Source organism: Chelonia mydas, chromosome 10 (assembly GCF_015237465.2).
Source record: "Chelonia mydas isolate rCheMyd1 chromosome 10, rCheMyd1.pri.v2, whole genome shotgun sequence".
NCBI lineage: Eukaryota > Metazoa > Chordata > Testudines > Cheloniidae > Chelonia > Chelonia mydas.
This window is the reverse complement of record NC_051250.2, coordinates 68,542,029-68,682,751: the sequence shown is the minus strand read 5'-3', so window position 1 is coordinate 68,682,751 and position 140,723 is coordinate 68,542,029. Positions and strand designations below refer to the sequence as shown.

The following is a 140,723-nucleotide window of genomic DNA, read 5'->3' as shown; positions in this document are numbered from 1 at the left end:
CTAAGCATATAACTCACAACCAATTTGGGGTTTGTGCCCTGCTTCTGAACAGTCTGCTCTGAGGTTGGTACTCACACTCTTGAGTCACCTGAGACAGCTTGACAGACATATCTGGTTTACTGTCGCCCAGGTGCTAGGGTTGAAGACAACAGAAGTCAGTAATCTGGGGGCAGGTCTACACTACGGGGCTAAATTGACCGAAGTTACTCAACTCCAGCTACATGCATAACGTAGTTGGAGTTGACGTAGCTTAAGTTGACTTATTGCGGTGTCTACACTGTGCTGGGTTGACGGGAGACACTCCCCCATCAACTTACCTTATGCTTCTCGTTCCGGTGGAGTACCGGAGTCAACGTGAGAGTGATCGGCAGTCGATTTAGCGGGTCTTCACTAGACCCGCTAAATCGACCCCTGGTGGATCAATCGCCGCACATCGATCCCCTGGTAAGTGGAGATAAGCCCTGAGTCCACATTGGAAGCACAGACATAAGCAGACGTAAGCCTGGCCTGCAGCTGAATCTGAGAAATTCAGAAGAAACCTGGAGCCCAGAGCCTGAAGAGAAGCCATTTCAGCAACCCTAACAATGCCAGGGAGAAAGCAGCTCATGGCGGGAGAAGAGTCTAAAGATCGTATGGCGGAAGGGAGTTAGAACGAGAACAATATAGGACTGAGCTAGAGAACTGCAGATGGCACAGAAACTGGGGAGACAGAACTGGGGAGCTGCTAGTACAGTAACGATGACCATGAGAGACTAATATTTGTAAATGGAACCTCTGTAAACCCAAGTGGGGCAAATCTGGATTTCAGTTGACGGGAGGGGAGACTTTTGGAAGGGGACACAAAAAGCTGGGTGAAAATGGAGTTGATTAAAACAATGGATGGGAAAAGAATTGAAAGGAAAAATGGACAGGGTCCAAGAATAAAATGAATGTCTCGTCAGTGAGAGTTGTACTATGAGTAACACCACAAGCTAGCAAGAGGCCAACATCCAGAAAGTAACTGCAGAGAAGAAAGCAGCTTCTGAGAGGTGAAAAATTTCAGGTGCAGGAGAGAAGTAGGAAAGGGAATGATAAAAGAGAGAGAAGAGACGAGAATGAAAGGAAAACTGTATAACAATAAATAAGGAACAGGAGATCAGCAAAGCAGATAGCGGTGCTGCCTTTGAGAAGGCAAGAGGGGGAATTATTGACACAAGGAGCACGCTGCTAAAAATTCAATACATTCCTTCCTCAGTTAGTATTTGCAAAGGAGGGCAGGGAAGAGATATCAAACCCAAGCACACATTTCCCCGGAGAGGACAAAGGAAATTGGGATTGCCCTGGACCAGGAAATCAGAGCTGCTGCAGGCCCAGGCGGGATCTGCCCTAGAATTCTGACAGATGAGACAGGAAAACAAAGAGCCATCAGTACATCGAGTGAAAGGGAGGCACCGATGGGCTGAGAGCACTTAATGACACAACCAGACTTATGGGCCGTAGAGGAGATTTAGGAGCCCTCCAGACCTGTAAGCATGACATCAGCAGAGGGGAAGGTACAGGAAGTACTAGTCAGAACAGAGGAGGCCCTCTCCCCGCCCCCAAGAGTTATATAAGGGTGTCAAGGACGTGCTGCTGGAGAAAACTTCTACCTTAAGTTTAGTTGAAGTTTTTGATATAAACACCAGGCAAGGAACAGGACCCACAACTAGGGGACAGGGGAAGAACTATTGTACCTGAAGTGATAGAGACTGGTGATTGTAGGCTTTGGATTGTAATTCGCCCTGGGCAGGAACTGTCCCTGTTTACAGTATTTTGCATCCAGTACAATGGGGCACCAATCCCATTTGGGGTTTTTGGGTGCCACCATAATATAAATATTTACTGCTGCTATTAGCACCAAGGCAGAGGTAACTGGAGAATGAAAGCTGGGGGGATGGAGGGAGGGAGCTGGGACACTGCCACAGAGATCAGAGCTAGGACAAATGTTGTCCACTTTCTATACCAGTGACCCAGAAAAAGCAGAAATTCATTGGCTCCATCATGAAGTTTACTTATGACACAGAAATGGAATAGGAGATGCAATTCTGTATTATACGGACAGAGGCAGAGCACGGGACAGACAGATGAACTACACGAGTCAGTGAGGAGAGAGAGAAAGAAATAAGACTCAGAACCAAAGAGAGTGGGAAATATCTTCAGTGTTTTGTGGCGTATGGCCCCTGAGCAGGAGAAGAAGAATTTGGGCTCCGCTGGGGAGAGAACACCGAGTACAGTTAGAGAGGACTGAACCCCAGAACACACAGAGACAACCGAACAAACACTTTCAGGCAAGTTGGGCAGAGCGAGGGCAGTCTGATCAGCACAGCCCGGGAGCCAGTTCAGAGGAAATGGCCCTGGGCCACACCTAGAATTGTGTGCACAGAGCGGGTCACCTCCTCGTAACAGGGATATTATCGGAAAGGAGAAGCAGAAGTAGCCAGAACAATAGCGAGAGGAGGATCTCAACGACTCAATGTCAGAGAAAATCTGTATATATCCAGGAGTAGCTTTCTGAAGACAAACACATTGAAAAGGGAGAGGAGCGCTCAGAGGAGAATTCACAGACTATTCTGAAGGGGCCAGAGACACCTATGTAAGCTGGCCAGATAATAAGGACGTAGCAGAGCTGGCACTGAAGAAATTACACAGGTTTCTCTCTCTAAGAATTTAGCAAGATTCAAAGAGGGACTGGATATTTAACACAGGTTACAAGAATACCCAGAGTTAGAATAGGTTTCAGAGTAGCAGCTGTGTTCGTCTGTATCCGCAAAAAGAAAAGGAGTACTTGTGGCACCTTAGAGACTAACAAATTTATTTGAGCATAAGCTTTCGTGAGCTACAGCTCACTTCATCGGATGCATTCAGTGGAAAATACAGTGGGGAGTTTTATATACATAGAGAACATGAAACAATGGGTGTTACCATAAACACTGTAACGAGAGTGATCAGGTAAGGTGAGCTATTACCAGCAGGAGAGAAAAAAAACCTTTTGTAGTGATAATCAAGGTGGGCCATTTCCAGCAGTTGACAAGAATGTGTGAGGAACAGTGGGGGTGGGGGGGAATAAACATGGGGAAATAGTTTTACTTTGTGTAATGACACATCCATCGCAGTCTTTATTCAAGCCTAATTTAATGGTGTCCAGTTTGCAAATTAATTCCAATTCAGCAGTCTCTTGTTGGAGTCTGTTTTTGAAGTTTTTTTGTTGAAGGATTGCGACTTTTAGGTCTGTAATCCAGTGACCAGAGAGACTGAAGTGTTCTCCGACTGGTTTTTGAATGTTATAATTCTTGACATCTGATTTGTGTCCATTTATTCTTTTGCGTAGAGACTGTTTGGTTTGGCCAACGTACATGGCAGAGGGGCATTGCTGGCACATGATGGCATATATCACAATGGTAGATGTGCAGGTGAACAAGTCTCTGATAGTGTGGCTGATGTGATTAGGCCCTATGATGGTGTCCCCTAAGGTGACACAAGTACTCCTTTTCTTTTTTAGAGTTAGATTAGTAGATGCTAAATAAGTTTTGTAAGGGAGATAAAAAGCCTCCTGCTTTCATGGCTTAAGCCAGTCTCTAACTATTAGGGGTTTGGGGGACACTTTCTCAGGACCAGATTATTCCCACATCTGACTACTGTGGGGTTTCCTGCTGTCTCCTCTGAGCGCCTGGTGTTGCCCACTCTCCTAGACAGGATACTGGACCAGCACACCAGGAGTCTGATCCACTACAGCAATTGCTATGTGTTTGCCAAGTCTTTCCTGCAGGAGTGTTTCATTGACACAGGGGGACCTTCCTTTAGGGAACTGACAACAACAAACATAAACAGTCAAATTTGCAGCAGCGACTCTACCAGGGATCCGTGAGTGCATGCAGAGCCGCATATTTGCATACATGCCGCCATGCTTTGCAGACACAAACACCTGCAGAGTTCAAATAGTGCACACAGATGTTAGAATGTCTGGGCAGAAATTCTAGCTCTTGTGTACATACACACACATACACACACACACACGAATAGTTTCAGTGCACAGAGGTGTTGGCACCAGTCAAGGACAGGCACAAGTATTTGCTTGGGACTGGAAAATTAATGCCGAAACATTCGTCATCTTCATAAAGCACCTGAAAGCAGAACAGCTGTGTGGCCTAAGGGCGAAGGTGTTTGATGGCAGCTCAGAAGATTGCAGGTTTGAGTCCTGCCACAGCTGGTTTGGTTTCCATATGTTACAAGGGCAAATGTTATAGACTGGTGTAATGGTTGCCTATTGGCTTTTAACTTCTGAGTGCTGAAAAGTCCCAGCTACTGCGGCACTTCAGCAGAGCACTGCTCAGTGGAATTCAAGGGCATCCAAAAGAGCATCCATAAGGCCATACAAATACCAGTTTGCAAAGGACACATGGTACAGTTTTATAGGGCTCTGAAGGCAAAAGGAAATTTGGTACAACGTAGGTTTGAGTTTCTGGTTAGCACCTCTTGGGGGCTGCGCTGTGACTGAATCCAAGAGAGTTTTGCTAAGCAGGCTGCATGGCGTTACACAGAGCCTGGGCATAAGTGGGAGGTGTAATGGCTTGGAACAAGCATGAAGACTCAGGGTGACCAGGCCATGTGGAGAAGAAGTGGACTGAGGACCAGACCCTCTGCTGGTTTGAGTAGATCTAGCACTATTAACTTCAGTGAAGTTATGCTGACTCAAATCAGCCAAGGATTTGGCCACGAGAACTGACTTAAAGCTAAAATCTCAGCACTTGAATAAAGCTAATCTGACTGGGTCAATCCAACACAGATCCTGTAAAGGAAAAAATTGTCTCTTTCTAACTTTGTAGGGCTCCCTGGTTAAGTTAATCAAACAGTAGAGAAAGGTGATCCAGAAAACATCATTTACTGGGTTTTTATAAAGCTTTCAGTGAGTCTCTTATGAGAGAGCTATTAAGGAGACTAAATAACTCTGCGATAAGGGGCAAAGTCTTGTTATAGATTTAAATCCGGTTAAGTAACGGGAAACAATGAACAGTGGAGAAATGGCCACTCCTCAGAGTGGAGGGAGGTTAATACTGGACCAGCCTAGGGGATCTATATCGGGCCCATTGCTATATAATACATTTACTAATTGTTTGGTGGAGGAAATGGATAGCAAGTTGGTGCTGTTTGCCAAGAACATCAAGTTCTCTTTGTTCATAAAAATCACAGGGTATTGGGAGGCATTCCAGATGGACTTTAAAGCCTTGAGGGAGGAGAGAATCAGCAACAGATGGAATTCAGGTTGGATAAAAAAAAACCCTTTAACAAATCAAGCAAATAAATTAAACATGCCCCAAGCAGTGTTTTTAACCACCATGGAGGGCTGGGGGGAGGGAGTTATTCTCCCCAGGCATTAAAAGTCATGGGAGCTAGGTGGGATTCTGGAGAAGAGCATAGACTCTCCAGCAGTGCGAATACACTGCTATGATGCAGCCATACCTATCTTTAGACAGTAGTGTTATGGACCAGGGCTGTAAATATCCCAATTATACTGCAGGTAAAGCTCGGGTTCCAGAGCCCCAGGAATTTTCCATAGAAACATCCTAGCTTCAGGGTCCTAGAAAACTATGGAATTTTCCATAGAAACATCCTAGCTTCAGGGTCTTCTTTGGCTGATGCTATTGCCCCAACAGGAAGGGGAAGGGAAGAGAAAAACGCTGCGGCCAGAGAACTAAATGGCCAATAGTCTTGTTGCTAGGAGAGACTCAGGTTTCGGCTAATAAAGAGACAGTTTTTATAAACACACACAGCATCCCTCACCCCTTCCCATCAAGCAGCCAGGACCCACATGCAAGCAGGCAGTGGGAGTGAATCTTTCTGCTTCCCGCTCAGTGGTTGTCGCCAAGAGATAGCCATGGTCTTTCTAGACTTTCATTTGCGGCAAGAAGGGAATGCAAGTCTCCCCCCACATGAGTGAGACCATGGGCACATGGTCAGCTCTGGAAGAGGGAACTCAGTGTCCCTGCTGTAGCCGTGAGCAGGGAGGGTACGGAGGGGAAGGCTGCAGCCTGAGAAAGAGGCACTGTCCTGCTCAGCTTCAAGCCACCACAGATCCCCTGGCTAAAAGAAGAAACTCCCTCCCCATCACTGAGCAACGGTCCCTTCCCTCCGCACTACCAGTTCACTGATTCTCGACAGGATGAAAGCAGAAGGGCATTTTTAAAGCTCTTGCCGGCGGCTGTCTGAAATTGAAGCAGAGATGACAGGTTTCAGACTAGCAGCTGTGTTGGTCTGTATCCGCCAAAAGAAAAGGAGTACTTGTGGCACCTTAGAGACTAACAAATTTATTAGAGCATAAGCTTTCGTGGGCTACAGCTCACTTCATCAGATGCACAGCAGAGATGTGCATAGCATCGAAGCAGAGATGTGAATTGCCAGAAAGCAAGTTAACTCTACCAACCCAGAAAGACTGTTAAATATCAACATTCAGAAGAAGGAATCTGAACAGGGATCAGGAAAGATGAGGCCTTTGTATGGGGACTCCCTAGAACATTTCACTGGAAAAAAATCCCCCTGGGGGCAACGATGGACATAGGCCATATGTTTGTATAGCATCTAGCATGATGGGGGCCTAACCTGCTTGAGGTCTCTAGGCATTATTGCAATATAAACACTAATTTGGCAGAGTCTGGTGTGTTCTAAAGATCTATAAACAAATGAGCATCCAGAAATATCTTTGAGATGGAGATAGGAGTCGCCCCGGCAGGGCTGATTGATCAGGATCCAAGCAGAAGGATTAAAACTCAGGTGTTGGGAAACCCTTCCCAGGCCCGGCCCAGGCAGGGGAATCCTCCATTCCCCCTGCAGCTCACGCCATTCGGGGTTGATTACTGTACAATGTTCTCAGTGTAATGGAGTCTGAATCACATTGTACCCATCTGTATTTACGCAAGAGGATTAGTTTTATTTTGGGAGATTATTCATATTTTGAAAGTGAAGTCTGGTCCCAAGGTACATTATCGACTAGCCCCTGGGATCCTTCCCTCTGACAAACAGCGCGTGTTTAGCCATTTCTGTTTTCCTAGAGGTTGACAGTGCAGATCCAGCCGAGCTTGGCTTCTCCAGGCTGGAAAGAGGGACTGACCATAGGGGAATGCGATTTGGAAAGGGGAAAAGAGAGAGAGTGAGCAATGCATACAGGGGTCCAAGCTTCTCCAGCATTTTCCCTTAAGCTATCTCAAATCATCCTGTCCCACTCATTAATGCCTCCATACCAAGTAATGCAAACCAATGCCAATAACACAAGTGGGGCTGCTAGCCAGAAGTGCAACATTGTCACTGAGCAGGAGAAAACCAAACAGCCAAACTTGCTGTGACAAAATCTGCTTTTACTACTCAGGGCCACGGAAACGGGTAGTGATCAATGGCTCCATGTCTAGTTGGCAGCCGGTATCTAGCGGAGTGCCCCAAGGGTCAGTCCTGGGGCCGGTTTTGTTCAATATCTTCATTAATGATCTGGAGGATGGTGTGGATTGCACCCTCACCAAGTTTGCAGATGACACTAAACTGGGAGGAGAGGTAGATACGCTGGAGGGTAGGGATAGGATACAGAGGGACCTAGACAAATTGGAGGATTGGGCCAAAAGAAATCTGATGAGGTTCAACAAGGACAAGTGCAGAGTCCTGCACTTAGGACGGAAGAATCCAATGCACTGCTACAGACTAGGGACCGAGTAGCTAGGCAGCAGTTCTGCAGAGAAGGACCTAGGGGTGACAGTGGACGAGAAGCTGGATATGAGTCAACAGTGTGCCCTTGTTGCCAAGAAGGCCAATGGCATTTTGGGGTGTATAAGTAGGGACATTGCCAGCAGATCGAGGGACGTGATCGTTCCCCTCTATTCGACATTGGTGAGGCCTCATCTGGAGTACTGTGTCCAGTTTTGGGCCCCACACTACAAGAAGGATGTGCAGAAATTGGAAAGAATCCAGCGAAGGGCAACAAAAATGATTAGGGGACTGGAACACATGAGTTATGAGGAGAGGCTGAGGGAAATAGGATTGTTTAGTCTGCGGAAGAGAAGAATGAGGGGGGATTTGATAGCTGCTTTCAACTACCTGAAAGGTGGATCCAAAGAGGATGGATCTAGACTATTCTCAGTGATAGCAGATGACAGAACAAGGAGTAATGGTCTCAAGTTGCAGTGGGGGAGGTTTAGGTTGGATATTAGGAAAAACTTTTTCACTAGGAGGGTGGTGAAACACTAGAATGCGTTACCTAGGGAGGTGGTGGAATCCCCTTGCTTAGAAGTTTTTAAGGTCAGGCTTGACAAAGCCCTGGCTGGGATGACATAGTTGGGATTGGTCCTGCTCTGGGTAGGGGGTTGGACTAGATGGCCTCCAGAGGTCCCTTCCGATTCTGTTATTCTATGATTCTATGAAACACACCCCCACCCCAACTACTCAGAATAGTCTGTACCCTCCCAGTGTAAGCTCAGGAGAAGTTTTGCTCTCAGAGACGCCAGTGTAAATCCAGAGCAAAGCCACTGACCGCACGGCAATTACTGCAGATTTACACCAATGTAACACAGAAGAATCGGGCCCTTCAATTATTATTAACAGTAATACAATACATAACCCAGTGCAGCATTTGCCTCAATGACTTGGCAGGCCAGGGGAAGAAATTCAGCAAATCTTCCCCTTCCCAGCAGGAGAGCGTCTGGTTAGCGTCACGGTGTGCAGAACAGCTTCTTAGTTGAAATTCTCTTGCTCTGATTCAGGCAGGAACTATAGAACAATCTCTGATCTTACAGAAACCAACCATGAGGGAATGACGCTAAAGCCACGTTTTGGCAAAGCCACCAGAGAAGAAGGGGAAACGAAGCCATGTTCAGACAGCTTTTTGAGAGAACAGAATTTGTCCTATTTTCTTGATGCGATAGTCATCCCCATTTCAGTGGGCCACCATGCAGCCCCTGAGCCCACCAGAAGTTTCATTTCATCCAACTCTCTCATTTCTCCCGAGAAAGAGGGTAGCTATCCCCCCCCTAAATTTTCCCTTTGTTCATTTCATCCCTAGTTTTACGCGTCCTTGTGACATCCGCTGTGCTGTTAACACTCTTTGGATACCTGTAGACTGCTTCCATGCCCCCCTACCCTCCATTAGCTGTCTCTAAGCCATAGTTGAAATAGACTGTATGTGGGAGGAGAAATTCAGTCTGACAGCCGTTTAACGCTGCACCATTTGGCAGATTTAAATGCTATTTTAAATATAGGCTATGACACAACGTACAGAAATAGCACTGAAAATCCCCTGTCATGTTCCATATTGCGAGGAGCAGAGAAACAAGCCAGGCTGGGAAGCTGGGTTATTTTTATTTATTTCTTTTTAATGTGTCTGTGGAAATGTGTTTTAAGGAGCACAGAGCCAAACAACCCTCATAGAAATCTATATATTCGTTTCAGCATGGCGTCTGTCCTTGTCACCACGCCACCAAAGCAGCTTTGCTGGTCAGTGGCTGGTACGACGATATATTTATTACCAAATAGTCCCTGACCTAGATGAATAGACCTCAACCTTGAACTTATCCAGCTTTGCCACCCCCAGGCCCTGCCTACCTTTTATTTATTTACACTTTTTTAATAATAGGATTTTTCTCTTTCCCCCTAAAATAGCTAGAGGTAATTATTAACTTAAGGCTTCTGGTTCACTGACCCCTCTCACCAGGCTAGAACCTCGGAGCAGGACCTTGTGGATAGAAATGGTGCAAGAACAGCAGCCCAGAATTAAAAGGGAATGATGTCTGCAACGACTAATTTATGCAGCTAAGTGTAAAACACACAATGAATCCCCCTCAGATCAGCTCTAACACCCCTGCAGCCAGAGCATTTCTGCTCATTTGCTGATTAACGGCTGCGGAGCAGATGCAGGCTGCATCCTGATTGGCTGGCATGGGGCAATCGTTTAGAAAAGGACCCATAGCTGTCTGCTTGGTTTAGGAGAAACCTGCTTATACAAGTTTAAAAACAGAGCCAATGAGCAGGCTGTCTTAAAAAGAGCGTCCAGATTTGAATGCGCTAATTTATCACAGTAATCAGCTATGGATTTTGCTCAGAAGCCAGGCCAAGATGACAGCAGAGCGAGATGACAGCCTCACACAACTGAGCAGAAACATAGCAGAATCACAGGCCAAGCCAACACTGTCAGTCACCAGCCTTGATTTCTCGAGGGGCTGGGAGTGGGGGGAGGGGGTTTGATGAGCTTGTGATCTGGTAACAGCTGCAAAGCAGTCACCAGATTTGGATTCTCAGGGCTGGTAGCAAGATGAGGCTGCACCCTTGACATTGAACTTGGGGTGCTAGCAGGAGGGCAGACAGGAAATCCCTCCTCAGATGCTTCCTCAAAACATGGGCTTTGCAAGCTGCTATTTTATCTGTTTTTCCTCTCATAAGCTCCTGTCCTGTACACACCCCCAAGGCAGGGCATGCAATAGGAATCATCACCATTCTGTGCTCTTATATAGCACCTTCTGTCTGTACAGTAACAGAGGGAGGATCATGATGGCTTTAGAGCCAGAGGGTTGAGAGCCAGATCACTTGGCTCCATCACTGACTTACTACGTGGCCTTGGGCAAGTCACTTAGGACTAAATTCTCCCTTGTTACGAGGGTGTAGGTCTTGAATAGCTACATTGGCTTCATTGGAGTGACTCTGGATTTGTACTAGTGTAACTGGCTGCAGTATTTGGCCCTCCCCCTCAATACTCAGATTACCCATCAATATACTGTGGCTAACAACATGGACCACTCTCATAGGAGGAGTGAGAGGGTTAGTTGATTCCTGTACAGCACTTTTAACACCTGGGCTTGGCACAGCGGAGGAGAGGGAAGGAGGGAAAGGTAACTCCAAGTTAAAACCACCATTGGGCTGCTCTAAACTACACTTCCTGCAAGGGTCCCATAATCAGTGGTCAATAGAAGTCTATAAAGAGAAGATCTACTTGCCTCTACTCTGTTCGATACCCACGAAAAGTTGTGGAACATGAAATTGACATGTGGGGGGTTTTTTCTAAGTGCTCCTCAATCCCTGTGCCCTTTCACCAGACTACAACCAGTTTGTAAGCTCTTAGGCTTTCCCACATGACCATAATACTGACTGAACAAGTGCAAGACTGAAGTCCCTGCTGAAGTTTCTATGGAAGGCCACTGGACTTCCTCTAGGTGCTAACTGATGTTGACCTTCCGTGTGCCTTCTGGGTCTATTGTACTTGTCATGGAGTAACTTACCCATGTGAAACGCACACTTAAGGATTGGTCAGCCTGTGAGCGTGGAAAACAAAACAGACCCAAAGAGCCAAACTCTGCCTAGCGTGAGCAGGTGAAACTCCCAATGGGCCCAATCCTGCTCTCACTCACCCCAGGAAGAATCTGGAGTAAATGAATAGAGTCCAGTCTCCAGATTTATACTGGTGTAACTGAAAACAGAATTTGGCCCATTGACCCTCTATCCTCAGACATACACCAGTGTGGAAGGAATGTAATGCTGTTGACTTCAATAGAGTTACTCTTGATTTACAGCAGTATAAGTTCAGGCCCACTGACTTCAATAGGAGTTATACCTGCTACACTAGGAGATGAATTTGGTCCCTACGGAACACCAAATGGTGTAAGTTCCTCATTTTACACATTCACAAAATGCCAAAGTGATGCAAGTTTCACAGCTTTATTGCTTACAACACAATTTACCTCACTGTTCAATTTGGCCCAGGGATGTCAGCCATAGCAATATTTCCTGAAACAAATAGGTCGCTTCCACAGCCATTTCACAGCCAGTCGCAGGCACCAGGCCCACAGCTTGTTTGCTTGGAAGCCAAGAAAGGAAGAACACACGTTTCTTCCCTCTTTGAACAGCTTGGGCCAGGATCTGATCTCAGCTAAAGCAGTGAAGACCCCAAGTAACTCTGTGTCTCCTTCCCCTTGACTATGCAGGTTAGCAGGAGGCAGGAACCTCCCAGAAATTAGAATCCTTCATCCCTTCTGGACCCCCAATCCCAGTGAAGCAGGAACATGTGTTCCCATGAAAGAAGTGCACCAACCCACCGCTAATACACAGAGTGGTGCAAAATGCCTGCAGCATCTTAACTCCTCCTTGAAGGCCTACTTCTGCCATGATGCCCGCTATATCTTCTACTTACTCCTCTCCATTTATCTCAAATTGGGGTTTTTGTCCATCATGCAATGCACCAGCCTGTATCATGTTATTGCATCATCTTGCAAGCTGTTTGGGACAGGGATCTTGGGTTCTTATCTGTACTGAAAGCACCTATTACAATTGAGGAGGGGGGGCACTAAAAACAATAGACAAAACCCTCAGCCTCTTGACACACCTGGATTTGGGTCAGACTCAGCCCAGTCTGTCAAAAGATTCAAGCTCCTTTACAGTGAGCCAGTGGTTGATTTCTCCCACCCTCTAAAACCTTGCAAAACTCATCATTCCCCATCATTTCCATGCAAAATTCCAGGGAGGCTCTGCAGAGAGATCTCAGTTTTGCCTTGCATTTTGGGTTCACTTGCACCTGGAACTCAGGCAAATTGATATCAGACTGTGTTGCACTGTCTCCCTGCCAGCCACAACCTGTGTGTTTCCCAGGGCTCTTCTGATTAGTGCAGATTTCGAGTAACCAAGTTTTTTGTATTTACAACAGCCTTTGTCCATCCAAAAAGAATAAACTCAGCTTGTGACTTTCGGAAATAGAAGTGCTATGTGTACTTCAGTGGCAGGTACCACAAACAGAGAAGCTCTGAGATGGCATCATTCTCCCTGTCTGTGCATTGAGCTGGCATCACTGGTCCTCTATGCTGGATTTGGTCCTCCCCAGTCAAATCTGATACTGCACCTCGCTGCCCTTGTTTGTTCCATCACTGGCTTTCCCAGTGCAGCTGGTAGGTGCACATCTTCCCAGACCAATGTAATATGCAATAGCCATTCAAACTGACAGACGTGATGAGCCAGTTCTATCCACTTGCATGAAAGAGCAGAGAAACGGAGTCTTTTGTCCTCTTTAATATTCCACAATAGTCTGTCTGGTCAATGGACCTTCCTTGTTGGCCAGAACATTCTGTGGGAGATCAGCACTTTACACTAGCTAATGTTTCTCTCCTGTCTTATGATTTTCAATGTCACAGAGGCTTACTATACAAATGCTTAAATATTACCTTACAATATGAGATACAGATGCTATAAGTGAGATTAAATGCAGGCAGCAACTCACAAGCATTCAAAAAAGTTTAAACACTAAACACCCTCTTATAACTGCAATACCTATTTTAACAATACTAGCTCACAGCTGAACCAGCCTGATTCCAGCCATGTGTTTGTCAGTGTTCAGTTGAGAAATGGGGACTGTGGCATGAACTGGTACCAGGTCTGCCAGCGTCACAAAAGCAAAGACCCCAAGACTTACTGTTCCTCACAAACCTTAGTTCGTTGCTTGTTTTCCATCTCCTCTTCAGTCCGAATAGTATTTTCCCCCTCAGATGTTTGGCACCAAGATAACTTCCTCCTGAAGACACCACAGCTCAGAACAGGCCTGGAGCCTGAGGGTAACATCTAGTTTGTACAAAATGGGGCACATTGTTGCCCCCTGCATGTGGTACTGCAGGCCATGGCTACTACAGAACCCAACATACAGAACTCTGCCTTGATCCAAGCACAGGACGCTTAGATCAGAAGATCTGCAGTGCCCAGCATTCTGCGTAGGCAGCATTGGAGAGCTGAGTGGGGCCCATATCACTCTCAGACCATAGTTTGCACTCATGCTGGTCAGAAAAACTTCAACAGAACTCTAGTCCATCAGAAAATGCGGTTCCGTCAAAATGCTTCATGATATAAGATCAATTTCACCAGAATTGTGTTTTGGAAGAAAACCGGGGCTGGGTGCAGAAGAGTTCTGACAGGATGTTTTGACGTTTTTGCAACAAAATATTTTGATTTTTCCTTTTGAAGTGACTTTTCACTTCAAGTTTTTACAAATTTTGCATTCTAATGTACTGTTGTAATATAATACAAAATAAAAGTCACAACAAAAACAAACCTTGTAGATCAAATCCAAATGATTTCTTTCCCCAGAGTTTTTCCTTTTGCAGAGAATTTTGAAATTTGGGGGGAGGGGGGGTGTTTTGATTAGGAATAAAGCCAAACTTGAAAAATCTCAAACTCCATTGCAAAATAAAACTTTCATTCTCCACAGAGGTCTGCTTTGGACACCTCTGATATAGGTAACCCTTATAGAAATGCAGGTCTGCAAAGAACCTCAAGAAGTCATTGAGTCTAGCCCCCGGCGCTGAGGCAGGACCAAGTAAACCTGGACCATCCCTGACAGGTGTTTGACAAACCTCCAGTGATGGGGATTCCACAACCTTCCTTGGAAGCCTATTCTAGTGCATAACTATCCTTACAGATGAAAAGTTTTCCCTAATATCTAATCGAAATCTCCCTTGCTGCAGATTAAGCCCATTATGTCGTGTCTTATTTCCAGCTGACATGGAAAACAATTGATCACCGTACTCTTTATAACAGCCCTTAACATACCTGAAGACTTATCAGGTTTCTCCCCACCCGCCAGGCTTCTTTTCTCAAGACTAAACATGCCAAGTTTGTTTAACCTTTCGTCACAGGTCAGGTTTTCTAAACCTGTTATCATTTTTGTTGCCATTCTCTGGACTCTCTTCAATTTGTCCACATCTTTCCTAAAATATGGCACCCAGACTTGGACAGCTTGAGTGGGACAGTGCTGAGTAGAGTGGGACAATTCCCTCCTGTGTCTTACATACAACACTCCTGTTAATACACCCCAGAATGATATTAGCGGGAGGAAGGAACTGTTTATTTATGACTTATACAGGATACAGACACATGCAAAGGCAGATGCCAGGACTCTTTTAAAGAGACAGACAATTAAATAACCTTTTCTGCTGTCTGACAGCTAATGTGTCTCCATCCCAGGAGGGAGTTAGCCCCGTAGATTCCTCCTCTCTAGATCCTCCGTCAAAGAGTCTGTGAAACAGAAAAAAAGATCTACGCTTTCCTTGCCTGCTTCTATTTATTAAGATTTCTCCTTGTTCTTCAAACAGATTGGCAAAAGGAAATTGCAGCCACTACTTTTCCTTTTCCAACTCCCCTCCTTGTGCACGGACATAAACAGACAAACCACAAGCCACAGTGTTCTCCTCTCCCACCAGTAGACTGCAGATTTGCTGTCACATCCCTTTCATCCCATGAAGCAGAAGGGCAGTTCATGTTTCTGAACTACAGCCCTTGCTGAGTAATAGAGCAACAGCATAGGTACCCACAATGCACTGGATTGAGAAAATGCAGAGGAAGGAAAGTTCACCAGGCCTAAACTTCAGGACATCTTAAGACACCATGGTCTTCTCAGGATTCCAGGCTACTGTGTCTGGAGTCAGTCGTAGAAGCTACAACATACAGATTTTGAACACCCTCAAGTTTGAGAATGTTTGGAGCCAGGATTTTGGCTCTAGCTGCTGCAAAGATAGATTTTCAAAATTCAGGCCCAGGTTCAGACTGAGTGGAGAATATGGGGGAGGTCTGAGCTGGAGATCCTTGCCCAGGCAAAACCTTCTGCTAAAGCAAATAGGAACTTTGCTATATCAGGCCCTTCTGCATCCCAGTCCTTTCCTCTTTCCTTGAAGCTTATGTTTTCCATAGTACCAGCCTAACCCACATGCATAATCAGAGACTTCTCACAGAACATAATACCTTGTCCTTGTCCAGTTACTTAACTGTGGGCTCTCCCCAAATACAGATTGCTCAGCCAGGGTCCCATGCAGCCTTATCTCTGTACCATTCAGATAAATCAAAGAACACCATCACCATTTTCCTGTGACCATCTGTATCTTATCTCAGGGAGGAAATACCTTTTGGGTCCATGTTGGCTGCGGGATGGACTTTGTTTGGGATCTGCTTCCTGGCTTGTCCTTCCTTCCTTGTTTCTCTCTCCCACTCCTAAACTGCTTCACTGCACTCTAAAAAGAGTTTCCATTGAGAGCATTAAAGTCACTACAGTGGGAATCTAGCTGCTCCCTGGACCTCAGAAGAGGGCAGAACACAGGGAAGCTGAGCATGCCCAGAAGCTGCTAAATGGAGTTCAGTGGGAATGCTGGGAGGAGCAGGGTCTAGAAGGAGGAAGAAATGGGGTTCTATGAATACAACTGCTCCCTAGCAAGCAAAGGCATTTTTCTGCTTGTTGACCTGCTTGGCAACTGGGCAGGGATTGTATATTTGTTCTGCTCCCTTAGCTTCACTTTCCAGGTCTCTGCTCTCAAATTTGTCTTTCCACTGACTCCATTATAAATGGAGCCGCCCCCTTTTGCATCTGCCCCATTATATCAGGGCTCCCTTTCTTTGTTGAACAAGTCTCCAGACACATCCTGGGACACAGGCACATCCTGGGACAGGTTCAATTCCTCCCCAGGGCTCTACTGGGGACGTGAAGAACCCTTTCCCGAGGTGGAGATGCTGAAGGCAGGCTCCACAAAGGGCTTTTGGTGTCCCAACAAAGTTTTAAATCACAGCAACACTGAGATCTACAAAGCCTCAGTTAAGTGCTAAGGCTCCCTATACAACAAATGGGAGACATGGGCACCTTAGACTGTGATCCACAAAGCCATCCCACTAGGCAGGGAGTGGCCTAAACTAGCCAATGGGAGACGCTGGAGAGAGGGGTGTGTGCTAAGCCCCCTCCCTCCCTCAGAGATAGGCACCTAAGTCCCTGCAGCAGGGCTGCTCCTTGTTCTGCCAGTGATCAACGAGCTGGGTAAGATCGATGCTCAGCCACTCAAGTGCCCTGCAGGACTTGAAACTAAACAGCTGCAGGGGAGAGCTCGCTAGTGGATAGTGTTCTCACCAAGTATGTGGGTGACTCCCAGGTCATGTCCCTCTGTCTCCTGAGGGGCAAGAAGGGATTTGAACGGGGATCTGGCACCACTTAAGGGAGTGCCCGAACCACTGGGCTATAAAGTCATTCTAACAGTGTCGCTGGTCCAATTAATATTTAAGTATTTAATTGTTTAATTAAAGTGGAACAGCTTCAACAGGAAAGATTGTGGGACCCCCAAATCAGAATATTCCATAGCACAGTGGCGTGGGCTGAGATGCTGCTGATCCTTGTACACATCCCTTTGCCAGCTACAGAGAAAATTGACCAGAAGCTAAGGGAACTCCTTCCCTGTTTCACCTGAGGGGTCAGATCCAGGACGCATGCTCAGAGGCTATTCACCAGATTGGGCCCCTGCACATGACTTGGGCAGCTGAATACCTAGCTTTCCCCTTCTGTGAATCACGCTGGGGCAGGGGTGGTCAACCTGTGGCTCTTCAGAAGTTAATATGGGGCTCCTTGTATCGGCACTGAGTCCGGGGCTGGAGCTACAGCCACCAGCTTTCCAGTGTGCCGGGGGTGCTCACTGCTCAACCCCTGGCTCTGCCACAGGCCCTGCCCCCACTCCACCCCTTCCTGCCCCCTCCCCTGAGCCCGCTGTGCCCTTGTTCCTCCCCCCAGAGCCTCCTGCACACCACAAAACAGCTGATCGGGAGGTGCGGGGGAGGCGCTGATTGGCGGGGCTGCTGGTGGGCAGGAGGCGCTGGGAGTGGGGGATGGAGTGGATGGGGGGGCTGCTGACCTATTACTGTGGCTCTCTGGCAATGTACACTGGTAAATTCTGGTGCCTTCTCAGGCTCAGGTTGGCCACGCCTGCTCTGGGGCTTAGGCAGGAAATAGCAGCCTGAGGCCTAGAGTGAGGCTGCAGCGCACGTGCCCAGAGGAAAAAATGTAGATGCCAAGTGAGTTTAGGTGCCAGCCAAGCAGTTTTGTGGACCACCGTAGTGCCTAAGAACAGGACTAAGGAGTCCAAGTACCTTCGTGGATCCCACCCAAAGTGTCTCTGCCCCACTTGCTGATACTATTTTAATGAGCACTGAGATTTCTCCTTTTCATAGGAGAATGTCCCAGTGCGTTATGAGGGTGACTCACATATAGCACGTATACAGCGCTTTACAACCTCAGAGCACTCTACAAACATTAAGAAAATAATGGAGAACATGAGTAAGACATGCCTCACAACCCCGTTTGAGACAGAGAGGTTCTAGATGGTACGGGAGGTGCAGAGAGGTTAAGTGACATGCTCAAGGTCACATAGAAAGCCAGTGGCAGAGCCAGGAATAGAACCCACAAGTCCTGGTTCCCAGTCTCCTGCTCTAACCAGCGGACAATGCTCCTCTCCAAGAGCTGGCAATACAACTCAATGGTCCTGGCTCCCAGTCCCACCTTTCTCCTCATCCCCTGCCAGAGCCACAACTTCCCACCGTGCCACCAAAGGCGGGAGCCACACCGCAACCCACCTGCCTGCCTGTGGGGAGCATCGCCACCACCTTGCTGTGCACATTCCCTCCTGGAGGGGGCAGCCCAGCAGCAGCTCATGCTGGTGCTTCCAGGAGTGGCACAGGGGGATAGAACAGGGACATGGTTTCCCTTGTCCTCCTTCCCATCATGCATGATATGCAACTGTTTTGTCTCATCTTCCACTGGGCGAGGTCTTGTCTTCCTATGTTTGTGCTGCACCAGCACAAGCCCCCCCCCCCCCCCATCCTGATCAGGACCTCCAGGCTCTATGATAATGCAACTATAATAAATAACAATGCTCAGTGGGAAGGGGAAGGCCCCTCTCAGAAGCACGGCCTCTCAGAGGGCGCAATGGCATCACAGCGTGGTGTCGCCATTGTCACCAGACCTTGCCACGGTAGAACAAGCTGGCTGCTGGGTACAGAGTGAGCTCTGGGCATCGCCAACCCAGAGGGCATTGTGAGCTTCCCACTCATGTGTTGCTTTTCACATTGGGGACGGGGAGTTGCACATTATATTGGTGCCACTCAGAGGGGTGGGAGGGGCAGCTGCCAGCCACACTCTGGCCCTCCCCCCTCTCACCCTCACCAGCTGCGCTAGCAGCTCGGGTCTCTTTCTTTGTTAACCGCTGAATTCATCTGACAACTCAAAGAGAGCCAGGGAGAGGAGAGAGACCTCGCAGCCCTCAGCAGCCTGTGCCTTCCCCAGCTCCCCCTCTGCCCTCATTTGCAATGCTTGAGTGGGGATTTCTCTATTTGCTAAGCTAACAATGCAAGTTCCCAGGGCCTGGGATGATGATGACATCACTGCAATGCTGCAGGGCGGGAAGGGGGATTGCACAAGACAGAGGCAGGCGTGGGAAACCGAAGCATCTGCTGTACAAGTCTCTGCCAACTGCTTTCAGCCTCACTCAAAGGAATCCCAGGGAATCAAATGGGGGCAGAGAGCGCAGGGAGGGTCATGTGACCAGAGGAGACTCATAGTTAGCCTCAGGTCCTCTCCCACCAGCCTAGTAGGGAGGGGGATGGTGGGTGGGGGGCATGGAGAAATCCAGGCCTTCCTCAGCTTTCCTTCTCTTTGGTCTCCTGTACTGTGTCTCGAGCTCTCTTCCACCCCATCCCTTGCTGTCATTCTACTCACTGTGGGAAAATCATCCCCTCTCTAGCAAAAGAGCACCATGAGCCTGCTGCGCTGGGGGAGTACCCAATGACCCCCAGCACCCTCTAACCATGCTCAGGCCCTCGTGTGTGTCAAGAGCAGAGTGTCCTGTGAGTAGTGTGCACCAGGCCCATAAAGTGACAGAAGCACAGGACCAGATATGGCAGAATGAGCCCCCCACACACACACTCCCAAGGGCCAGCAGGGATGGAGTGATTAGGTAGCAGAGGGGGAAGGAAGGGGAGGAACTAGGCCAAGACTGGGTGGGTATAATAGCAGTACAAGGATGGGGGGAGTTGGATGTGTAGCAATGATCTCCCACAGCACTAGAAACGGCAGAGGTGTAAGCTCAGAACAACGAAAGCAGCTAGAAGAGTTTATTTGACAAGAACCGTTTTGGCCATAAAAGTACCATGGCAATGGTATCATTGCAGGCAGAAATGCCAGAAAGGTGGTGCAGCCCGGACAGACTCATCCCAACTGAGAGTACAAGCAAACCAGGTGCGAGGAGGGCACAGGAAGGGCAAACAACAGGGTGTGAGGGTACAATTAGTGCCAGATAGCAGACTAACTTTTATGATGTGGACCTGGCCCCTGAGACCCTCCCACCAATTTATTTCAGCCATCAGACAATAACAACTGCCTTGGCTGAAGGGAAACGGAGACATGGGAATAAAAGACTTATCCCATCCCTGACCCTCCAGGCCAACCACATGACCCAGTCCGGTATCCCTAATCGCTCACCTTTACCCCTCCCAGCATACAAGGAGGGGCGGGCCTGTCTCCTCTGACCAGATGTCATGTGGAGGCCCCCTAGCTGCTGCTTGTAGATACAGCAGATTCTTGCCCCTCATGTGCAGCTCTATCAAAGAGTTGATGGGGGTTGAACACTGACTCTGACCTGCTCCCACTCTGAGGCCTGTTCATTACAGAGTAAATGTGGAGGTGGCATTTGCAAATCCCTCAATTACACAGGCCAGAAGGCTGCTCACGAAGAGGCTTTATTAGCAGTTGCCTTGTTCATTAGCTGCTTCTCCTCCACAGCTGTCTAATTATGGCCACCATTAGACTCTCACTGTCTCCCCCACCACTGCCCTGACCCATAACCCCCTTATTGACCTTAATTACACTTTCTTCCTGGGGTGAGCTGTACTCACCTGAGCTGGGTAAGCCTGCCCACCTTCCTGGGACTCAATAGGTGAGCTGGGTAAGACCCTGTGGGGAGGTTCACTAATTGTTAGCTTCCCCTGAGCAGAGTAGAGTGCAGGGGGTGGAGAAAGGCAAGCCCCAGCTCTGTGTCTTTCAGCCAGCCACATGCTGTACACCAGATGTTTGCTGCTGAAAGGCTGAGGGCTGCCCTCTCACTGAGCTAAGAGATGGTAATTAGATCACTAGCAGAGCATTGAGGAATGCAGTGAAAGAGGCTCCCACCTGAGCTGATGGGCTGGGCCAGGCCTGCAGCTGAGCTTGCCAATTTATTAGAAAAAGGAAGGGAGAACAAGGCCTCCGACCCAGGGAACCCATAGTGCCCACTAGACAGATTAGTACAGCAAGTGTAAGAGGGGCAATGGGGCTAGTCTGTAAAGCACTAGACTGGGACTCAGCCGCTTTGGGTTCTATGCCCAGCTGCGACCTTGAGCAGGTCACTTCACTCTTCTGTTTCCTCTCTCTTGTCCCTTTAGGCTGCAAGCTCTTCAGGGTAGGCATTGTCTCTTCTAATACACATACAGTGCCCAGCACAATGGAGACCTGCCCTTGATTAGGGCCTCAAGGCTCTCCTGGAATAGAAATAATAAATATACTCAATGCAGTCACATATTCCCTGTCATGTGCATCGTGGGGAGGCACAATGAGGGGGGGAAGCGTCATTTGCTGCTGGGACTGGCTTGGAGACCGTTTTCCCTGTCAGTTTTCCCTTCCTACCTTCAGCCATCCCCATCATGAATACAAAGAAATACAGGGGACATGCAGACATGTCCAGAGACCGCATCTATATGTAACAAACCCAAATAGCCCCTTCTCACTCCACGCCTGGGCTGGCTATTGCTTATCTCTTCCTCTCCTCCGTCTCCTCAAAGGCGCCAGCACTCCAGCCCCACAATGACGCAATTTGCGTATTCATTATTAGTTTTATCACACTTGCCCTCTATCCTTTCTTTGTCTCTTTACTTCATGTGTTTGCTGGACATGCTGTGTAAGCCCTTCAGGGCAGGGACCCTGTCCTCACGTCCCCAGTAAAGCATCAGGCAGAGCTATGACGCTGTCTGAACATTTAATAACAATAACAATGTATACAGAGGGAAACCCTGTCCTGCCTCTGAGGAGCCATGCTGAGGACTGAGTTAGTCCCTACGCCATCCTGCTGCTACAAACCAGCATGGCTCAAGGCAGGCTTCTAGGCACAGAGCCCTACAAATATTTAGGCACCTAACTCCCATTTATTTCAGCAGAAGTTAGGAGCCTAAATACCTTTCAGGATTGGGGCCCTGGCACTTTACAGCTGCTAGGCAAAGGAGCAGCATGCACCCCCATTATTCTTAGCATGTGTTAGCGGCTGCAGCTTTCCTACAGGGGTCACACCCTATGGCAGTGGTTCTCAACCAGGGGTATGTGTTCCAGGGGGTACATTTGCTCATCTAAATATTTGTCTAGTTTTACAACAGGCTACAAAATAGCAAAAGAGCACCATGAGCTGTCACCAGGGAAACTAAAATTTCATGCAATGACGTGTTTTATACTGCTGTCATATATGCTATATGCTGAAGTGTAAAGTACAATATTTATATTCCAATCATTTTATTTTACAATTAGATAGCAAAAATGAGAAAGTCAGCAATTTTTCAGTAACAGTGAGCTGGGACACTTTTGTATTTTTATGCCTGATTTTGTAAGCAAGTAGTTTTTAAGTGAGGTGAAACTTGTGGGTACACAAGACAAATCAGCCTCCTGAAAGGGGTACGGTAGTTTGGAAAGGTTGAGAATCACTGCCCGATTGGCTTGTGAACGACTGAGGTGCAAATTAGCAGTATAACACGGTGGCCTTAAAGTTCCTTTCAAGGTGGTTTCTTTTAAATATCAAACATGGGCATTGTTCCTTCATATTTTCTATGACCATCCCTGTTCCTAAGTAAGGAATAGAGCCCTTCATTTCTTCTCCTCTCTTTCGATGAATGTGGCCAAGCAAGGGTCCTCAGATTAAAGGGAGGAGATTGAAATACACAGCCCTAGCTTCCCACACAGCCCCTCTCTGCCTTGCATTTGAAAGATACCAACTCTTCTCCCCACCTCCCGCTTTGGGAAGAGATTAAAAAAACAAAAACAAAGGGGAATAAAGTTCTTATTTCCACCACATTTGCCATTTCCTGGTCTAAGTAAAGAGTGTCATAAGAGTGACAAGCTAAAAGCTGCTGATTACTGTGGATTCATGGCATTTATTCTCCCACTGAAAAGAGCAAACATCAGAAATAATGTGGTCCAGCCTGCCTCAGAGCCTAACCCTGCAATTAATCAGCATTCATGTGAAGAAGGTGCAAGAGCATCAGGGAGAGAGTAATTAAAGTCAGATGCATTCGTTGCTTCTCAGAGGCATGGGAAGAGCCACCACAATCCTGACCAAGGATATAGCTCTCAAAACTCAGCTGGAGCTATGCTTCCCATACATATCAAGCCTCTCTCAGCTTGGCAAAGGCCTCTCCATTGCTGCTCCTTTCTGTTTACCCATCTGAACTGCTCTTAACAGCTCTACAGGGGAACAGTTCTCCAGCTCTTCCCTTTTGCCCATCCTTCCGCCTCCTGATAAGCCTCATTAGCTTGTTTCTGTATACCCAGCCCCATGCACTGTGAAGGGCTGTTCCAAATTATTCTAGTCTGGATCCTTCATCCATCCCAGCCATCCTCAGCCCATCTCAGGATGAAGACTTAGTTAGCACAGCTCCTATCCATCTTGTCTTTGGGATGAGATATACAATAGGTAAGATTACGATTTAGTCATGGAGGTCACGGCAGTCACAGATTCTGTGACTTTACCTGACCTCTGTGACTCCGAGGGCTTCAGGAGGAGGAGGTGGGACTGTGCGCCCCTGCTCTGCAACTGGGGCTGGCTGGAACAAGGACTCTGCAGCCCCAGCCCCGCAGCTTCTGCCGGGGGCTGCAGCTGGGGCCACATGCCCCAGCCCCGCATATTTCTCCGGGGGCTGCAGCTGGGGCCGTGTGCTGCAGATGGTGCCATGTACTCCAGCCCCATGGCATCCCAGACTTGGCGGGGGCTACAGCCAGGGCCATGTGCCCAAACCCTACAGCTTTTGCAAGGGGCTGCCCCTGGGGCTGTGCGACCCTGCCAGGTGGCTGCACCTGGGGCCATGCACCTCCCTTGTGGCTTCCCAGGGCCATGTGCCCACCCACCCAGCCCTGCTGTGGCCAGGGCTTGGCAGGGTCTGCAGTCGGGTCCATGCACCCATCTCTGGAGCGGGGGCTGCGTGCCCCCCGTGGCTGCGTCCCCACGGGCCTGTCAGTCCCCCCTCTTCCATGGGACTCTATTTCTCCCCCCTATCTAGCCCCACTCCCGGTTATTTTTAGTAAAGTAATGGACAGGTCACAGGCTCCGTGAATTTTTGTTTATTGCCTGTAACCTGTTCGTGGCTCTTACTAAAAATAATCATGATATAATCTTAGCCTTAACAATAGGGACTAACTGTGACACTGGCAGATGCCAGCTCATGCCAAGGGCCCCGTGTCTGAGTTGAACAGTGACAAACACAGAGCTGGAACAAGTCTGGCTCACCTGTGTGTTAATATTGTTAAAATAAAGAGTAGAGTTATAAGAATGTGTTTAGTATTTGGACTTTCTGAAATGCTTGTAAATTGCTGCCTGCATTAATCTCACTGATGGCATCTGTCTCCCATATTGTAAGGTAATATTTGAGTGGTTGTATTGTGAACCCCTGTGACTATGTAAATCACCAGTCAGGAGAGAGAGATTAGTTAGTGTGAAGGGCTTTTCTTAAACAGAAGATATTATGCCCTTCCCAAAAGGAAAGGTCCATCAGTACCAGATGGACAATTGTAGGACTTTGCAACTGGAATTTCCCTATGTGATATCAACAAATGGACAAAGGACTTATGTTGTCCTGCTCTCCTTTCCTCTGAAGATGAGTCATGCAAGTGGACTCCTCCCATCAGCTGAGTTTGCAGCTCAGAGCACATGGTAGCAGGGGGATAAAAACCCCAAACCAAAAGAACTTGGTATCTCTGTGCTGCTTGGACTCCAGGATGCAAGGTCCTCTAGGCATAAGGAAGAGATCCCCAGCTGATTAGTCCTAAAGACTATATAGGTCTTATGGATTATAGAAGCTTCTATTACCTTTTGAAATTTGAGATTGTAACTCGTTTGTGTACTTATGTTTACTTGCTTTAACAGTGCAAATAACTGTCATTTCCTTTTCCTACTTAATAAATCTTTATATAGTTTACGATAGGACTGGCTACAAGCGTTGTCTTTGGTGTGAGATCTAAGTTGCAATTGACCTATAAGTGACTTGTCTTTTGGGACTGGAAGTAAACTGAATACTGCTGTGAGTCTTGGTGTAAGGGACCATCAATCACAAAGTTAGGGTCACCTGGGTGGCAAAACAGACTGGAGTACCCAAAGGAACTGTAACTCCATGTTAAGGTTGTTATAGCGCATGAAGGTTTACACTTGTTAATCAGTTGGTGAAATCAAAGTATAGAACTCACAGCCAATGTGGGGTTTGTGCCTGGTTCCTAACAGTCTGCCCTGAGTTTAGTACTCACGCTCTCAAGTCACTTCAGGCAGCATTATACTTACCATTTGTGCTCCATAAGATCTCAAAGCGCTTTTCTCAGGAATGGGGCTGTTAACGTTAGTTTCTGACCACATTCCAGTTTGGGTCATTACACTTCTGCTCACCTATCTTGGAATTTCAGCTGGAGAGAGGATTCTTCTTCACTCCCTATGCTGTTCTTAATCTTACTGTGCATTGTGAAACAGCTTGCAATGTTCTACCGCGGAGGTAGCTGCATTCCAGCAGCGGGGGAAGTGATTCCTGTGTACGTATTGTTCACGAAGAGCGTTGGGCTCCTTTGAAAATGAAAGGCATTACAGGAATGCAAAACACTATCTTCAGCAGCTGCAAAGGCATTCGTTGTCACACCACTGGAGCAGCAAGACTTCTCCAGCGCTGCTTCTGTCCCTCCATCCTCAGCAGTTTTAGCCCACGGCAGGTCAGACTACCTACACGTCCTCCTTCCTCAAACATGCCCAAAAGAACACCCCCCGCACACAGCCATGCACCCTGACACATGCAAAGAAGCACTCTCACACATGCACACACAGACCCGTGCTGACACACAGATCACCCCTTTTAATTGTGCACCCTGTAATTCCCAAACCAGCACTAGCACATGCCCTCACTGCATTTCAGCAGCCTTGAGGCTGCACAGCCTGACTTTGGGCAGGGGGAGGGGAGAGCCACTCTCTTTTCCCCTGGCTCCAGTCCTATTCCCCACAGGGGAATGAGCCATTTGTTTAGTGAAGTGAACGAGAGGCTTTGGGGAAACGCTATTTAGTTTAGCTTCCGCTTATTTGAACCTTGACATGTCTCAGTGATGCAGAAAGGGGAGGAGGGCCAGGGTTCCTGCAGGAGAAGAAATCCTTCTTGTCTTCAGGTTGCCTTGGACTAGCGCTGGCTCACCCTCTCTTGGGGTTGGGATGGCTGATCTCGTAGAGACCTTTAATCCACAGGGGATCAGTACATTAATCCACTAGAGCATGAAGGGCCTGAGCTGTGTTTAATGGCTCCCTTTTGTGCGGGGGAATGGCTAAATGATCATACAAGAGAAAAACCCACACAGGGGTCAGAGGGAATGCAATAGGAGATTAACCCTCCTAACCCCTCTTCAGTCAACAGGGAAGGGTCAGACAAAGGGGCCTGACCAGCCGCCATGAAACGCTCAGAAATAAGAGCTCTGGAGACCAAGATCAGGTGAGATACAAAAATATACCAATTGGTCCAGCCCAGCAGAGAAGAAAACCTACTGACTTGAGGTTGGGCTGTGGGAGCTCAATGCCTGGCTCTGCTTTGGGAAGCAAAGCCACTAGCTCCCATACTGTCTATGCAAAGATGAGCTCTGTCCCAGTTTTTTCATCCACCAAGGCAGGCGCTGTTGTGGACCTTTCTGGCGGCAGTTGTTCTCGGCGTAGCACTGCTCAGTCCGAGGTTGCTTCCCTGCCTCGCCGTTTAGCAGGATGTGAGCTAGTCACGGGTGCGATAGTTTTGCTTCTACACGGAAAGTGAAGGCAATTTTAAACCCAGGAGACAGGCAATGGGTTAAAAAGCCTCTCACCTCTGGGCTGCCATCTCCAATCCAGCCTTTGATCAATAAAGAGAAAAAGTTGTTACTTGTTTCCTGGTCTATGTGATATGAGTCCTGGGAGAGTCTCACACCAGCTCCTAGTGGACTATCACTATTATTAGCACCAATTAACCTTCTCATTGGCAGCCTTAGCAGAGAGGCCGAGGCCTGAATGGGTCACTTGGACGCTAACCTCCCATTTCACCCCTAGAGGGGGGTCCCTTCAGGACAGGGGTTGAGGTAGTGAAAGGGAAGCGTACGCTGTCCCTGCCCAGGCTGTTCCAGGTGTGTGGTGAAGCAGAGGGCTCACTATTCATGAGCAGATAATTCACAAGCACCCTAAAAAAATAAAACCTTTTAAAACAAATGACTCTGCCTCCCCTTCCCCAAATCCTCCTGCTCCCAGCCCCCCACCCCCACCCCAGCAGGAGCTGTAGCACCAGCCCGCGCTCTGAGATTTCCTGCTCCCCTCCCCCTCCAATTTTCTTTAAAAGGAGAATAACCTGCGATCATTTTTTTTTTCCCCTTTCTGGAAACTAATGGACTCCTTAAATAGCAAAAATTGCACCCTGTAATTAAGATCTTGCTTTTTAAATGATTAATCATTCTAACCCCTTCGAGCAGCATCCCACTTACTGTTCCTCTCACATTGAAATGCAGATCTGAGAGGGAGGGAGTGGAGCAGATCTGCCACAGACTAGAGCAGCAATTAAACCTTCCCAGCTGTCGCCTGGCCACTGTCTCCTTCTGGGAGCAGTGGGTGTTTTCCAGGGTTCTCTGCTTAGTGTCCCCCTCTGGATCCTGCTTTTGACCCAGGACCTGCACCCCAATCCCTGTTTTGTTTTGGGGTTTTTCATGTTTTTGTCCCTGTACTTTGTTGATGTCTGGATTCTGTGGCCCCTCCCTTACCTGAGGGGGGTGGGTCTTCCATTGCTTTGGTGGGCTCCAGCCACCAATCTGTTGTCTGATAGGCTGCATCTCCATCTCTCCCAATGACCAGTTGTCACAGAGACAGGGCCACAGAAATGTCAGCTTAGCCTCAGTTAAGGTGTGTATGTATTTCCACTCAGGTCTCCATTGCCATCTCATGATGACGTGTGGAAATTCAAACACAAAACTACTCCTAGCCTTAGGGGAAGCCAGCTGCACATCCATGCTCCCAGGCATGAGGTATGAAGAACATACGCCTTAGGTAACACACAACCCCACAATAAAGACAGCTCAGCAAGGATATGCAGCATGCAGACACTCACAGCAAATGTAGAATCAGCAATTGCTCCCCATCCTTTCCACACCACAGAGTGTTTATCCCCACCCTCTCTAACGCACACATAGAATGAGGGTTAGAAATAAAATCATTTGGCTTTTGAGGTATTAAAAAACATACCGAGGGACCTGGCCTCATCAATGATCTGTGGCTCCTAAGTTATTAAAATCAAACATGTATGTTACCCCAGGAACAAATATGCAGTATTCTATATAAGCTTGTACACAGCGACATTGGGATATACACAGGCACACACACCTGTTTCCTCTTTCTCCCCCCCCCGACCCCCTCCCCCGCTCTCCTGCTGGTAATAGCACACCTTACCTGATCACTCTCCTTACAGTGTGTATGGTAACACCCATTGTTTCATGTTCTCTGTGTATATAAATCTCCCCACTGTATTTTCCACTGCATGCATCCAATGAAGTGAGCTGTAGCTCACGAAAGCTTATGCTCAAATAAATTTGTTAGTCTCTAAGGTGCCACAAGTCCTCCTTTTCTTTTTACCACCCATCAAGTGACTCACCAGAGCCCTGGGACATGTCTCCCACCGCGTTCACACGTTCCTGGGACGTGCCATATGTATCTGAAGGATACTGGAATATTTCATCAAGCAAAACATATTATTTAAACCCCATCCAAAGAAGTGTCCCTCTGGCACAAAGCCCCTCTCACCCTCTTCGAGCCTAAGACATGCTGGAGGAAATACCTTGAATGTTTTCTCTGAACATGCAGGTTAGGTTCCAGCTCATTGCTGGATTGTAGAACTGCAACATGATGCAACCCAGCCAAGCAAAATGCAGTCACTTTTCATTAATCAGCGTAGTGTAATCCCGCTGGTTTACGAGGTTAGGATGTCAGAACCTGACATATAGCCCAAAGTCACCAGATTTCACTCTTTTCACTAGAGTAAATGAGATGAGACTTTATTCCCTGTATAAATCCCATTAAACGGGCTTCTCTTCCCCCACACTTTGCTCCAGGGCCACCTCACCATTTTTGTCCTCTTTCTACTGAGCCTTATTCTGAAACTCCATCAGTGCATGAAATTCTCTTTCTGGCCAGCAGAGGAAGCAAATGGCTTCAAAGGAATTTGGAATTCTAGGGATAAAATTCTGCCCCCAGAGGGCAGCCCAATTACTTTTACCTTTAATATGGTTCTGGACTGCATCATTTTTTCCAGACATCTTTGGGGGCGGATGATTCGTGGGACCCTGTTGAGATTTTGGGGTCAAAGCCTCCATTAAATCTAGTTGTTCCCTTTACCTCTGTCTCCCCTGGCCACTGTCATTCTGCATGAGCTGCGATGTATGCTTCCTATCCTAGAGGCCACTAGGGAGTAAGCAGTCTCCTCCCCAACACCACAGGAGTCCACATTTCCAAATTTCCCACTGCAACACTGCCCCTCTATCTCCAACTCTGAGCCCCAGATCAGCGATAGCCTTAGTAGGTACAGAGAGGACTCCAGACAATCCAGGGGTGAGAATGCCAAACTCCAGAGCCCACAGAACTAATCAGAATTCTGGGCCCACAGCCAACTCAAAGCTGAGGCCTGGTTCAACAAGGAGAGTCCATGTTACCACGTAGACTCCCCTCGTGAACAGCCAGATGGTAAACCCCAGCCACCCTGTGACAAAAACTGTGTTATCACCAGAGTTAAACATGGCTGTGGTGGCTACTATCAGTCCTGGATTTGGGGCTTGTTTACACTACGACTTCAGCTGAGTTGAGGGGAACCTGATTTCCACATGGCTGTTCCCCGCCCTGCTTACAACCCAAGGCTATTGACTGGGGTCAGGGACACAGTTGGACGCCATCTGCACTGCCAAGTGGTGCTATATGGCACCCCGGCCTCCTGACATGGCTGGGAACTGTAACAAGGATGGGCCCTTTGTCTGACAATCACGGCATCCCAACCTTGCTTATTGTGTCCCCACCTGTGCCCTTCTCCTCCACCAAAGCCATTCTTGATGTCCACTGGTCTTCTTCTCCCACTGCCTTGGGCATGCTTTTTACCAGGCTGGACCCAAGTCCAGAGATGCTCTCCCCATTCCAGTTCACCAAACCACAACCCTTGCTTCATTCAAGACCTTATCATACTCCACTCCTTCTGAGAGGCCCACAAGATGTGAGACTTTTGATTAAAACAAGCAAACAAAAGACCACTAAGTCCTCCCCCCACCTGGGATTCTCCAGACCAGCTAGGTGGGTGTCTTTTAGGTTGCGAGCATGTTGGGCCAGGGACTGTCCTTTTTTCTGTGCTAAGGCACTTTTCAGCCCAAGCAAGGGTGGTACAATGTGGCCCATAATAAGAAACAATGATAATGATGCTAAGGGTATAGAAGCAGGATAGTTTTCTGCATGGTCCCAACTGCAGAGCGGACAGGACCTTTGTAAATGTATTGCGCAAGGAGGAGATCACAGGGCACAAGACAGACCAACTCCTGAATTCATACAGTAAGGGCAGAGCAGAGCTATAGCCAAGGGCAAAAGTTCACCAAGGGAAAGTGGTGGATGGTGCAAATGGTTCCTAATGAAACCACATTCCCAAGACAGCAAGATGAGACTAAGAAAAAGTACATTATGCTCTGTATGCATGAGCCCCATCCCAACTCCCTGTTCATTTGAGTGGCCCCTTTTCTCTTTTCCACTCTCTGCCCTCAAAGTTCCAAGACACAAGACGCCAGCCTCTCCCAGAGCTCCCTGCACACACTCATTTGCATTTTCACCAGCCTTGATTAATGCAAGTGCCTGTTTATAGAGTTACAAGCTCCAAATTAGGTTGCCGAAGGCATCCCAGGCCAGCCCTGGAAAAATCTCCCTGGCTGAAAGGAGCCATAACTAAGCCTTAAGCAGACGTCTTTATTCAGCTGTAATTGACGTTTAACAGACATCTGTAACTTCGTCTGGACTTAAAAAAAAAACAGTTCTCCCCCTTTCTTTATGTTCCCCCCTTTTATCCAGCAGTCAAAAGTGTAAGAAACCAACACAGAGGCCCCACTCCGTCACTGTTCAGTCGGGGCCGTGACAATAGTGGGCCTGAAAGAAAGGCATCCCTACGCTGCACACAGTGGCTGCTTGTATGTCTATTTACCTCCTAGAGTGTTTTATGCTAATCCATTGGCAAGTGGCTACCACTTCTGCATACTGATTTGACTCAACTTCAGACTGAGCTGGGGCCTGTTGTCTGAAGCAAGGACCATGAAGTGCCCCCCTCCTTGGCTCACTAGAAAAGGACATCTATGTTGTTTGCAGCATCGTCATGAAAGGCAAAGTTCCCCATCCAGCCCCCGTAGAACCACCATTCTGGCTGCATTAAGTCTTTTTCTTTCAGTCACCTTTGGTCAAGTAATGATGGGGTGAAGTGAACTGACTGGCCAGACAAAACAAGGGCTCCCAGTCTGAGATTCCTCCACTGGGAGGGACTCCCACTGGGGAGCAGACAGCTTCCAATGCAAGGAGAAGTGAAAGGAAATCATTACGCACCATTTGGTCCCAGAACTCAGTATAGTCATTCATTGAGTTTTGCATGGAGTTCATCCCCGCATGCAAAGGGCTAGCTATAGTCCCCTGAGGAAAGATATTCCAGATACCAAACTCATACCATGCTGGATCTTAGCCTATAGGGTACAGAAGTAGATAGATACAGCTGGTGTAGCTATAGACATAGGTCATATATATATATATTGAGAGTATTGATAGTTACATAGAGAGAGTGGCGTATGTAATGATTCTGTTTCTGATGACATTTGCATCTATGGGAGGATAGTTATGATTTGGGGAAGTGTTATTAAAAATCAGGATGAAATAATTTCCTTGTTTCTTGCTTGCTCATGTTGTATTCTCTCTTCCCTCGCACACAATATTTTATTCCAATATCTGATGAAAGAATTTCCAATTCAGGTTTCATTGAAGGAAAGTTTCTCTCCTCTCTTGTAGTGACACAGTACCCCTCCCCTCCTTCAGCCTTGTAAATATGCACCTTTTCTACCCTGTAGGTGGTCCTGTTCCCAGGAGGATGTTCCAAATTTCAAGACACAAGACACCAGCCTCTCCCAGAGCCCCCTGCACACACTCATTTGCATTTTCTGTAGGTCATGTTTTCTATAGTACCTACCTATCTAATACAACCTAGCTAAGGATTATATATAGCACAGTAGCATCTAAGCACTAGAACAGTGTTTCCCAAACTTGGGACGCTGCTTGTTCAGGGAAAGCCCCTGGCGGGCCGGGCTGGTTTGTTTACCTGCCGCGTCCGCAGGTTCGGCCGATAGCAGCTCCCACTGGCTGCGGTTCGCCGTTCCAGGCCAATGGGGGCTGTGGGAAGTGGCGGCCGGTACATCCCTCGGCCCGCGCCACTTCCCGCAGCCCCCATTGGCTTGCAGCGGCAAACCGCGGCCAGTGGGAGCCGCAATCGGCCGAACCGGCGGACACAGCAGGTAAACAAACAGGCCCGGCCTGCCAGGGGCTTTCCCTGAACAAACAGCATCTCAAGTTTGGGAAATACTGGACTAGAACACAAAAGCCCAGAACCAAAAAGTGTTTTTCTTTCTCTATGCTGTAAGAGGCGTTGCCCCGCATGTCTGACATGAGTCTCACACCAGTTCTGGTGGTCAGGACTCCTTAAAGAAGAATGAAGCAAAAACCATAGCTCCTTGTATTCCACACACAAACATAAAGCCTCCTCCTCATGTCTATCTATGTCAAGTGTGACTAGCTGTTCTAAACCATGAAGGTGAAGCCAAGCGAAGCAGCTGTGGGATGAGGAATAGAGTCAGGAGGTGCCATTTTTGATGCCTGTCTTGCCAGATGTCACACATGGTGCTTCTAGAAACACGGTCACCACTGCGAGCTATTGGGCCAGTTGCTTCACAAGAAGGCAGGCTGGGAGCTGGAGAAAGTGGGTGGGAGGTAGACTGAGATATCTCTAGGGAAGAAGAGAGAGAGAGAAGATACACTAAGGTTCTTTGTGGGCCTGACAAACCCATGAGGGCACTAGGATGGGAAGGTTAGAAAACACCTCAGAGATGCTGTCATCCTCCAGAGCAGGGGCTACAAAGAGGTTTCCAGTCACCTGCCCCACAGCTTTGCCGGCTGCTGGCACCTCAGGCCTTCGTGCCTACTCCTCCACACCTTGAGGGGCCTCCAGGCTGGGCCACGGCATGCTGCAACTGCCGCCCATCTCCGATACTAACCAACCAGCCGTGCAGCTTGAGCGGATGTTGTAATTACAGTGACAGATGCCTTGTGAGCCAGAGCACTCGCATTGCAGTGGGGAAGCACTGGTTGTTACAGCTGAGGTTTTAGTCTGGTAACTGGTACACTTGCCCACCTGAAGTAACCAAGGAGGATGCAGTCTGTCATGTGGGAGTTTGGCCCTGCAGAGCCTGCCAGAAGCCCATGCCACTGAGCATGATAGTGACTCAGCATGTGGGAAGCTAGCCCCTTCAATGTTGTCATTCCTGTGCACTGATGAGTCTAATTTCCAATTACCCCTGCTCCTTCCCTCTTATGTTCACTGTTGTGTACCCAGCTAGAAGCAGGGTAGTGTCCTTCTCTAGTGAGCCAAGGACGGGGGCACTTCATGGTCCTTGCTTCAGACAACAGGCCCCAGATCAGTCTGAAGTTGAGTCAAATCAGTATGCTGGCCCCACGCAAGATCCGTACAGGTAGCTGTGACCTACTCTCATGGAGCTGTTATGATCTCCTGGAGACTTGACCAAATTCCTAAAAGGAGAAGATCAAAAAGAGACAAAAATTAGCAATTGAGACAGAGAGCGAGCACACAGGATGCTGTAGGGTTATAAGAGAACTATAGCAAAGAGGGCAGTAAATCTAGGACCTGGTCATTGATGGCTTGAAAGTCAGGCACAAGCAGTGGCTGGAATGTCTCAGCCCTGGAGAAACTGCAGACCGTGAAAGATCCATTCTACTGGGAGTGGCTGGGGGACCCAGGGAAGAGCAAAGGGAGCTCAGGCCTTGCCTACATGGGAAGGTTTTTTTGGTATAAGTTAAGGTGTGAATTTAAACTGCTGTAGTTATACTGGTATAAGCCCCAGGGGGACCCTCTTATTCCAGTAGAAGAGTGACTTTTTTCAGCTTAGCTTATAATATTTGGAAGGGGGTTAGACTAAACCAAAAAAACCACTCTTATACTGGAATAAGAATTTCCTTGCAGGGGAGGAGTTATACTGGCATAATTTATCTATATAACTGTACTGGTATAACTAGTAAAACTTTCCCATGTAGACAAGACCTCAGTGTACAATGGGCCCAATTCTCTGGTTCCGCTGAGCTCTGCTCAGTACAGGCCCCAAGTGGAAGTAAAAAGAGACTTTATTCCCCCCACACACCCCACCCCAGTCCTGGGGTTGCCCAGAGGCCAGTTTGGTGCCTGGTCCAATTTAGGGCAGCCTCAGGGTTGCTCTAAGTTGTACCCTGCTGCCTATGTCTTAAAGGTTGTTCTGGCACCAGCTCTCTGGCCGTACTCCCTTTGCCACAGCTATGCTAAGTGCTTTGAGTGGGATGGCATAGGGCCAGTATGCTGGCTCTGTTCCACCTGGGGAATCCTCCAGGCCAAAGGAATGCTCAATTTATGAGCTAAGCTGACTTTTCAGCCCCTTTGTGCAACTGGAGCATCACAACAGGGCACTACCATGGCCAGTGATCTGGCCCTTTGTATTTCAAAGCCAAGGCCAGTTTCTTCCCATTTGCACATAAAAGGGAGATTCCACTGCTCAGAGTGGCAGCAGCTTATACTGCATTGTGTACCATTGGGTGTAACTGTTCTGGCAGGGAACACAGATTTCTCCCTGATGCTTTTCCCTCCAGTCCATATGACATCACTGCTGCTCTTCCGTGCTGGAGAGAAGCTCCTAATGGCTACACAAGGAGGGAGAAATACAGTTCCTGTGTGGGCCCCTTCAAGCACATTACCTACAATTCTGTTTCCCTCTGCGCCTTGCAATGCAGAGTAGCACTATCTAAAAGGTCATGTGCCAGGAGCTGGCCATCTTCATGTCAGCGAAGAATCTTTAGTTCAAGTGCTCTCACAAGATTAATACCCTGAAATTCTCCAGCGGCTGAGGGAGGGCAGGAAAGGAGGGTCTTTCCATGGGTGACCATTCACAGTGTCCATAAAAACAGACAAGAGGGAGGAATTCCTGACCCCCGAGCCAATAAGGATGGGCTCAGGATGCCAAACAGGGGACTTTGGCTCAGCATAAAGAATGGGGAGGTCAGGACTGGGTGGTATGATGAGGTGCACTGGCAGAGCTGTCTGTGAGGGACGTGTCCATAGCTCACCACTTGATCTAGCAGTCATTGAATTCCCCCAAAGTCTGTTTTAATCTAAGAGCCTGGCCCTACAGCACTGGGTGGAATCTGCAGCAGGCTGTGCTTTGTTGTTGGGAGCGTGGAGGAGGCTCAAAGGCTGTTCTAACACCTGAAACAATATATGGCTTCCTCTGGTTTGGGTTCTCGCCCTCTTTGTGGGGTGCCAGGCAATTCCCTAAAACCCTGCCCTGAGCATCGGCACTTGCAGAAAAGTGTCTCCCTTGCCAGGCCCGGAGTGGAAGCCAAACCACTCAGTTGTTGTTTCATACCTTTTGTCCCCAGCTGGGCACAATGGAGCCTGGGATCACGGACTTAGAAAACTAGGGACATAGGGGGACTTTAGCCCTCCCGAAAATTTTGGGCTTACACTAAGGACGCCCTGAATTTGGAGCAGACACGCGTTTCTCTCACTTTATGAAACATGCACAAATGTAGTCATGGGGTACAATTACTTACAAAAATGATACCCAGGAGCTATGACATTATTTTTAACTCTAGCCCCCACCAAATAACAAAGCTGTCTATGCCCCTGGAAACGGAGCAGTGTCAAGCACCTGAGACTGCCAAATCTGTGCCATGAAACCAAGCACAAATTGGTCCTGGGAGCAGGAGACAAAGCAGTTCCTGCCTTGGGTTTAGTCTGAGCTCAGCGCTTCTCGGAGCCTCGGGAAAAGAAACTCACCCAGAGCCCAGTGGCGAAACTCTCATTAGCTCTATGGGATGAAGGATCAGCCCACTACTGAACAATGACCTCTGACCTCTAGAACAAGTGCAACAAATGCAGTGGTTCCAGCTTTAGGGTAGGGAATGGGCGAGACCTTGAGGCAGGGAGCCTGGGCATTAGGTGATGACTAGAGAAACCCTAACATGAGCCAAAGAGACTCAGGCTCAAGATCCCCCCCCTTCCTCCCACCCACATCCCCCAGCTCTGTCTCCTCCCTAGAGGTAAGAGGTGGGTAAGTAGCACCATGTCTCAGCGCGTGATATGCACAGTGGGGGTTACATTTATGAGGGCAATAACCCCCTCCCTTTCCACCCCTCCACAGCCTGCCTGCTGCAGAGCGAGCACTTTGGGAAAGTGACAGCCCTCTGCTGCGCTGGGAACTTGACAGCTTCCACACTGCTCTGTGCTCTGGCCCTGACACAAAGCCCAGCCAGCCCCCCATACACCTGTCTGTCTGGTGGAAAAGGAGGGAGCTAAGAGTGCTGTGCCTTAGCCTAGGGCGCCTCAAGCTGGCAGCTCCAGAAATAGCCTGGAAACCCTTGGTTTTAATTATTTGCCTTTCTTCTCTTAGGTCAGCCTGTTCTGGGTCATGCAGGGACCTGTAGCTTCTTCCCTGCTGGGAATGGGCTACAGCAGCCCAGAGGAATACTTCATAGCACCACTGGGGTGCATGGGGCTTTATAGGACCCTGCACCTGCTTACACCAGGCTTGAGTTTGGCCCAGCCTGCCTTAGACAGTGACTATGTTACTGTCCCATATTTCACATATCAGGGTTTGATGGGAAGCTGCATCATGTGGATCCTCATGAGACCTCCAGTAAAGCTCACTGTGATACCAATTCCACCCAGCTCACCACTGGGAGGGGTCCCAAGCCTGCAGCTGAGCGCAAGGTACCCCCTGAACTTGATACTTGGGTAAGAGGGCAGAGCAGCACCAGTCCCCTGGAGCCACTGCCGAGAATAGCGGAGAGAGAACAGTTCACACAGGGGAAGGCTGGGCGCCCGGCTAGGACAGGGATGGCAGGGAGCTTTCCCGGGCCCCCTCTAGGGGTTTTGGTCTCTGGGCCAGTAGCCACCTCTGTCCTTGTTATCAATGCCACTGAGCACCAAAGGGCATGTTCAGGGTAATATCCCACCTGATGACCAGCAAGTAGGGAACATCCCTCCCTCTCTCCCTCCTGGTTAACGCTCCAGTTGGCTACTCCTGACACCAGTGCTAAGCCCACTGCAGCGCAACAGTCTCTCCCATACTGCCCCTGCCCATCCATGCCAGCCACTTTCAGCCCCCACTTTGGGGCAGAGGCTCCTCCAGCGCTCTGGAATCTCACTGTATTGTGGCTGGGGCAGAGATGGGGGATGGGTGCAGACTGTGTTTTATTTAGATTGAATGGGTGAGCGGGTGGTGGCCCAGGTGCCCTAATGGCAGAACTCCCACTGCAAACTCTCGTGAGGTCAGCCGAGTCCCAGAGTACCCAGAGACTGTGGATGCACAGTGCAGTCTGAGATTTCATTATACAGCCAAGCAGAGGAAGTGCAAGAGCAATAGAGCTGGCAGGCCATCCCAGCTGGGGCATCACTGGGTGACAACGGGATGTCCTGGACGGTAACGAGACATCACAACATGACAGGAGGTGGTTTCAGACAATGAATTCACACTGCCAAATGTGGATGATGGTGATTGCAGCAGAACCTTCTCTGAGCTGCTAGAACACCTGATGGACAGGAAAGAAATTGGGGAGAGCCAATGCCCAGAGCTGCGGAGGCGGGAAAATGAAGATAGCACTGGTGTCTGAGTCTGGTGTCTGATAGATTTGGTGTCTGAGTGGCTTGGTGCCCAAGGAGTGTCAGCAAAATGAAAATCTCTCTGAAAGGGAAGGGTTGAGGTTTGTCTCCAGAGGTCTTGGGGACTCGAGTTTCATTCTTGCAATCTCTCAATAATAGCACCTGGGACACTCAGTTCTCTTTGTGGTTAAAAGGGGTCTCACTGGTCATGAAAACCATACCATTTCAAAACCCACTGTACACAGGCTGGGCCAGGCATTTCAGTATGGGACAGGGATTTCTCAATGCGGGAGCAGAGAGAGACAGGGCCCTCCAGTTAGATCCTGTTCCCCATCAGAGAGGCTGGGAATAAATGAATCTTCAGGGGAGACATTTTTTAAACACCCCATTGAAAGGGCTTCCCCAGAGAAGCTGGGAGCCATTGGCTGCTGCGTGTCTCAAGTGGCAAAGGGAATGTGTGTGGGAATGGAGTACAGCGGCCATTCCTGGGGGACAAGCTTTATAAATCAAAGCCAAGCTGCTGAGGCCCAAACTCCACACATCCTGATTCATGGACCGCTCTGGAAAGGCCTCTGCGGCTGTCTTTTCATGGCCACAGAGAAAGTGTCCCACCCTTCCCCCCGCCGAGGCATCTCCCACAAGTCCCCACATTCCCTTTCGTAGCCCATAACTCACCAGAGCCCGCGAAGCAACAGGAAACTGCTGGGACTATCCAGACTGGAATCGGGGGTGAGCTGTTATCTGTCAATCAAATGCCTATGCAAAAAGAAACCCCACAAAACAAGATGTCTGGTGTGAATCTCCTGATCCCGTTAACCCGAGGGCTCTGCCAGACTAGGCCCGGCATGCAATCACGGGCTCCATGCCTTGCCTAGCAACAGGGCACCGAACAGCCTGAGGCCTCACTGGAGAAAAAAGGCCCATTCTTGTCTGTGAAAGATTCATCGTTTGGGCTGAAAGTGGCCCCTCCCCTCTTTCAAATACTTGTCAGCAGGGAGAATAAAGCTTAGATACTGGGCTGATCAGATCATGGCTAATCTGTTATTCGTTGCCACTAAAACTGCCAGAGGACTTTCAAACAACTCTACTGTGTGTGTGTGTCTGGAAGGAAGCAGGCGGGAGGCAGAGGGACGCTCAGGCCATGGTGCATATCAATGAAGGCTGCTGAAGGCACAGCCAGACGTGCATTTTCCTCTGTGTCTGTCATGGGCTGCAGGAGGGCACTTCCAGGTTGCAGCGCTCTGTAGGGACATACCAAGCAGCTAAATCCATAATGCTGTCTCTGCCCCATCCCAGAAACCCCGGAGGATTAACTGCAATCCCCAGCACTAACTAAAGAGTCAAGGGGGGAAGAGGACACAGGCCAGTTTCCAGCCACGTGGGAGAAGGTTGCAGCAGGATATTAATCTGACATCACCCAGGTGAATGAGCCACAATGTAAATGCCACAGGAAGCTTGGCCAAATGCAGGGGCCCACTGGTATAAGAACTTGGCTGCTTCCAGATCTTGCAGGACTGGTGGTGCTTTCATGGTCGCTTCCCTGCAGTTTTGTGAAGTTTCCCGCTTTGAAAGCACTGGCACCTGTAGTCAAAGCTCACAAAGCAGCGCCAGCCAAAGTGTGCACATCTCAGAAAAACACCTTTCAGGCTGATCGCAAAGGAATAAGAGGAGAGATTGACAGATACCAGCAAATTCTCGCAGGTGTGCAGAAATTTTACTGATTGGCCCAGCTCTGCTCTTATTCACACCAATATAAATCAGTTGGGACTTCACTGACATCAGCAGAACTGCACTGTTGTAAAACTGGTGTGAGATCGGACTGGGACATGGAGTTCAGAGGATGGCACAGAAGAAGCAGCTCACATGTTAACCAACCTCATATGAAGAATGTTAGTGCTAGAGACAGAAAGCCTTGGCTGGAATTAAGCAGTGCAGCTGGCTGGAAAATGTGGCTTTTTTCTATATCAGAGGGGTAGCCGTGTTAGTCTATAGCCACAAAAACAACAAGGAGTCTGGTGGCACCTTAAAGACTAACACATTTATTTGGGCATAAGCTTTCGTGGGTATAAGAAGTGGGGTTTTTTTACCCACGAAAGCTTATGCCCAAATAAATGTGTTAGTCTTTAAGGTGCCACCGGACTCCTCGTTCTTTTTTCTATAGAAAATTTTGCATTTAAAAAAAAAAAAAAATTCAAACCACCCGCCTGAAACAAAAAAACCCCAGAAGTGTTCAGTATTTGGCTGAAAAATTTTGGTTTCTAGCCAAAAAGTTTTTGACTCAAATTCAAATTTTTCTGCAGAAAGCAGATATTTATTGCAGGAAAATTCTTCGTCAAAAACCCAAATTTTCCATCAAAAAATAGTTTTTGACGAGCCCTATTAAGCAGAGAGCAGAAGTCCTGGATAATCTTTGCTCAAAAAGCTCAGTGTCTGAACCTTAGTCTTCATCCAGAGCACCCCTTGGTAGGCCTGTTTTGGGCTCTTTACAGCCAACTTTGCTAATGCACCTCCATTTTGTCCCATAACACCCCCTGCTGGGCCTGTCTTGTGCTCCTTACACACAGTTTTATTGACAGGTTTCAGAGTAACAGCCGTGTTAGTCTGTATTCGCAAAAAGAAAAGGAGGACTTGTGGCACCTTAGAGACTAACCAATTTATTTGAGCATGAGCTTTCGTGAGCTACAGCTCACTTCATCGGATGCATACTGTGGAAATTGCAGAAGACATTATATACACAGACACCATGAAACAATACCTCAAGCCCAGCCTGCAGCACTGATAAACCCTCAATCTTACAGTTCTTCCGTGCTTGAGATTTGGGGAGGTGGATTATTGGGGCGGGCCAAATTGATGAGAGTCTGGTGAGGATGGGACAAGGGGTGCCCACTTAGACTGGTGCCTGGATTGAATCCTTCCAGGCTCAACAATCTCCTCTTAATCAAGAGTAATTAATGACCTTGTGGAGGATCTCAGCCTCAGCCCTTCCCTGCTCATGTACCAGCCCAAGGGGGGAGGAGACAGTGTAGAAGAGGGTAGAGAATTAATTGGATATTGTGCTGGGAATCGCCTCCTGGTTGCTGTCAATCTTTGAGTGAACAGCCTCTTGTCTCACTCAATGGGAACGTTATATGCTCCTTTAATCCTCCAGTCTGTATTGTCAGAGCTTCTCCCTCCTCCTGTCTCTTCTCCCCACCCAGGACTTCTGATGACCCCAGCTGGCAATCTTCTGTCTGATGCAATACAAAGAAGCCCTTAACTAACACACTGTGATCTATACAGGCAATAAAGGCTCCCCTTTACAAGGGCTTGCAGGCAAAATATATGCAAATGCTCATCCCAGTGTGGGTGGTTAGGTGTGTCACAAAAGCAATGACACAGTTTGGCATGATTCACACTCTCTTTGCAGCAGAGGGCCAGGACTAGAGTAGTGGGAAGTGCTGCAAGTCAGAGTGGAAGTGCTTGGGCCGAGCTGTGTACGTGGCCTAAATTAGGGACAGCAGGAGACTGCTTCACGTAGGGACTGAGGTGCAGCAGCAGAATGGTGCATGGGAGACCAGGATGGGAATAGCAGGGAGTTTAGCCAGTCATTGGCAGAGCTGCCGGAGGGTGGAGCACAAGCAGACAGCAGAAGATGTTCCCAGTCAGAGGGCTTGTCTACACTGGCACTTTACAGTGCTGCCCAGAATGCCAGAGCTATTGGGGGACCCAACATGGGGTTGCTACAGGTCAGGACTGAGCTGCGTTGCCTCCCAGGCATGTGACTAAAACAAACAGGATAATGTCCCCTAGATTCAGTTTGGCTGTGGAGGCGTCGGCGACGGATACAATCAAGTGTGTACAGTTTGGACAGACACGTGTACATTTGCAAACCAAATTTCCTTTGTTCTTCTAAACAGGTGAAGTGCCAGCTCTCCCCAGCAGTGCTCACAGGCTGATTCCTCATAGGTGCCATAGCAGAGTGGGACTCCCGAGGAGAGCTGAACAAGCAGGGGCAATGGCCTTGAGGGCCAGTTCAGGGAGGGCATTTGGAACATAGAGGAAGGTGCAAACATACTTGTGTGAGGAGCTGACAAATGGGAGACAAAGCTGGTGTCGCAGGTGGAGCAGGGGGCAATGTACGGCAACCCCCATTCATGTCCATCCCATAGATGGTGTCCAGATGCCCTGGGCACATCTGTCGCAGAGATGTCCTGTGGGCACCCCCGGTAGCCTACATCCCAGAGAAAGTGCATGGATGGCAATCAAAGACTGCATGAATTCTCCACAATGTCCCCTTCACAATAGCTAGCTCCGATTTCGCACATTGGCATTTCTTCCTTCATCTCCTCCCCCAGACCATCCAGCCTCCAGCTGTGGTCCTCTTCCCTGTTGTTTCATCCTGCCTTCCCACTCTTTCACCCTGTATTACCAATGTTCTCAGGAATTGCATCCATCTCTGGGGATGCCTCCTTCTCTGCAGAATCCCCCTGACCTTCCTCTCTGCTTGTCTCGACCTTAGAAAATGCTTCATCGCAACTTCCTTTAGCCAAATGTCACTAAGCCACAAGACGGGCAAGAGGAGCCTCCTCCAATGAAACTCCATTTCCTCCCTCTCCCTCCTCAACCCAGAGCTTCCATTTGACTGCATAGTCTGCAATCCTTGACACTGAATTCTCCTTCTCTTTTGAGGTCTGAGACCTGCCTTTGGCTGTCTCTGCAACCTTGACCAAGAGTAGCATGGCCTCCCTGCAGGAGTCTTCATGCAGGTCAACATCTCCTCCTGCGTAGACTATTGCAACTCCCTTCTCCCCCTCACACACACCCCGGTCCCACCTTTCCAGATTCCAGCACACCCAGAATACTGCTGTTCCCTTCTCACCCATACAAAGCAGGTTGGCCAGCCCATCTAGCTCAGCATTGCCCTCCTTGTGTTTGCCACCGTTCGGCCATCCTTATAGACCTTCTCTTTCAACCTCTCTTCAGTTGTCTAGCACCGGCCTCTTGTCTTTCCCTTTCCACTGTCTTACTGCTACTGGTGCAAGTTCTTGCTCCTTTGCAGCACCCTGTCTTTGCCTTGCCTCGCTCCCTCTGGTAAATAAGTGCAGAATTTCACTCGTTAAAGCACCATATGAAAGATGCCGTACATAACATGGCGGCATCCTATTGCAGCTGAATTCCCCAGTGTCTGCGGTGTCCCCTCCAGTGACTGTGCAGCCCTGGGACAGGGAAAGGAACCTCAAGACTCAACCACATGGAAGAAGAATGAAAGTTAAAGCAAACGCTGTGTGGAAGCCAAGCACCCCTTCAGTGATCTGCTCCTGTCCTGTGAGCTGGGCGTTGGAAGGGCACTAGCAGCCAGCAGCCTGCCTAAGTTTCTCCCCTGAGGGTTTGGGTCCCTGTTCTGGGAGTGTGTGCTGTTCCTCAGGAGGCCGGCAGCATCTCCTGAAGCCAGGACGCCATGTTCCTTCCCACATTACCACATGAATAGGGCCGGGGAGGCAAGCCCCCACTGTCCACTCAAGCAAACAATTTGGCTAGCAAATTGACATAATTACAAGGGACAGAGAGAAAAGAAAGGAGTGCCCCCTCCCCTGTGCTCCAGAGGGCCCGACCCCTGCCAAGTTACTTAGACCCTTTGTGAGACTCAAAGCTAGGTACTGATTAGAAAACGTATGCCCTTTTCAAGGGCTCTAAGTGATTGGCTGCCTTAATCTGATTACAATTTACAGAGCTCCTTCAGAAGGGTCTGAAGAGCCATTCACACACACAGGGACACAGGGTCCAACACACACACACATGCATGGACACACTGAGACCAACCCACACATATATGAATAGAGACACCGTGACTGACACACATACAGGTGACACAGAGACTAATGCACAGCTCCACTGTGGCTGACATACGTGCATACAGACACACCGTGACACTCTCTCTCACACACACACACACATATGCAGGGACACACAGACCGACCCAGGCACACTACAACTGACACACAACCTGACACACACGCACGTGTGCACAGACACATTGAGACAAACACACGTGCACACCCTGACAGACGCCCCCCCTACAGCTGCACAGTGGAGTTCCTATTCCGGGGGAGCTAGTGAGCTGAGTACAGGCCTTGCTCTTGTAAGTAGCTCTGTGGCAGCCCTTTCAGCAGCTGGCACATGATCTAAACCCACCTGCCTGCCTAGTCACCACAGGATTAAGTGCTGCTGTTCCCCACCTTGCCCCTTGCCCCGTTCCAGCGCCATTTAATGGCCTCCCCTGAGGAATCCACCATCTTTACATGAGAAGTTGTTTTTATCTTTTCTGCTTCTCGGCCCATAGATCCCAGGGGATTAACTGCCAGGCTGGGCCTTAGAGCCTATGTGAACGTGGGTTTGTCCATCCAGCCCACGCTCCTATGGGAACCTGTCTGGATAGCTTTGGCCAGTGGCCTCATCCTTCCCATCCAACTGGTACCTCCTAATCCCCAAGAGCCTGGGCCTGAAGCCTTCCATGACTTCTTTTCCCATACATCCTCCTGCCCTCCAGAAGAGGCCAATCCTATGTTCTCACCAGCCCCTCAATGGGAAGCTCCCAGCCGGCTGTCACTGAACTTCACACACGCCATCTTGAGACTGACATTCTTTACCAAGGCTCTGTTGGGGGTAGTGGGAAGCAAAAGGGGGAAAATCTACAGAGCCTAGTCCACCATCTCCCAGGGACAGGCATGGGAACGTACTACCAGGGAGGAAAACAGTCCATTGAAAGTGAGTGGACAGAGCAAATGTATTTGGAGGGACGGAGGGGCTGAGATGTGCAAGGCTCTGCCTGCCTGTCAGACGCAGGCACAGAGAGCAGGACAGACTCATAAAGTTCAGCAAAGGGCCCTCACACAGTGTTCTCCCCCCCCGGGAGACACGAGGTAGTGGCCTTGTTAAGCCAATGAGGGCTGTTTGACCTTTTGGGCGCTGACCTCCTCTGCCGCGGGGAGCAGTGAGAGGGCTGCCAGGAAGGACATGTCTGCACTGCATTGGGAGTGAGCCTCCCAGCCCGGGGCCACAGACTCATTTTGAAAACAGCTTCATAGCCAGTGCGGCTCAGGCTGGCCAAAGCTGGGGGGTGAACGGTGGGCTTGAGAGACCAAGCTCCAACCTGGGCTGCACCATCTACAAAGCTCTTTTTTAGAGCACCAGCGTGAGCCCTGCTAGCCTGAGTCTGGAGCAGGGCATGGGGCAGGGAACACACAATCCTAGCATAACGCAAGGCAACACTTCTGGGAGCAGCCTATGGTGCAGACCTGGGGGACTGTGCAAGGCAGGGCACAGGAAGACACTAGCACTAGTTCCATTGCATGGTGATAAGCTGATGGAGATGAGATAAATAGACAGGGTAAGGATAGGGCCAGAATAACCTGAGAACCACGACACCTGGCTCCACCTGGCTCCTTGGGAGCTCCCTCTTTGGTGTGGCAACCAACATGCCCATTAAAAAGACTCACTCCCATATTTTGGGTTGAATATTTTAGGATTCACTTTTTAAAAGGGGGCACTTTACGACACCTAAGAGGTTTCCGAATTCTAGCTGGGCAGATTTCCCCCAGATGAAGGTATGTGCACAGAAAGGCCTGCTGTTTCCTTCCCCAGTGAAAACAGGTTCCGGGGTGAGCAGTGGCGGATTTAGAGTTGGTGGGGCCCTGTGCACAGCTTCATTTTCGGGTTCCCCGCCTTGGGACCCAGCAAAGAAAAAGAACATTCTTTTTTTCTTCATCCTCCTCCTATATTATAAGTAACAGGAAGTAAATGAAAATAAAGTGAGGTATTTTGATTGGGGAAGGGGATTGGGGTGCAGGAGCTGCTGAGGGGTGCAGGCTCTGGGCTGGGACAAGGGGTTGGGGGGGAGGGGTGCAGGCTCTGGGAGGAAGTTTGGGTGTGGGGTGTGAGGTCTGGGCTGGGACAGGGGATTGGGGTATGGGAGGGGGTGAGGGGTGCTGGCTCTGGGCTGGGGCAAAGGGTTGGGGGAGGGGTGCAGGCTCTGGGAGGAAGTTTGGGTGTGGGATGTGGGGTCTGGGCTGGGGCAAGGGGTTGGGAGGGGTGCAGGCTCTGGGAGGAAGTTTGTGTGCAGGCTCTGGGCTGGGGCAGGGGGTTGGGGTGTGAGAGGGAGTCAGGGGGGCAGCGCTTACCTCTGGTGGCGCGGCTCCCAAAGCGACCGGCACACCCTTCTGGCAGTGGCTCCTAGGCGGGGGCAGTTCTCAGCCAATGGGAGCTGCGGAGTCGGTGCTCGGTGCAGGGGCAACGCGCGGAGACACCCCCCTACCAGGGGCCGCAGGGACATGCCGGCCGCTTCCGGGAGCGGCGCGGCACAGAGGGACGGAGGCAGAGTAGGCAGGGAGCCGCCTTAGCCCTGCTCTGCTGCTGCTGGTGTGTCTCTGCGTGCCCCTTAGGGGAGGGGGGCAGTGGGTCTCCGTGCGCTGCTCGGGGTGGGGGCAGCGTGCAGAGCCACCTCCCCCCAGCCAGGGGCGCGTAGAGATGTGCCAGCAGCCAACCACTTCTGGGAGTAGCGCGGTGCCACTGGCCATGGCATGCAGGCAGCCTGCCTGCCTGTGCCCTGCTGCGCTGCTGCATTTTGGGGGCCCCCCTGTTGCTGGAGGCCCTGTGCCACCGCACAGTGTGTTTAATGGTTAATCCATTCCTGGGAGTGAGGGAGGTGAGATTAAATCTTTCCCCTGCAGCACTAGGAACCCAAACACCACAGCACCAAATTAGAGCATGGGAGCCTTGATGTGCCCCAGGCCTAGTCCTCAGTCACGCCCTTCCTGCCCTTGGGGCAGGGGTCGGAGAGTGACTTTAAGCACCTCACCCTGCCCCTTACATACTCCGACCTAATCCCCGACTGGGAGTGCTTACGTCTGCTCTACACCAGCCAGCAAGGCCCTCGGTGGGCGGAGGTATTCCTAATGGGGCCATTTCCACCACCCTGAAGGCTCCATTATGGTGCCAAAGCTGCATAAAAAGGAGGTGAGCAAAACTGAGACTCAAGCCCCATGAGTCAAAATAGAAAGTGAAACTCATCAGGCTTGAGTAGGGTTACCCGATAGCAACTGTGAAAAAAACAGGACACGGGTTGGGGAGTAATAGGCACCTATTTAAGAAAAAGTCCCAAAAAACAGGACTGTCCCTTTACAAACGGGATGGATGGTCACTCTAGACTTGAGTGAAATGCTCTGTAAACAAAGAGCATCGCAGGGAAATCTTGAATACCGTGTGCAGATGTGGTTGCCCCATCTCAAAAAAGATATATTGGAATTGGGAAAGGTACAGAAAAGAACAACAAAAATAATTTGGGGTGTGGAACAACTTCCATATGAGGAGAGATTAATAAAACTGGGACTTTTCAGCTCGGAAAAGAGACAACTAAGGGGGGATTAAGGGGAGGGATAGCTCAGGGGTTTGAGCATTGGCCTGCTAAACCCAGGGTTGTGAGTTCAATCCTTGAGGGGGCCATTTAGGGATTTGAGCAGGGGGTTGGACTAGATGACCTCCTGAGGTCCCTTCCAACCCTGATATTCTATGATTCTATATGGTAGAGGTCTATAAAATCACAACTGGTATGGAGAAAGTAAATAAGGACGTTTTATTTACTCCTTCTCATAACACAAGAACTAGGGGTCACCAAATGAAATTAATAGACAGCAGGTTTAAAACAAAGGAAATATTTCTTCACACAGCACACAGTCAACCTGTGGAATTATTTGCCAGGGGATGTTGTGAAGGCCAAAACTATAACAGGGTTCAAAAAAGAACTAGATAAATGTATGGAGGATAGGTCCATCAGTGGCTATTAGTATGGTATCCCTAGCCTCTGTGTGCCAGGGATGGATCACTCAATGATTACCTGTTCTGTTCATTCCCTCTGAAGCACCTGGCATTGGCCACTGTAGGAAGACAGGACACTGGGCTAGATGGACTTTTGGTCTGACCCAGTATGGCTGTTCTTATGGAAAATGCAGTAAGGTCCCCAAGCCACCAGATCAGTTAGTTAAGCAGGGAAGGAACTACTTCACAATACTGGAATGGCTTTTTATCACATTAATAGAATTATTAGCACAAAAGACTGAAGCTCCCAAGGTCTGTCCCTGGCTCCCTACAGGCATGGGGGTGAAGGGGGCTAGGATCCCTGCCAATTCAGCCAGCTGGACCCCTGAGGCAGGGGCACCTCATCTCCCTCTCTCCAGTTGACCCAGGAGTGGCGCTGATTGCTACCAGCCTCGTCACAAGGGTTTGAGTCTTTACTGCCCTGCACATTGTGCAATCATGTCCACCAGGGCAAAACCCTGCCACCTGGATCTGATCATGTTTCACACTCCCTTTGCACTGCTCTAAGGTGCATGCAGTGGAGACTCTGACTCAGGGCCTTTGGACGGGGGAGAGTGTCAGGAAGAGCTCCCCTTTTAAAGATCCAAACTGCCCCACAGCAGCCCACCCCTTAATTTTTGCCACCCTGTCCAAGTAGAGGTGGATTAAGACTTATTGGGGCCCTGGACACAAAGAACATTTGGGCTCCCCACACCCTCTTCACCAGGAGGCCCTGTCCCTTGCTCCTCCTCTTCCTCCCACAAGGCCCTGCCCCCTGGCCAGGCCAGAACCCGGAGCCAGACCATGGTAAGACACGGTAAGAGCTGCCCAGGGAGCCTGGGCTGCTGTGGGGAGCCCCAGGCCCACCACCTGTCCTGAGCAGTGTGAGGACATGGGCTGGGGGCTGCTTTCGAGTACCCCAGCCCACCGTGCAGGGGTCCCCCCAGCAGTCTGTTAATCCACCACTGTGCCCAAGCATGTCCAGTACTGGCCCATACTGCCACAGTGCTCCAAGCTGCAAACTTTGCGCCATTACTGCAGAGGATGGCAGTCCTTTTTTTTTTTTTTTTTTTTTTAAATAGCAGGGTCATCTCAGGTCAAACCAAGACAAACCCTGATTTCTACCAGAGCCTCTCCTGGCGCTGGGTTTCCTCGACCCGGGAACACAGCATTTCAGAGCCTCCTCCTTTGTCACAATGTTTTTCAGTTCCACCAAGCAAACTGTCCAATTAGAGCAGGGCCTCTTGCTTCCATCTTTGCCGACATTTAATTAACATGCTGCCGCTGGCAGCTGCTGACAAATTCCAGAAACATGTTGTAAAGGGTTTTTGTCTTTACCCAGCATGGAAAATGAGGGTGTCACATCCCAAGGGGGCGTGAATAGCTACTTTCACCTCCCCCTCTCAGGTGTGAGAATTACAGAGAGACATAGAGAAGAGACCCCATCACCCCTCCCACCGCCTTTCTTTCCTTTTCGCTCTCTGTTCCTCAGATATTACCCTGAGAAATACACTGGCTCCAGAACGGGTTTTCTCCCCTGCCCCCAAATTCCTCTCTTATTGCCAGTTTTTCACTTATGTGCTTGATGGATGGGAGAAGGTTGAGTGACTTGAGCACTGGACTGAAACTCAGGAGACTTGGGGTCTATTCTTGGCTCTGCTGAGTGACCTGGGGCAAACCACTTCCCCCCTCTGTGCCTGGTTTCCCCGTCTGTAAAATGGGGATAATGATATTGCCCTCCTTTGTAAAGCACTTTCAGCTCTACCAATGAAAAGCAATGTACAAGAGCTAGGTATTATTAATATGGGAAAGGGATCCACATTCTGTATCTTGGACTCTGACGGATCAGGACCCTCCAGCATAACCATCTAGACAGAAGGGAATGATCTGTCCCAAGAGAGGGGTAGGCACGGAGGAATGGCCTGAAACCAACAAAGAGGGAAAAGTTCCGAATAGTCAGTGACTGGGCAGTGAAACAGCTTCCCCAGGAGAGCGATAGAGGCCCGGTCACTGCAGCCTGGAGAATATGGGAGTGGGGACAACAGAGGCAGCAGTTCTGCTCAGACTGGAAGAGCAAAGTGACCCATTTTCGCAAGGGATCAACGTGCAGCAAAAATATTTCCACCAAGCAGCCAGCACAACACCATTTGGACCCGAACACCAGCAGTTTGGAGAAGCAGATGATCCGCAAGGCAGTCCTAGGCCCAGATCATCGGAACCATGTAGGTGTGATATCTGTGTGCATGGTTATTGTGATTTCACATGCAGCGAGTACAGCTGTGCACCCAAAGGCCCAGCCAGACCTCAAACCAGTCACTGATACGGGCACTGGCTTGGAATGTGAGCACAGATGGGCCTGATTTTCAAGTGCTCAGCATTTGCCATGAGGGCCAGATTTCCAAAAGGGCCCAGCACCCCACCTGCTGAGCAATTTGGAAAATCTGGCCCTTTATTTTGGTGCCTAAAATGGGACCTGAGCTCTCTGGGAAATCTGAGCCCATGTAAGTGCTCAGCTCTAAGCAGCTGGGCCCTGATATGTCCCAGGCACAACAGCATTGTCAGCCCATGGTGTTCAAAACACACAATGTGTCTGAAGTCAGTCTGAAACCAGACCATGTGGGCCGGAGTCCCCGAGGTGTGGAGCTTCCCAGCTCCCCTGACTTCACGGGGCATTGAGGAGAGGGGGGTTCAGCATCTGGGAAAAGATGGATTGAAATGTATTTCAGGAACATGGTGCTGGGCCCATAGGCCAACTGGCTCCCCTCACCCCATGTCCTTGGATTTTAGATGCTCTCTCCTTTGTTTTCACCAGCAGCATTCCCGTTCCCTGCCCCAGTGTAGTAGCAGGAGGGGGCTGTTGGCCTGATCAGCCCCTTGATTGCGCTGGCTCAGAGAGGAGGCTGGTAGCATGGGGCTCTGTGCAACAAAAACAGGGATCAACCCTCCCTCCTCCCCCACACCAAACCTTCCATTGAAGGCTGAAAAATTCCCATGAACCAATCATGTTGCAAGTGAATCTGTCTCTATCCCAGCATCCTCCCACCATGGCTCCCTTTGTATTGCTACTGGGGGAAATGGGGCAATGGCCAGAGTCCCACCTGACTGTCACTGCTCATTAAAAATGGGACATCTCGTCACCCTAGTAAAGGGACAGTCCTGTTTTTTGGACTTTTTCTTATATAGGGGCCTATTACCCCCTCACCCCGTCCTGTTTTTTCACAGTTGCTATCTGGTAACCCTACTCATTACCCAACGGAGCACACCGCTGGAAAGAATAACACAGTGCTTTTTATTCACACGTCCAGGAGCAAGAGCTAATGACAAAGAGGAAGGTGAGAGAAGGGCAACCGAGCTCCAGGAGTCGGGGAGCTCCAGGAGTCAGGGACCCGGTGGTCAGGCCAAGAAAGCAAACATTTGTTTTGAGTCAGCATCGCAAAGGAACTGAGAAAGGGGGTAGGCACGCAGACTCTAATCCCTTGAGCAAGTCACTTTCTTTCCTTGTGCCCCTTGTTCCCCATCTGCCAAATAGGAGTAATGATGCTTACCCACTTCACAGGGGTGTTGGGAGGGTTAATTATTAACGATTGCAAAGCACTGGATATGTGCCAAGTATGATTATCTCCTCTAAGTGTAACAGTGCCCCCCAGCTGCAAGGACAGGCTTCTCTTACCCCCGAACTGGATCCATTATTATTGGCCCTTCACCCTCCACAATCCCCAGCATCCAAGGTGTCGTGGGGTCCAGTTAACTCTGGGCCCAGACACAGCGCCAGCTGAATTGTTCCCGTGTGAAATCTGGGAACTTGAAACCTGAGAGATCCCACCCAACAAGCACCTAGTAAAACAACTCCCCCCATAGGTGCTAAGCCCCCTCCCACTGCCGCTGCCCTGTGGCAGTGCTAAGGGAGATGCCGCAGTGTCTGTTTCAAACCTCTGGCCCCGTGCTCTCAGGTAAGCAAAGACATATGGCTTCACTGGCTGTTCTCCAGTGTGTTGCTTAGTGTAAACAGGGCCTCTTCCAAGCTATCCCACCACAGAGGGGAATGTGGGAAAGGAAATGGGGCCTTCGGAAGCACTCAAAGAGTCTGTGTCCAGTTGGGGATTGTCGCAGGGCACCTCCTTTTCTCAAAATACACCAGTAGTGTCTCTGGAGAGCTAGAGACGGAGGAGGAGTCCAAATGCCACCTAAAGGAAACCCAGAGGAAGAGGCAGGTCAGGGGTCTGTCTGTGACCTCTTAACAGCAGGATGATGGAGAGTATCCCTCCCGCCCCCCGGCTACCTGGCACATTCCCCTGGCAGCTGCCCGGCACCCGCACCCCTCCCCCGCCCCCAACTGGGCTAGTGACTGAGCAGTCGCCTTTGGGGTAAGGTTTCACTAGGCTGGCCATGGCCTGAGAGACATGTGCTGGGCCATTTAGCACCTCTCCTTACCCTTCTCCTGGTGAAATCTTGCCCTTTACTGTGACACCAATAACAGGCAGTTAGTACAGTCACACCACACACCCATATACACCCACTCCCCAGCCCCCTTCCTGCCATACCCACATGAGAAAGGTCTCGGTGCCCAGCATTTCTGCCACGAGACAAGCATGCTGTCATGGATCCCTGATGGATGAGCCCATGTGTGCATGGCACTGGCCAGTGCCCTGTGCCTGTGTGCTGCCACGAGGGCAACCAGGATCCACTAGTCCCTATCCATGCAGACTTCCAAGTGCTGGGTGCTAGTGCTCTAGGGGCACCCTCTGCCCGACCAGCTCTTGGGCTCTTGAAGGCCTGCCCTCCCTATGCATCTCAGCCCTGCCTACCCAGGTGGGTTAGGAAGTCACAGGTTTGAGGGTGGGGTCATGCATGTGGTACAGGCCGCTCTCCTCATCCTCAGGCACCTGCAAAGACAACGAAACTTCCATCAGGTTCCCATGCCCTGTCATGAAGGTATCGACAGAGCCTGCTTTCCTGCCAGTGGGGGGTGCCATAGCCACACAGCTGGGGAGGGAAACGATAAACAATGGTGCGGCCATGTCATGGACAATAGCGCCACCTTGTGGCACACCACAACTCCCAAACAGTCCACAGAGCTCAGGCCTAAAGCCACAAACAGGATCCCAACACCTCCTTCTGCCACGCACCAGCCCCCATCACCAAACCCCATTACCCCAGCCATATGGACACTGAGCCCCAAATCCCCATCAGCCGAAGGGCACCTGACTGCGACACCCTCCCCTGCACTTCCTGCAAACAGGCCACCAGGCCCCAAAGCTCCCCTGCCCTGGCCACAGTGACAAGGACCAGCCCCCATAGCTCACCTCCCAATAGACATCATCCTCAAAGCAGTTCTCATCAGCAGGGTCCCCCAAGAACGGCAATTTCAAAATAGCACCTTAAAGCCACAAAACAGAGAGTGAGATGGGAAATGCCTCAATCAATGAGAAACAAGCAGGCCAGGGCCAGGGGAAAGCGGCCAGGGACGAGCCCCACTGGGGTGAGCGGCTGGGGGAGAGAGGGATCAGGGAAACTATTCCCTTCCTGTGTTGTAGGTGAAGTGAGGTTGGGTCAGTTTTGAGCATGTCTAGCCCTGGCCCTTCATATTCTCCCTGCCCCGCAGGCCTAGGGGGGTCTTGTTTCAGGGAAGTCAGTGAAGTGGAGTTCACAGGCTGGGGGTAATTTTAAAGCGTGAATCATGTGGTGCATTATAGCAATGGGGGCAACCCTATGGGAAACATCTGGGGAAGGGGCCATCTCCTCTCCTACTATCTGTTAGATGCTGAAAGCAGAAAAGTGCTTCCTAAAATGGAGACCTGCTCCTGAGAGAGCAACATCCCTGGGAGGCAGCAGGCGAGGCGTGGGCTAGAATTCCGCCGTACCCCAACCACCCACAGGATGGTAGCAGCAAAACGTCAAATGGGGAAATGCAGAGCATCTGACCGCAAGTGTAACACCCGGGGCAGCCAATCAGAGACAGAAAAAATTAGAACTAGAGCTCACCCTTAGCTCAGCACTGAATCAAACCAGACTCACATCTAACCCAACCCAGCCACAAACAGAACCAGACAGCAACTTCCAAACTAACCCAAGGACTCAGGCTGAATCTGCTGAGATTCAGGGTTCTACATTCGCTGATCTATTTCCTCTCCCCTTCTGGACTTGGGGGAGTTCAGCTGGAAGCAGAAGCCTTTGGGACCTCACAAGCCCTGGCCTGTTTTCCATGGAAACGCTCAGCTCTGTTTGGGATACAGAACTGATCCTCTAAAATTGTTATGTTCCCCATTCATTGCAGCCTTCCTGGTTCCTGCTGCTATTTTCCAGCCCCCCTTTTGGTTCAGAACATGCCCCAAAGTCTCATCCTGCCTGCTAAAAGGGGATGGAGCAGCAGATGGGGCTGCAGAACATCTGGGCAATTCCCCGCTCCAGGCTGTCAAAGATGTGCCTTATCCCAGTGTGTCTCGTGGTGGACAATGTGCCAGAGCCAGGATCTGCCCATTCTGCTGGGGACCTGCAGGGCACAGCGCTGCGCTGCCACACGAGGAAGGCCTACGTCCAGAGGGCAGTAGTTTTGGAAATGACATCATAGTTTCAACCAATCAACATTTCCCACATGACATCGGGAAGTTCCACTTTTGGAGGTAGGACTTCCTGCGATGCTGGGGTGGGAGAGGTATTAAGGGGTTGTTGTGATAGGGCCAGTGGGGAACAAAATAGTCCTTGGAATGCCACATGTTTGCAAGCCTTAGGGCTCATCTCAATTTCAGGGGCTGCATGTGGGAGCAGAAGGGTCTTCTAGCCCAGGAGATGGACCCTTCCTGTAAGCCAGGGTGTGAGCAATTCGAGTGGCTGAGCCGGCCACTCTACAACCACAGCCTGGACCCGGGCCTTCTCCTCCATTCCCTGCACCCCGCGCACTCACCCACAATGGCCCCCCCAGCCAAGGCCATGGCCAGGGACACGAAAATGCCAGCTGCCTGGAACCCCCCTTGGACAGTGGGCGTCCAATCCTTGTAGTCACCCGTGAAATCAAAGGCACTGATGAGCCTGCGAGGAAGGGAAATGATGAGACCAGCTGTCAGAGAGACACTCCTCTGAGTCAGGGAGTCCGTGCTGTGGAGGACGGGGGAGCTGCATTCACAGCCCCTTCAAACCATCTCCCTGGCACTGAGAGGACACATTCCCATCGGAGAGTGGGGAGATTGTAGCAACATAGCCCAGCCTCTTTGCTTTTATTCCTTCTTTTCCAGTCCGTTCCCACCCCCAGAGGCCTCAGCCTGGACCAACAGGCTGCAAACTAGAGGGCTCCAAAAACAACGAGACCCGGGGTGACTGAGACCTTCACGGTTTATCCCGGAGTTTGACCCAGAAAAGGAAGCAACAGAGATAAAGAGATGCCCCTTCATGAACCCAACTGCCCCTGCTCAGAGTCCTCCGGAATGAAGGTGGGCCTTGGAGTTATAGGGTCTCCCAAAAGGGGGCAGCTGGAAGAGGCTGCAATCCTCCAAGCCTGACTCAGCCCTACAGGCCCAGCACCACTCAGGATGCATATCTGTAAGGGGCAATTCAGCTGCTGCCACTGACTCATCTCATCTCCTTCCCCCCCAACACACACGCTGACCCATAACCCACCCCATCGCCATGGGAGAGATTTAAGCCATTTTACCCTTCCTTTCCATACACCTCTTCAGTGGCTGCGGCTGCGGTGACAGCCCCCACGATCCCCCCAATAAGCCCCGGCATGGCATGTAGGTTGTGGATGCCGCAGGTGTCCTGGATGTTCAGCTTGGACTCCAGGAATGGCTGGAGGGAATGGAGGGGAGAGAGAGAGAGAGAGAGAGAGAGAGAGAGAGAGATTATTTCCTCTCCCTAACTAAGAGGCAAGAGCCTGGAATTCCTCTGAGCAGCACTTACCATGAGGTAGACGAATCCAACGGTGGACACGATGCCACAGAGGAATCCAACGATGAGGGATCCGTATGGAGTCAGCATCATCTCCGCGCTGGTCCCCACAGCCACACCACCAGCCAGCGTTGCATTCTGGATATGAACCTGTGCAAATAACGCTCACGTCTTACCACTTCGGCTTTGGGACAAGAGAGTTTTAAGCCCATTAGTGGCAACATTTCAAGGCAACCAAGGAGAAAAGCAGGGGAGAAAATGTTCACAGAGAAAATGAAGATCTGGGCCCATTTTCCTTTGCATTGGGATTGGCTCCCTGCCCATCGCAAATTCCAAATTACTGGATTTGCCTGAAGCCAGAGATTTTTGACCACCAAAAGTTACATGAATGGGAGGAGACTGAAGATGAAATGTCAACAGCTGATGGGCTGGGGCATCATTTTCATGTTGTAGAAACAAAAAACTGCATACACACATGTGCACTGCTGCACAGATATTCCCAAAGCTTGGTGCTGGCACAAGCACAGCACTGTATGGGGCCTGCTGTCTCTCCCATACACGAGCACACACCCAGAAAACACCCTGCTCTGACACACACGTCACTGTATGGGCCCCACTCCCTCACAAGCACACACACCTAACACCATATGCTTTCATGACACCGTACAGTTCAACCCTGGAACATGCCCACCACCATGGGACCATTCCCACCGGCTCTGCAGCACAGGTGCCTGCATGGCTCTGCCGTCCTATGGATCCATCGGCACACAGGTGATCACACATATCTGCTCCTCCATTTGCCCAAGCATGCTCACATACCTGCTGCTGCATGGAAACCGCACATGGTTTTCATGACAGAGCTTTGCAAAACAATTCATTCCCTTAACATGTCTCAAGCTGCTGTGAGGAGGCTAGGAGCCCTGGATGCAATCCCATGAAATCCGGTGCACGCTCACCAAAGGAAGCAGCCCCAATCAGACTGCCTGGCCCTTCAGACATCCATGAGCCAAGAGAGGGCACAGCAGGCATCTCCAGTCCGTGCTTACCATGTCGAGCTTGCCTTTCTTCTGCAGCAGGCTGGAGAAGGCCACGCTGGTGAGGACACAGGAGGCCAGTGAGCAGTAGGTGTTAATGGCGGCTCGGTGCTGCGCATCCCCATGGTTTGAAACAGCTGAGTTAAAGCTGGGCCAGTACATCCACAGGTACAGGGTACCTGGGAGAGGAGGGGCAGGAGTGGGACAGTGAGGGGGAGGAGTAGGAGGGAGGGGAAGGAAAACAGGGAGCAGCAAGGGGAAGGGGGGTTAAAAAGAAACCACAAGAGATGATAGTTATATGGCGAGGAGGCTAAAGCCGGCCGTGCCCCAAACCCCCAGCTCCGCCTCCACGGCCAACTCTTCCCTCTTCCCGAAACACTCCAACCAGGAACTCAAAGCTGCAATAGCACATGGAGCCTTTCACTTCTAGGGCACCAATTGTGGTTGGACCCCAGGCTGGGGGGACTGGCGGGCTCTGGGGTGTCTCGGAATGGGACATGGAGCCTCTCACTTCATAGCACCAGTTCCAGTCAGCCCCCAGGTTGGAAGTACAGGGCTGTGGGGTGTCTGGGAATGGCACATGGAGCCTTACAATTCTAGGGCACTAATTCTAATTTTATCCAGCCCTGGGGCAGGGGGTTGGGGGCGGGGGACTGGCCAGCTCTGAGGTGTCAGGATTAGGAAATGGGATACACAGGTTTTCATCACTAGGGCACTGGCTCCAGTCTGGTTTCACACAGCCTGTGGGATGTAGGAGGGACCCAGCACAGCTTTCATGAAGTCTCCAAGTCCACAGTTAACTCACCGATCATAGCAAAGAGGTCGGAGTGGTACACAGAGCCTTGCTTGTCTTTACTCTGTTCCAGGTTGGGCCGGTACAGAATTCTGGTCACTGTCAGGCCAAAATAGGCTCCAAAGGTATGAATGGTCATGGATCCACCAGCATCTTTAACCTGTGGACACAGAGCAGAGGAAAATTCACATGTTGGGAGTATTCTGGCCAATCGACTGTCCGTCCATCCAGCCAGTGCTGGGTCACTACAGGAGGGGAACAGAAATGCTCCTGGTCCCTCCGACTGGCAGGCAGAACATCTCAGCCACATCCTTCCAATTAGCCTCCTCTGTGGAAGGCATCATGGCAAAGGGGCATTTCTGGCCCCTCCATCATGTGACTCCATGGCGCATGGGTTCCAACAGCATCCCAGAGTAGAACTACCCCAAGGTGGCAGTCCCAGCGTGGGCAGGTAAAGGGCAGACAAAGAACAGGTTTTTAAATAGAGTTTATTGCCCCTTGAAACCTGGGGCTTTTAGAACAAATATTAAAAAGCCACAAAACTCCCAGTAAAGCCCATGAGCAGAGATGGGCAGAACCAGAACTGCAGACCCATTGGCAATGCTCAGATCTGGATCCAAACTTCCCAGCTAGCCCTTATCTCTCTAAGGGGCTGACTCAGAACTCGAGGTGCAAACACCCCAGAACTTTGAGGGAGGGGAGTAATCAGGATCTGGCCACCATGAGGAATGAACCCCAGTCATCTCTCCCCTCAGCTCTTACTTTCCTCCTCTTCTCCCCCTCTTCCCTTCACTGCTGCTGCCTCCCACACTTGTGCTTGTTGTTTTCCATCCTTTTCTTCTGCCTCAAGACACACATGCAGCTGCCGAGATGAACTCTCCTGGAAGGGAGCTTTCCAAAGGCATTCTCCCTAGCTAAGTTCACCCAGAGCATTGGTGTCGGGAGGAACAACTATGCAGATGGAAATAATGGGCAGTCCCCCAAAACGAAAAGGGTTGAACTTCCACCCCCACACACAAGCTCCGGTCTGGACACTTAAATTATTCGCTAATGAGACAGGAGGGAGTTCCAGAGATGAGAGTTTAAAGGGATACAGTAAAGATAATCATCACATATTCAAACAAGAATACCCTTCCTAGCTTATGCGCATCTACTAACCACCCCTGCCCCCCCTGCATTCCCTCTGCTGGGTTACTAAGGCCACCTACGTAAGCGAGACAAGGTGGGTGAGGTCATATCTTTTGTTGGGCCAACTTCTGTTGGTGAGAGAGACAAGCCTTTGAGCTTACCCAGAGCTCTTCTTCAGGTCTGAAGAAGTTGACCTGAAGCAGAGCTCAGTGTAGCTCGAACACTTGTCTCTCTCTCCAACAGAAGTTGGTCCAATAAAAGATATGACCTCACCCACCTTGTGTCTCTAATAGCCTGGGACCGACACGGCTACAACAACACTGCATACCTAGGTTAGTGACATTTGGCACCTCAAAGAACCCAGTTTCCCTGTGCTGGCTGATGTTCTGTGTTTCATTCAGCTGGGCGGATCAGTTTCACTTGTTCCCTTTCAGATGCCCCTGTGCATTTGGGCTCCCAACAGCGGAGGATTTATCTGTACTATAATTTTATTTTAAACCATGAAATTGTTGCCCTGGTACCTAGAGCACTGGACTGGGACTCTGGAGACCAGCAGTCCTGGGTTCTAGTCCTGACTCTGTCACTGGCCTGCTGTGTGCCCTTGGGCCAGTCATGTCACATCTCTGTGCCTCACTTTCCCCATTTGTAAAATTGGAATAGTGTTGCTCACCTCCTTTGTAAAGTGCTTTGAGATCTATAGATGAAAAGTAATATATAAAACCTAGGGATTATTATTTCTCTGCATTTGAGGTATCCTTCCTCCACCTCCACCCCAGTTTTGACCCCATCTGCACTTAGGATTGAGGTGAATGGGTTCCCCTTTCAGAACAAATCTCTTTTCCTCCACCAGAACAAAAATCTCTCATATGCTGCCAGAGGCCCTGTGGCTCCTTTACAGACAGGTTTTCACTTTATGGTGTGCTCTGATTTTCTTCAGGTAAAGAAATATTACAGCAAGGGAAGGAGCCAAGAGGGAAATACTGTACAGCCATAAAGGGTCTGGCTACACCGCAAGAAAAAACCCTGCAGTGGCGAGTCTCAGAGCGCAGGTCAACTGACTCGGGCTTGCACTACAGGGCTAAAAATAACAGTGTAGATGTTCCCGATGTGGCTGGAGCCCAGGCTCTGAGACTTGCTGCTGCTAGGGTTTTCTGCAGTGTAGACATACCCAAAGAGAGCATCAGGCCCTCTGTGTGGAAACTCCCTGGCTGTCTTAGGAAAACCCCACCAGAGGGGATCCCTTGCTCTCAAGTCACTGCCGCTGCTTGCAGAACCCTGGGAGATTTCCCATTCCCTGACTAAGGTAGGAGAGAAGCTAAAGGGTGGGAGAAGTAGCCCCGGCTGTTTGCTCATTGATGTGTTTGGAATCCTTTTACATTTCTGCTTGAATTGTTGTGGCTGGAATTAACCCTGTGTGTTTAGCCAAACAAGGAGCTGATGGACCTGACTGGAGCCAGGCACTGTACAATAGCCTACAGACAACTCTGCTGCTGCACCTCACTCCGGACCTGCATCCCCTCTACCTGGCTCGGACACCCTGTTTGCACTGCCAGAGAGGAAGGGCAGGAGACAGCCGATTTTTCTGACTCGAGGGGAGCCTTACGTGGAGCAGGCTGATGAGGATGTACTCATTCACAGCAAAGAGCGTGACTTGAAACAACGTCAGGGTGAGCAGCTGCACAGGGCTGGTTTTGCCCAGGATGGCCCCAAAGGCGATGCAGACAGAACCAACGCAGAAATCTGCATTGATCAGGCTGGGGAGCAGGGGATGGGAGAGAAAACAGGTTAGTAATGGAGGTTAGTAATGCAGGTTAGTAATGGAGATCCTCCCCCCCTCCACCACTCCCAGAGAGTCTCAACCTTGCCAGGACATGAACCTCATCCTGGCTTCCCCACCAACACCCCCCTTGCTGGGTGTGACTAGAACACGGTCCCTTTAAGGGACAGTACCACTTTTGCATCCCCCTCCCGCTGGGCGGTGGCAGCATAGATTCATAGATGGAGGCCAGAAGCGACCATTGTGATCATCTGGTCTGACCTCCTTTCTAACACAGGCCACAGAACTTCCCCCACAATAACTCCTAGAGCAGATCTATTAGAAAAACATCCAGTCTTGATTTAAAAATGGCCAGTGATGGAGAATCCCCCACGACCCTGGGTAAACTGTTCCAGTGGTTAATTGCTGTCACTGTACTCGGTATATGCATGGCTAAGGGTGAGATGAGTTATGGGTCTCTCTTCACTGGGGTCCCCAGAGGAGCTCCCAGTGGGAAGTTAGGAGACCTCTTGTAAGGATAAAGCCTTTTCCTATAGCCATATTGTAAGGTCTGAGGCCTTTGTCTGCAGCCATATTAGGAGAGCAGCAGCCAGGAGCAGAAGCAGAAAGTCACATCTTCACATTCTATCTAAATTACATTAAAACAATGTACTATCAGGCTGTTAAGAAAGCGATCCTGTCCTAATAGTACCCATCATCACCAGATAAAGAAACAAATCTTAAGATGGTTAAAGAAAACTTTGTGTGATGGCATCCTGTCTGGCAACTTATCAACAAGTTCTCTATTGTTTATCTGTATGGTCTCTGTCTGGTTCTTTGATTGTTTGTCTGTTGCATAACAAATTTTGCTGGGTGTAAATCAATTGAGGTGGTGGGGTATGATTGCTTAAAGGGATTGTTTTACAATATGTTAGGATTGGTTAGAAAATTGTTTAATCATATTTTAGTTAAATGATTAAGGTACAGCTAAGCAGGACTCAAGTTTCACTATTTAAACTGGATCCAAAAGGAAGTTCTTGAGAACCATCTCCAGGACACAGCCCCAAGATCAGAGCTGCCAGACCACAACACCCTGCTATTACACCATGTAAAAACTGGAGTCCCGCAGATTTCCTGCTGGCCAGTCAGGATCAGGTTAAGTTTGTCTGCCTTATTGGGAGTGGTGAACATTATATGCTTAGCATGGGCATTCTGTTTTGGTGATTGTTAATAAATAGAGGTTAAGTAGGATATTACTGTGTAAGACTCTTTCACTGGTGGAAGACCCTGTAAACCCGCAAAAGATTAAGCCCTGAGTCCACAGGGAATGGGTGTTTGCTCTCAGTCCACAGGGAATGGGTGTTTACCCAGAGCCCATGGAGGAGTAGAGCCCGGAGCCCACGGAGGGGTAAAGTTAGGTGCCTTTTGTCTGGAGCCCTAGGAACTGGGAAAGGGTGGAGGTGCCTAAATCAACTGGGTTATATGCCTTGAGCCCTAGGAACTAGGTAGAGGTGGAAGCCTTGAGTCCTAGGAACTAAGTAGAGGTGGCATGTCCTAGAATGTGCAAGCAACAAATTTAGGGTAAAGTTGGGTGCCTTATATCCGGAGCCCTAAGAACTGGGAAAGGGTGGAGTGCCTAAATTAACAGGGTTATGCCTTGAGCCCATGGAAGGGTAAAGGTGGGTGTCCTAGAGTGTGTGTAACAGAGAATTTTGTGCAGGTAACACCCTAGTCCTTAGCATGTGGAGAATGGCATAATGATCTGAGGCTGTTTGTCCAAAAGGACCTGAGCAATGAAAGTCCCAAGACCGAGGACAAACAATGGCCCTGACACTTGGGGCTTGGCCTGGGGCCTGTGAGATTTGGTCTCACGTGGCTGGTCTTACCTGGCTCCTTCCTCACCATCCACCAGAGCCAGTCACCCCTGGAGTGGAGGGTGGAACCCAGTCACAGGTACACAGCGCCCTCACAGCTGAGGAGGGGAGGGGGAATTGGGACCAAAGACCTTTTCTTATGAAACAGGCTCCATGGGGTCTTTAACAGCAGGCAGGGCAGAAGATGTAATATGATCTGGAGCACCCTTTCTCCACAAAGAGCAGGGGCAGAACCTCCAGGCTGCTTGGTCCCCTCCCTCCCTGCATCTCCACTGTCCAGCAGGAGATGGGTTCCATCAGTCCCAAACCCTCTTACTTTTCCACTCCAATGAGTATCTTTCCATTCTCGAAAGAATGGAACCAGCCCTGCATCAGGAGAGCCCACTGGATCCCGAAGGCGGCAAGGAGGAAGTTGAAGCCAACAGCTCCAAAGCCATAGCGCTGGAGAAATGTCATCAGGAAGCCAAAACCCACGAAGATCATGACGTGGACATCCTGGAAAGCTGTGTCAGGGAGGAGAATTCATCATTATCATGGGGGGAGGGGAGGCGGGGACTCCTGCAGTTTAGGAACTTGGCAATACCCCTAGGTCAGAAATACCAATGATTTTTCAGGAGAAATTTTGAAAGAAAAAATCATTTTAAATTGTACACAAACATTTTTAAAACAAGCTGAAAAATGAAAAACCTTCAGTTTTTGGAAATGCTTTTTGGTAAAATAGTTTGGCTTTGAGGAAAAACCATCAGTGTTTGGAAAGCCCTTTCAGTAAACATCATTGATTTTCATTTCAGTGAAAATATTCAGTTTTGAAAACAAAACACTTGTATAAAAATAACCTGAGCTGTAAAGCACAAACATCTACCAACACATTTCTTTGTTTTCAATCTCCATTTTTTAACAAAAAAACCCCAGAGACTTTGAATCAGAATTAACATTTTCCATGCACACTTTTGCTCTACTAACAAACCCCTTTTCATTTAAAAAAAAACAAAAGTTTTGATAATTTTTTGCCCAACAACCTGTCTGTGCTGGGTCAGAACCCAGTGTCACTGACTGCTCTGGTCCTTCCTGCTCTGGGAACTATTATTGTTAGCAGCCATTATTTGTACTATCATAGCACATACAAATGAATCCCAGTCATGGACCAGGACCCCATTGTGCTAGGCGCTGTACAAACAGCAAACAAAAGGACAGTCCCTGCCCCTAGGGGCTTACAATCTAAGTACAGGACAAGAGAGAACTGATGGACAGAGAGGAGGCACACACTCTGCTCACTTCAATGGAGGGTGAAATCCTGGCTGCAGTGAAGTCAATGGCAAAACTCCCATTGACTTCAATGGAGTCAGGATTTCACCCAGAGATTTTCATTCTCTGTTTCATTGTTTTCTTAATCGAAAGTGAACCTTCATCTGACTGGAGGTGCACAGCCGCTTTACCGGACACTTGTACTAAATAAGCCTGGTACTCAGGGCATGACAGCTCAGACACCGCTCCATACGTTCTGGTAGGAAAATGAGCCTCTAGAGAGGAATCCTTGATGTGATAAACCTGGAGTGGACGTCAGCACTGCTGGTTTCTTTCCGATAACGATCAGCCACAGCAATGTAAAGTGAAACTTGGGCACAGTTATAAATTAAACCATAAAAACCACATGTGCAAAAGCCTCCTGAGCAAGAGGAGGACGACGAGGACCGGTTCCCTCCACCAGTTCCCAGGGGGATCCCACGAGCAAACCAGCATGTGCTGCACTCTGCCACTGTGGAATGGAATGGGTAAACATTCCATATTGCTCAGATACGTCAATGTCCGTACTACACAGTGTGCAGAATATTGCACAACAGCATAGCATATTTGTTGTTTAAATGCTTGGGCACTGTCAGCTTGGCTTAGAGAGTGGGCTAGCTCAGAGAAAGGAAAACACTGTGCAGCTAAATCATGTGGAGTCCGGTCTAGGCGCTGACACTTACAATGGATTTTCCAGCCCTTTTCCCAGTGTTCAGAGGGAAGGCCGGCTGCGTTTTTGTGGCTAGTTTGCCATCTAGTGACAGCGCACGTCTTGAGTGGAACGAGAGTCTGATCCAGCTCCCACTGAGGCCAATGGGATTCTTTCCATTGACTTCAATGGGAGTCAGATCAGGCCTTGAATGAAGCAAGGCTCTGCAGGAGTCCTGGTTTCAGTTACTGTGCACTTCACAAGCTCTACCAAGGTGTCGGGGGACGCGGGTGTGGATGGGATCCAGTCACGCTGTGCCAGACTCTGGCTTTTTTTTGTTCTTTCGGAAAAACCTAGGAAAATCCATACAGACGAGCTACAGGGCCAGATCCGCAGCTGGTGTAAGTCAGCATAGTTCCACTTGCTCCAACAAAGCTCTGCTGATTGACACCAGTCGAGGATCCAGACCATATAGATCTCAAAGGCCAATCTGCATACACACAAATTTTACCATAAATACACTGATACACACTTTCCCCTATTAGGCTACATATCCAACACCATTCTAAAAAGAAAAGAAAGAAGCAATAAATATGTGTCTATTGCCAATTAAATAATATTAACTGACATTTCCCACTTTAACAAAAATATTTAGACAAAAATCAAGATCATGAGAAATAATACATAAAATAAGGCCCAAAAGTCATAGTTCAGGTGGTGGGGTTGAGATATTAATTATATTATTTTATTATTATTTATCTGTATTGTGGTAGCATGAAGGAGCCCTACTCATGGGCCAGGACCCTATTGTGCTAGGAGCTGTACAAACTCAGAACAAAAAGACCACCCCCCGTCCCAAAGAGTTTACAGTCTAAGGAAAGTTTTGTACTTTGTTTGCCCTTGAGAAGAGTAACGTGTTTGTGTCTCACATGGGCAGAGTAGGAGTCATGATGCCCTTAACTTTTTATTACATTACAATTAAGTACTTGGGTTTTAGTTTGTTGTCATTTAGCAACCTTCACTGTTTACTGCAGGAAGAGTATGGCCCCTGGAATACTGTCTACACTGAAGAATCTTTCATCCCTTCTCCCCGCACTCAGAACAGATGATTCATCCTCCAGGGAATTTCACCAGCTGATGTTAAATTCAAGTGAATTTTAGTGCTGTTGCTGAACATGGTTGAATTGACGGCCCTGGAAATGGGCACCCCTAGATCAGTTATACACACCTTCCTCCCTGCCCACATTTTTTAACCCTACCCAGGAGGAACCATCTCTAGGGCCAGAAGAGAGAGTTTCCCACTGTCCACTCTTTGTCTGCTGCTATTTTGTGAGCACCTTCCACCACTGCACAAACCAGGTCAGTTCCACTGATGGATGGAAACGCTAATGAAAACCATTTCAACCACCTAGACCTGCTCTAAGCAGAGGTGACACAGAAAAAATGCCACTGCCCTATCTACACTAGTGTGGCCCTCATTGCCACTACCCACAGAGCCACACTGGGGCTAATGCCACCATGGGAGATTTTAACAAATAGGCACAGTGGCTACCCCTACACTATGAGCTAGGGGTGTAATTCCCAGCTCAGGTACATATACTTGCACTAGCACGACGAGAGTTAGTGAGCACGGCTTGTAGTGTAGACATGGCCAACTTTGGACGAACACGGGTTGGACACATGGCTTTCATAAGTAAACCCTGTTCTGAAAGACAATCCTTAGAGGCAACTGGGCTAGTCTCTAGGCTTCTTTGTTTTAGCTATAACACACTGTATTTGTAATGGAAGTGTTCTAAACTGGGGGTTCTCAACCTTTTTATTTCTGAGGCCCCCCCAACATGCTATAAAACATCCACAGCCCAACTGTCACAATAATGGGTTTTCTGCATATAAAAGGCCAGGGCTGGTGTTAGTGGGTAGCAACCAGGGCAATTGCCTGGGGCCTCATGCCACAGGAGCCCCCGCAAAGCTACATTGCTCAGGCTTCGGCTTCAGCCTCGGGTGGCGGGGCTCAGGGCCCCGAGCTTCAACCCCATGCAGCAGAGCTTTGGCTTTCTGCCCTGAGCCCCAGTGAGTCTGATGCTGGCCCTGCGTGGCGGCCCCCCTGAAACCTGCTCGCTGCCCCCCAGGGGGCCCTGGACCCCTGGTTGAGAACCACTGTTCAAAACAGATCCGTGGCTCAGTCCCTCATGCAGCCTTGGAAACGGTCGTCTATCTTTGCAGACTTTTCTGAGCTGCCACTCACCAGGTGACTCCCACCGGATGGCTTGCACAGGGGCTCAGGCCCTTTGTAAAGGGGTCAGCCAGCTGAATGATCCCTGTTTGCACATGAGACAATGGCCCGAGTGCACAGGGAAGCTGCTGTGAGCCAGGGAGGACTCAGACACCAGGATGGGATCAGCAATCCAGGTGAGTTTCCCTAGGAAGCTAGACCTCCCCATCTGAGAATGGCAGGTATTTTGCGTCCCCTTTGCCCTAGCTTGGGACAAGACAAACCTAGAAGGGGTTAATCAGTGGCATAGCCTTTGGCCTCCAGGGTACATCCAGTTTATTAAACAAGGTGACACTAGTTTGGAGTCTCAGCCTCATCGTCACTCCCGCCCTGGCAGACACCTGCACGCCTCCCAGCTTGGTCTGGCATGGGCGTTGGGTCGGTGGCACTCAACATGAATCTTGCATGCACTTGTTGATAAGGACACAACCTAACGAGGAAGCTGCCAGCTTGAGATACTTGCTTGGGTTGGGACCTGCAAGCCTCTTTGAGGGATTTGTATCTGAAATCCTCAAGGTCAGCTGCAGTTTGTCACACTTACGGCAACTGTAACGACTATATTGCACACTCCCACCAAGGGGTCCTTTTCCCTTTGTTTCACTGAAATACCCGGAGTTGCCTGCAGGCCTTGGAAGATCTTGTCCTCTCCCCTGTGACTTGCTCAAACACCAAAGTAATTTTCATTTGCCTTTGACGTCTCGCTGATCTTGTGCCAAACAGGGATGGGTGACCTGGAGTCCTGGCCCTGTATTGTACCGTGTCCTCTCAGCTGGAATTTCCTATCAACAGAGCTTGCAGGAGTCGGCTTTTTCTGGTTGCAAATGCTACTGCCTCCCCCTGTCCTCATGCACCCAGTTCACCCTCCACATACCTGCCTCCTTCCCTTCCCCCACTATACACCACAGCTGGTTTGTTCCAGAGAAATGGCTCATCCCCCAGCTGCCTTGCCTATGGGAGGTGTGTGCTCTCCCCTCCTCAAGTGACCCAAAGGCTGGTGTCTGTCACACTCTGTGTTCAGGAGCACAGTCCCTCCCCCTATCCCTGAAAGAACTGCATGTCCCACTCCTGGGAGTGCTGCCCCCAGAAGCACTGCTGGCTGGCTGGTGGCATTTGGCACTGCTCCCGGTGCTATACTCAGGTGGGACGGCACAGGAAACTGGCTTTGGTTACCTGTTGCTGGGGAGAGAGGGCATCTCACCTGCCCCCACTAATCTTCTGATGCCAGCTAAACCCAGAACAATTGAAACCTTCTCATCTAAGGAAAGGAGGCCCCTATGACACCACTTGTATCACCATGTCCACCCCCTACAGGAGTTCAAAATAATACTAACGCCTGAATCTGCTCAAAGGTTTCCACAGAGATCCATTTGCACCAGGCACCACCCTAAACATGCCTTGAGGTACTGGGGCTCCTTAGGGGACACAGCGGCAGAGTCCTCACCTGGTGCTGGCATATCAGCTTAGAGTTTGCTGAAAGCTCTCGGGGCTGGATGTGAACGTGACACTGATAAATGCTCCTTGACTAGGGAAGACCTCACCACCTGCCTACTCTGCACCTTTTCCATTCCATTCCTAACGCAGCTGTGTCTATCCCAGCTGACAGCCCCCGCTGCAAGTGCCAGGGCATCTCCGCCAAGCCGTGAGGTTCTGTGCACACAGCACCCACCATCTGGCCATTTTACACAATGTTTTAGATCCTCCCTGTGTCAGCTCCTATTTCCACCCCCATCAGCTCCTGCCACCCTCCCTGCTGCCCACCTCACTCTTTGGCTTTCCATCCCCCACAGCTGGTCAGCCTCCCACCCACAACCACCCTGCCCATCGGTGCTACCACGCCGTATTTTAAACTGGCTAGTCAGGGGCTAAGGAGTCCCACCCTAGGTGTGCATGAGTGAAATCGAGCTTGTTCCTATTGGCTAGCTGTAAAAGAGGATACACTGTTGCAGCATATGCTAGGTTGCAGCCATTTAAGTAGCGGGAGCGAGGCTTTGTCAGAGAGCAAAGCACTGCTGCTTCGGAGCACGACGAGCTGTCGGGACTGGGCCACTCTCACTGTTAGCTCCTGGTTTAGCAAAGTGAAGCATTTTGCTCAGGAAACCCAAGCAAGGGTGTTAACGGCAAAGTCCTGAGTCCCTCAGATGTTGTCTCTGCCTGCCCTGAGCGACTGGGAAGGGCCCCTGTGCAAGGCAAGGGAATGCCTCGAAGACACTGCAGGCAGATCAAACTTCTATGTTACACCCATGAGTCATTATTGTGGCCCTGTCAGTCATCTCCCAGAACATGTCCCCCTGCCCTCAGCTGAGCCCAGGGCGAAGCAGCCAGCATTAAGTACATCAGCCCTTCATTCAGCACCTGTTTATTCCCTCTGGGTGGCACAGCACTTCCTCATGCTACCCAGCTTGGTGAGCACTGAGCCACACAGGTGTTTGCTGCTGCTTGCCCAGGATGCCAGCCTCTCCCTTGAGCCAGCTTTCCACGGCACTGAGCTCTGGGAAAAACAGCCTTCCTCTCTCCACCGCAAATGAGGAGGTCAGGGCTACTCCTGGGCGAGGGGCTTTCATGGCAGCTAGAGGTCAGTGACAGCTAGAGGAAAATGGAGTCAGGGATGGGGAGGGGAGACCAGGTGTTGTATCTTTGCACCCACATCTCCTCCAGGGAGGATGCTCTGGATCTGGCCTGCTGGTCAGCGAGGTGCTGTCACACCCATCCCCACTCAGCTCCGTGGGGCAGGGTCATGTCCTGGGCTGAGGAAAGGGCTGGAGAATTGAGGGATTTGTTCCTCCATACAGGAAGAAATGCTTTATCCAGCACAGCCCATGGGAGGCAGCAGCACACAGAAGCCTGCAGGATGGAGGAAAGTTTATCCCCTGGTCCTGCAGAGCATAGGAAACATGGCACTGGCATGGCAAAGTGCTCCAGTCACAGGGCCGGAAGAGTTTGTGGGAGGCTACGCACCTTTGGTGTAACCAGCCCAGTTTCTGGGCAAAAGGGCTGCCCCTTAGGAAGATGTGATAAGTCCTCTCTGGCAGGAATGATGGGGCTGAGGCCAGAAGGGGTGACTCACCGGAGGCAGGGAATCACCACAGCCATCCTTTCAATCTGGTGGCAGGACTGTATGAAGCAAGGACTGACGGGCAGCCATGTGCTTTCTCCCAGGCTAGATGTGCTGGGGGGAGGGGAGAAGCCACAAGCATGTGTGCTGCTTGGCAAGGTAACAGCCACCAGCACCTTTCCTCCCAAAGGACCCCAGGTACTTCTCAAACTATATACATAAAGCAGCAGGTGAATGCAGACACCTCTAGGGGTGTGCATCTCAGCCTATACGCGTCCACACAGAGCTGGAACCCAGCAGGGACGGGCTAGAGAATATTAACCCTGCGTCCCACATACCACATCCCAACTGCTATGGACTCATACACAGTTTCCTCCTCTTCTCCTTAGTGTGTTTCACTGGACAAGCAGAGAGCATTCTGATGTCCTACAGCAGGGATCGGCAACCTTTGGCACGCGGCCCGCCGGTTTGTTCACCTGCTGTGTCCACACGTTCGGCCAATCACGGCTCCCACTGGCCGTGGTTTGCCACTCCAGGCCAATGGGGGCTGCTGGAAGCGGCGCAGGCCAAGGGATGTGCTGGCCGCTGCTTCCTGCAGCCCCCATTGGCCTGGGACGGCAAATTGCGGCCAGTGGGAGCCGCGATCGGCCGAACCTGTGGATGGGGCAGGTAAACAACTAGGGGGCTTACCCTGGCGGGCCGTGGGCCAAAGGTTGCCGATCCCTGTCCTACAGCCTGTTAAGCAGGGGGGCCCTAGGCTTAGACTCAAGGATCCCAGCAATAGATACAACATTCCCACATTCCTTTAGCCCTTCAGATGCTTTCCCCCCATCCACCCCCCATGTCTGCAGGTAGTGCAGACTAATGTGACTGTGAAATGAGCTCAGTCCCACCTGGTCTCTAGCAGGCAAGTATCTAAATCCCTAAACCAGCCAGTCTGACATAGTTTCTCCCCACAAGAAGTTCAGTCTTTGCTGCAGGAGAGGGATGAAATACATCTGCACAGCTGGAAGAAGGAGATAGGGCTGGGGCAGCTGCAAGTCAGGACTGAGGTGCACTGGTAGAGCTGGGTGGGCAACCCAGGACTGGGATGAGGGTGGGGGGAGCTGCAGGTCAGGAGTGAGGTGCTCTGGGTGGGCTGTTCTGGGGAACCTAATACTGGGATAGAACAGGGGGATGTGGAGCAAGATTGGGCAGAGCTGGGGGGGCAGGGGCAATGGGAGGGCTCAGGGCAGCAATAGCCAGGGGTACTGCAGGCTGGGATGGAGGTGCATGAGCAGAGCTTCCGGGGGAAGTTCCCGCAGCACCTGCCTTCACAATCCTGGGGCTGCTTGTCTCGGACTTTCACGAGCCCCAGAACTTCAGTGACATTTGTCTCATTCACCTTCCTCCTGGCTGGCCTGTGGGGGGGTCTGGCATTTACCAGTGCAGGGGCTGGTGTTTGCCAGCTGTACTCACATGGATACCTGAAGTAGAAATCGTTCTCTATGTCACTGGTGAGGTTCTTCTGGCGCCGCTCCTCCTTCCAGTGTGCATCGGCTTCGGGGTCAAAACGCACAAAGACCCCAAAGAGGACGATCATAGCGATCTCCCAGAGGAGGCAGACGAGCGGCAGCCGCCAGCGCATATATGTGTTCTTCACCATCCCAGACCAGCTCACCCGCTCAGATCCCAGAGAACCCGCTGGGGTGGAGGGGGTCCAGGCACCTAGACAGCACGAGCCCCAGTCCTGATGCCTGGGGAGACTCAGTCCATTTATATAGGTCTGGCGATGTGGGGCATGGTGCTGGGAGCTGTCAGTCCTCACAGCTGCCTGGGGCAGGCTCATATTTCAGTTCATGGCAAGTTTAATAGATTTGAACTCTCTCTGCTTCCAGCCACAAGAAGGGGGGTTGGGAGCATGGAGGCACATCTCCAGCACCTTCTCTGAGGAGCTCAAACCTACCTAGGAGGATTATACTTATCCCGGCTTTACAGATGGGGAAACCAAGGCACAAAAAGGGGCAACCATCACATAGTGAATTGGCTGCAGAGCAGGGAACAGAACCCAGGACTCTTGATCCCCCCCACTCCCTTACTCTAGCCACTAGACCCCAGTGTCCTTCAACAGGCAGGAATAGAACCAAGGAGTCCCAAACCCCAGCTCCCCACAGTAGCCACTAGATATGCTCCCCTCCAAGGGTCAGGAATACAGCCAGGGAGTCCTGAGCCTCATATCCCTTGCTCTAACCACTCGATCACTCTTCCCTCCTGGAATCTGAAATAGAACCCAGGAGGCCTGAATCCCTCCCTACTGTAACCACTAGGCCAGGGGTTCTCAACAAATTTTTTGCTGGCCTCAGAGTGCAGCCACCAACTCTTGCTCGTGGCTGCACTGACGCTTTTTCCTAAAAGTATTTATTTTTCGTAAATTAACAAAGTAATATGCACATATATACATCCAAATCATTGTAATTGATTTATGTAAGGTTTTGGGGTTTTTTTTTTCCAGACTCAATAATAAAAATAATGCACAGTTATCCCTATTCTTTACTGGACCTAACAGATTAGAAACACAAATAAGGTGCTTTGCATGTTCTTGTCTTTTTTTATTATTGTTTCTTTTGCTTTTTTGGTAAAAGTGGTTGTACAACAATTCTGAAGTAAATTTTAAAAAGCTTTGACATAATAGAAGTCCAAATAGTAATGAAAAACATATCTGGGTGGCTTGGGTCTGGGAGAGGAGGGGAGGCATGGCTGTGGCTGCAGCTGGCCCTGGGGCTCCTCCAGGTAGGTGGCGGGGCTCAGGCTGGCCCTGAGCTCCTCTGGCTGGGGGTGGGTGGTGGGGTGGGTGTGCTCCGGGCTTCAGCCAGTCCGGGGCTCCTCTGGTCAGGGGTGTGTGTGGGTGTGTGTCACTTGGGGCTTCAGCCAACCAGGGGCTCCTCCAGCCAGGCTGGGGGCGTGGTACTCAGGGTTTCTCCCGACGGGGGGCTTGTGGCTCCAACCGCAGGGGGGCCAGAGCTCTAGCTGCCGGGGGGGAGTCAGTGGCTAGCCTTCCCAAAGGGGTCTCCACCCGCTGTCCATGTGACTGCTGCTCACCTCCTCACCCCCCACCCACCTCTTGTGTCCCTCCTCAGTCTCCCACCTGCTGCTTGCTTCCTCTCACCCACCGCTTGCCTCCTCACTCCCCTGCCACAGACACCCCCCTGCCGCCACGGGAACTCCTGCTCACTGGTGGCTCACTGCTCACCTCCTCACTCCCCCACTTGCAGCCAGACCCCCACACCTGCCTCCTTACCCTGCTGCTGGCTTGCCACATGCCTCCTTACTCCGTGGCCAGGCCGCGTCCCTCCTCAGTCCCCCACCTGCCACTTCCCCCCCCCCCACCGCTCGCCTCCTCACTCCCCTGCCACAGACACCCCCATGAGAACCCCTGTGTTAGGATATAGATATTCAGACCTGTCTGTAAAGGCCTATACTCTAAGAATTTAGGTGTATTCTTATCACTTAGCTAGTTATAGAGGTATAAAAGAAAGAATCAAAATCACTGTCTGCTGGTGTAAGGGCCTTTTCTTACTGTGACAGTCTGAGGCCTTGTGCTTAGGCTAAGGCCTTTGGCTAAGCAGCAGAGACAGCCATAAGCTGGGAAGCAAACGGTCACATCCTCACATTCCAAACTAGTCACATTGAAATAAGGTGCTATTGGGCTGTTAGGAATACAATCCTGTCCTGATAATGCCTATCGCCTCCAGAGAAAGGGAAGTGCCTAAAAAATGTAAAAGAAAACTTAGTTTGATAGAATCCTGTCTGGCAAGAACTCGCTTATCAATAGCTGGGATGTGAAATCCTCACTTCTGTATTGTTTTGTCATTATAGTTCCCACTTTCCTATTGTTTATTTGCATGGTCTCTGCTTCTGTGATTGTTTCTGTCTGCTGTATAATTAATTTTGCTGGGTGTAAACTAATTAAGGTGGTGGGATATAATTGGTTACATAATCATGTTACAATATGTTAGGATTGGTTAGTTAAATTTCAGGAAAATGATTGGTTAAGGTATAGCTAAGCAGAACTCAAGTTTTACTATATAGTCTGCAGTCAATCAGGAAGTGTGTGGGTGGGGGAAAATGGGAACAGGGGTGGGGAAATTGGAATAATGTTTTGCTAAGGGGGGAAATGGGAACAGGGACACAAGTAAGGCTCTGTGGTGTCAGAGCTGGGAAGGGGGACACTAAGGAAGGAAACTGGAATCATGCTTGCTGGAAGTTCACCCCAATAAACATCAAATTGTTTGCACCTTTGGACTTTGGGTATTGTTGCTCTCTGTTCATGCGAGAAGGACCAGGGAAGTGAGTGGGTGAAGGAATAAGCCCCCTAACACCCTGCTCGCTGGTGGCTCACTACGCTCTCTAATGAACTCACACAGGAAAATGACAAAAGACAAAAACATCACATCAGTTGTGGGTGAACACTTTTCAAAAAGCGATCACTCTATGTCTGAACTATCAGTCCTCATCCTGCACAACACTTTCAAAAGTTGAGCCTCGGACCTTAAATTGATAACTTTTCTAGACACTAAAAATCATGGACTGAATAAAGACACTGGATTTAAGGCTTATTACAACAATCTAAAACCCACTAAGAACCCCTCGAAGCTGCTTCCCCCTTCCTTTCCACCTTATGATTGGAGTACTGTTAACAGGCCCCTTCACCTTGAACAGTCCCTTAAAATATCTGTTCCACCTTGTATTGAGCTTTGACATTTAAAGTTTCCCAGACCTGAAGAAGAACTCTGTGTACCTCAAAAGCTTATCTCTCTCACCAACAGACACTGATCCAGTAAATGATATTACCTCATCCAGCTTGTCTCGCTAAAAGAACCCTTTAAACTCCTGAGGTTGAGCTAATTAGACACAGCTGATCTGGCTTCCAAGTGAGTCAGCAAAGTAGCTCTTCATCTCTGTGCGGGGGTCCTAGCACCTGACACCCTGATTCGTTCATACAAGATGCTTAATTTATGCCAGCTCTTTTCATCACTGTTGCATTTGGCTCCAAATCTTCAAAATGAAGGACAGCTATTAACCTTATTGCCTGCTTCTAGACTGCCAATCTAGCCTGAGAGAGTATGGCTTTGTCCTGAGGGCTTGATAGCACCATCCATCCTAAACAATCCCCTAAGATAGGTCCTGCATGCATCGTGAGGCCATTAACACATGATACCATTATTACAAAAAGCTCTCCTAACACAACAGCTCACTGCAGTGTTCCAGATTGTTACCATACACTGTTGGAGTATTTCTCATAAGGGAGAAAGAGCAAAGCAAGCTTGTATATCTGATCACAGCTCTTTCCTCCAGGGCTGTGCATGGCCCACCTGTGGTAGGGGCCATCCTGCATCAGGCAGGACCTGTGAATGAGAGGCCCTGGCACCCAGGCAGATAACCCAGCACATTGTGTTCTGGACTGTAGTTGACAATGGTTCTCTGTTCCCCATCTGACTATACCACCCTGACTCCTGGCTATGGTACTGAGGTGTACCTGCCACTTGCTGTCCCAGGGAGTCTGCCTAGCTAGCCTGGGGTTGGAGTAGCCTCTTGGAACACTACAGCTAGCAGCATCTGTCTTGGCTTACTCCAGCGCCCAGATCACAACATGCATGTAGAGACTGCGTTTGTCCTTGCAGGTTCCCACCAAAGGCCGAGCACCTTCCCCGAAGGAGGATCTTTGGAGGACAAGCTTAGTTGCCCTGAGAAGCTGGCACTCCCTGTAGGGAGGCTGTTCAGAGTCCTACTCCTAATACCTCCATGTGACTCTGGTTGCATTTGCACGCCTGAGCGACATGCATACCTGGAGCTCCAGTGCAGGGCATGACCTGGGCCATGATCCAGACAGAGTTCAGATCCCTTCTTGATGTCCCCCGCAGCCAGTCCTGGCAGGCACCTGCTCCCTGCATTAGCTAAGGGAATGAGCACTGGTCTGTAGGATTGTTACGCCCCCTGTCAGAGATATGGGGGAACCAGCCCTTTGCCCTGCAGCCCAGTCCAGATGTTTTCTTCTGCTGCCAAAGTGACTTCCAGAAGGTCTCTGATAAATGAGCATGCAGGGTTCAAGGGAGAATCTTGTAACACAAGGAGTCCTGTCACAGCTGGCTATGCTGCTGGGAGGCATGGCGTGTGTGCGTGACTGCCCTCTAGCTGGGTAGGCCGGAATTGCTTTTGTATATCGATTCTGCAAAGCTGGCTCTCTAGCTCACTGGGGAAAGGCCTGCATCCTGGGGACCATGCCACTGCCTCTGGTGATGATGCTAATGGCTCGGCTCTTCAGAGAGTCACTGGGAAGATTAGCTGATACAGGCAGTGCTATAGAATCATCATTATCCTGGGCATAGAATGACTGCCATAGTCATCAATTGTTTGCCAGACACCAGCATTGGCATACTATGGAGTAAGCACCAAGTGGCAGGGCCCTGCTTTACATGGGACACAAGTGGTGAGGCATTTTTGCAGAGAACTGGGCTCCTTCGGTGCCCGAAGGTGTCAGTTTCTGAGTGGGGGGGTTGATTTAGGGATCTGTGGCTGTGCTATGCCAGTGTTCTTTGGCACTGGCACCCAGTGCTAGGCTTCCCTGACCCCTGCCAGCCCTCTCCTGCTCTGGAAGCGAGACTGGGACATTCCTTTGTGATACCACCCTATGTGCTGTAATGCACGTGCTGGCACCATCTCACTTCCATAACCTCCAGTGTCAACCTCACACCAGCTGGACCAGAAGTGTCGGTCATTGGCTAACTATTGATTCTGAGCCCAATTCTTCCCTGGCACAAGTCTAGCTACATCCACTGATTTACCCCAAGGGCAAATTTTGCCCGTTGCAGTTACTATAAGAACTTGGAAGCAAGAGCTGCACGTGTGTAGAGAGAGGGAAATCAGTGTGATTGCACCTAAGCCTCATGGGTTTGGCTTAGGGCCCATGGGTGCCTCTCCTTGTCCCCACTGGAAACTATAAGTAACAGAAGAAAGTGAAGTGAAATTTTCTCACAGTCCACATGTCCTAATCCACCTCCTCTGTCCCATCAGGGTGCTGGGAACAGGGTAGGGTTGGGAGGCTCCCGGTGGGGAGTGAACAGGCTCTGCAAAGCTTCTCTAGGGCCTGGCTGCTGCCCAGAAAGCCCCAATGCCCCACTTATTCTTCTGGGCAGGGGGTTGAGTGGAGCTTTTATGGAGAGCATTTATTATTATGTGTACTGCAGTAGTGCCCAATCACGGACCAGGAATCTGTTGTGCTAGGCGCTGTACAAACACAGAACAAAAAGGCAGTCCCTGCCCCCAAGAGTGTACCATAAAACTTCAGCTAATTATAGGGCAGCTGGAAGGAAAGCATTTTACGGGGCTGGCATGGCAGATCATCTCCATGTAAAGGCCCAAGGGGAACTGGGTTTCAGGGGAGGAAACGGTTCATTCCATTCACTGCCCTTTTCATTTCTGCTTCATTTTGCAGGGCTGGACTTGCATAATTAGAAGTGGCAACTGCTTTTCACACTGATGAGTGTGTGTCACAGGGGCCTGTGCCATTATATGCATTGGTCCTGAGTCTGTGATGGGAGCTAGGCTGAAGGAAGCCATTTGGGCAATTATGGTTGGATTTATCAGGGATCAACCTTGTCCTACAGAACTTCCTGACATTTCAGTCCTGGGTTCCCCCCACCACCACAGCTGGGCTGCTGCTCCTCTGTCCTGACCTCAAACACCCCATTATTCTAGTCCTGGGCTCCCCATGCTGCCATCCCACCTCCTGCACTGAGACCCAACACACTCATTTCAAATGTGCCCCAATCCACATTTGAACCCAGCTACCCTGAAGTGGAAGGCATGACGCACTAGGTCATCTCAGCTCATCTCCAGGGCTTCGAACCAAACATCTTTGGCCAGACACTTTACACAGGTTTTCAGTTCAGAGCCTGATTGAATAGCAGCATCCTCTGAAAACCACCCCAAGATGCTCTCTACCCCTACAGAGATCATTAGATCCGTGTGAAAGGCCAGAGAGACAAAGGCATTAGCTCCCTTCCTAGACCCTACAATTACCACTCTCTGGAATGCATGAATCATAACAGCTTCATTTACTGACCCCCTCTCTTTCCACCCTGCCTCCCCCTTCCTCACCGGCTGTTTAAGCACGGAGCTCCCATTATGGGAGCATGGGGCAAAAGGTAATGTCTTTTCCACTGGCCTGATAGTCTCACCTTGCTGCACTGCTCAGCATTCCCACCTTATCAGCCTGCAGATCAGTGCTTTGCCACCAGAGTCCAGTCACAGCCTGCATGCTCCAATGACTCCTCTGCACACATGCTCCCACTCTCACGTGAAAAGCCCCTATGGGGAGACTGTCCCTTTAGCAGCCACTTTCAGGCTTCTAGCCCTGGGAACAGTGCTGCTGGAGTGGCTGAAACAGGAGCAGCATTGTTAAGTGCCACAGAGCTTGAACTGTCCCAAAGAGGAGAGGTTGTGCAGTGCCACACCTGGGAGGGGGTACTGAGGAGTGGGGGTTCACCAGACAGCCTCTTGGAATCCATGGGCCTGATCAGAGTCCCCCTCTCCAGGCAGTCATTCTGTCCTGGCTAAGAGTTCACCGTTATTATCAGCTGCTGTCGGCCAGCAGCATGGGAGTTCCTAAATATCTTCTTCCCCGACAGCAGCCTCCCACCTCTCCCAGACCTAGCTGGCCACATCTGTTGGGACACTCTGGAGGGGACACTTGTCATGGGACAGATTCTGGCCCCCACTACATCCCTGTTTTGCTGCTCCAGGAGCAGGGAAGAGTGAAAGCTCTGGTGATTATGTGCTGCAGAACAGCCTGTCGGTCGGACACAAGGCTGTCATAGGTTAGAGTGTGCCCTGGAGCTGCTCTTATTTACATTGGGAGCTGCACCGGCCCCCAAAGCAGCCAGGATTAGGAAAGTGCAAAGATGGCATTAAGGTGCCTTTGCCCTGTTCCCTGAGTGACATCTCCTGGGAGAAGCAGCCTGGAAGCTGGTCCCTACTGTCCCATGGCTTCTCAACATGGTCTGTGAATTTGCCTTGGAATAAGCTGGCCCAAAGGCCACACTGACGTGAGAGCTGGAGGATCTCTCTGACCATGGATGAATGCAGGACTCAAAATGGTAGAGGAACAGAGGATTCACCAGCATAGACTAGACTAATAGTCCCCCTTTTCTGAACTCCTGTCTCCAACAGTGGCTTGATCCCATAATGCACCTGTGCTGCACTGTCCAATGGGATTCAGTCTTAAGCCTTAGATCACTTTGAGTAGGTCTACTCTGCAATTAGACACCCACAGCTGGCCCATGCCAGCTGTCTCAGGCGTGTAGGGCTTGGGATAAGGGGCTGTTTAACTGCAGTGTAGACGTTCGGGCTTGGGCTGCAGGCCGAGCTCTGGGACCCTCCCACCTCTCTACACATGTGTAAAGCTCTCTGCAGTGACTCAAGAGCATGAGTACCAAATCCCAAATTGGTTGTGAGTTCTATTCTTAGATTTCACCAACCACTTATCAAGTGTAAACTCCTCAGGTTCTATAACAGCCTAAATAGAGACTCACAGACAGTCCCCTTGGATACTCTGATCAGTCTCATCACCCAGGTAAACCTGGCTTTGTGATAAATGGCCCCTTACACCAAAAATCACAGCAATATTCAGGTTACTCCCAGTCCCAAAGGACCAGTCACTTACCCCAGGTCAATTGCTCCTTAACTCTTACACCAAAGACAACGCTTCTAGCAAATCCTATAATAAACTAGCTAAAGATTTAACAATTAGGAAAAGGAAATATGAGAGTTAATTACAAGGTTAAAGCAGTTAAACATATATACACACAAATGAATTCCAATCTTAAGTTTTGAAAAGTAATAGAAGCTTCTATGATAAGCAAGCTCTATATGTCCTTTGGCTAACCCAGGCTAAGCCCTGGGGATCTTTTGCATATGCCTAGTAATCCTGACCCCTCAGAGTGCAAGCAGCATAAAGATACCGTTCCTCCTTGCTAGGAGTTTTTATTCCCTTCCCCAGCTCTGCTTGGAGCTGCAAACTCAGCTGATGGGAGGAAATCACTTGCAAGACTGCTCTTCATGGTTTGGGGAAAGTAAACAATGAAGTCTTTTGTTCTCTTTAACGTTCCACACTACTCCATCTGGGGTCTTGACCTTTCCTGTCGGGCAGGATGTAACACCTTCTCTTGGAGATCAGCAGTTCACACTAGTTAATGTCTCCCCCCTGTCTGGTGATTTACATAGTCACAGAGACTTACAATGCAAACACTCAAATATTACCTTACAATATGGGATACAGATGCTATAAGTGAGATTAATGCAGGCAGCAACTCACAAGCATTCAATAAAGTCTGAACACTACACACATTCTTATCATTCTAATTCCTATTTTTACAATACTAACACCCAGGTGAGCCGGACTGACTCCAGCCGTGTATTTGTCAGGGTTCTCTTGAGGCATGGGGACCTTGGCATGAGCTGGCACCTTGTCTGCTAGTGTCAAAATACTGTATTAGGCTTTTTATGGCAGCATAGCAGCTAGGGTTGGGGAGGTTACTGAGGTGGTAATAAGGTGCTAAAAGGTGTGGGTTCCTGCTGCAGGATATCACCATGCTCTCTGCTCAGGGCTGAGAACATTGCCCTAGAGGTCTTAGCACACATTCCTCTGTGACGGCCTAGGGATAAATCAATCCACCAGGAGGCAGTTTGCTGACCCCTGGGAGGACAGTAATCCCTTGAGGGGAAAGATCTGGTATTTATTTATGGTTCCAGGGCAGGAGGGAAGGGCTCAGACAGTTCATAGATACTAAGGTCAGAAGGGACCATTATGATCATCTAGTCCGACCTCCTGCACAACGCAGGACACAGAATCTCACCCACCCACTCCTGCGAAAAACCTCTCACCTATGTCTGAGCTATTGAAGTCCTCAAATCGTGGTTTAAAGACTTCAAGGAGCAGAGAATCCTCCAACAAGTGACCCGTGCCCCATGCTACAGAGGAAGGCGAAAAACCTCCAGGGCCTCTTCCAATCTGCCCTGGAGGAAAATTCCTTCCTGACCCCACATATGGCGATCAGCTAAACCCTGAGCATATGGGCAAGATTCACCAGCCAAATACCCAGGAAAGAATTCTCTGTAGTAACTCAGATCCCACCCCATCTAACATCCCATCACAGGCCGTTGGGCCTATTTACCATGAATATTTAAAGATCAAATAATTACCAAAATCATGTTATCCCATCATACCATCTCCTCCATAAACTTATCGAGTTTAATCTTGAAACCAGATAGGTCTTTTGCCCTCACTGATTCCCTTGGAAGGCTATTCCAAAAGTTCACTCCTCTGATGGTTAGAAACCTTTGTCTAATTTCAAGTCTAAACTTCCCAATGGCCAGCTGAAGGACTCCTCAGGTCAGAATTTGCCATAGATCTAATGGGGAAATCAGCTGGGTGACTCTGGCAGACATTAGTCCATGGCACGGCCCTACCACACAGTTTGGAAATACTGGTCATTTCTGCTCAGGAGAAACAGGACAGGAATGGCAGAGGGTGCTGCAGGTCAGGCCTGAGGTTCACTGGCAGAGCTGAGTAGGGGGGTGTCTGCACCATGCCTGGCCACAGCTGGATCTCTCAGTCCTTCGCTTTTATGAGCATTAAGTATTTTAAAAAGAAGACAGAACCCCTCCCCGTTTGCCTGGATTCAGTGGGTAGAATCCCCAAGGAGGCAGGGGAGGAAAGAGGCTCTTTGGTTGGCTGTGAGCTGTCTCAGCTCATCCCCTTGCAGTGAATTCCAGGAGGGTGACACAGAGCTGACACAGAGCTGACCCCAGAAGGTACATGTGGCAGCAGGCTGCTCGTGTTCTGAGGGGATGTGGCGAGCCACGTCCTGATGCACCTTGCAGACAGGTGTCAGTGAGCTGGGAGGGCACGGCCCTGCAGGGCTGCAGGCTCCGGAGAACAAGGCCTGTCTTTGTTTACCATGTTTGGGGTGAATTTGCTGCTCATGCAAGTGACTGGAACTTCCTGCACCAGCCAACAATGGAGACCAGGCTGGGGCCTTGCAAAGCACTTTGGAACGTGAGAACTGGAAACACAGTGTCCGAGCAGATGCCTGATGCACCTGGGGGATCCCTGCCCAGGCAGCTGCAGCCTTGGTCCCAGGGGAAGCCGGGGCATCTCTGCCTAAGCAGCCACATCCATGTCCCCAAAGCACATCCCTTCCCTGGCAGTCCTGTCCCCAAGGCAGCCAGGGGCATCCCTGTGCAGGCAGCCCTGGCCCTGAATCAGCTAGAGGCATCCCCGGCCCTTGAGTGAGCCAGGGGCAGCCCTGGCTCAGGGTGCTGGTGGCATTCCTGCCTGTGTAGCCCTTGCCCTGTTTAGTTCTCATTTCTACTTTAACTTCTGATAGCTCCCTGGGATCTGCTGGAATGAGGAGAATGAGGTAAATGCAGCCAAGATCTGAATCTTCTCTGAGCAAGAACACAAGGGCAGATGAGGAAGAAGATAGGGTCAGCATGGGCAGTGGAGCAAATCCTTCCTAGGCATAACTCCAGAGACATCATTGGATTTACACCAGGGATTAATTTGGCCCAGTGTGTTTTAGTAAGACGTGAGTGGAGGCCGCTCAAATCCCTTCACAGGAAGACGGTGCTGAATGACCCCCTGTGGGAATTCCCCTTCCCAGAACCTGATTGTTGCATCTGCCTGGCTCTGGGGGCCAGGGTGTGAACAGGGTGTCAGTGAACCAGGGATGTAGTAACACAATCTTCACCCGGTCAGGAGAGGGCAATCTCTGGAATCGTAGTGCCAAGGCAGTTTAGTTAACCCCCGCACTCGCCCAATGCCCCAGTTCTCTTCCTGGAGCTCAGTCACACTCACAAGGGATGGGGTTGATTACTTATTTCCTGCCTTTGAAAACATCCAAGACCTCTTGTTCATCCTGACCCCACACTCCAAAGCCTGAATGAGCACAGGAGAAAACCCAGCAGCACCCACTAGAACTGGCCTTTGGGCATCAAGACCTGGGACCAAATGTGGCCATGATATAGGTGGGCACAGCTCCATTCAGTCCAATACAGCAGGGGTGAATGCTGAATGCTCTCTCTCCCCTCATGCACTCATCTGGGGTCAGGAGCCACCTATGATTATTATTTACTACCAAAAGTGTCACAAGGTGCATCCTACTATGGATCAAAGGAATGATCCCTACACATGAATTTGATGACCTGATGCTATCAGGAGGATGTGGGGAGGGGTGATGAGAGCATGGAGTGGTGGGAGAAAAAGTAGGAGGTGACCCCAAGGATGTTATTCAATTGCTCAGTGAGCGATGATTTGGTCTTTGCCCTGCCTTCAAAGGTGGCTCATTTCCTGTCGGTTCTGCATAACCCAAGGTCAGTGGTTAATTGTAATGAAAGAGGTGCCGGGGCTCAAGCAATTTTTTTACATTCATAACTGATGCAGCAGGTGCCGGGGGGCTATGAAGTGCCACGCCTAGAGGTGGCAGGGCTCAGCCCTGGCACAAATTAAGCATTGCACATGGATCTTGAGGAGCACCTGTAAAGAGGAAAGGGCAGCATCCTTGCAGACTAGCATGGAAAGGGTGAGCGTCTCATAGGGGGAAGCATGAAAGAGGCATAGACAAAGTTGTGGGAGAAGCAGACGAGCAGGCAGTCCCATCTGGCATCACTGGCAGAGCAGGTGCCTCGCCAAGGGCCAGCTCCAACTCCTTGTGAAGTCACTGGGAGTCTTTCAACTGGTTTCTTTGGGAGTTGGTTCAGGCTGTAAAATTCACGCACAGTTAAGCTGGGAGGGCCAGGTGAGGACAAAGAGCTTGAACTTGGAGAAGGGGGATTCAAAGAGGGAGGGATGTGGTCAGGTGAGTGGCCAAGGGAGATGATCATGATGGCTGTGCTTTGTGCGGACCGAAGGAGGGGCAATGTCAGTGAGGGAAGCTAGGAAGGAGACGTTAAAGCGATCAACATGAGAGGAGTAAAGAGGCTTCAGTGACGCACTCCAGCGGGACAACTCTGCTGGAGCAGCCCTTGCTCTGGAGGCCATATTAGCAGCTGTGGACTCTGGCAATCAATCCAGGGAGTTTGCAAACAGCATCTTTCAAGGAGACATCCATGAGAAACTGTGCTGGGCTCAGCTTGTTTTTTGTCCTCAAGCAATCCCCGATAAGGCAGGTCTTGGTCACACCTCGCTAAGTGCCCTTCTTGAGCTGCTGGGACAGGATCGGCCTGGAGGGAAGCCTGGCACACAGGGCACCTTTGCTAGACAGGAACCATCTGGTGTTCCCATGGGCAAGTGGCAGTTGGTGCAGGGAGGGATTCTGCTACCCGCTATGGGGTCCTAACCCCACTGTGGGGGTGAGGCTTTATTAAGAGAAAGTAAGTGCTGGCCTTTGAGAGGCCAAACACAACATCCCACTGAAGACCAAGCAGTGGAAGGAGGGGTGGTGGAGCCCACAGCTGCTAAGAGTGGAAGGGGCTATACCATGGCCAGCCAATGACACTCAATCTTGGCTCAGCTGAGAGCCTGGGAAGATTCACTGAAAGCTCAGGTTTGAACACAAGTCACCCGCACCGGGCTTGGTTTATTTCAGAGATTCTGCTTTAGCCCAAACTGACACCCATGCAGCAGAAAATACAAGACACTCAATCCTCCCCCCAGAAGTACAAATAAAACAGGACAGCTCCTAGGTTCCCCAGGGCTCACTGGCCTGGCTTCTGGCCAGCCCACCCCCCTGCCCCTGTCTTCCCTAGGAAAAGAAGCCATTGCTGACAACAGATGCCAACAGGTGGCACAGTTGCTCTGGTGATAAACACGGTTCAACTGCAACTCTAGCCATGGACAAAGTGTTTCAGCTGTACCTGTTAGTGGTCTCTCTGCAGCTAGCAATGGGTCACATTCCTGAGTGCAACACCCCCTTCTTTTAAAGTGCTCAACTGCATCTAAGTAGCTTCCAGCTGCAAGCCTGGTTCATCCCCAGGACACCACTCCATGGTGGACAGTCAGTCGTGGGCAGCCTACTGGGCACACCCATTCCACCAAAAAGATATCATGGGGTGGGGGGACCTCCTTCGGCCTCCAGCCCATCAAAATGACTGAATATGGGTGGGGTGAAGGGCCCAACAGCCAATACCCTCCAATGACAAGGCTGTTCAAGGGTCTGGTGGGGGGTGAGGAGGCATTCGTTCTGCCACGTTACTTTATTATCTGACCGTTCGATGGAAGGGGGATTGTGAATCAATGTATCAGCACACTGAACAAGATCCGAATTCGGGAATCATCTCACCCCCCATTATTACCGCCTCATTTTTCAGAGCAGGACACTGAGGTACAGAAAGGTGAAGTGTTTTGCCCCAAATACAGACAGTGGCTCTCCATTGCCCTGCACCTTGTACAGTCATTTCTGCCAGTGCAAATCAGACAGCAGCCATTCGGACCTGATCGCATGGATCAGATCACTCCTCTCTGGCTGAACTCAGAAAGCCCTGAATACCCAGGTCCATGCTATGTAATATCTGATATATTCCATGGTCTAATAGCAGATGTCATATATCACAGGAGGGATGAGCTTCTCTAGGGAGCCACTTTGCTACATGCAGAAGGCTAATTGAAATCGGGTGTCCTTGAGTTACTTCTGGCTGGTAGTTTCTTCTTAGCCCCTGACTGGACCAGCTCCTGGTTCTGGGCCATTAAAAGCACCTGCTTCCATAGACAATAATAAAACTGATTGGGCAGTTTACTGCACACTTATCTCTGTTGCTCTATAAATACAACTGGTTGCTGGGGACACCGGTTTAAACTGGGGTGTGCAAGCTCTGGAGAGAAGCATGGCATAGACATGCAGGTGGCTCCAGTCTGCACTGTTACCTCCTCCCCAATACACCTCCCAGCCCCTCTGTGTTTCTCCACTGAGAAGAACCATCAGTACCTGGACTGAACCTAAATCTTACTCTCCAGACCGAGGCAGGCAGGGTCTCACGTGGGATGCCGGGGGGAGGAGCAATGGAGCTAGATGGCACAGCATACAGTGGGGAGTGGAGTCAGGGGAGGGAGGGTGGACTACAGTGGAGGAAGCGGGAGGGCAGCTGTGATCAGGCCACAGTGTATAGATATTACACTGGACTATTCTACCCTCTCTGGTTCCACTTCACCCTCATTTCCCATCCTTTATATTCCATTCCTGGCCTCATTTCTCCCACCCCCATATCTCAGCCCTTCCAGCTCCTTCCCTCTGTGAGCCCATTCATTTGAACCCCTCCCCCGGAGACCCCCCCCCCCACAATTTCTCCAGTATACTGTTTCTTCTGGCTGCATTCATCCTCCTCACTAATTATCCCACTTACCCTGGCTCTGTTCAGCTAATATTATGCCTCAAGCTCCATTCCTCCACCGCAGTCCACGCTCCCTCCCCTGACTCCACTTCCCACTGTACATTGTCCCCTCCAGCTCGATTCCCCATCCCTACCAGCATCCCATGCACTTGGACTCAGCACCCCCACTCAGGTCCCATTTCCTTAGAGCTGCCTGGGGTCAGCACTGTCAGACACTATCCCAGGAGACTCGCCATCCATCAGATATCTGAGGGTGAGCTCTAGGAAGTGGCTGCTCTCCCCACCATGCTAACCCCAACAGGTTACCCCCCACTAGACCCAATTCCTCCCCCTTGGCAGGATCTTTAGAGTAGTTGAGCAGGGCTTCTTTATTCCCAGCCCCTTTTCCTCCTCAACATGTGTCAGTGGAGATGGAGTAGTAGATTATTTCCCAGCCTTGTTCGTTAACAACACAGGAGCCAGGCCTCCACATGAAACTGTGAGGACTGGAGTGATGGAGAAAGTCACCTCTATGCACAAGACCCAAGGTCTGATTTTTGGGTGTGTAGTGACCTCTAGTGGGGAACATGTGTATGTTTAAAGTAGCCATGTAAGGTGAAAGGCAAAGGGCGTATAAGGAGAGAAAATGCCAAAGCAGCGATAGGGGTGCAAGAGTGGGAAGAAAACCGTGTAGTGAGAAAAACAGTAAAATCACAGACACTATACAGAGCAATCCAGAATTTGCTGGTGCCTCTCTCTAGAGAGTCAAATATCTAGCAACTGGGAGAGGGGACCGTGGCTCTTGGGTTCTCATGCCTGTATAGGCTGTTATGATCTCCAAATCTTAGCAGCAAACTGCAGGGCTAAAATAAATTCTGCTACTCAGACCATAAGAACCATGGGAGAGTGAGGGAACATGCCTGGACCAGCAGGTGGTTCTACAGGTCTAGAGGAAGTACAGGGGGAGAAAAGTGGAGGGCCTGGAACTGGATTAGCAGAGGGTTCTGCAGGTCAGGACTGGATTAGTAGAAAAGTCAGTACAAATACCAAAGAACTTGATTCAAACAGCCCAGCAGATTCAAGGAATATACACTTAGCATTGCTAGAATAGCTCAGTACACCTCAAAATGCTTGATCATTCAGACAGTCATGGGCAGAAGAACAAAGCAAAAAAAAAAAAAAAAGGGGCCAACATCTAAGAAGCTTCCTGAGCCAAGGACAATTAACCCTGAAGTAGTTACAAAAAAGCTATATGCCAAGAAACTAGAGTAGCAGAAACACCATGACATGAATGCCAAGCCTCCATCCCTGCGAGGGGAGAATGTTAAATTCGAAATGGAAAGCTACTGGCAATCTTCTGACAAAGTAAGAGCTACACCATCCAAACCAAAGTCATTCATCATAGTTACCCTGAGAGCCATGCCTATAGAACAGAAGCATCTAAACAAAACCAAGGAGAAAGCTAGTGCTCTGTTGAGGAAATCCAGAATCCTGCTGACATAAGTAACATACATCCACCCCAGCCACTGACCAAGAATAACATACGGCGCAGCAAACACACATTGCAGGTGTTGGATCCACCTCAGCAGCCAAACAGAGCCCTGCTGAAGGAACTGTTCTGAGAACAAATGACCATGAGATCACAAAGCCGTGGAGAATAAGAATTGGTGGCTACTGACAGATGTCCACTAAGAGGCAGCATAATCCTCGCCCCCGCCCCCCCCCCCCCCCCGCACCCTCATTGGGAGTTCAGGTTATCTCCATTTTTCATCTCATTGTACTAGTCTGTGGTTATTGTTTCTGGCTGTTATGTTTTGTTTGCTTTTGATTTTTAAAAAAATTGAAAGACCTCCACCATGACACCGGAGTGTTAGTCTTTGAAACCCTAACCCACGTCATGTGAACTGCATCACTGCTAATCCCAAGTGTCCAAAAATCAGGAGTCAGGCCCCAAAATCATAAAATAATTTTAAAAAACACAAGATTTTAAAAATATTAAATGCAGGATTCTTTTAATTTGCCTCCTGGAGTCTGAGCTTTTAGGGGTCACATTTTCAAGCTTTTCTCCACCAAATATTGCAAGATTTGAGATAAAAATCATGAAGGTTGGCAACTCTTCCAGGGTTACCAATTTTGGCTGGATGTATTGCTCGGGGATTCATCATGACATAATATTTAAACAAAGATTCATCTTTAATTCCTGGTGACTCCATGACAATCCTGGAGGGTTGGCAACCCTTCAACCAGTTCAGGGGACTCATCCTCAAATGTGACTAGGGTTGCCAACCTTCCTGGCTTCATCGGGAGTCTCCCGGAATCAGGCTCTATCTCCCAGAGGCCACTGAAGCCAAAACAGGAGATTTTAGGCACTAAAAGTCCGGCAGTGCAGCAGGGCTAAGGCAGGCTTCCTGACTCCACACCCGCTCCCAGAAGCAACTGGCATATCTCTGTGGCCCCTGGGGGGCAGAGGGTCTCCGCATGCGGCCCCAGGGGGCTGGGCAGCAGGAGCCCTGACCCAAGGGGCTGTTTCACTGGAGAGCAAGGAAGGCTCTGACGCTCCAGTGATGGATACCACCATAGTGACATCACAATGACATCAGCGTTTCAGAGACCAATGAGCGCGTGGCAGCATCCTTGCTGCGATGGCAGCTAGGGTGTGAAGGGGGAGGGCAGACACCACGTGGTCGCCCGGCCAGGCAGCAGTGACGCTCTAGAGAGGGCATAGAAGACCCTAGCAATTACCTCATCATTGCCCAGCGATGACGTCATCACCTCCGTCCCCGTATTTACCATTCTCGCGCTTCCTCTCATTCCACCCTTTAAATTTTAAACTCAGGGCACCAGCCAATCAGTGGTTCTCTCCCACAGGCTGACACTGTGCGTCACGGATGACCGCCAATCGCAGCCGGAATCCCTTCCGTCGGACCTATCAACGGGGAGTGGAATAGGGACTCCTGAGGAGACTGCGCCGCCCGGGTACTTCCGCCCGGAGCCTGTTCGGCAGGAGCCAATCAGAAGCCTGTGAGGGAGGGGCGCGGGGGGGGTCACACAAACATCGCGAGAGGGCAGGGCTTGAGGGGATTCGGCCCAATTGGAGAAGCGGGATCGGGGCAGCCGGGAGCCAATGGGAGCAGAGGGAGGATGAGCGCGCGAGCAGTTGGATTGGGGCAAAAAAGGATCGCAATGGCGGTGGTGGCACCTTGAGAGGGGCAGGTGGCAGCGAGTCCGCGGGGCGACAAGGGGCCCATGGGGCGGAGTCGAGGGGGTGCCCCGGGGGGTCGTTGGCTCTGTGCTTAGGGAGCCCTTCTAGCCATACGTGTGGGAGGAGGCAGCAGGGTGTGTGCCTGGGGGACTGGGTCGGGGGGGGCAGCAGGGTGTGTGCGTGGGGGGGGGTCTAGCTGGGGGGGCAGCAGGGTGTGCGCGTGGGGGGGGACTAGCTGGGGGGGGCAGCAGGGTGTGCGCGTGGGGGGGGACTAGCTGGGGGGGGCAGCAGGGTGTGCGCGTGGGGGGGGACTAGCTGGGGGGGGCAGCAGGGTGTGCGCGTGGGGGGGACTAGCTGGGGGGGGCAGCAGGGTGTGCGCGTGGGGGGGGACTAGCTGGGGAGGGCAGCAGGGTGTGCGCGTGGGGGGGGACTAGCTGGGGAGGGCAGCAGGGTGTGCGCGTGGGGGGGGACTAGCTGGGAGGGCAGCAGGGTGTGCGCGTGGGGGGGGACTAGCTGGGGGGGCAGCAGGGTGTGCGCGTGGGGGGGGACTAGCTGGGGGGGCAGCAGGGTGTGCGCGTGGGGGGGGACTAGCTGGGGGGGCAGCAGGGTGTGCGCGTGGGGGGGGACTAGCTGGGGGGGCAGCAGGGTGTGCGTGTGGGGGGGGACTAGCTGGGGGGAGCAGCAGGGTGTGTGCGTGGGGGGGACTAGTTGGAGGCAAGGAAGCAGCTGGGGGGCAACAGCCTGTGTGCAGGGGGGTTAGCTAGGGGTGGGCAGTCTCTGTGCATGTGAGGGGCTAACTTGGAGGGGGCATCAGGGTGCGTGCGTTGGAGGGAGAAGCAGGGTGTGTGCCGGGTAGGGGGGTTGCCCCCTGAGGTGCTTTGTGATTGGACAACTCCTTCATTGGCAACATGACCTGCTCCCACAATGTGGTTTTTCTACTGGATGTGGCCAGCTCCCTGCAGAAGAACCAGCTCCAGCTGGGCTGCCTGAGGATTCTGAACTACTTGGGCTGCAGGTTTGGCCTGGCCAAGGTCCGATGGGGTTTCAAGTTCTTTGACTCGTTGGGCGCCCGAGGCAGAGCCGCCCGCGTGGGTGATTTCTGTGAGCTTGGGCCCCGCAGCTGGGAAGACTTTGAGGAAGAACTGGAGTCCAGGTTTGGGGTGCAGAGCCACAAATCTCACTTACCTGGCCCAGTGCCAAGAGCCACCCTCACCCAGAATGTGCTGAAGGAAACACTACTGGATTACCAGTGGGATCGACCTGAGATCACCTCACCAGCCAAGCCATTCTTGAGGAGCCAGAAGAGCAGGTTGATTGTGGCCCCGGATGAGCCACTTGAGAGCCATATGCCCTCTGAGGGCTTTGTGAATGCCATCTTTCTTTTCTCTCCCTGCCCTCATTCTCAGAGGGAGCTACTGCAGTTTGTGTCTGGAAGTGATGTCCATTCATGCTGTGATTTGCCCTCTTCTCAAGAGGTGGCAGAGAAACTCTTACCCAAGAGAGTCCAGGAGATGATTGCAGGCCAGAAAATCACTCTGTATTGGGTAGACACTGCTGAATGGTCCAAGGTAATGAGAGAGAATGCAGTAGAGTATTTAAGACCAGTGATAGTGTACCACCTTCTACCAGTTATCCAACTGCACAGGATGATGTCAGGTGGCTTTATAGTCTAACCTTTTGGTGTGAGGTGACTTTCATTACAAATGAAATGAGTAGAATTATCTGCTTAATAGCTAATGGGCATCCCTGCTCAGCTGAGGCCCATGACTGGAATGGCAATTACCTTTGTTCAGATTTAGGTACACTGGAAGATGGGTGCTTATTTGTGGGATGTCTCATCCATTGACTTAAGTGGGAGTGCAGGTGCTTTAATAAACAGCCTGCAGGTGCTTAAATACGTGGGTGCCTAAATTCAGGCATCCAAGCTTGAAAACTGTGGCCTTACCTTGTTAAATAGGAATGATAATACCTTCCTTGCAGGGTGGTTGTGAGGATTTGCTAGATAATGATTATAAAGCATTTGAAGAACCCTGCTGTATTGAATATAATTATAAAATATAATTATGCATAAAAATTAAGGATGCAGGAAGCTATATTTAAGAAGAAAAAAGGCAAATAGGCCATCCCTCGCCCCAGTACCTTCTTAGACATTCTCTTGCACCATTTTCTCTAAATGACAACTATTTAAATTTCCTGATAGTGATCATCTTATTGCCAGTACTAACTTGTTTCCTTGTTTCATTTCAGGTGCTAGAGTCTCCAGATCATGCTGGGTACTGGACAATCTTTGAACTGATCTGTCTGGTGGGCGGTATCATTTTGCCATCTGAGACCTTAATTCAGGGTTTGAGTCACCACAGAACAGAGGCAGCCCCTCTCTTTTGTAGGGAGTCCAGCTCTTCTAAGCCACAGTTTGTGCCATGGACCACAATCCTGCCCTTTGCTTCAACCTTGAACTGTCTGCTCTCTAAGCCTTCTGTATTCCAGGCATCATTCCCACAGCAAGAAGGAGCATTATTCCTCAGCAAGCATGGTAATGGAAGGGGTGGCCAGACTTTACTTAATAATGGATTCTGTGTTAGAGACCAGAGCCATGATGTTTCCTCTTGCTAAAAGCCTATGTAGAGGATTCCAGTTATTTAAGGAGATCTCAAATGATGACAGTAAAATAGAAAGACAGTGCCCTGAACAAACTCCAAAGGGGCCACTCATGTGTGAGCCAACATAACTAGGCTTGGAAGGATTACGTTTTTACGGGTGAATGTCAGTTTCACCATATACACACAAACCAAAGAAACAATATTTCCATCGATAATAATCAAAATTTACTGATAGACGAAGTATGAAAAATGCTTTTTGAGAACTTATTAGAGTTTGATTTAAGGATAATAACGGTGTATATTTGTGATGTTGATTAACGGTATTGGTTATAAAGCTTTAACTTTTTGAATTTGTGTCTGCCATTAAATAATTAGTGTCTGACTTCTTCTATTGTTTGACACCCCCCATAATTTTCCTCATTGTGAAAACTTAAATTAATAAAAAGTTTATTTTAAAGCATTTTTAATTTAATATCTGTTGATATTATAAAAAATACAGATTGAATTCTGCCCAGCGTAAATATAACTGTTGGCCTCTGTTGTGCTGTTTCTGAATGAATACAGATAAGTAATGGACAGGAGCCTGATTTGAGACCTTCTGAAGTACCTATACCTCTATTGCAGAGCCTTGTGCACATGCATGTGTGTGGGTTCCTGTGTGGGTTCCTCTCTTTAATCTGCACCACTTTCCCTTAGCTTTCCTTTGGCCAAAGAGAGCTGAATGGGAGACCTCCTTCAAAGCTGATTAGATCAGCTTACAGGGTGTAGCTTTCCAAGTGATATGCAGTGCTTGTTTTTCTCCAACATGAGCTGAGTTTGCTGTCTCCACATTGCTCTCAGCCCTTGTGCTCAGGACCACAAAAGCTCAGATCTTTCCTGTGGTCCCATAGCATACTTACCACAGAGCCACTGCCTGCCTAATCCATGAGCTTTTTTTACACTTGCTGCTGAGTCTTCTGTTCCTTCACCCATTGTTTGTTTTTTCACCTTGAATAGGAGTAGAGAAGCAGTGGAGATGTGCAGTGATTTTGGAGCCCATAGTCATGAACCAGAGACACTTCCAGAGTCCAGTCAGCATCTTCCTGAAAGGCATCTTGACAGACTGGAATTTGGTGAAGGCTGACAACTTCCTCACTGAGAGCTGGATACTGCAAAGCTCCCAGGCAGGACAATCAGAACAAGACATGTTGTTTCAACAGCTTGTAAGAAGGCTAATTACTGAAAAACTACACATGGTAAATGTTCCTTCCTGTACTTAGCTACTACCCTCTCTAGAAACTGCAAAGAAATAGCAGGCACTCATATTACAGTGATGAGGGCTATCTTAGTGGTTTGATAAATGTTATGATAGTCTGCTCCACAAACTCATATTTTGTTCTAAATTTAGAAACTTTTTAAAAAAATTCAGTCTCTAACCTAGTTGTGAGCTGCTTCTTCTGCCGTTTGAAGGCTGTTTAGTATTTAGTATTTTTAGATAACCTAGATGTCTTTCCCCTTCATATAGATTGCTGAAGTGTCTGCATCTGAAGTTTGGTCCCCCTGCACTGCAATTTTATCCCCACTCTCTGACACTGTTGCAGTCCTTACCCTATTCTGCACTGAAAAGGCTGCTGAAGTTCAGAGATGTCTCCTCCAAGGAGCTGTGACTGAGAGTTCTTCCAAGGACTATGCCTTTCATCTCCCAGAAGTTGTGAGCAGTGTATTGAGTCAAGTTGATATTTCAATCAGAGATGATCTAGCTAGTTCTGGTAAGTGTGTAGAATGCAAAATGAATCTCGTTTTGATAGTCCCTAGGTCTGAATTCTTAGAGATTGAAAATTGGTGTTCCTAGTGGAGCGTCTCTGGCTTTGGAACTTGCTCTCTCTGGCTATCTGCCAGGGTCCAAGTTTGCTGGACCCCAGGCTACTGTGTTGGGTGGTAAGTGTTGTTGTTGATTGAGCATTTGCTTTACTATGCTTATTGGTAAGGCTCGGTGACACGTGCCAGGTAGTAGAAGCGTTTGGGGCTTTGGGAGTGCTGAGGCCACTTGAAATATCCTTAGTTGCATTCTAACTTTTGCCTTTCTGTCCAGAAGAGCCTTCAGTCCCAGAGTGGGTCCAGCAAGAACTGTCCCGCACAGGTGGCTGGAATCCTGCCATAGTTGAAGGATGGTACTCTCTATCGAACATCTGTGGAGCAAGTTCAGATTTAATGGAGTCATTCAAGTAATTCTCTTTCACCTATCCCTGAATATCATTTGGACATTGTTACTTTAGACCAGGAAATGTCACTTACACTTCTCTAACTAATCTCTAAACTCTACATAATTATCTGATACTTGCAATGCTTGTTAAATAGGTAGATGTTACTGTACCTGCTTTACAGAGGAGTAAGAACCAGGGCTGGAATCCTGACTAGTGCTCCCTCATTCTAAAAACTATACCAGTGGTTCTCAAACTGTGGTTTGGGACCCCAAAGTGGGTTGCGAACCCATTTGAATGGGCTCATCAGGGCTGGCTTAGACTTGCTGGGCCTGGAGTTGAAACTGAAGTCTGAGCCCCATTTCCCGAGGCCAAAGCCGAAGCCTGAGGGCTTCAGTGCTAGGCAGTGGGGCTCAGGTTACAGGATCCTGCCTGGGGCTGAAGCGCTTTGGCTTTGCCCTGCCCCTGCCTGAGGGCTCTGTCAGGCTCAGACTTTGGTTCTCCCTCCTGAGGTCATGTAGTAATTTTTGTTGTCAGAAAGGAGTCCCGGCTCAATGAGGTTTGAGAACCCCTGAACTAGATCTATGTCCTTTGATACTGTGATGATGGGTATTTCTAGGACACCAAAATGAGACCGAGATACTGCAGACTTCATCCCTTAAGATTTAGTACAATCCAGCGCAATACAGTGAAAGTCAATTGGCTCATTAAGAAGGAACTTTGTTTCTATTTATGCTTACTGGTGCCCCGTGAATGCTGACTGATTATAGTGAAATCCTCCTAATGGGCTTGCTGTGTGAAACATGCAAAACATACTTACTGAGGGTCAGGATGTGATTAGATTATTGAAACTGTGTTCTTGGCATTGGTCAGTGACATGTCTATTATACAAGAGGAATTCTTATTTTTTTTCTGAGCGTCACCTCCTTAGCATAAACTGAAAATATTTTCCTTTTTCTCTGTGCCAGCACACAAACTCTAGGCAAAGTTTTGAGAGCAAGGGGTTTGCAGAAAGTAGGGGTTCTCTAGCAGGTACTGTGCAGGGGATCAGGCTGAACTTTCCTGAGATGAGGGTGGGTGGGCAACCTGCAGTGGGGGTATGGAATTCTTCTCGTTCCCTGCTTCTGCTGATATCTATTTTTAATTGCTTTGACTTTTGTACAGGCTGCTGCAGGCTGTTTCTGCTACTGAGAAGGAAGAGGCCTCCCAGCCTGAAATGGAGCTGACACACTGTCTATCTGAGTTCTACCAGAGAAAATCAAGTGAAGCATCTGCCACAGCTGAGCCAAGGGACCACAAAAAAAGACGTATGTCTAGACGGGGATTGCGTGAGTGCTGAGCATTCCCATCATCCTGTAGTCTTTGGCATTTTGCAGCAACATTCTTGGTAACCTGAAATTTGAACACCTGACCTTCCCTGAGCAAAGGCACAGTTCTGAACTGCCTCAGATGGTGGCAATGTAGCTTGTTTATTAAAGGGCAATGTTATTTATGCATAAAATGAATCCTGAGCCCCAGCTGGACCCAAGCAAAGCTGTACAGTTATTGACAAACCCATTTTCAATAACCATGCAATATGCAAATCTCTGCACTTTAGTTGCCTATTGCTTTCTGGACTTCTCATCTTTTTGCCCACAACTAACATGACATCACATCTTCTCCACTTTGTTCTAATTTTAAAAAATTAAGAAAACATTTTAACCAGCTTTCTTTTCACAATATTTAAGCAGTAGACATTTCAGTATAATAATTCAGGGATACTTTATGAATGTCTTGGGCTGCTAATCCCCTACATTTTCAGGGAAAATTTACCTAGCTGGGATATAGTGGTGGAATTATATAAATAAGAAGCTGCCTCATATTACAGAAATTGAATTCTTTCTGACATAGGGAAGGATGCTTTAGTCTCTAATGCAGAACTAGGGTTTTTACCCGGTTAAGCAGCTGCACTCTGGGAGAATCTGAATCATATAATCCCTGTATAGCTATTTCTCAGTGACATTTCAGTTAATATGCAGATTTCTATACTCTGTATTATAAACCCTCTGCTCTAATTAGACTCTGTACTCAGGATTTTCAAGCTGCTTGCCTGCAACAAATATACCACTTAATCATCATTCTCTCTTCACTGAAGCAGAACATCTCTAAAATGTACTTTAAACATTAGGAGAAAATGCCCAGAAAGCACTGAAAAGTGGGGTTTGCTTTTTAAAATTAAAAAAATGTATTTCCCTGTTTACAAGCCAGCCGGGCACTTGTCCCCACCATAACTCATATATCTGGATTTATATTGTCCATCCTTCACTGTCGATAAACAAAAATGTATTGAAATCATTCAGAAGACATGAGCCTGACGCTTAAGGAAAAAGAGGCTGAGGAGAGGGAGGCAGGAATGACAGAACCTTTAAAGAATTTTTAATGTTTTAAGCCATTTGCCCCCCTCAATTTGAGAGCCCATTTTGAAACAGACTGGGGAAACCTTTTGTTAAGCTGGTAAAAACCATGTTCTGAGCTAAAAACAGTTTGGTTTCCAGCCTGGTTTTTAGTCCAGGATACAACTGTTGTCTTGAAAACAGGAAGCTGAGCTTGCTCTAACATTCTCCCCCCCTTGTGTAACATGGTACTCTCGTCCTTACTCTAAGATGAAGCTACTTGCCCTTGGCTCCTCTTCAGTCACTCATGGGGTTGCCCCTCTAATACCATTTCTCTTGTAGAAAGCACTGAGCAAAGGCCAGGTGCCTGGAATAACTGTTTGAGAGCAGTGTATCTATACATTACGATTACGTTGGGTACATGTGTTGCATACGTTCCAAGATCATAAACAGTTGAAAACAGTTAGCAGTCTCTATTCCTTCCTAGGTGAGCTGGAGATCCACCCTTCAAAAAGGAGGCTGAGCCTAGTGAAACTGGCAGAACCACCTGCCTGAGTCTTTCCCTCACATTCTGAATTCTTCTTGCCCCATCACGGTGCCGAGGGAAGCTAACATTGCTGTATTGAAATTTTCATTTTAAACAACCAAAAATTTATTTTAACGATGTATCATCTAGCCTGTCTTGTGGTGCCAGTGTTCTGCCGGATGGTGTCTTGTGATCACTCCGTCTGAATTCCAGCTCCTCTGTGCCCAATGAGAATTTAACCTTTTGTGATCCTACAGGGGGGGTCCCCCGGACTCCAGTCAGGCAGAAGATGAAGACCATGTCCCGCTCCCTGCAGATGTTGAATGTAGCAAGGCTGAATGTAAAGGCTCAAAAGTTTCAGCCAGATGGAGTGCCACCAGCAGCTGGTGAGAAGGTACCCCAGAAGCTGTTACGGAGATCAGATGATAAGCTGGAAGAAAATCGAAGAGTGCTGAAAATCTCCATAGGTACATGTCAGACAGGTTTATTGGCTCTGGTGTTTGTGACGGGGGCAGAGCAGAGCAATTAGGTAAAGTGGCATAGCAGCAGATACAGGTTTGGGGCACTCTCTTGAGATTCTATCTCTTCATGCCAGTGGGGGTGAAGTTCTTTCCCTCTGAGGTTTGCTTTCTAGACCTTTATACTGACCTAGTGGACTGCATAATTTGTAGCATAGGATGTGGTTAGTTACTCCTCTAGTTGCAAAATAATTGAAAGCAATGTGAGACTGTATATGGGAGGAAACAAAGATGTCCAAGCATCTAGGTGTAGGTGGAAATAGTTATCCCCATGATATGGGGGATTTTCTTGTCTTAGGCTTTATTCTGAGGCAAGGAAAGGGCCCTGTGAAGCTACCTCTGGTGTTGATCTATTCCTGTCCTCCCTCTTGAGAATTTGAGGAGGATTTGACTGGGTGGCACTGAAGCTAAAGCCCCAGGAGCCCAGGCAGGATTTCATTTTAATCTGATGGTGTTGGCTTTTGTTTTCATAATTTGGAAGTGAAGGCTGTGCCAGCTATAGGTACTATAGCTTTTTACTGCTATCCTGTATAGGAATAGTCCTGTGTGCATGTGGGGACGCTCGCGTAGTGCTTGCCATTCCAGACAGTAGGTCTTTCAGGGCCTTGCTGCCCCCAGGGCTTGGTGTCTGTTACTGGCATATTAGAGGTAGTCTGGAAGCCTGTTTTGGTCTGAGAAGGACTGAGAGCTTTATCGGTTCACCTGCCTTGGGTCTGAGTTGAGGATTCCTGAGGGACTACTTTTGTAAATCTTCTGTTGGCCTGGGCCTTCATGTTGCAAGAGAACTGCTGTTACAACCCCACTCTGTTACATGGGTCTGGTTATTGGAGAGGACAGCTGTATCTGCCCATTCATTACTTCTTGCTTATAGTTCGTTTGCTCTGCTTACCTTGCAGATTTCAAAACTGAAGAGGAGATGCTTTCCCATTTAACTGCAAATTACCAAGAGGCTGTGGTTAATGGAGAATTTTTGACGTTTGTGTGTGCACGGAATATGGTCACAGCCATTAAAAGCTTTCTGAAACCAAAAGATGCCAAAGAAAGAGAGGTAGGCAAATCTGTTGACAAATGCATATGCTGAGGCTGTGCTTTCAGTGACGCAGGTCTTTCCAGTTAATGCCACACGTGGATAAAGATCTATGTAAAACTGTCTCCAGGCTCTTAAACTCTAGAGATGTGGGTGTTTGGTTAAAATTACGTGCCGGGATCACTGCTGAAGTACGAGATTAAAGAAAAACTCACTAAATTTTAGAATTATTTCATCGTGCGTGTGTGTATATAAATGAGCCAGTTCAGGCGCACACACAGAAACCTTCGCTCTTCTGCCTGAACTGGTTCATTTATACAAGAATCAGACCGTTATAAGAAATGTACTGCCATGGAGTTCTCCGGAAAATTGTTTGTAAACTAAAAACTGATTTGGTACTGATTCAAAAGAAAATGTATTTGAGTTCATATTTGAAGCAACAGCTGGAGAGTTGTGGGTTCATAAGGCTATTTAGAAATAAAAAATTGGTTGGTTCACAAATAATTGAAGGGAGGAATAGTGTGGAAGATACAAAATTCCAAAGTTCTTTTGAGGGTCCTCCAGTCAAAACCAGATCTATGTCTGCACACTTTCCTGCCTCCTGAGTACTTACATTAGCTACATTTTAGTACAGATAAGACCACACGAATGGATGAACTGCAATAACACTGAATTGGTTTCCTTTCAGACACACCAGATTATTCATAGACAGAGATGGAAAAGGCCTATTATGTCACATTTAGTTCTTCCTCTGCCAGAGGCCAGGGCAGGATTGTGGGGTGGTTTTTTTTTAAATCCCTTCCCATTAAAATGTCTGCCACTTCTGTTGGGAAATTATTCTACGGTCTACTATTCTCAACCCACGGCCCAATCAGCACATAGCTGTGACCCATGTGACTTCCTCAGGGCTATACAGGTAGTGGCTGAGGCCCACATCGCACAGCGAGCCGCATATGCGGCCCACAATGGTAAATCGGTTGAGAACCACTGATCTAACTGATGGTCTAAATTTTCCCTGCTTATTTTCATCCCATTACTCCTTATTGTACATTCTTGTACTATTTTTACTAGCTTCAAAACCTGGATTTTTTTATTGAGTTGTTTTCCATAGTACTGAACAAGTTAGAATGAGAACTTGCTGCATGATGAGGAAAAAAGTACCTTGGAGCCCCTGTGCTATGTTTCTGTGTATTTGCAGGTGGCCTGGCTGGACAGAGTCCGAAGTCATCTCCTGAAGACCAGCAAAACTCTCCGACAACAGTATGATGTCAATCCTAACAAGGAAACCAAAGTCAGAGAGTATGATGCACAATATTCTATTTACTGCAACTTAAAAACCACTGCAGTTTTGATTAGCTATTTTAGAGGTCACTTTGCAGTACAACTAGAGATATATTTCTATGGGCAAATCTTCTGGGATAATTTCTGTATCAAAGTGAGTGAATATCCACTGCAGTGAAAGCTTTACTACAGCGAGATACAGTGTTTAAGAGAGCATGTCACTCCTTTCAAGGAAAGAAAACTAACCAAATGAATTTTATATTAATAATCCCCCCTCCCCCCCAAATCTTTGAAAGCTCTAGTCGGTGAGCAGTAACATGAATGCGACTGTTTGACTAGAAAGAATGGCAATAAATTACTTACTGTTTCTGTGTAGGTGTCAGCTTCAGGTATTTCTGCGCCTTGAGATGTGTCTGCAGTGTCCCTCGCTACAGAGCAGAACAGATGAAATGGAGCAACTGGTGGAGGAGGCAAGTAAATAGGGCTGGGCTTCTAGATGGGATTGGAAATGTTGACCTGGAACACGTAGCTTTCCCAGCCCAATTTTCTTTGCTCACACCATAAGGCTCGGTCTTGGAGTGGTTGATCTGTGACATTTCTCCCCATCTAATCTTCTCTTACAGATGACCGAGATGCTGCGCATTTTGTGTCTCACTGAAGACCCAGGGTACCTTACAAAGTTTCTTGAGGAAGTCTTAGTATCGTAAGTGCTTTATGGTGGTGGTTAAATATTAAATGTTATCACTGGAATATAGGCTTGGTTAGGTACCTGTCATAGGTAAATAGCAAACTTTGAGCATTGATTTCAGGTAGCTTTGTAAAACTGTCATGAAAATGTACTATCTCAGATACAATCCACTTGCCATACTTTATCCTTATTGTTAAAGAAAAGACACATGATATTTTACTTGCCCATCAAAAACGGTTACTTGCTTAGGACAAGTAGAATTTTAAGTCATGGTAAAAGCATAGGTACAAAAGTTAGAAGTGAAATATCACGGGGTGGATTTTGTGGCTCTTGCTACCTATTGTGTGTTTGACATGTATTCAGGCTTGGAAGGGTTAGATTATTTTTTTTTCCCCCCAGTAATTGTCGATTTGACCATACACACACAAATTGATGAGAAATATTTATACCAATGCTAACTGAAATTTACAGATAGACAAAGCAATAAAAGGGCTGCTTGAGAACTTATTAAAATTTGGTTTAAGGCTATTTTGACAAGCTGCAGTTCAGCAGTTATAAAGCTTTAACTTTTTGAATCTCAGTATTGGTGATTAAATAATTGTCTGATCATCCCATAAGTTCCCCCATTGTGAAAATTTAAATAGATAAAAATAAAGAGCTTAAAAACAAACATTGATATGTGTCAAAAGTAAAAATAAAAATTTGAATTCTGCCAAGCTTACCTATGTTGTTTATCCGGTGGTACCTTCTAGATATATGGACTCCATACCGAAGACCCTTGGTGGTCTTTACTACAGTCTGGGTACGCAGATTCCTCCGAAGTTGGCATCTGTTCTGCCTGCAGACTTCTTCAGTGATGACTCGATGACTCTGGATAGTAGATCTCCAACTCTTCCTCCATCTGTGACATCGGTCCCAGCTCACAGCACAGCTTCCCTAAGCACTGAGACTGATCAACTGGAGGAGCTGCGCACCAGATCTGCCAAAAAGAGGAGGAGGTATTTCCTAAGGGGGAGGGTTTTATTTTGTTCACAACCCTGTGACTGAGTAGCTATCTAATCTATAGTCCTCATCATGGTGAGCTCAGTTGCTGGATAACTAACCAGGGCTGATCTTGGTAAGTATCTAATGAATTAGTTCATGCTATTCAGGCCCTAAATCCGTTAAATTACATTAAAAGCTATGCCATGCTTCTGGGAATATGGTTGTTTTGTCCATGGAAATGGAACTGTGCCATGATGGGCTTGTAAGAGAGAATTGTGGCTTGGGCCTTTGATATAAATTAAACCCAGAAGACATTTTAGTTAAAAATTTGTCAAACTACTTTCTTTATATCTGGATTAATGACTAATGCTAGTTTTAAACAACTTAATCACGCTCCATGGGAACATTGTGGCCTATTGTGTAAATTGATTAGCCAGGTAAATGAATTTGAATCCTGCCTTTGTGATCTGTTGCCCAATTTCTCTTCTGGGAGGGGTTCCATACCCCAGGCTGGAGTGTTTGTTTATTTTCTAAAAGAAATCAAATCAAACTCCACCAGATTTCTTAGACTACAATGGAGTTAAATGAAATCCACACAAACAAGGAATTTGCAATCTAATTCCATGTGTGCTGAAAGTTTTGCATGCTCTGGGGTATCCTGCAGTCTTAATAGTGTCACTGATCTGTACAGATACCAAGTCCATTCTGTGGAGGAGTCACACTGTGCAATATATTTCTTCGGGAACCTGCGAAGTTAAAGATGAGACTGAATTACTCATTGTAGTGGCTGAGCCTAGGTGATATGGTTTTGAATGAATTAAGGACTGAGTTTCAGCCTTGTTTTTGGATTATAGTTGGAGCTGTTTTATCAAAACACCCAAAGGCTCCTTGCAGTATAGATGAGGTCCCTGTCCCAACGAGCTTGCAATCCTAATACAGATGAAGTCTGTAATATGACCTGCTTGCCTCACTAGAAACAAACTCAAGTTATGTTCCATATAAGAACTGATATCAGTAGAGCTGGTACTTACATTTGTCTGTCTTTATTCTATCTTCGTTTCTTGTACCCTTTCTAAAGGAATAATGCATTAGCCAGACACAGGAGCATGACAGAAACATCGCAGAATTTACGCCAGATTGAAATTCCCCAACTACCCAAGAATCCCATCAGAAAGGTAAAGCTTTCCTAGGGGATTGGGTGGGGTATCTGCAGCATTGTAATACCACATGTGGGTGCATTGTGTTCTTTGCTTATTGAGTGCCCTGTATCAGCTGCACAAAGGTCCAAATCATTGTGAGGCAGAATTTGAAAACTGAAATACTTGTCTAAATGTTTCACACTTATGATTTTAAGTATAAACTAGCAGTTTAACACTTATTACATCTTCATTTCAGGAAAACTCTCTCTCTTACTTTGCCACGGAAAAAGCCCAACAGCTGCTTCCCCTGCAGAAGGAGGCAGTGCAAGGTATGACAACTAGCTTCTCCATAGAAAGCTGAGTGGTTCCACACACGGCTGATTTCATTGTACATTGTAGTGAGCCAGGAGTGTTCCACAAATAAAGAGACAGGAAATCTGCAGGAAATGTTCCCACGATCTGTGGAAACTTTGGGGAAAACTATTGGCGTTCGTGAGTTAATTCACTTAACACGCTGATAGGCTGTTGCGTAAGTTACTGAATAATTTTATAAAAAATGACTAATTTCAATCAGTGTAGTCTCAAAAATATACAAAATGTCAGTCTTCCATGTCTCCCTTGATCTGCCAATTTCCTTAGATCTTCTGTCCTTTTGCCTCTGATTCATGCTCAGAGGACCACAAAGATATTTGATATAACAACCATTGGGCTTCAGTCACCACCCCATTGAGCTGAAGGGGCAGTTCATACTCCATTCTTCTCAAAGCTCTCATAAGTGTCATGTTCAGGATATCTTTGCAACTAGAAACTTGTTAATGTCAGTTTCAAAATTCAAGTGTTCTATAAAATGTTAGGTAACAAACCCCACGACCACCGGTGCTGCAGCTCAGATTCTCTGTCGTGGATATTTCCCATGGCCCTAATCGTGATCCTTTTGGTGCTTTGAACTCGACCTACCTTCTTTCTCCTTCTTAGCCTCTTTCTGTAGGTTACTGTCAAGGGAACCCTAAATAGCTGACAAGTGTAAATAAAAAGGAACCCTCATAAGAGAACTCCAGGGTGGGTTTGGGGAAGGGCATGGATAGTGACTGTTTTCACCAGTACAAACTACCTCTTCAGTTATTTGGCTTTTTCACACCTTTTGAAAAGTTGTTTGCTTTCATAAGTGTCGGGTCTATTTACATTCTTCCTACCTCCAGTGCCCCATGAGAGAATTACCTTTGTGGTATATCTACTCAGTTTTTGCCATTTCTGGTGCTTTCAGAGGTGACAAAAGTGCGACGGAACCTCTTCAATGAAGAGATGCTTTCTCCATCAAAAAGATCCCTGAAGAAGATGCCTCGAAGCCAGTCAGTATCAGCTGTGGAAGGTCTGAGACACAAACGCCGCTGCTCTGATGAGGATGGTAGAGGTGGGATATGAGCTTACGCAATTGCTTATGTCTGGGATCTGCAAGAGAAACTTGCATTTACTTCCCCCGCTTCCATAACAAAACAAAACAAGAATTTCTGGCATCTCTTGTTACCTGTAAAGTGAATTTGCTTCCTATTATGGAGATGGTATTTTTAGCTCAATGCTGCAGTGATTGGGTTGCAAACGGTGCAGGGTAATATTTAAATCCAAACCTGTTTTCATCTGTAAATTAAATATTTTCTCACAAAGAAAGCAACTGTTAATCAGTTAAGATTGCTTGAAGTGAAAACCTACCCACACAAACCCTTAAAGAAAACATCCATGTAAGAGATCGTTTAGCGTACCTTAACACTCAGACATCACATTCAACTTTCATTGACTTCACGCCTCTATAAAAGGAATGGAGTCTGTGCAAATAACTCACCTTCCTGTCCGGAAGGCAGCTTGGATCTTTTAATCTTTTTTTCATGTGTCTGGCTGCTGTGGTACAAGAAAAATGAGAGATGGTTGAATCCTTATACAGACCATTAAAATGTGGATGTCTGTGAGGGTACTGTGCATTTATCTGTCACTAAACTCAATTCAATAGATATCAGGGCTATCCCCTGAAGTCCCATGTGTCTGTATTTCTATACTATTAAGTCCCATAATTATACAACGAAAGTTAAGCACAAACCTGCTTAACTTGAGATCCCTTCCTTTTACATTTAATGCTACCTATTATTTCTTTAGCACTGTAGGTGTACTCAGTGCATTACAGATCTATGGGAAGACAAGGTTCCTGCCCCAAACAACTAACAACTTAAGTACACCTCTACCCCGATATAAGGCGACCCGATATAACACAAATTCAGATATAACGTGGTAAAGCAGCGCTCTGGGGTGCGGGGCTGCGCGCTCCGGCAGATCAGCGTGTCTGGCTCCGACACGCTTCTCTGAGCAGCATGTTAAGGGTCCCAGGCCGGGGCTGAGGGCTTGGATAAGGGGCAGAGGGTCTTAGGGGACGGTCAGGGGATAGGGAGCATGGGGGGTTGGATGGTTCGGAGGTTCTGGGGGCAGGGCGGACAGGGGACGGGGAACGGGGGCGTGGGAGTCCCAGGGGGCCTGTCAAGAGGCGGGGGTGTGGATAGGGGTCGGGGCAGTCAGGGGACAGGAAGCAGGGGGGTTGGGTAGGGAGCGGGGTTCTGGGGGTGATTAGGGACGGGGGGGGTCTTTGGAGGCAGCAGTCAGGGGACAAGGAGCAGGGAGGCTTAGATAAGGGATGGGGTCTTGGGAGGGATGGTTAGGGGCAGGGGGTCTCTGGAGGGGTAGTCAGGGGACAAGGAGCGGGGGGGTGTTGGATGGGTCAGGGGTTCTGGGGGTCAGTCTGGGGGCGGGAAGTGGCTATTAATAATGGAAATGCTCGAGGCCAAAGCAAGTTCGATATAACGCGGTTTCACCTATAACACAGTAAGATTTTTTTGGCTCCCAAAGACCGCGTTATATCGGGGTAGAGGTTTAGTTATTTGGGCTACTTGCAAGATAAGGACTTAAATTAGGTCTAATAAACGAGGGAACAAAGGGATGTAACATAAGTTATGTGAATGGACTAATTTCAAGATTTTATGTATAAAACTCACCTTTAACTGTAAAATTTATATTGTGTGTGAGGTGTGCCATGAGAGCAGCGTGGCTGTTGTTTTGATGGTTCAAACTGAAGTGTACAATTGCCCACCTGCCCTGAATAGAGACTAAATAATATGTAGATGTGATCTATAAGGCTCTAAAATCTTCACACTCCCTCAATCCTATCCAACTCACCTCTCAGGCTTGTTTTAAATGTCTGATTGTGGTTTCGTCACTTTCAGATCATCGCAAGCTACTGACCAAGAGAGTCTCAGAGACGCCGCTGCACAAACAGATCTCCAGGAGGCTGCTTCATAAACAGATCAAAGGCCGGTGAGTGAATGATATTGGGTAGTTCTGAAATGTTTTTAACCAAGTGCTGGGTGGCCAAGATGTGGACTTCAGACCAAACAAGTACTATGGAATTTAGCAGTGTGGATACAGCAAGACAATTTGTGGAGACTACAGGTCCCAGCATTTAAGTGAGGACAACTACCACCTGCTTCATCATGCATATTAAGTGCATCTCTCATGCTTGCATCAAGTTGCCATTGTGCCCCTTAGGCAAAGTTGGGTGCCACTTCTTAGGGTTCCCCTACAAAGACTGGTTTGGTGGTGTGTTTTATACAGTGAGTTACTAATGAGAACCAGGGGAAATCTCAGCTGAAGTTGGGCCTGTTCTCCTGTCTGTTTCTTGTTTGTGCCACAGCTGGAAAGACATCCTGTGGCCAGATTGATCTCTTGATGGGAGGCAATGCCTACTAATCACACGTTGAGACTACCTTACAACTTGTTGATGTGGCCTTTGTTAGCAAATGGTGCTCTCTGCAGCTCTGAAGAACAAATGTTTAGTTTACTCACAAACTAGGCATGGTGTTATGGGGAGTCTGAAACGTTTTCATTGTTTCTCCAAGGTGTTCTAATCCTGGCTCTGACATCAGTATTGTGGAAGAATCGCCAGAGAAAGCCATGAGTGGTAGGTATTAATTTAATACAGACTGATCACTTTCCTTTTTTTACCTTGCTGCAGTTCATACTAAGATAGCACCCTTCAGTCTGGATGATCCCCAAGGACCCTAAACTACAATATATAGAGAACATTCCACCCCTGGAGTGGAAGGCAACAGTGAACTATACAGAGCTTTTAAGAAAGAATGAGAACTTTAGGGAGGCAGAACATAATTCCCCAAACTGGCCATATCACAGCTATGAACATCTCAACTTTTGCCAGGAATGCTGTGGGACTGTTGGACCGCTGAAGCCGCATTTAAAAGACATTACCTCCTAGCTTTGTGCTGGGACGCCCTCGTTTCTTTCCTCTAATATACTACAGCATAGTGTCTGAGGCTCTGCAGAGAGTTAGGAGACCATGTGGTGCCAGCTGCTCAGTCTTGCCCCCAGCTAAGGAATAGAACAGCAAGGTGGGTTTGGGGTGAGACGAAATGAAGAGCAAAAACCAACAATGGGATTAACTAGTCAAAAGACAAAACTCTTATTATCCAAAGAAGCCAAAAACACATTTTCCTAATATTCCTTTCTAAATAAACAACTGTTGTAGATGCCACAGAATGTTGAATGATTATGAATGGGAGGAGATGTAGCCATGAGGCACCTGTTTAGATGCGGGGGGTCTTTGCAATGAAGATATTTGGACTGGAAGGAAGCATATGTTGTAGTATTAGAACTCCACACTGAAGCTGGGGAGTTGGGTTTCCTTTTAACGCTTTTCATCTTCTGATTTTGCTGAATGTTCCACAAACTAGCCCCTTCCCTGCCTGAGACAGGGTTAGTGAACAAATGATCGTTGGATAGCTGCAGAGAGATCCCTTCCAGAGGCACTTGTCTGCCAGCTATAGCTTCCTTTTGGAAGTGGTGTGTGTTTTGAGAGAGAAAGCCCTGATAGTATTACTCTTGACTTCCAGAAGTGGGTTTAAGAAGAAGTCCGCGCATCAAACAGCTGTCGCTGAATAGGACACACTCGGGCTCTTTCTACTCCACCGCACAGCCCAGCTCACGGAATATGCAACGAGTACACTTGGTACAGCGAGAAGTGACCTGTGTTAAGCAGGACATAACAGGTACTGGGGTTACTTACCTGGCATTAACTGCCGTAGGTAGTCTAGCTGCCAGATTCTGGTGCAGAAGCATTTTCTGGTTGGCACTACAGACAGAACTCTTAAGGATCTGAGGCATCTGTTGCGGTGAGAACTGCCAGATGGCATCCATTATAGCCAGCAGAATATAGCATTTTTGTATTTGGAATCTCTGTGTTAGGAACCACTGTAGTTCCATTCTCGTATGAGAAAAGGAAGGTCTTTATTACTCAGCCAGCCAAGAAACAATCTGACCCAAACCAAGAAACTGCCTTACCCATTAAACGTAACATAACCTTGTCAGCAGCAGGAGTCCTAAAGCTGCTGCCAGACCCAGGTCTTCTCTGGGGGAGCATAATGCAGTGCTTGATGGACTCTTCAGAAGGATTATAAACTGATTCTACTGAGCAGTTCAGGACTTAGTCGTGCTATTCATCCTAACAGCTTTGTCCTTGAGGACTTTTTCCACACGTGTGTGTTCAGCGATTAGTAACAGCTGTTTAGTGTTAGTACAGAAAACAGTAATGATTAGCTCAGGATGTGAAACTTCGGGTAGCCAGCAAAGAGCAAGTGGTGCCAATACTGTAGCCCTTTAATTGTCTCTGACCATCTGAGTGCCAGGAACAACTGTGCCCAATCACATGTCAATGCTTGGTGCCAATCTAACTGCACTATGCTTTTTGAAGGCATTCCACAGTATCCTGATAACCCAACCATCCCGTCTCCCAAGAGGCTTCTCTTTGGAGCAGTTCTTGAGGGGAATAGCCCTAAATTGAAGGATTCACTTGGAACAAGGAGAACAAGACACAGCTCAGACTTGGAGGAACCAATTGCCTATCAGGTAAAAACACCTTCCCACTCTCTCCCCCTCTGCTTATATGTACTTAGAGAGACAAGGTGGGTGAGGAAATATCTTTTACTGGGCTAGCTTCTCTCTGGTGAGAGAGACAAGACACAGTGTGGCTTGAAAGTTTGTCTCACTCACCAACAGAAGTTGGTCCAATAAAAGAGAGTGCCTCACCCATCTTGTCTCTCTAATATCGTGGGACCAACATGGCTACAACTACATTGCATATACGTACTTAGACTTGTGCGTCTTTAAATAGCTCCTTCTGTTTGTGTGTGACTTAAATTGTGCGGCTCTAGTCAAACAGCTTCTGTGGTTTTTATCACCAGAAATGGGTTTTAAGATGCCACTACACAGTAGTATTAAGTATGTTCTGTTCTTACTCTTTCCTTAGACTCCCCAGAAGCCCCTGAGCTCAGCCAGTAGAATGCCAAGGAAATCCCCTCGTACTCCACACAGAACTCCAAAAATGTTGAAGACGACTCCTGGCAAAAGTCCAGCTGCTAAGCAGACTGCAGCTAAATGTTTGGGAAGGTACTTCTCTCCTTCCAGACAGGAGAAGCCACCACCTGATCCTAATGAAAGGAAGAAGGCTTATTTAGCACAAGTAACTCCTCGGAAAGATTCTTCTCCAGTGAGATTATCCTCCCCTTACAAGGAGGTTGGGTTACTGACTCCAGAAGAGCAGGCTGGGAATGAAGTGCTTGATGATGTGTTTAGTGCACCTCTAAAAGATTCCAGTCCAGCAACTGCTTCATATACAGCAGCACAATTGCTTTGTACTACCAATGAAAAATTTATCACAGATCAACAGACTCAAAGACGCTCCTTGAGATCCTTCCAGAAAACAGCATCTCCAGCTTCTATTCAGATGCAGACTCTCCACGTGGAGATTCAGAGAAATCCACAGCCAAATTTCCATTTAGAGTCAGTGTCTCAGCCAATGGAAGCAACTCCCAGGAAGGTTAGATGTGCAGCTCCAAAATCTTTGAGTCCAGTGGGTGGAGTGGCTGCTGCTTTATCTCCAGAAGCCCAAGCCACTTTGAAAACACAGTCTTCATTTAATTCTCCTTTTGAATCTTCCATAAAGACTCTGTCCATAGATTCTCCTCCTCACAGTAAAACAAGATACCTTGACTGGGAGTTTAATACACCTAAAAAACCTCCTTTGAAATCTCAAAACATCGCAGGCACATCCCCAAGGAAAGCCCTAGGGTCTCCTATCTGTGCACCTGGGCACACCAAATGTGGAGAAGAAAATCCTGCTCTTTCGCTCTCAAAGTCTGCTAGAAATAAGCAGAAACATCATAGTAATGGTAATGCTAGGCTTCCTGCACAAAGCTCTCTGATTCATGAGCCCAAGGCTTCTGAAAGTGTCCACATGTTAGAGAGAAGTGAACTAGTGGGTATAGATGCTCAGGGCTCCTCCCCAAGAAAGGATCAGAGTTTGGAAAAGCAACTGTCTCCTGAAGGACATGTGCAGATCTCAGATGTTGTGAGTGAGTGTGAGCACTTAGATTCCTCTTCTTTAGACAGCAGAAAGAGTGATGCCTCAGAAGCTAGAGTTTTGCCATCAGAAGAGCCTAAAGAGTCAAAGACGTTTACTGTTAAGAAACCCTCCAGATCTGACATTCTGAATGCTTTGCCTGCTACCTCAAAGTCTGCCTCTCCTGCCTACTCATTGCGCTGCACGCCAGACAGAATGCAGCGGGAGGCTGCAGCACGGCTAGGGAATCCTGAACTTCCAGCAAAGTTTTCTACTCCTAAAAGTCATTATAAGTTGGCCTCTGCTAGTCCACCAACTTATGAGGTTGAACTTGAGATGCAAGCTTCTGGCCTGCCTAAGCTTCGCATTAAGAGGGTTGGTTCTGGCTCAGCCATGGAAGTACAGTCACAGCTGAAGACCAGCAAACCCAGTGGAGAGGAAAGTCCCTTTAGTGAACTTGCTGTGGCCTGGTGTGCTAGACACCCAGGAAAACTAGCAGCTGCCTGTGTTTCACCGTCCTGCTGTCACTCTTCCCACAGTACGCCTGGGAAGGGTGGAGGGCAGACCTACATTTGCCAGTCATACACCCCAACTAGCTGTGCCTCTAACACCACCTCCCCATCTCATGTGGATGCTGGAGTTCCCTGGACACCATCTCCAAAGCACAAAGGGAAGACTACCCCCGATGCCATCAAGGACTGGCCACGGAGGAAAAAAGCAGCAAACAGCAATGCCAATGGTGGCTGCGGTCGATGTGAGAAGCATGCAGAATGTACAGGGAATGTGTCAGCAAGTGAAGAGGGAGGAACAATTTCTGACCAGTGCATCGGCAGCAAAGCTCTGCGGCTGGCTGACTTTGAACTGGAAGGGGTTTACAGGCTTCAGGACCAGTCACCTTCCAGCGACACTGAGCCCCGAGCTGATGAGGGTGCTTCCACAGGGACTTTTGGCCTGAAATCCAGGAAGCGGGCCTTTGATCTCCTGTCTCCAGAGGAGGAAACCAAAGGAGAGGCTAAGAGGTCTTGCACAACTAGAAACTACCTGGATCTGGTCAGCTCTTCCACAGATGAGAGCAGCACAAGCAAAAGGAGGATATCCACAATGCCTCCTGGTAGAACCACCGTGTCTTCAAACAGAACTCCTGGGCCACAAAGTTCCATAGGGGATGACGATGTCTTCAGTGTTTCAGGTAATCCAGTGTCAAGTGTCACCCTACTGAAATGCAGAGATGCTAATTTGGGAATTTGGAAACAAAGTGAGATGCAGCTGGGAACATGCAGCTAATACATCAGAAGAAATTGAAAGGCAGATCCATTGGAATGAGATGGAAGGGTGTGAATGGATAGCAAATTACATGAGTCCTAATGCCATATTGCAGCTAAAAAGACCAGTGTTGATTGGGGTGTATATGCAGTCATGTCATGGACTGGGTAGGTAGCTCTGCAGCATCAGAATATTTGCCTCTGTTGTGAGAAACTTTTATTAACAGAATATTGACAAATTGGAGAGAGATCAGAGAAAAGGATAAACTGACTGGCAGCTGGAGGCTCTTACAGGGAGGGATTAAGGGCTAAAATGATTGTGGAGTCACATCCCTGTCCCTTTTCTTAACATAGTGAAAGGGTATTAAAACCCATGATAGGAGAGTTGTAATTTGGGGTGGTAGCAATGTGGTGAAACTAGGAGTAATGGAATGGGAGGAATGTAAGCTGCATATGATTGGAGAATCTCCCTGACATATGTATTAGGCTGGGGTGTAATAGCCTCAGGCCTTGGACACTTTAAATTGAGCAATATATTAGACACCTGGAAGAATGCTGCATGGGTTCATGGGATATGGAGTATGATTCTATGCTTCTCACCCCTAGGCTTGCCTTCTCTGGTACCAATAGCTTTATTTCCACTCACCCTTTTTCAGCGTTATGCATTTCACGCTTTAAACTCATTTTAAGAGGTTGATTTTTCTCTGAAGTAGGCGCATGCAAGAACGTACGTATTGTACATGCAAGCACCACAACTGTGTGCAGATGGCCATGTCGACAACTGGCCCTTAGCACTTGCAGTTTCTTATTTTCAGATGCAGACATGGCAACTGCAATTATATGCCCATGTCCTTGCCAGCAGTAACTCCAAGTCAGCAACAGACTTGGAAATTACAACTAATTTTATTAAGGGGGTTGGCAGTCATAGTCAGTATTGTAAGCAAGGCCTCATAGGTTTCGTGTCCTTGGAATCCATCCCTTGTTCTACAACTTAAGATGTTGTTTTTTTAAGAATTGTTTCTATTCCTTATGGTTGCAAAGAGCCCCTTAACTGTGATGCTAGAGTAACTGATGCCGGGTCTGAGTCTGCAGACAGCCTGAAACAATAAGTACTAAAAGTTACAAACTGACAATTCTTCCTGGGTATTCTGTTAACTCAAAAGCTTAGTTATGCCCTTAAGGGAAGTGTTGCTTACTCCTTCACATAAGAACCAGGGGTCACCCAGTGAAATAAATAGGCAGCAGTTTTAAATCAAACACAAGGAAGTACTTTTTCACACTATGCACAGAGCTCCTGTGGAACTTGTTGGCAGGGATATTGTGAAAGCCAAAAGTATAACTGGGTTCAAAAGAAAAATAGATAAGTCCATGGAGTGTAGGTCCATCAATGGCCATTAGCCAAGACGGTCTGGGACACAACCACATGCTCTGGGTGTCCCTAAATCTCTGACTACCAGAAGCTGGGACTGGATGATGGGGATAGATCACTCAATAATTGCCCTGTTCTGTTGAACCCCTCTGAAGCATCTGGCACTGGCCTGTCAGAGGACAGGATACTGGGTTAGATGAGCTATTGGTCTGACCCATTATGGTGGTTCTTATATTCTCTGCTGATCACTTTAGTAAAATCATTCGCATATCCCAAATTGTCTCCGATTCCTTCCTAGACTTCTCAGTTTCCCCTGACCATCTCAAACCAGCAGTTGTTGACATAGGGCAGCGTAAAAGCCAGCTCTTGACTTACTTGAAAATTTCCATTGTGCCACACCAGTGTGCTGCAGTAACCAGAGGCCTTGGTGGGAATGCTGCAGTTTCACGTCTCATTGTGCTTTTCCAGGTTCAACTCCACCAGTGAAGGGCTCACTCTCCGCTAGTGGTCTTCGAGCACTGACCCAGTCCCCGCTGCTCTACCAGGGACAAACACCATCTCGGAAGAAGTGTGCCAAGGGTAACCTTTACCTGTCATTTCATAAAGCCTTGCACTCAAACAGATACTAGACCTGTGATCTGCCTGCAGTTAAGTGAGGTGGAAAGAGCACAGGCTCTGTACCTAGGAAAGGGGGGTGTGGGGAAAAGCTGGAGGATTTGCTGTGTCTGTGCCCAGCGGGCTCCTGTTGCCAAGGAGTTTGGCTTTAGAACTCAAGTAAAACTGAGCTACGTTTGCTTGGGAGGGTGGGGAAGTAGCATGGGGCTAAAATGATTCGAAGGGAAATGGAGTTTACTGGTAGTGGGTTTCCTGAGGCAGGTGCTGAGCTGTAAACCTGAAAGGGTAGATTTTCACTAACCCTTTCTGCCCTCTCTAGAAGATGAGCTGGATGTCTTTCAAAGCATTACAGACCAAGAAGTGTCTCCGTTCTCCAGTGCAAGCTCCCGGAGGCGGCCCCTTAGCAGGACTTATTCACGGAAGAAGCTACTCAGCTGAACTCTGCAGCCAGCGAAAGAGAGTACTTGAATGATGATCTCGCCCACTATGTGGTACATGCTGCTGTCCCTAAGAGAGCGAGCTTGCTTTTTTGAACTCATGGGGGGCTCATTGCTATTGGGACTTGTCTGTAGCCAGGGTGTGGGAATCCTCATCTCCACACCTGTGGGGTTTAATGAGGAATCAGTGTTTGAATCAGCCCTACAAGGTCCTCCTTCCATTTGGCTGGGAAAGAGGCAGTCATGTGGCAGTGGGAATAGGGAGGGCTCCTTAGGGTTCACTAGAAAGTTTTTTTAACTCAGTAGGGATGTATCTCCATCTATTCTAATCCTGGTTCTGTCTTATGGGTGTTTCCTTGCTGGGGTTTGTGGGCCACAGATTCAGTTCGACCACGTGAAGAGAATGGTCACTATTTTAGCGTTCTTTTGTAAAAATAAACTAATCTGAACTGCTACTTTTGTGCTGTGTGTTAGGAATTGTGGATCTGGTTCTGGGAGTTTGAAGGGCTGTTGGATGATCTCATGAAGTCCTCTAAGCCTGAGCAGTGGGGGGAATATACTGTGTATTGCTCTTAAATAACATGTACTTCCTCTCTGTGAATCTAGTCTAATACAAGGCTGAGAGCTTTCTCTTCTCCCCTCTCCCAAATTTACGATGGGTGGGCTGGCCTTAACCGTGCAACAGCTGTATTCTCTGAGTGGGATACTGCAAGGGAACACTTGAGATTACAGTTCAGACCCAGCTGCTTCTCTTTCTACTAAATGACAGGGTGTGTATATATCTCCCCTCACTGAAAAGCAAGGTGGCTAAGTGCTATGTGGATTGTACTTGTTGTGTGTAACTTCTCTCTCCTGTAAAATCTCACTGGTTGGGGGCAGGAGATGAAGTGCACTTCCATAGCATGACAGGCTCCTTCCAAGCTTCAGCCTCACAGATTCTCATTTCAGTTTCCCCTGGGTAAGGAAGATCAGATGGCACTTAACAAATGCCAGTCCCATGCCTGCACCTCCCTCCCTCGGGAAGATGTATAAGTAGGGCTTTTGTAGCAATTACACCTGAGGCAGAATGCAATGGATTCTCCTCTGCTGGAGGCTATTCCGTACAGAAGGAGAAAAAGCAAGTGAGTTAAAAGCTTGGGAAAGAAACAGCCATGAAACCCAGCCTCTGAAATGATGATCCAGGACCTTTGGAGCTCTGTGTAATGTGCTGCTACCACCAGGCAATACAAGAAAAAGGTTAAGTCTGGTCATAAGGGTCAGGTTCTGGCTAAGACATAGCACACAGATGCCTTGCCTGACCATAGCCAGTTGAGAGGTTCCGTGTTCCCAAGCCAGTGCCTCACCCTCAGGGGTTGAGAGAGTGTAGGAGGCTGTGACACAAGTGATTTAATAAAACTCAGGCTGCTTTATTAGAAAGTTACAGCAGAAATGTAAAAAAGTTACTACAAAGATATTTACAAGTCCCCCTACACGTAGTGCTAGTGTCAGAAAGCAGCTCCCCCTGCTGCAGCCAATAGAGGCTTTCCCCTAGGGAGATGCCAGCAGGCAGGCTCCAGAACTGTAAACATAAGTCCATAGTGGTAGAGGCCCTGACCAGAGCTCTGCCTGGGGAAGCTGCTGTGGATGGGGTGGGAGGGGGGAGAAGGGGAAGACTGCCCAGCTAACACAACTGGGCTGGGACACCAAAGTGGAACTGACTACACCTCCCATCAGCTGCCTTTTTAACAATTTTTCCTTGTGGTGAAAATGTCCCAGCCCAGTCCTCAATGAAATGCAGTATGTTTGTAGCCAAGCTGCCTAGGCAGAGCAGGAAGGTATTTACTAGCTACCTGTTGCAGTGATTGCTCCTCCCAGCGCTGTGCACAGTTAGTTAGGGTTCAAAGCTTGAGTCTAGACTGGGTTTCTCCTGACATCAATCATTCCTGGATGGGAGGGCACTGGAGCAACATTGAGGCTGGCTCTGCGCAGCTCCCTCCAGGGTTTGGGCAGAGGAGCCAGGTTCCATGGCAGAACCACCTCCTGGGGCTGCCCAAGTCTCAGCAGGTACTCTGCCTCTCTCTGCTGAATCCCCTCTGGGCCCAAAGGGCTGTCACTGGGTAGTGAAGAGCGCCTCCATGTGGATGGTAAAGGTGCATGCACCAATTCCCTATTCTCATCCCTGCACTTATGGCTTCCTTCAGTGACAGCCACCTGCACCTGCTGTTCCACAATACCAGTGCCCGATTCTTCACAGGTCCCAAGTACAGCAGGTGGTCTGTCCCCAGCTCCAAGCATGCTTCTGTCCGCTCCTGCTGGAGAAGACAGGCTGTTAGAGAAGTGGTTCTCTGGAGAGACCCTTAGATAAGTCAGGGAAACTCAAGTGTGTGCCAGTTACAGCAAGAGATTGCTGAAGGGCTCCATTCCCTCTGCACTGAAAGAGTGGGCATGGATAATAATCCAGAGGCAACTGCCCCGCCCTTCAAACTCTCGCTGCTACAGAAATGGGAGTTTGTACCTGGTCACGTGCAGGCAAATGAAAGCATACCTTGGGGGTAAAGCTCAAGCGGCACTCCCTACCCTGACCAGCAGGGGTTTCCTCACCTTTGCTCTGTCCTGGGTGGCTCAGATTACTCAGCCTCTGGTTCAGCACCTGGTTTGCCCACACGTAGCGGCTCAATTCTTTTTCCAGCACTTGGATTCTTCCCTCAAACTGTAGCTTGCTGCTGGCCAGCCCCTCGCCCATGTGCTCTACGAAGAGAAGGAGTGTTATTACAGGCGGTGGAGCTTAGACACTGCGCTGTAGTTGCCCTGCAAAGGGTACATGAAGCAGAGCAGCCGTTGGGCCACAGAACTCCATCATGGAAGGGTTAACTAAGGCAGGGGTATCAAGGAGCCCACTTGGCTTGAGGGAAGAACAGGGTCCACCTCCAGGGACATAGGGAGACAGGGGCGTTACCTTGGCTCTGCTGGAGCAGGAACTGGATGTTCTGCTCGTGCTCCTTCTGTTGCAGGGTGAGCTGGCGGTCCATCTCCAGGCGCTGGCGCTCCACGGCTACCTCCAGCCAGTACACCTGCTGCTGTTGCTCCTCCAGCTGCATCTCCAGCTCGGAGAAAGCAATGTGCTGCCTGTGCTGATCCTCTCGCAGGGTCACCACCTGCCCCGGGCCCAAGAGCAGGCCCCATGTCAAACCCTCACCGAGGCTCGGAAGCTTTGCTCTTCCCCGCTGATCAAGTTAGTTTCTTGCTAAGGAGCAAAAAGGGCTTGGTCTTCAGTAGAGGCCAGCACTTTCAAAGGGCCACAGCTGCCTCAGTGCCACCAGGGGGAGCCATGCAGCATCTGAGAGCAAGGTCAGGGGGCCAGCTAGAGCAGAGCCCAGCTGGGGTACCCAGCACTTCTGCCCCAGTCAGGGTGTTTGCAACACTGGGGGCTTGTGTGTCACACAGAAACCAGGCTACAAAAGGAATAGCGGGAGGCTGCCCCCTCACAGTAGAAAGCCAGCAAAGGACCAGGACTCCTGGGCAAAGGTACTGCACAGTGCAGGAGGGAAGTGCCATTTGATTAGACACCACGGTCCCAAGCTGAGCGGAGGGCTGGGGCAGGGCACCTATCTGGACCCTACCTTATCAAAGTACTTGCAGAGCAGAGCTCGGGTCTCGGAGGAGGAGAGGTAACTGAGCTTGGCCATGAGGTTCATCTCGCACTGGGACAGCAGGCTGGCCGAGGCCCGCAGGACCCGCTGTCTGCATGTGATTGACTCGTTCTTGTACTCGATCGCAGCATCCAGAGCCTCAATAGCCTCGTCCAGCTGGAACAGGATCCGCTCCTCCTGCCGCCCCGGGGGGAGGAAGGGAGCTGCAGTTACTCCTGGGTTAGAATGAGGGGGAACGGAATCCACCCAGAGCAGTCAGGTAGGTGATCTGCAAGCTACACCCAGGCTTCAGCCCTGCCGGGGCCCCTCACTCTTGAGCCCCCCTCTTATTCCACTCGTATCTGACACACACAGAGCTCTGCCAATGCACCTTACTACAGACACGGGCCTCCCAAAACGGATATGTCCAGCCTCAGGCCTCTTCCAAGGCTGACAATTGTACTCAACTGTGCTAGATTTGGATCGACTGTAATGTGCAAAATCAGGCTCATCACAGTCTTCTTCCATGTGACCAGCGTAGCTCAGGCTAGGCGCGAAAGGTTAGCACACAGCCCTTTCCTAGACATCCTCTCACTATCTACACGAGCTGTGGGGTGGGCCCAAAAGGCAGCTGGTTACCTCCGGGGATAGCAGGGTGCCCTGGCGCAGCTTGTTGTCTATCTCCAGCCTTTGTTTGAGCAGCTGGTCCTTCTCCTGGCGCAAGCTATTGATCTCCTGCCGGATCTGCTGCTGATCGTGGGCGCTGCCATGACGGAGCTGTCCGCTTTTCTCCGTCAGCTCCTTTTCCAGGAGTTCCAGGCGGCTGGACACACGCACGATGTCATCCGTCAAGGCCTGGAGCAGCAGGAGGAACAAGACCTCACCTGAGCACCTCACCTGAGCACCTCCCCAAGGGAAACCCAGCCCTGCAACTGCCCTCCACGACACCCATGCAAGCCAAGGGCAATTAAACCAAACCACCCCCCAAGCCACAGCGAGAGGAGATTCCAAGGCAGGAGTTTAATGGAGAGGCCGATGTGGCTCAGATTAAAGGTCAGGAGAAGGCAGAGAGTCAGCAGAAGTCACACAGTGTGGGCACTACTCCCTACCCCAAACCCTGCTGATGCTGCCTCAGTCCAGACCACATCCCCAGCCCCGCCAAAGCACCTCACTCCTGCAAGCGTAGGGCAAGCACTCTCCCCCTCCCCATTCCCCAGCAGGAGCAGCTGTGTCCGAGGGACCTCCTGCATCCCACCTGGCTGGACCGGCGTCTCTTCTTCTCCAGGCCGTTCTTCTCCTGCAGCAGCGCTTCCTTTTTGGCCACTATGGCTTCCCGTTTCCTCAGCTCGTCCTCCAGCTCGTCCAGGGCGCGACGCTGCTCAAGGACTTTGTCCATTTCCAGGTCCAGCCACTTCTTCTGCTCCTCAATTTTCTGATGGAAAGAAAGGAAGAGAGGTAGGGGATGGGGGAAGGATGTGGTCACTGATAGGAGGGACGTTAGGTCTGGGGGGCGGAGGCTTCTACTAGCTACTTCTCTGGCCCCATCACTGCAGATCTGAATGCTTCACCCCTTAATGGATTTATCCTCACACACCCCTCTGAACTAGGGCAGTGCTCTTATCCCCAGTGTACAGAGGAGGAACTGAGGCACGCATAGGCTGTGATTTGCCCAAGGGCACACAGGAAGCCCGTAGCAGAATAGAGAACAGAACCCAGGTTTCCTGAGTAACAGGTTAGCGTCCTAAGAACTGGGCCGGCCCTCCTGTCATCCGGCCGACAGAGAAGGCTTCCCCACAGCTGCTCCATGCCCCAGCCATTTGGGATTACTGGGGCTCAGGAGGGTCCTGGCTAGGACAGGTCAGTGCACTTCAGGTCCCAGGAATATGTGGGGCTCAGAGCAGAGGCTGCATGTGAGCTTTGCCCCCTGGGGAAGGAGGATACAGTGAATGTTAGGGGTGTGGGTCAAGCTCAGTCTGTCCTGCCTGGGGGGAGATTCCAGTGACAGCTGCCAATGAGGGCATGGGGGCCAGACACCTTTGCTGACATTACCAATCTGGTGCAGGACTCCCCTAAGTGCCCCCCCCCCCCCCATTGGAACAGGCAGGTCTCTGCTATGTACCTGCTGCTGCTCCAGGCTGATCACAGACCCATTGCTGCCGCTCCTCCGTTTCCTCTGGAAAGCTGCAATCTCCTCCGTCTTGATGCGCAGGATCTTCTGATGCTGCTCATGTTTCAGTTCCAGCTCCTGCGCAGGGGGGAGGAGCCGTTAGTTTGGGGGTGCAGTGGGGGGAGAACAGGTTGATCCCGAGCCAAGGAGCTCAGACTGACAGACGGGGCTGGAGCCCTCACAGCCTCAAGCTCAACTCATTGGGCCAAGCTGTTACTCCAGAAAAGGCAGTACAGGCTTCCCTCCGCAACCTGCTGCTGGTGAGGACGCACGGACACACACCAGAGCTACCTTCTGCCCTTGGCTGGCCCCCAGGGGTCTCGCTCTTACCTTGACTCGGTGCTGCCGCTTGTGCATCTCCGTCTCCAGGCGGCGTTTCTGCTCCGTCTCCTCACGCAGGCGCCTCTGCAGCTGCCCCTGCTGCCGCCGCATCAGCTCGACGTTCCTTTCCAGCTCCCGCACCCGCTTCTCGCTCTGGGCAGACAGCGACACCAGCCTCTCCGTCGCTTGCTTCTTCTCTCGCAGCACCTGCCATGGGACAGCTGCTCTCAGACTCGAGGCCAGGAAACTGGACACCACCCTGCCCTTTGGAGAATCCCTGATAGCCTTTGGAGAGAGAGCGAGCCCCCAACCCTATTCCTTCGACAACCCCTCAGACACAGGAGCCACAGCCTGGGGGCAAGCAAGCTGTGCTCAACCTGCAAGCGCTTCAACTCCTCCCAGCTGGGGCAGAGAGGTGAGGACCCCGCGCTCACACTGACCCGTGCCTTGCTCTGGGCTGCTGCAACCCTCGTGCGATATTCCTGAAGTTTGCATTTCTCTCCAGCATCCTGGGGCTCCTTCCCCTCCAGTTCCTGCAGCTGCTTCTGGCCACTGCTCAGCTCTGCTCGCACCTGCTCCGCCTCCTGCTCCAGCTCAAAGATCTTCTGGCAGTACTGTCTGTTCATGGCCTGGGCATCCTTGCCTGAAAGCACCAGGAAATCCACACTGTCACCAACTGCTCTGCACCCTCCCGCCCCCTCCCTTCCAGGAGGCACAGCTGGAAGGACAGCAACGCCAAGGGACTGAATGGACCTGGCAGTTTCAGGCATTCGCCAGCCCCTCAAGAGCAGCAGTTGTGGCATCAGGACACTGGGCTGTGCTAGAATAGCCTCCGCAGGGCACAAACTGGGGCTGTCCCGGGCCTGTTGCACAGGTGCACAGGCAAGGAGTCACTTCCCTTTCCTGGGGATCAGATTTCCCACCTTGCCCCAACGTTCTCTTGGCTCATCCTGCAGGAAGCCCCACTGCAGCATACCACGTAGGCCACCAGCCCTGCTGGTCTGATCTCCAGCAATCCCTGCTCTGGCTTGAGATGGGGCTGGATGCTGTGACTCCTCCCCTTCTTCCAGTCAGCACCCTTCCTTCCCTCAGCTCCTCCAAAGAGAGACCCTGAGAGAGCCAGAGAAGAAGCCAAGAAGACGGACCTCAACCAGTAGGTGGTGGCAGAAGCAGCACTAGAGTGGACAGTGGGGGAGAGAGATGGCTGAGGGGGGGACTGTCTCATACTGCATGCAAGGGTTTAATCAGTATTTTCTGAGGCCAGGCAAGCAGCTGGGCACAGGGCCCACTTCCCTGCTGAGGAGGGAGAGTCCCCTTGCTAGCAGTAAGAGCAAGCCCCCCAAGATGCAGGAGAGCGTAGCCCAGATCCAGGGAGTGGGGCTATGCTCGTGGTAACAAGTGTGGCGGGGAAGGTCACTCAGCGCACTGCGAACCTGGCCTAATGGGGAAGGCGCACAGGGAGGGATGCAGAGTTGGAGGAACAGAGGGAACAATGTCCCACCAGGAGAGAAGACAGGCAGAGATTCAGCACCTCCTCCCATAGGTGTAAGCCCCAAAGCCTCCCTGGTAGGAACATCACCACTCCAGTAGCTCTGCACCTGTCTTGATGAGCTCTGCGATCAGCTCCTCCTTCATGCGAATGTTTATTGCAAGCTCCCGGATCTTCTGCTGGGCTTGCACCAGCCGCCGCTCTGAGTCCTTCCCTGAAAGGCCTTCCCTGGGACCAGCCTGCTCTCTTCTCCCGCAGGCCTCTGTAACACAGAGAGCAAGCCTGCTTCAGATCCTCGCCCAGGAAGCTGCCGTCCCAAAAGCAAGGTGGAGAGGGGACAACAAGCCAATAATGCTGTGGCCCAGATCAGGCGGAACGCAGTCCATGGTTGCCCTCATCTTTAATACCACCGCTACAACCCTCAGTCTACAGATCCCAGCATGCAATGCTCCATCTTGAGAAAAGCGGCCGGGCCACAATCTGCTCCATTCTGCGCTAGTCTGGATGCCCCTGCACCACCTTTCTTTTCCAGAGCAGAGCACATGGCTGGGCTCCTCACCACTGCCAATAGGGACTGAGGGCATCACGAACCTTCGGAAGATCCCCCCCGGGATACACAGTCTCCACTCACCTTTGGCCAGTTCCGGGGGCTCCTCCTGCCTGTGCAATGAGTTGCCTCTGCTCTGCTCCTCACACACCTTGCTGGAAACGTCCTTCTTGCTCCAGCTTCGGATCCCATTTCTAGAACAGCAGCAAATCAGTTTAGCTGAGTGCAGGCTCCGCTACAACTGAGGGAAGAAGGAACCTGCTCCAAGCCTGCCACATGGCACTAGCCCAACAGAGAGGGACGAGACTGCCCTTGGCCTATCAGGCAAACCAATGCTCTGTGGGAATGGGTTTCAGAGGGGCTGGGATCAGGAATGAAGCAGCAGACTCAAATCCATCTCAGGCCATTTTCCAGTGGACAGGTGCTCACATCCCCCAAGCCAGCAGTTGGCCAAGGGCTGAATGGCCCCAGAGATGGAGCTCACCTCTCAACTCTAAAAATGGTCCCTCCAAATCAGGGCAGCGATACAGGAGGAGGAAGCTTGAAATGCCCCTGCCTGTGCTGTGCAGGGTGGGCTCAGTCTCTGGGGCCATCAGGCCTCCGCCAGCACTAGCCTTGCTGAGCAGTTAGACGCTAATCTGCAGTTCAGCCATTACAAACACACTCACTTTTCCTGACTCTTCCGGTTTGGCTTCTGTAGTTCTACAAGTACCTCTCGGGCTTAGGGGACGTGGCACACGCCTGGCTAAGGGCTCCGAGGTGGCTCATTTAGAGCCAGCCCAATTCCTGGTGCAGGAGTCTCTGGCTGGCGATTGGACAAGTCCTTAATCAGGGGAAGCAGACATGGTGTTCAGGGAGTGGCCCCGGCCGACGTTCCCGTGTGTGCAGCCTCCACTCACCTGCGCTGGTGCAGGGACCGTTTCTGCTCCCCCTCTCCGTCCAAGGATGGCTCAGAGTCCTCACTGCATTCCCTCATCAGCATCACGTCTTTGGCCTCCAGACTGCAGGCACGGCTTTGGCAATGCACCACCAGATCCTCCCCCAGGTGGGATGGGCTGCTGCTGAGCTGCTTGGGGCAGAGCGGGTGGTCATGCACGGAAAGATGAACAAACTGCGTAAGGGCCAGGGCTCAGGAGGGGGCACTGAGTTATAAAGAGGGAGACAATGTGGAGCTCAGTGGCTTTGTGAGCAGGGCTGGTGAGTTTCTGGACCCAGCCAGCTGCTCAGCACACCAGGCTTTACCTGCAGCCTGGGCTCGGGATGCAATTTGTAAGTGCTCAGACTTGGCTGAAACCAGTTTTTCCCCAAAGTGAGCAAAGGCCTCACAACAGGGAGGACAACACCAACGCCTAGGGCTGAGTTAGAGACTGAACATGGGAAAGGCCAGCTCCTCCAATCAGGGGAGCCAGAACAGAAACCAGCCCTTCCCAAGAGCAAGCACCCGTGGAAATGACTTACACCCCCACCTTTCCACAATGGACTCTTCTGCTCTGGCTCGTGTGGGACGGCCTCGACTGGACCAGGCTGAGGCCATGGGACCGCGTGGTATCCAGCGGGGCCGTGTGAGGTCTCTGGGCGAGCTCCACCAGGTGAATGTTCTGCAGCAGCTCCGGCACCTGCAGGTCTGGCATCGCCATCTCCAGGCACACATGTAGCTCCGAGATGGCATCCTGCTGCTCCTGCAACTTGTTGCTCTGAAAAACAACGGAAGATGGGGTTTCCCACGCACATCTCTCAGGCATGCTGCTAGCACAGTAGCAAACAGGACATGCTGCACTCTCCCTGATTCCCCGCCCCCGCTCTCTGTGCCATCCGGAAAAGGAGTGGCAGATTAATAGGAGAGATGAGATGGGCAGGGAGATTTGGCTGGGTTTGGGGAGTGGAGCGGGGCAGGCACTAAAAACCCAACAGGAAAATCCCACCCCAGAAGGGAGAATCTACAGCACAGGCCAGGCTGGGCCAGGTAGCATCTGAAATTAAAGGCTCCCTAGTTGGGCCTATTCTCTGAGGAATAACAGTGCGATGAAGGTTGAAAAGGGAGCAAGGGCTCGCAGGGACACCAGGAGGGTGCAGGGAGGGTTTGCCCACCAGGACAGAGAGGTGCAGGTTGCAGGCAACAGGAAGGGGAGGGGACTGCTGGGTCAGATATTCCCCTGGGCATGGGCAGAGGCCAGCAGTACCTGCAGTTTGTACTGCTCCATGGCATCCTCCAGGGCAGCTAGGAAGTCACGGTTCTCCTCCTCCAGACGCTCCACCTGTCTCTGCAGCTGGGCCAGGTGCTCGTCTCTGGCTGCCTCACATGCTTTCTCTGTGCTCACCTGCCCGCAGGGAAGGGAAGAGAGACGGCATCAGTAACCCCCCAAACGTCACTGTGCCCCCCTCCCCGCCCCACACGCGGCACAAACAGGTATGTCTGCTGTACGGTGTGCCACTCACCAGTCGGATACAAAGACCTGTTCACTTCTCCCCATGTGATTGGCGTGACAGGCCCGAGAGGAAAGATGTTATTTAGACCGTTACTAAGTCAGGCTGCAATGGGGGACACTGCTGGGAGGGAAGAGTTGCAGTGCTGGCCATTCCCTCTGCAGGTTGTGCTCAGTGGGGCTCCCACAACACACACCCCCTCCCGCCCCATTGAAATAACTTCTCTAGTTCTACAACCGCTTTCTCCACCAGAGGAGTAGGTACGTTCCAAACTACATTGGAAGCTAGTTTAATTTCACATTTAAAAAAAAAATTCCACTGGAACCCAGCCACCGTTCGGCCTCGCTACCATCTGCCAGCAGGATCCAGGCTTCTCCCTCACTCCCCGGCCACACTCCCTGTGTGGATGCTGCTTTCCACCCCAACAGCAGCTGCCTTTCAGTGGGGAGGCAGGGGGAGGGACCTAAGAGGGATTGGGAAGCTTTCCTAGTTGATGTCTAAGAAGCACTTTGTCCTCTGTGGAGGACAGGGACTGCTGAGTTATTCAGGGGAAACCAAAACTGAACCTATGTCTCCCAAATCCCAGGCTAGCCCTAACCATTGGCCCATCCTTCTTCTCTTATAGGGAGTACTACTCTCCTCTACCCCCAGGAGGCTGCGCCCACCCACAGATGGGCTCTAATGAGGGCCTAACACAGAGACAACCTCATCTCATTCTCTTCTTTCCCTCTGCCAATGCAGCTTTTCCTTTACTGTCCTTCCCAGGTGCTTCTCAGCTCTCTGCTCTCGCACCAAGCATCACCGCCTGCGTAGCCTGGCTTGGGGCAGGTGATACCATACTGACACTTCTCACTGCCCAGTGCCCAAACAAGGGTGACACCCCAATACCTGAGTCTGTGGTGGCTTTGAGCCTTGTGCCTGGGGGCGCCGATCCTCTGCTGAGGTGCTCTCAATGCCGCTATCCAGTCCAGAGGCAGAGGTCAGCTCGCTCCTCTCGCTCTCAACCGCACACAACCACTCCTTTACTCGCAGGATCTGCTCCACGGTCAGGTTGCCCTCCCCCTGCAGTTCCATCAGGAGCTGGTAGGCAGCGTCCGTGCATGTCCTGTAGTGAGCGCACTCTGCCAGCAAGCGGGCCGTGTGGTCTTGTGGGCACCGCTTGGCAGCGTCGGAGCGGTTTATGATACGGGTCTCCGAGCGGTGCCGCTGCTCCAGCGCCCTCTGCAGGTTCTTTATTTGAAGCTGCAGCTCCTCTACATGCTCTGTCTCCCTGCGGCAGTTCACCATGGCCTTGTTCTTGATGTTCTGAGCTCGGCTGGCGTAGTTCAGCGTGTTGAGACTCTCATCGAAGTCAGAGGAGGAAGGGCTGACGCAGGCGATCATGACAGTCTGGGCATTCCCCCCCAGGGAGTCTTTCAGGATCCTAAGGAGAAGAGTGGAGACATCAGATCAGAGCAAGGGGCTGCAGCCCATGCTACGGCAGACATGCCAGGGGCTGACAGGGTATTCACAGCACCACCCTTCTGACAGGGTAAACCCAGGGGTACAAAACGCTTTATCATCAGCTCAGTGCTGGGGAAAGGGGCCAGCACGACAGCCCTGAGCTCCTGTATGTTCCTACGGGAGAGGAAGAGCACAGCCTGAAGCACTGCAAGCGTCCCTCATACCGATCTCTGGTGAAAATGCCTCCAGTACAGCATCCCTTCTGGGGATGAGAGGGGCTCCAATAACCTCTGCTGGGCATGGTAACAAGGGAACCAGTTATGTGTCCCTGTCCGGGCTAGGAACTAGACTGAGACCACCTTAGTTCACACAGGCCCCAAACCGCCATCTGATGGGAGCATCTGCCAGTCTCGGCTAGGCAGGAAAAGATGGGACCCTCCATACCCCACTCCCAGTGCCCTGAGCCACAGCACAGGTCACCCAGCCGAATGTTTTATAGTGAAGCAGCATTGGAACAAGCTGGACTTTCACGCTTATCCTTGGCTCCCTGCTTCTCAGGGACCACTCCAGCCAAACACACCTACAGGATGGACTGACAGGCCTGGATACCTGTGGCCTTTTGGAGAGATGGACAGCTGACCCCTTCAGAACCAGTCAGAGAGCCTCCAAGTGAGAGCAGCAGGGGCAAGCGACCTGGCAAATTTAACTGTGGCAGCCACCAACCCTGACTGGGCAAGGGTGGTCAAGCCCCAGCCAAACCCCTCGGCATGCTGGGAAGGAGTAGAGAAGGCTGTTATCCCTGCTACGGGGCTAAGAGAGCACCAGCCAGATGAGCAGCATGATGTGTGTGGCCCAGGAACCATGGGGTACCTGGTGATTTTGGAATCCCTGTAGGGAATGTGGCTGCATTTCCTGCGGGGGTCTCCCAAGGCGCTGATCACATTGCCCAGAGCCAGCAGGCCACTGTTGATCTGGATACTCTCCTTCAGGCGCTCCCCTGTGTTTCCAGTCTTTACCACCCGCTCTGAGCCCGCTAGGTCCACAAAGTGGAATTTGGAAGCCAGGACTTGGCCGGAGGCCGGGACCGAGGCCCTGTCGTGGAGGGTGAGGCGGGTGAGTCGGCCAGCTCCGCGCCGCTGCTCCATGGTTACTGTGAAGATGGTGTGCGAACGGCTCGACTGTGTGTTGATGTGGGTGGCTCCCGTGTGCTTGACCGTGTTGCCCATTTCCAGCAGGCTCAGGACCTCATCCAGCCCCTCCACTTCGGTTTCCTTCACCCCATACAATACTGTAACGAGACAAACACAGCAGTGACAGTGCTGGCATGGATACTCACACACTGCCCGGGAAAGCCACACAAAGAGACAGCTAGGATGTTCAGTGGGGGTGGAAGGGCAGATGGGACTCACACATAGAGTAACTCCCAGAAGGGAAATCTGTTTCCTACCCAAAGGCTTTTCCTCCAGTCAGCAGGGTACACCGGTTTGTTATTGTAGGGTTGCTCGAAAGGGCCAGACTGTGCACCCAGCTAATTCATCATGGGCCACGCCCCTGCATTCAGCCATAGGCATCTATTTTAAGCAACCAACGCTGGCTCATTTGTTTGGGGGACAAACCCTTCCAGCCCAGCCTCACCAAATAAATAATGGGCGTAGCACAGATACAGCAAAGCAGAAAAATGAGGTTGCTTAGCTATCCTTGGGAACAGCCCCAGGACTGAAATGTTGGTCCCGATCACATACAATCCCTTTGGAGGCCTCCACAGCACACCCTGGCTGAGCTTCTCAGAGCTGACGGTGCCTAAGAAAGGCGAGGGGCCACAAATCTCAAGTATTGCTGAAAATGGAGACCGGCACCCTGAGGGCGTCCCTTTAGACCCCTTCCATGCCGACTGCTGCCATCACTTTCACATGGTCTTGCTGGACCCCAGGAATTTCAGAGGGAATGGACCAGAGACATCAAGCAGCAGAGCAGTACTGAACTAAGGCCAGTGTCTCATCCAGTATTGTCCTAGCAATGCCAGATGTCCTTCAAATATTCCACTTGCCTTAGAGAATACGTAATCCGGAGCTGCCCCTAGAAGACAGAGACTCTACCACAAGGCTAGGGTGGGTTTGTTTGGCCACAATTACTTTCTGTGCATAAGGTAACTACTAGGCACATGGCTAGTGTTCAAAGGTGAGGCCCCTGCACTGCTTCAGAGAGCCCAGTGCAGATGGGGCTATAAAAAAGCTCTCCTTGCACTATTCAGCAGAGCCTGCTAGCCAAGGTCAGCTGCATGGACAGCGAGTGAGATCTCAGGTGCCAGGAGACTTCCTTTTGCCCCCATGTTAAATGGCCACCTGCGAAACGACTTTCCAGCCCCGGGGGACCTGAACGGCTGAGCTGCTGAAGATGTTGGAAGGGATGTTGCTCCACCCACGTTCAGAAAAAAAAGCCCTTAGATAAAGCCTCACAGCTGGGACCCCCCAGTCAGAGCACATATTATGCCCCGTATTCTGTAACTGCATGCTATTGTGGCCAAAAACCTGAGTCCCAGCCATGGTCACCATTCATAAGTTTCATAGTAAGAGGCTGGGGGAGAGTAATGGAGATAATCGCTTCTTTGTCAGGGCAGAAGCACGGTGCACTGCTTTGCAGGAACACACGTCCAGCCCTGGCTATGGGAGTCAGTCCAGGAGGGGAGTCTAAGAGCAGCCACAGGTACCAATATTGCCCTTGTCGTCCTCACGGATCTGGATGTCCTTGCTGGCCGTTTCCACCTGCAGCAGGTCCTGGAACTCCTCCTTATACACCTCCAGGTAGGAGACTCTGACTGTGTAGTCAATCAGGTCATTCTCATCAATGAGTTTGAAGGTCTCAGCCATGGCACGTGGGATGATGCCCTGCTCATCCTCATTGATGGAAGCTGGCACCGAGAAAGAGACACAATTACCAGAAGCAGTGGATGCCCAGAGAGCCAACTCTAGTATGGCATGCAGCAGGCGACAATCAAAGCAGAGCACATCTCATGCCGTAAGGACAGTATGCCACAGGGATCAGCCTTACACCATCCCATGTGCTCAGCAGCGAGGGTCCATATTAAAGGCCCCAAGGAGCACTTCTCATAGGAGGTCCTAGGGTCCTTGTCCAAAATTCCCCTCAACCCACTGGTGCATTACTGCTGCCCTTCATGCAGAGGTGGTGTATCTTAGGGTATGTCTTCACAGCACAGTTAACTTAGCCTGGGTGTGAGTGTTCCCACAGCCAAACTATGCCCATGTCCTCACTGTTTCTGCACTCGCCCTTGTGTCTGGAGGCACATCCCACAGTTCTTTGTACTGAGAGGTTCTAGGATTCTTTCCCAGCCAGTTGTGTCAATTGCAGGAAAACTTGTCTGTCCTTTGGGGAGAATAGTGGGACGGCACTGGAGGATTATCAACACTTGAGTGATTTAGCCTGAATCCTCACTGCAAAATGGACAGGCTGCAGCCTAAGTGAAAGCAAGATCTGGGCTCTAACCCACACCCCTAGCCAGGATAACTAGCCCAGGTTTAACCTGGGTCAGAGATTTTTCTGTGTGGAAGTCCTGTGGAGTTGGGCTAAAACATGGCGAAGAACCCAGGTTAACTGTGCAGTGAAGACATATCCTTAGTGGTACTGCATGTATAGAGTTGTAAAGTGCTTTCTTAAGGAGAGAAAAGTAAATTATAATATCCGTAGGTAGCAAACATTATGGCTGAGGCTGAAATGTGATTTCCTTTGACTCCAGCTCTGCTCAGAACTTTCTCCAATCAAAAAAATGTTCTTCTGGGCTGAAAATTTCTTTAAATTACATTTTACATTGATTTTTGGTGTGTGTGGGGAGTCTCCAATATCCCCAAACCATCTGAAGTTGTAAGCCTCAAACTGGGCATGAAGACAGCCATAACTGCAAAAGGAAAAGTCCAGCCAAGCTTGAACACATACAAGCAATTTAGTATTTTTATAGCTATCTTTCTGCACATGCGCAGTAAATATTTTAAGGAGCCTTATGGACCAAAACAGCCAACCCTTCAGTATTAAAGCATTTATGGGAACTGAACAGCAGAAGCTCAAGAAAAGGGGGAAAAGGAAAGTGCAACAACAAAAACCTATGAAATGAAATGAAATGCAAAACTCCTTCTGTTAAGGCTGATTTAGGGTATGTCTACACTTAAACAGCTATAGCTTCAGCATAGACACTCGCTACAGCGGCGGGAGGGGTTCTCCCATAGCTGTAGTTAATCCACCTCCCTGCGAGGCAGTAGCTAGACTGATGGAAGAATTCTTCCATTAACCTAGCACTGTCTATACTGGGGGTTAGGTCAGCATCTCTGAGGGGTGTGGATTTTTCACACTCCAAGAGATGTAGCTATGCTGATGTAAATTTTTAGGGCAGAACAGCCCTGAGAAATAAAGGAAGCAAGGCTCAGGAAAGTCAAAGGTGAAGGCACCCTTAGGAAATCACAAAACAATCTCCTTGCTTGACCTTCCCAAGATAAGCAAGTGGTAACCATACTTCACGTGCTGCTCAAACACAGGTATTGATCCCAAGCCAGTGGATGAATAGTTTTGCAAAAGTTAAGTCAGGTTCCTATGGGAATATTACATCAGACACAGGAAAATGTGCAGTGCCTAGTTTTGCAGCTAAACATAAAAGCTCACTATCCACGGGGCACCAGAGAGAGATGTGTACTCTCTTGGTACAAGTGCAGGACAGGCAGTATGGCCAAGCTGAGGAGCCTTTGAATTTCCTCAACTTTTTGCCTGCTTCATTTCTCAGCCTTGATGTTGCACTATCACCAGCTTTTCATGCTATTATTACTAAACTAGCCCAAGAAGTCCTGTCTGCCCTGCTCACAGCCAGGCCCTGGGCAGTGGGTGGAGGAGGGAACCATTGCCACACGTGCATCAAGGGGGACAAGACTAGGAAGGTGCTACTTCTCCAGATACTCACAGACACTTGCTTCCCCAATGGTGTACGTTTTGCCCGAGCCTGTCTGGCCATAAGCAAACACAGTAACGTTGAAGCCTTCAAAGAAGGCCTCGACAAGCGGCTGCACACAGGCGCCATACACAGACTCCTGGTTTGAGGATTCGGTGAAGACAGCATCAAAGTGGAAATGGCGGTTACGCCCCAGGGTCACCTCGTTGGTCTCTGGGTCCCCGTGCAGGCAGGCCTCGTGTCCATGCAACAGCTCCTTGGGCAGCAGGGGTCGAATGCGCACGGCCACTCTGACGGGAGTCTCCTCAGCTCGAGGCTGGGCCTCAGCTTTCAGACCCATGGTCAGCAACAGCAGCAAAGTCAGGAGAGCCCCAAGCCCGGTGCCGGCACCATCTCTCTGCCCACATGCTGTAAGGAGAGAAGTGGGTTAGTGTAGATTCAGGCCAGCAATTGCCTCTGAACAACCATCAAGAAAGGTTCCTGATGATTTGATTGAGGGCTGCAGAGAGTAGAGCTGGAAAAAATCTAGGATCCAGCTACCAGGGGTCGGTGCAGGGCTGGGCCCTACTGTACATTTACTGGAGCTTTATCCAGTCTTTTTTCACATTTCCTTAGTTTTGGGGCTCTCACACATTTCTTGAGGGGCTATTCCCCAGCCAGCTCAACTTCAGAGCCAGGACTTTATCCTCATAGTCGGTCTGCATTTCTCCATTGTTAATCTCCTCCAGCTCCCCATGCACAGCCTGAACGATGCCTCCCGTCCCTGGAGTTCATCTGCTTCACCTTGACTCTGCCCTGGTGACTGGAGGGTCACTCTTTCCCCCACTCATCTGATTAAAATGGGGACAGGCTGGGGGCACGGCCAGACCTGGTAATCTGTGCCTCTTGGTGCCACCTACCAAGGCCTCCAGGCACCACCACTAACCAGAGAGGGCAGTGCTCTCTGTAACTATCCAGGCGGCCCTAGCAAACCCCCACTCCCACAGGTACACACAGACCCTTAAATCTCCCCAGGGGCTTTGGGGGGCGAGGGAAGCTGCTGCCCCACAGAGCCAGCTGGAGACAGGAGGGGTGCCCTGAGTCCCTCCAGATGGGAGAGCAAGGTGGGAGAAGAGGGTCACCACTCTGACCCCAGGGCAGTGACTGTGTGTGGGGGGGGCGGGGAGGGGATGCCAAGGGACCCAGGGGTGGTGGGTGTGTACCATGCTGGGCGTGTACCCCCGTCGCAGGGCACTGCACTGAGCCCCCTAGGGTGCTGGGCGCCCCGGGGGGCCGGGGGGTCACTGAGCGCCCCGGGGGCGGGTTGGGGCCGCGGCGCTGAGCCCAGGCAGCCCCCGCACTCACCCCTCGAGCCGGCCGGACACTAACAAGCCCCGGGCCGGGCGGAGGGGCCGGGCGCGCTGGGATGGCGTCAGGCGCGCGCCCCGGTCTGGGGGGGGGGCTCGAGTCCCGCCCCGCTAGCGCCGCCCCCGCCAGGGGCGTCAACTCCGCCAGCCCGGCCCGTGCTAAGGCCAGTGTCCCCGTCCTGCCTCCCGCCGCGTCAGACCCCAGCGTCATCAGCCGCCCCCGCCCCCCCCAGTCCTGCCACCCCGCCCCCACCAGGGTCATCATACCCCCGCCCCCCCCCAGTCCTGCCACCCAGCCCCCACCAGGGTCATCATCACCCCCCACCTAGTCCTGCCACCCCACCCCCACCAGGGTCATCATACCCCCGCCCCCCCAGTCCTGCCACCCCGCCCCCACCAGGGTCATCGCCACCCCGCCCCCACCAGGGTCATCATCACCCCCCCCCGCAGTCCTGCCACCCCACCCCCACCAGGGTCATCACACTCCCGCCCCCCTGCAGTCCTGCCACCCCGCCCCCCCCCCAGGGTCATCGCCCCCCCCCGGCCTCCCCAGTCCTGCCACCCCGCCCCCACCAGGGTCATCATCACCCCCCCCCCCGCAGTCCTGCCACCCCGCCCCCACCAGGGTCATCATCACCCCCCCCCCCGCAGTCCTGCCACCCCACCCCCACCAGGGTCATCACACTCCTGCCCCCCTGCAGTCCTGCCACCCCGCCCCCCCCCCCCCAGGGTCATCACCCCCCACCCAGTCCTGTCCCTTCCCCCCCAGTCCTGCTACCCCACCCCCACCAGGGCCATCATACCCCGACCCCACCCAGTCCTGCCACCCCGCCCCCACCAGGATCATCACCCCCCCACCCAGTCTTGCCACCCCACCCCCACCAGGGTCGGGGGAGGGATAGCTCAGTGGTTTGAGCATTAGCCTGCTAAACCTAGGGCTGTGAGTTCAATCCTTGAGGGGACCATTTAGGGGATCTGGGGCAGAAATTGGGGATTGGTCCTGCTTTGAGCATGGGGTTGGACTAGATGACCTCCTGAAGTTCCTTCTAACTCTGATATTCTATGATGACCCCTCACGCCCCGGTCCTGCCACCCTCCCCCTGGTCATCAGCCCTGCCACCCCTCCTCAACGAAGGTTATCACTCCCCCCAACCCTGCCACCCCCAACCAGCATCGTCAGACACTCCCCCCCCCCAGTCCTGCCACCCCTCCGAAACCAGGGTTATCCCCCCCAGTCCTGCCACTCCCCTACCAGAGTCATCAGCCCCCTATCCCTGCCATCCCCTTCCCAGCCCTGCCAACCCCCACCAAGCCCTGCCACCATCGTATTCCAGCCAGGGTTATCAGCTCCCCCAACCCAGCCACCCCCTTTCCCCAACCACCCCTTATCCCAGCCAGTTAAACACTGCCTGATCTGGTGTAGGCACTCTGGCTCTCAGGAGTGATGGGAAGGGCTTACATGGCGGTGTCTTTGTGGCTTAGTGCGGGGAGGGGTTTTATTGCATGAACCCCCTTGGTATGGGGTGTGCCAGGCTGAGGGTGGTGTGAAGAGAGGTGCTCAGGAGGTGGGATGGCTGGGAGAGAGGGGCCAGGGGCTGATGTGTTGCCAACTGCGAAGGGCAGAGTTGTGAAGTGCTCTGAAGGGTTGGGGCAAGAAGCTTGAAGTTGGTGTGGTAGAGGACGGGGAGCCAGTGGAGGAAGTCAAGGAGGTGGAGGTGACATGGGGAGAGTGCTGGACAAAGCAGATAACCAGTCTTGTGGTCTGAGGAGGGGTGACGTGGGTGAGATTGGCACAAAGACACCTCCTTGATGTCATCCCTGACAGGGGTCTGGGACTCCGCTCAGCCAGTACAAATCCCCTCATTCAAAATACGGTGCAGTCTCGGCGCTGGTGAGAGGTCATGGACAGGAGTTACAGGCTGAATGACCGCTCTGGACAACTGCGTTAATTGTGTTCATGTCACAAGTGAAATGAGCTTGGTGATCTCAACTAGTGAGTGTTTGTCCACATCACAGAGTCATTGCACGTAACGGCACAATTAGAAGTCCCTGCTTGTGCGACAGACTAGGTCTGGGAATGTTATAGTCAGGAATGAAGTGTGTGTGTGTGGTGGGGGGAGTTGGTGGCAGACTGGAACAGGAGTGGGGAGCTGTATGTCATAACAGATGTATCAGCAGAGCGGCGGGGGGTGGGAAGGGAAGCACTGGAATAGCAGGGGGTGCTGCAGGTCAAGATCAAGGTGTCTTCGCAGAGATATGGGAGGGTGTGTGAAATACCCACCTTCCTCACCAGAAGCCCCATAATACATCCAAGGATGTAAGAGCAAAGTGGGAGGAATGCAGCCCTGTGATGCCTGTGGGGTGAGGTACCATGGATGGACTGTCCTTCCAAGTGACATGCCAAAAGCATGGAAGGAGCTGGTGGCCTGCTCAGCTGAGGATCCACTATTGGACATGGTTTGGAGAACAGCTGCTGAAGTCAGACACTGTTTAGCCCCATCAGGATCCTCCCAGCCCTCTGTTACTGCAGGGTCAGGTTTGGGGTCTTTCTTTTAGGATGATTTGATTGGTATCAAAGTTGGGATTTTTTAATCTTGGGAATCTTACAATGAATGGTTAGGTCTGCCGCTCTTGGTGTGTCACCCCCTGCAAGTTTTGGGAATGGTATGGCCCATGCAGATTACTCCCTCAGTGAGGGCTAGAATAAGAAGAGACGGGAGTCATTCTACCTCAAACAGTGGAGAGGACTGGCAGACAGACAGACCCTGCTGAGAGAGAGAGAGAGATCGATCTACAAATGGTTCTCCGAATCCCTCTGCGCAGAAGTGCCAGCTTCACCCCAGACCACCAGCCCTTGATGGAGGTGTCCAGTCCCACCGCACTGAAAATGGAAGCGAATATGCTAGTTATGGGAGCAAACAGCGTGGGGAAATCAGGTAAGAACTTTAATCACCAAAGGAAGAGCAGGGAGAACATGGAAAACTTCCTAGTTGGGAGATCCCTGGAGCTGGGGAAAGCTCCCCCAAGGGAAGGGATATGACCGTGAGCTAAATCTTAGGGACTTTTAAAATTGAACTGGACAAAGCTTGGAGAATAAGCTGTAGGGAACAACCCTGCCATAGCCAAAAGACAGCGGAGATGGGACCTGTTTGGTCTATTCCATCTCAAAGAGCTGTGATTCAAAGTGGGAAAGCAAAGTGCATCCTCTGAGACAAGAGAGTTTCGTGATGGGTATGTTCTGTAAGTGAAAATGCTTCCTAGTCAGTTTCAGTCCATTGAAATGCTGGTTCTGGAGAGTTCCTCTCTATTCATCCTTTCTTAGCAAACTTGCTGGTTCGGCAACGTGTGAAATAAAATACAGAGATTGTTCACACACAGCTCAGTGAGAGTTTAATGGATACAGAAATGGAGAGATGGCTTCATTGCAGAGCAGGCTGTCCACACCAGGCTGGTGGCTGGTGCTGAGCTGGGTTCAGGGTAGTAATCGCTCCACTCGGGTTTGCAAGGGAGCTAAAATATGTCATTTAAAATCCTTAGGGTTTTTTTTTTCTGTTCTCTTCTTTGAAGCCTTGACGGTGCGTTTCCTTACCAGGCGATTCATTGGGGAATATGGAGACATGGGTGAGTGCCATGCTGGGGGCTTGCGTGTTAACTTCCCCTTGTCCTTGTGGAGTGTGAATTGACCAATTTGGAAAAGTCCTGATTTGTGTGACTGGGTCTATCTGTGGGATTTGGCTGTTTCCTGAGCCACCTCTTTTCCTCTCCAGGGCTCTTGCCTGCTAACTGCAGGCTTAAGGGTTAAATCTACTCATCGGAACCAGTTTGTGCATTTAGAAGCGTTTCTTGTAGAGATGCGAGGAGCTCCTGCGTGACCCGCGTGGAGCAGCTAGTGGGGACGCAGGTGCAAGTGCACTGACTGAAGGACAAGAGGGAGATGGATACCCCGACAGGTTGGGTTATTGGATGGCAGACTCTCTGGCTGAATGCCAACATGCTAGGTGTGGCTGGTGCCTTACATACAGCACAAAGGCCGTGGTCCTTGCCCCCTGGAGTCTGATCTCCCACCTGGATTGAAGGGCGTGTGTGCAGCAGGGAGGCAGTGAGTGCGTGGCAGGGTTGTCATTGAGAGGACACGGCTCTCTGGTTGTCTGTGATCTATACATGCAGTGATTTCTGTGCCTTTTGGCAGAATCCATCTACAGCCACAGCCTGGCAATGGAGGGCAGAGAGATCCTCGTCCACATATGGGACGTCCCCTGTTCACAGGTGAGGGGCCTCTGCTGCTGCTGTCTCATATTCTTGCCCCCAGGAAAAACTATTCTCCTAGCTAAGAAAACCCAAAGGCAAACCATGGACTTGAAGCATCAGCCAGACTGTAACCCCTACTTCCGACTCTCCCCAGCATGACTAACCTTTGGGCCAACCAGGTGGCTAGTAGGCAGCTTGCAGGGATGGCACCTCTCTCGTGCTTCCAGCTGGAGGGTAAAGGCCTAGGGACAGCAAAGACTGTATTCCCAGGCTAGCACCAGTGCAGAACTTGCCACCCTGCTCCACTAGTCCTGGATGGGAAAGAAAGGGGATGAAGCAGCAGCTAGCTCAGTGCTGGACCTGATTGAATCCCCCTCCCCCCCATACTGGTTCAGTGGACGTGGCAGGGAGCGCCAAGCAAGGTCCTAAGCTGAGAATGCCAAACTCGTATAACCTGCGGCCAGAGCAAGCATGGCCAAAAGCCCTCTTTGCTCCACACGATGCGAGGTGAGGATAGTAAGCCTGACTCTTGTCTCTTCCCAAGTGTTCTGGCCTAGCCTTGGTGGGCTCTGCCAGGTATCGCTCCTCCCCTTCCCTTTACATTGAGGTTGTTGCTCTTCTCATTTCCCCCTCACCTTCCCTGTTTCTTTCTGCCCACTAGGGTGTTCCTCCCTGGGGAGGATGTGACTGTCACCCCCTTCCCTTGCCCGCCTGTCCAAAGACAGGGTGTGCTGCATCTCTGCCAGCATGGAGTCAGAAGCCTCCAGCTGCTCTTGAGCCTGGATGCTTTGCACAGAAGGGCCGTAAGTTGCTGCTAGGTGCAAGCACAGCCTCCTTGAACCGAACTGGTGGAAGGGCCCCTCCGCTCCCCTCCTGGGAGTCGAAGGTGGCTGGGTTTGGGTATAGGAGGTTAGGTGGTAAAAACTTTACCTTTGGGTTATGGGTACCAGTCTAGTTTATGGTCGGGGCTCAGCCCCTGTGCTGGCCAAGACCAGGATCAAAGTCTCTCTCCTCCTGCAGCTGGTGTTTCCAGATCGGGGTTGACGTGACCGGCAGAGGTCACTACCCAGCTGCAGTTGGCCTGTATGTTGTTCAGAGGGGAGTGTAGGAGCTTCAGTTTCCAGCCCAGCCGGATGATCGTGTGACCTTTGTCAGCACTAACATCCTCCCCAGAGACTCACTCATTTATCAAATTCCACCCCATCTTCCTGTCCCATCTCTCCTCCCCCAGGACCGGGTGGATGAGAGCTCTGCCAAGGAAAAGCGAGTCCAGTGGGCAGATGGCTTCGTCCTGGTCTACAGCATCTGCGACCGTGCCAGCTTCAATGTGCTGCGCCCCAAAGTCCAGGTCCTCAAGGCAGCCAAGGAGGCTCTAAGCCAGGAGAAGGTGCCTATCGTCATCGTGGGCAACAAGCGGGACCTACACCACCGGCGGGCGGTCTCCAGTGAGGAGGGCCGTCTCCTGGCACTCTCCATGGACTGTGAATTCTATGAGGTCTCTGCAGCTGAGGCTTATCATGGGGCACTCATGGTCTTCCAGGGGCTGGCGGAGCGCATCTGCGAGGCCAAGCTGGCACTGAAGAAGGGCACTGGGATCCGCAGCATTGTCAAAAGCATGTCGGCTGTGTTTGCCCGGAAGAGGACGGACTCGCTCTGAGCTGGAGCCTGTGTGTTACTTCCCCATGTGCTGCCAGCTGGAAAGACCAGGGTGCCCAGCCTGCTTCACTTGACTAAGCCCTCCTACCCCTGTGAAAAGAGCCATGTACTCTATATGAGGAGTCAAATGGATTCCCCCAACCTCACACCTGAGAGCCTCAGGAAAATGGCTGAGTCTGCCCCTGCCATCATATATATACCAGTGCAACCTGGGGTCTTTATAATTCAACACCTAGGAGTCCATACTGTCCATCCCCAGGGGGTTGGGCCCTGTTATACAGTGACTAGCATGGTGTCCAATTTAGCTATAAATGCGCCACCTCTGAGCTCCCACCCTTTCCCTTGAGGACAGGATTCCTCAGCCAAGTAGTCTGAATATTATGTATATTACAATAGCATCCAGAGACTCCAGTCAGCACTGGTGCCCCGTTGTGCTGAGCTCACAGTCTCTCTTAGTTTTCACTCTGCTAAATAACTCCCTTCCCCTCCCCTCCCTAATATTGGAAAATACCAGAGCATCTTTCTGCTGCTTCTGGGAGGATCTTACCTCCCCCAGTTCCTTTGGTGGGGAGCTGCCACTTCCTCTCAATACAAATGAGTGGGAAGGACCAGCTGTCTCCTAGCCCTCTGTTCCAATCTCAGCTCTCTCAACTGGGAATCTAGGAGCAATGACTTGGGCATGTGGCTGTTTGTATCTGTCTTAGGTACTTATTATGGTCTCTATCACCATAACATCTGAGCACCTCACAAGACTGCTGTGAGGTGGGGCAGTGCTATTAATCCTACTTTACAGAGGGGGAACTGAGACACAGACACATTAAGTGACTTGCCCAAGGTCACACACAATCTGGTAGATAAGGGAATTGACCCCTGGTTTCCAGAGTCCCAAGCTATTGCCCTGACCCGTAGACCCTCCTTCCTTCCCCTTCACAGGGAGGTGGTACTGGGTAATGCTCCTTGTAAGCATGACTGATGCTGATGTGGTTCTGGAGTGGCTAGTGGGTGCACGCCGCATGTACAGAGGGTGGCATCTGTATCTGCCCATTGGTGTTTCTCAGCATCTCAAATGTCTGTATCTTCAGCTGACACCAAAGCCCCTGGGATTCAGGGAACGTTGTCAGCCTCTGGTTCTGTCCCTCTTCTCTGTGCAATTTCGACTAGTTACTGAGCTGTCACAGTGCCTGGTGTCGTCTGTGCCGACCAGCTCCCTCCCCCGGTTCTTTTGCTGACAGCAGAGGTTTCTGTTGTTTAAACGATGCATTAGACATGCATGTAAGATTGGAGACTTGGCTGTTTTCCAGGGCTCTAGCGTGGGATCCAGTGTATGCTAACCCAGTCCCTGCTGGGAGCCACAGTTTGTCTGTCCCTAGATGGTCACCAGGCAGGGCCTGTGAGTTGAAGGAAGGGCTAGGTTCTCCCCACAGATGGGCTGAAAACCAGTAAAATTTCTCTATGAACGTGGAGCGGGGTCTCTGCTCCTTCTACCCCAGCCCCAGGGCTGTAAAGGTTGAGCATAAATAAGAGGGTGCGTCTGTAAACACAGTGATTTCTACTGCAATAAACCCCCTTTTTATAGGAAGCTCCTGGCTCATCACAGCTGTGGTTTTTGTGCAGGGGAAGGGGGAACTCGCCTATGGAGGAGGTGGGTGAGGATAACTGCCTTTTGGCTTAGCCTGCCCTAGAGTGTGACAGACCAAGGGCAGAAATCTGGGCACCTGCTGCAATTTGGCTAAATCTTCCTCTTGCTGTAGTCCCAGGCCCTTCACTATTAATCCAGCACAAGTCAGCTCAAACTGTCCGGGTGAACTTGTGCCTTTTGCTGGCAGCCCAGCTAATCCAGCCAGTTTGATAACTGTGAGTAGCTGGACAAACTATTCTTTTCTCCCTTGGCTTCTGTACACAGCCCCTGGTTTGGATAAGAGTGCTATGGAGCAGCATGTATACGATGAGCTGCGTGTGGTTATTGTTGGACTGGCATTGCAATGCGAGGGGCTCAGCCCCTTAGGACCAGGCCCCCCAACCTTGTGCTGCTGCGTGGCACTAACTTGTCAGATTTTAAATAGTTTTGGGTTTCAGATCAAACCTGTGAGAGTACTGACGGAAGGCAGAGCCTGGCTCAGACTGGTCCTTGCAGCGCTGGAGAATGAGTTGGACTGTCCCTGTGTCCACGCTTACAGAGCGGGGCCCATTGCCTGGATTTGCAGAATCCCCAAATGTCTTGGCCCATTAGCCCTCTGGGGCCTGGCACTGCCTGGAGCACCTGGGAGCCAGGGCTCTGGAAATCCAAGCTGTAGGAGCAGGTGCTGCCTGAGCCTTTCTCCATACAGCGTAAAGAAAAAACACTACAGCAGCTGTGCTGTGTGACTGTGGAGTGCAGGCGAGGGCAGGCAAGGCAGGAATCTCCTGTCCCTGCTGTACAGCAGCTCAGCAGAGAGAGCTATGGTGGGTGCATGTTTCCCTGCCTATGGCTGGAAGGCGGCCTTAGCAGCTCCCAGCAGCGAGTATGGGACAGGACAGCTCCGTCTGGCACTGCCCTCTTGTTCCAGGTCTGAGTAGGTCAGTCACATCCATCAGGGCAGCCCCAGCCCTCCTGAAAATAGTCACCCCTCCGTAAAGACAGAGAGCTGGAGGGGAGGAGCATCTCCAGCTTGGCCTGTTCCCTCCCATCACCTAGTGCGTGGGGTGGGGAGACGGTTGAGGTGTGGGCGAGGGGCATCCCGTCTGATAAATGAAAGGGCCCAGGCTCCAGGCCACTGAAGGTTCACACCCTCCTCTCCCCTCACTGCTACCCTGGCACAAACTCCCCTTTGCCTAAGGCCAGGAAGTATAGGGCACTAGCCAGCCTGACACAAGGCACTGCCAGGTTGGGGGGAGCTGGCGCCGAGTCAAGAGGAGGAGCTGGCATGCACTAGTCACAATATTGCACAACACGCAGCCTTTCCCCAACCGCTGGAGGGAGCGGCTGGCC

The 140,723-nt window shown here is 50.1% G+C and overlaps 4 protein-coding genes and 1 long non-coding RNA gene across 14 annotated transcripts; 2 read left to right on the top strand and 3 right to left on the bottom strand.

Moving 5' to 3' along the window:
- Window positions 1-51,123: 51,123 nt before the first annotated feature.
- RHCG (Rh family C glycoprotein) lies at window positions 51,124-88,787 on the bottom strand. Of its 4 annotated transcripts, none has more exons than XM_043524686.1 (11): window positions 88,660-88,787; window positions 62,636-62,822; window positions 60,293-60,443; window positions 57,574-57,721; window positions 56,781-56,947; window positions 55,747-55,884; window positions 55,499-55,635; window positions 54,755-54,879; window positions 53,157-53,230; window positions 52,659-52,736; window positions 51,124-52,037 (listed from the first exon to the last, which is right to left on the bottom strand). In XM_043524686.1, exons 2-10 carry the CDS (start codon window positions 62,800-62,802, stop codon window positions 52,668-52,670), a joined length of 1,176 nt encoding a protein of 391 aa, XP_043380621.1. In that variant the 5' UTR covers window positions 62,803-62,822; window positions 88,660-88,787; the 3' UTR covers window positions 51,124-52,037; window positions 52,659-52,667. The 4 variants fall into 4 exon arrangements, with proteins under 4 accessions (XP_043380621.1, XP_037766114.1, XP_043380623.1 ...); XM_037910186.2 differs by lacking the exon at window positions 88,660-88,787 and adding an exon at window positions 71,035-71,301; XM_043524688.1 differs by lacking the exon at window positions 88,660-88,787 and adding an exon at window positions 71,043-71,108.
- Window positions 88,788-89,817: 1,030 nt separating this feature from the next.
- On the top strand, window positions 89,818-113,849 carry TICRR (TOPBP1 interacting checkpoint and replication regulator). Of its 2 annotated transcripts, none has more exons than XM_027829100.3 (22): window positions 89,818-90,687; window positions 91,367-91,652; window positions 92,716-92,954; window positions 93,224-93,467; window positions 93,791-93,923; window positions 95,064-95,206; window positions 97,055-97,264; window positions 98,212-98,363; window positions 99,541-99,641; window positions 100,000-100,093; window positions 100,247-100,326; window positions 101,064-101,309; window positions 102,374-102,470; window positions 102,691-102,763; window positions 103,699-103,845; window positions 105,695-105,785; window positions 106,367-106,428; window positions 107,375-107,530; window positions 108,232-108,386; window positions 108,787-111,067; window positions 112,978-113,088; window positions 113,444-113,849. In XM_027829100.3, the coding sequence occupies exons 1-22, from the start codon at window positions 90,028-90,030 to the stop codon at window positions 113,560-113,562; spliced, it is 5,880 nt and encodes a 1,959-aa protein (XP_027684901.2). In that variant the 5' UTR covers window positions 89,818-90,027; the 3' UTR covers window positions 113,563-113,849. The 2 variants fall into 2 exon arrangements, with proteins under 2 accessions (XP_027684901.2, XP_027684902.2); XM_027829101.3 differs by having other exon boundaries at window positions 89,874-90,687; window positions 93,794-93,923.
- Window positions 97,100-107,380, bottom strand: LOC119567160. Its single transcript, XR_005226983.1, has 8 exons — window positions 105,648-107,380; window positions 104,272-104,327; window positions 103,653-103,883; window positions 101,034-102,041; window positions 99,987-100,392; window positions 99,504-99,616; window positions 98,205-98,333; window positions 97,100-97,227 (listed from the first exon to the last, which is right to left on the bottom strand). It is a non-coding gene; the product is annotated as an uncharacterized LOC119567160 (long non-coding RNA).
- A 1,033-nt stretch (window positions 113,850-114,882) lies between the features above and the next one.
- On the bottom strand, window positions 114,883-132,033 carry KIF7 (kinesin family member 7). Of its 6 annotated transcripts, none has more exons than XM_037910188.2 (19): window positions 131,850-132,033; window positions 130,518-130,913; window positions 128,268-128,468; window positions 126,431-126,848; window positions 125,006-125,540; window positions 123,874-124,011; window positions 123,160-123,387; window positions 122,593-122,759; window positions 121,778-121,887; window positions 121,256-121,408; window positions 120,098-120,300; window positions 119,667-119,864; window positions 119,289-119,414; window positions 118,425-118,601; window positions 117,809-118,024; window positions 117,161-117,367; window positions 116,497-116,695; window positions 116,142-116,288; window positions 114,883-115,849 (listed from the first exon to the last, which is right to left on the bottom strand). In XM_037910188.2, exons 2-19 carry the CDS (start codon window positions 130,843-130,845, stop codon window positions 115,452-115,454), a joined length of 4,149 nt encoding a protein of 1,382 aa, XP_037766116.1. In that variant the 5' UTR covers window positions 130,846-130,913; window positions 131,850-132,033; the 3' UTR covers window positions 114,883-115,451. The 6 variants fall into 6 exon arrangements, with proteins under 6 accessions (XP_037766116.1, XP_037766115.1, XP_043380620.1 ...); XM_037910187.2 differs by having other exon boundaries at window positions 114,883-115,852; window positions 131,850-132,001; XM_043524685.1 differs by having other exon boundaries at window positions 114,883-115,852; window positions 116,160-116,288; window positions 131,850-132,001.
- Window positions 132,034-134,567: 2,534 nt separating this feature from the next.
- Window positions 134,568-139,332, top strand: LOC102945807 (ras-related and estrogen-regulated growth inhibitor-like protein). The gene is made up of 4 exons (XM_007066856.4): window positions 134,568-134,787; window positions 135,419-135,472; window positions 136,041-136,117; window positions 137,331-139,332. Exons 1-4 carry the CDS (start codon window positions 134,649-134,651, stop codon window positions 137,754-137,756), a joined length of 696 nt encoding a protein of 231 aa, XP_007066918.1. The 5' UTR covers window positions 134,568-134,648; the 3' UTR covers window positions 137,757-139,332.
- The last annotated feature ends 1,391 nt before the right edge of the window (window positions 139,333-140,723 follow it).

Bases quoted from the DNA above. Each gene is read 5' to 3' on its own strand.
- RHCG (XM_037910186.2), bottom strand. From the start codon at position 71,221: ATGGTGAAGAACACATATATGCGCTGGCGGCTGCCGCTCGTCTGCCTC. The intron at 57,722-60,292 runs GTAAGGCTCCCC...CTGTGTCCACAG, and splicing joins TCCTCATCAGCCTGCTCCAC to GTTAAAGATGCTGGTGGATC. The intron at 55,885-56,780 runs GTAAGCACGGAC...TTATTTGCACAG, and splicing joins AGAAAGGCAAGCTCGACATG to GTTCATATCCAGAATGCAAC.
- TICRR (XM_027829100.3), top strand. From the start codon at position 90,028: ATGACCTGCTCCCACAATGTGGTTTTTCTACTGGATGTGGCCAGCTCC. The intron at 91,653-92,715 runs GTAATGGAAGGG...CACCTTGAATAG, and splicing joins ATTATTCCTCAGCAAGCATG to GAGTAGAGAAGCAGTGGAGA. The intron at 102,471-102,690 runs GTAAAGCTTTCC...TCTTCATTTCAG, and splicing joins CCAAGAATCCCATCAGAAAG to GAAAACTCTCTCTCTTACTT.
- KIF7 (XM_037910187.2), bottom strand. From the start codon at position 130,845: ATGGGTCTGAAAGCTGAGGCCCAGCCTCGAGCTGAGGAGACTCCCGTC. The intron at 123,388-123,873 runs GTACTGCTGGCC...GTTGTTTTTCAG, and splicing joins TGGAGCAGTACAAACTGCAG to AGCAACAAGTTGCAGGAGCA. The intron at 118,025-118,424 runs GTGGGATGCAGG...CTGCTGCTCCAG, and splicing joins AGAGACGCCGGTCCAGCCAG to GCCTTGACGGATGACATCGT.
- LOC102945807 (XM_007066856.4), top strand. From the start codon at position 134,649: ATGGTTCTCCGAATCCCTCTGCGCAGAAGTGCCAGCTTCACCCCAGAC. The intron at 135,473-136,040 runs GTGAGTGCCATG...GCCTTTTGGCAG, and splicing joins TGGGGAATATGGAGACATGG to AATCCATCTACAGCCACAGC. The intron at 136,118-137,330 runs GTGAGGGGCCTC...CTCCTCCCCCAG, and splicing joins GGGACGTCCCCTGTTCACAG to GACCGGGTGGATGAGAGCTC.